The sequence below is a fragment of the Chiloscyllium punctatum genome, chromosome 13 (assembly GCF_047496795.1).
Source record: "Chiloscyllium punctatum isolate Juve2018m chromosome 13, sChiPun1.3, whole genome shotgun sequence".
Taxonomy (NCBI): Eukaryota; Metazoa; Chordata; class Chondrichthyes; order Orectolobiformes; family Hemiscylliidae; genus Chiloscyllium; species Chiloscyllium punctatum.
The window spans coordinates 4973557-5117735 of record NC_092751.1 but is presented as its reverse complement, the minus strand read 5'-3'; the positions used below and the strand labels follow the sequence as shown (position 1 = coordinate 5117735).

At 45.4% G+C, this 144179-nt stretch overlaps 1 protein-coding gene across 1 annotated transcript; it reads right to left on the bottom strand.

Annotated features, from left to right (window-relative positions):
- Positions 1-23414: 23414 nt before the first annotated feature.
- On the bottom strand, positions 23415-123717 carry LOC140484467 (endogenous retrovirus group 3 member 1 Env polyprotein-like). Its single transcript, XM_072582874.1, has 3 exons — positions 123610-123717; positions 118467-119962; positions 23415-23492 (listed from the first exon to the last, which is right to left on the bottom strand). Exons 2-3 carry the CDS (start codon positions 119781-119783, stop codon positions 23415-23417), a joined length of 1395 nt encoding a protein of 464 aa, XP_072438975.1. The 5' UTR covers positions 119784-119962; positions 123610-123717.
- Positions 123718-144179: the final 20462 nt, after the last annotated feature.

Genomic DNA, 144179 nt, shown 5'->3' with positions numbered 1-144179 from the left:
CCCCAGAACCGATCAGACTCGTCCAGTTAGAGTTGGCCACGTCCTCTTGATTATACAAGTTTGCTATTAAAGACGAGAAAGCCTTCTTGCTGAGGCATTCACCTGTTAGATATAAACTAAAGGATCCCAATCAAACTTTCAAAGTTCAGACATATTGGGATTTTGGTTCATTTAGACCATCTTTAAAAAAATTAAAGACAACATAACCTTGTAAAAGGACCGGTTTTGTGACAATATGCCACATATGCCTTTGGACTGAATTCAATACATGTAAATCTTACTGTTTTGAAGGCAACAAAGTGTATTCAAGTGTTTCTAAGTTTACATGAAACAACGCTGAATCGCATTACGTGTTGAAGGTTCAACATTGTTTTATTAGAGGAAAGAGAAGAATGTCCAGATAGATCCACACTTCCTGTGTATAGTCAGGGCAAATATTCCCACGGAGTATCAATTGGCTGGCGTCTGGTCTAGTTGAGGAGAGACCAGCACTTTAATTACATCTAGATTGTGTATTTTGTGCGTGGCTGTGTTGGGGTGGGGTGGGGCGGTGTTCAGGTGGTTATAGCTTTGCAAACGGACAATGCAACAGAATCATCCAGCCTGTGATAAGGAAACGTCCATAATCTCCCTCATAACTAACTTCACGAGAACAATTGATGATGGGAGATGTGATCAATAGTCAGCGATATCAACATTCAATCAAGTCCAGTTATTATTTGTACCATACTGAAAGGGGTTAACTGGATTTGTTTGTTCAGTGACTGTGATTGATGTCAGTCTCCATGGATCCTAATGATGTCACTGGATGGTTTCCCTCTTCTATTAGTAAGGGGCTTCTTGCAATGATTTATCCCATCGTATCAGCAGATACATTACCTTCAACACTAACAGGAATCAGCAGTTGCAGAAACAGGGAGAGGAGAGGTCAGAATCTGAGAGTAGACTGGAATGTTCTAACAATGGATCAGAATCTGAGAACAGTAGACTGGAATGTTCTAACAATGGATCAGAATCTGAGAACAGTAGACTGGAATGTTCTAACAATGGATCAGAATCTGAGAACAGTAGACTGGAATGCTGCACCAATGGCTCAGAATCTGAGAACCCCAGGATGGAATGCTACAACAATGGACAGGAGTTTATCCTCGGGTCTTCTGTATGTTTCCTGGTATTGGAACATATTATCATTTCGGATATATGGTGTACTTCTGATTATTCAGGCTGGTTACTATCCCATGCTTGCTATTGTTGGTGTTCCTGGTAAGTCTTGTCATCTCTATCTACTTATTAATCCCATAAGCCATGGTGAACTTCAGTGCTATTTTTGTTAACTTGGAAAAGTTGGAAACGACTGTCTTCAGTTTCAAATGCAAGTCCATTCATTCCCACAAATTTCAAAACCGCCCACACCCCCGCCCTCACACACATCTGTGGACAAGACTGTTCAAAATCTGGAAATATCTATTTGCCCTGAATTGATTTATGTATTCACATTCTCTCCATCACCAAACAGACCCACTACCAGCTTCATGGTATCCCCATTCCCCAGCTTGACATTTGTGCAGTTGCTCAATCCACATTATACGTGCTTTAGAAAATTTCAGACTTCATGGTTCCAGCTCTCTTCTAGTCACTCTTTCCATTACAATGTTTCCATCATGACCTTGTTCTTGTCTCTAAAGTAAATTAATGTCAGGGACACTGTGTCAGAATAGTAATGTCGCTGACCACATCATTCAGTGGTCCAGGTTATACACTAAAGACATTGTTTCAAATTCTATCTCAGATGATGAGAGAACTTAAACTCAAATGATAGGAACTGGAAGTAAAAGCAAATTTCACTTATATAACCCCACTAGCATTTGTTGATAAGCTAATCTATTTCACTGATGTCCTTTGGTAAAGAAATCTCACATTATTACCTGGTCTGGATAAAGACGACGTCAGGTCCACAGCAATGTGCTTTGCTTTATACTGCTTTCAGGAATGGCCTTGCGTTAAAGGGCATTTAGCGAGGTCAACAAACGGTGCCCTTAACAGCGATGCAGACATCCTATCTAATGACAACACTAAACGTTGGGGAAAAAAGAACGATGCGAGAGATCAGGAGAATGAGAAAGTGTCAGAGAAACTGAGCAAATTTGGCAGCCTCTTATCGAGAGAAAAATAGAATTGACCTTTCGAGTCCAATGACCATCCATCAGAAGTGCACACAACTGGGAAATAGTGTGATTGATGTTGGTGACAGGGATGTCTGTTGTGAAGGGGAGAAGGGGGGATTTGAACAGAAAGAGAAAGAGAGAGATAGAGAGAAAGAAGCAAATTGAGGAATTGTTCATGACCAGCTGGAATGGAAATAAAAATCAAGATTAATCTTATTTATTTTTTTCCTGTTGCCATATTAACAAAATAATGTCCCTCTATGGTATACATCAAAGTCACGGTTTAAATTGAGTTATGTCCCATTGTATCCCTTTCCTAAGAGTAATGATCTTTTTAAAAAATCATTAATGGGATGTTGGGACAGCATGTCATTCCCTTTCCACGTTGTCCTTGAGAAGCTGTTGGTGAGCTGCCTTCCTGACCACTGCAGTCTGTGGGCTGTAAGCATTCAAAGCTTAGTTCCGTCTGGTTTAATTTCTTCGAGACTTTATGGTGAATGATATAACTGAGTGGTTGTGATTGGACGTTTCAAACAGCAGCCGAGAGTTAACAACATTGTTATGGGTCTAGAGTCACATGCAAGCCCGATCAGGTGAAGGTGATAGATCTCATTCCTTGAAGGGCATCAGTGTGCCAGGTAGGCTTTTCTGACAATCGTTTCATTGTTTCTTAATTCGTGATATTATATTGAACTCAAATTCCAATATTTGCTGCGGTGGGAATTGAATCTGTGCTCTGGGTCATTATCTGGGTCGCTGCATTAATAATCCGGAGATAATACAGCTAGACCATCGCCTCCTCACCATCTCCAACCATCTCCAATGGCAGTAGTGATGATGCTGTTGGCGTGGCTGTGCTGGAAGTATTGCAATTTGCAAGGCAAAGGAATGACTTTGTAAAAAAAACATACCATCCTTCTCATTTTGTATTTATGAGAAGGGGAGATGATGGGAAGTGCTCTTGGTGAAAAGGAGCTGGATGTCCTTGGTCATGAGTCACTGACAGAATTCAGACAGTGAAGCAAGTAATCAGCACAGGATATTGTATAACGTCCTTCATTGAAACATGATTCAAATATCGGATTGAAGACACCTCCCTGCAGTTGTAGACAGATATTGAGACAGCACGTGGTGCATTGTGAACAGATTTAATCTCCATTGTAAGGAATGATCTCCTTGTCACAGTGAGATAGTGTAAAGGAGTTTGACCAGGATAATCCCTGCAGTGATGGTACCATGAGGAGAGTGTGAAGGAAATGAGTGTTTAATCTGTAATTCTGCAAAAGATTAAAAAGTGATTGCATTAAAACCTGAGCGTCTTGAACCAGGACTCATTATTCCCATAACAAAACAATGATACCGTGAAATATAACGTGTTTTCCTGCAGTATATGTTTTCATATGTGTTTCGATACGTTGATAGGAAAGGTTTAGCAGGATATGGGCCAAGTGCAGGGAAATTGAGTTAACATGAATGGACATTTTGGTTGGCATAGTCCAATTTGGGCTAGAGGGCCTGTTTTCCTGCTGTTAAACTCTATGACTCTCTGATAGTTTACAATCTCTGTGGAGACCCCATGCTGATTGTGAGAGAGCTGCAGATTCTGAGTGAACTCCCACCATCTCAACGTACAGCTGGAGTGAGACGCTTCACTAAGCATGATGTTGTTCACAAACATGAAAGCAGATAAACTCTGATAGAGTTGGCCATTCCCAAACGTTTCTGATCTCAATGCAGAAAATGAGCCTGTCTTCTCGGAGATGGCAGATGCCTCCTTATGACTTGGGACAAGCCATCCGGTGTGCTCCTCTCCATCAGAAAACCACATTAATGTAACACATGTGTAAGCATTAGATATGGAGCCAGGAGGACGAACTTGGAGCAGTCTGTCTGTGCAGTCGCTGCTTCATCGGTTTGTCGTGTTGCAGCATCAATGACATCCTCCTATTTCAGTGGAACAGTTTGGAGGGGCTGAATGGTCTCTTCTTTTCATGTGTCAGTTTCTCGAGGGGTTATATGTCCTCCTCCTCATCCCAGGGAAGAGGTTCACTATTGGGTGACTCATGGTAGCTGCTAACCAGCGTGTTGTGCTAACGAGCCTCGTTATCGTCCTGTGTAATAATAGACAACCAGGAGGCTGGAAGAACACAACAAGCCAGGCAGCATCAGGAGGTGAAGAAGTCAATATTTCTGGTATAACTGCTCTTCAGAATTGGGGGTGGGAGTAGGGGAGGTGCAGATAAAGAGAGAAAAATGGTCGGGGCTGGGGAGAGCAGGGGAAGAGGAATTGAAATGGGTGGTGACTGGGAGCTCACGTCAGTCCCTTTGGGCCCGGTTGTGATGGTTGGGAAAATGTGCCCTAAGTTTATGTTTGGTCTCCCCAGTGTAGAGTAGACCACATCGGAAGCACCTGATGCAGTACTCTCGGTTTGAAGGGAGGCAGGTGAATCTCTGTTTCACCTGGAAGGACTGTTTGTGGCTCTGAATGGAGGTGAGAGTGATTGTGTGCCAGCAGGTGATGCAGCTTTTCCGTTTGCAGGGTCAGTTGTCAGTGGGGATTGGAGGATTTAGTGGGGAGTGTGGCACGTACCAAAGATTAGTGAAGGGAATGGTCCTTGTGGAAGATGTGCCAGGTGTTGGGATCAAGCCTAGTTTACGTTATCTGGTGCCCCCAATGTTGTCTTCTCTACATCGGCGATCCCAAATGTAAACTAAGGGGATGTTTTGCTGAGCATCACAGCTGGGCCCGTAAGGGCTGAGCTGACCTCCCAGTCACTGCTTATTTCAATTCCCCCTCCCACACCCTTTCCAACGTAGCCATCCTTGACTTCCTCCATTGACACAATGAAGCAAACCGCAAATTGGATGAACAACACTTCACCTTTCGCCTGGGCAGCCTCCAGCCCGGGGGACTCAACATTGAGTTCTCCATTTTCAAATAACGTCCCCTCCAATCCCCCAAAACATTTCCAGCCCGTTCTCCGCCCCTCCATTCCTCTTTTCAGCCATTCTTTCATCTCCCAACTGGATTCATTCCTCCCATCGACCAACGCGGTCATAACCTCTACTGTTTTTTCACCTATCCCAACCTCACCATCCTGTCTCCACCTTCCTCACCCCGCCTCTTTAAATGTAGACCCCCTTAACCAGCTCCCTCCCCCCACCACCACCACCCCCACCCCCACACACACACATTCCTCGTCCTGAAGAAGGCTTTTACTCAAGTTGTTGATTTCACACCTCCTGATGCCGCCTCTCTTGTTCTGGCGTCTTGACTGTCTACTTTGAATTCCAACATTTGCAGATTTTAAAAAAAATCTCAGAGAGTGAATGGGCTGTGTCTCTTCTTATCGAATAATTTCGATGGGCTGAATGGCTTTCTCACATTCCAATGAAATCAGCTTGAGATGCTGCATGAGTTCCTCTTTCTATACTGTGGAAATGTTCACGGTCCAGCAGTGCTGACACAAGAATGTTACTTGCACGTTAACAGCATGAGCTTGAATATTGTCCAGGTTCTGATGCTTTATTGATCTTCACTGAACATCTTCACTTCTGATCGAATTACGGAAGGAAAGACAATGATGAAGCAGCTGAAGATATTTGTGCTGAGGAAGCTACCCTTAGGATCACCCACAGAGATATCCAGGGACTGAGAGGATTGATGTCCAACAGCCACATTGTGTTCTGAATGATTCCCCACAACCAGTGGGGATTTTCCAACTGATTCCTATTAAGTTCAGTTTTGTTCTGACCCTTTGAAACCTTGCTCATTCAAATCTTGATGTAATGTCAGGGCCAGTCACTCTGACACTGTGTTCATATCTTTTGCTCATGTAAATAGGCCAAGGTATATGTGTGGGGGTTCTTTCCTTCCCTCAGAGGATAGTGATTGTTGGGGCCTCTCTATCCCAGACATTTGCATCCCTGAAATGACTGGGAGGGGTAAGGACGGTGTCAATTAATTTTGAGAGGGTCGAGGGCTACAAAGATTTGGGCATGAAAGAGAAATTGCTGCAAAGAGGAGGTCAGCTCTGACCTTACTGAAGGGAAGGGCAGATTTCAGGAGCTAAATAACCTCATGTTATTCCAACATTCCCCAGAGTCCATTCAGTTTGTAGCCTCTTCCATTTCCGATGTTACTGACCTGAAGCAGCTGAATAGACGGATCCTGTCACTGCATTACAGGATATTGGAGCTGCATGATCTATTCTCGATAGAATTGTATATGTTCAATGGGCTGATTGGCCACCTCCTGTAACTGTATATCAGGCTCCCGGGTTTGAAAAGCCTTATCTTGTCCTGGTGTAACTGAAATCCATATCGACTGAATCTACCACCCTAGCAGGAAGTGAGCACTGCAGATGCTGGAGATCAGAGTCCGCACGTGTGGTACTAGAAAAGCATGGCAGGTCATGCAACATCCGAGGAACAAGATAATCGATGTTTTGGGCATTCCTGATGAAAGGCTTATGCCCGAAATATCGATTATCTTGTTCCTGATGACCTGCTGTGTTTTATCCAGTGCCACATTTTTCGACGTCTACTACCCCGACCTAGTCAACCTTCCTGGTCACAGCATCAATTAAATTTAAGAAATTTTTCAAGCATGATCTCCCATGCACAAAGCCAATCTCAATATTCCTAATCAAACCTTGTCTTTCCAAATTAATATACATCTTATCCTTCAAAATTTTCTCAATTTTAACAGATGTTAAACTCACTGTTCATAGTTTCAAGGCTTTGTTTTCAGTCATTCTTAAGTAAGGGCACAATATTCGATATCCTCCAGCCTTCCAGGATCTAAACTCTGGTTAATGATGACCAAAAACATCAGCCAGGTCCCACGCAAATGCTTCTCTAGTCCCTTACAGTGTTGTTAGATATATCTGGTAAGGGACGTGAGATTTATTCATCCTCAAGCATTTTAGTACGTCCAGTACCTCCTCTAATGTGACATGGACTGTCCCTAAGAAATCACCATGAACTTCACCAAGTTCCTAATTATTCATGTCTTTCTCCATGTTCAACACGTCAGAGAAATTTCCGTTGATGATCTCGCCCATCTCTTATGGTTCCACACATACATATCACTTTGGTCATTGAGGGGTCCTATTTTCTCACTAGTTATTGTTTTTCCTTCAATATACTAAATGTACCATTTTGGACTCATCTAAATCTTCTCAGCCAAGGCTCTTTCATGTCCCCTTTTCGCACTACTGATTTCCTTCTTCAGTAAATTCCTGAATCCCTTATATACCTCCAGGGATTCACTTGATCCAGCTGCCTGGAACGGAGCTGCTTTTTTTCTGGTCAAAGCCTAAATATCTCTTGTCATCCAGGGTTCCCCATTCCTGCCAACTTTCCTTTCACCTCCACAGTAACAAATAGACCTTGAACTCCAGTATCTCACCTGCCAGAGATCCCTTTGCCGGCAACGAACTATTCCAGCAAACCCCTGCAAACTCCTACCTAATTCCATCTAAATTGGTCTTTCCCCAATTTAGAACTTGAAGCTGTGGACCAGTTTTGTCTCTCACCATAAATATGTGAAAATTAATAGAACTATGGCCATTGGTTCCAAAGGGCTCCCACACTGTCACCTCCGTCACCTGTTCTGTCTTATTTCCTAAGAGTAGGTCGAATTTTGCCCCTTCCTGAGAAGGCCCAACTACATACTGCTTTAGGGAATTTTCCTGGCGCAATTAACGGCTTCCACCCCACCAAATCCCTTAACGCTCTGGCAGTGCCAGTCAATGTTATAAAAATTAAAATCACCAAATATGACAATCCTTTTGCTTTTGCATGTCCCACCTCTCTGCCAGTATATTAGTTACCCTAATTCCTGGTGACTATTTCGGGGCCTATAGTACAGCCCCATAACATCACCATGCACCTTCCTATTTATTAGCTCCATCCACAAATTCTCGCTGTTTGATCCTTCAGTTATTTGAAACCTGATTACTGCTGTGATACTCCCCTTCATCAGAAAAACAACTCCCCACCCCCCTTTTCCACTATTCTCTGTCCTGCCTAAAGGTATACCCTGGCACATCAACCTGCCAGTTCTGTCCCTTTCTTAGCTATGTTTCTTTAATGCCTGTAATATCCCAGTCCCACAGAACTATCAATGCTCTGAGTTCTTCGCCCTTACCTGTCAATCCTCTTCCATTGAAATAAATGCAATTTAATAAAAACATGCATTGTTGTTCCCTGTTATGTTCCAGCCTGATCCGTCTTTTCACTTCACTGTTTCTGATTACTGTATCTCCTTCCAGCCTCGCACTTGCCTCCCTGCTCGTGATGATCTCACCCCCTGCCAGTCTCGTTTAAACCCTCCCTTGGTGCACGAGCAAACCTGCCTGCCAGGATATTGGTCCCCCCTCCAGTGCATGTGCCACCTGGCCCTGTTGAACAGGTCAACTCTGTCACTGGAAAGTCCCCAATGATCTAAAAATCTGAGTGCCTTCCCCGTGCATCAATTATTTAGCTATGCATGTATCTGCCATATCCTTCTCTTCTTCCTTTCATGAGCTCATGAAACAGGAGGTAATCAGGGGATTACCACTTCGAGGTCTTGGTTTTTAACTTTTCCCCTAGCTCTCCGTAATCACACTGGAGGACCTCATTCCTATATCTACGTGTATCATTTGTGATGCCAACGTGCACAATGACTTCCGGCTGCTCACCCTCCCCCTTGACAACGTTTTGCTGCCGCTTGGAGACATCCTGAGACCTGGCACCTGGGACGTAGCACAACTTGTTGGATTCCCGTTTGAGGCCCCAGAATCTCCAAAGTGTCCCTCCAACAATCGACTCTCCTATCTCTAAGACACTGTTTAAATTTACAGTTTCCCGCTATGCTCCAAAACCAGTGGTAGTACCACCAATTTGGCTACTGCTGCTTTCCCTTGAACGGTCATTCCCTCCAACAGTATCAGAAGTGGTATACTTGTTTTAGTGGGGCATGGCCACAAGGGATAGCTGCACTCTCTGCCTACTCCCTTTGCCATTCCAAACCTACTCTTTGCCTGGAACACGATAGGGAGCAAGAACTGACTGTTGGATTAAATTGTGTTTATTTAAATGCAACAGGGCAGACAGGTAAGACTGATGAACTCAGGGCATGGATGTTTATGTGGGACTGTGCCATTATAGTCATAACAGAAACATGGTCAGGGTGGGTCTTGGCCATGACCCCCACACTAAAGCAGTTATATGTGAAGTTTGCAGCATCTCCAATAATCCTGAGTGTATCCAACTCCAGCTCTCAAACATGGTCTCCCAGGAGCTGCAGCTGGGTGCACTTTCCATAGGTGTAGTCAACAGGGACGGTGGAAATCTATGAGCTCCCACATCCCACGGGATGAACGTGCAACTGGCCGAACTGCCATCTTGACTGCTGTTATACTAAATTAAAATGACTTTATTTGACTTTCCTGTACTTTGTTTCTGAGCTGCTGCTGTCTGAAGCCTTTCTAACCAATGACTTACTACATACTCTGCTACCAACTGCATTTTCCCCACTCCTCCACCTTTACCTTTGTTTCAGGAAGAAGGGAGACACTACAGTAATGCAATGTTTATGCCTTAGACATTCCTTGACACCAAGCCCATGACGACCTGCTCTCCAGAGCACGTAATTACTTGTACTTGGAAGGTGTCTTGCTGAGTCTTCCTCCTGCTGGTGGTGACTGTGCTGAGGCAAATATTCACCCCAACAGCCAATCCGTTGTCGCAGTCCCCTGTTCCTTTCTGTCTATTAATACTGCATTTATGAAATCCTTGAATCCGTCGATTGCATTCCAAACTGTGTCTCACTCCAAAGGGAGAGAAGTTATGTTCCAATGAACACAGGGCTGTTGGAAAAAGAATTGCATTAGACATTGGAGCAACATTCTTGCTATCTGTCCACTAAGTCTGCTTTTCTGTTCAATTCCATTATATTTATTCTGATAATCCCCATTCTACTTGACTCCATTTTCCCGATAACAAACCCTTGTTTAATAATCAATCTGCCTCAGCCTTCAAGATATTTAATGATCTAGCCTCAACAGCCCTCAGAATTGTCTACAATTGCTTCCCTCTCACTGCTGGGAGACTTGGTGGTCTTTCGTCCTTATTTCTAGCACTCTATGAGAGTTGTGCCAACGTTAGATGTTATCGTGTCCCATCACACCTTCGCTGTGGCCAGAGACAAGAGTAAAATATAAAATGTCAGAGCCTATGCGCTTCTCCCTCATCTCCCGCATTAGCCTAAGTTACAGCTCACCCGGATCTGGGGATTTGTCCACCCTTTAACCTGCATAAACTTTCAATTCTTCCTTAGCTTCTGTATCAAATCGTTCAAGGGGCACACTGTCACTCTCCTGAATCCAGGAACTGCTTCTGCCAACTGAAGACCGATATGAAGCCCGTGATTAACATATCCTGTGGCTCCGTGCACAAGCTGCCCCCTTTGTCTCTATTACCCCCCCTTCTTTGTGCTGTTACCCTCTGCCTCTTAACAAACTGATATAATGTCTTAGGATTCTCGTTAATCTTACCCACTAATGCTTTATCACGATTCCCCTTCTGCTCTTCTACTGAAGTTTTAAGATTAGCCCGACTCTTTCTATAGTCATTGAGTGCATCCATTGACTTCGTACTTTTTACCTGATTTCAGCTTCTCTTTCGTTTTTAATTCTGTTCTGATTTTTTTGTTGACACCCGAGGTTCTCTGGGCTTGTTTTCTAAATTTTCATCTTTCGTGTAACACATTCGACGGACACTCTTATTAATTACATTTTGATTAACTGATTCCCCAACCCCCCGCTACACACTGTTCTGCAACAGTTTCACTCAGAAGCCACTGTACTCTGGACAGATTCCGTCATATGTTTTCATAAAATCGGTCTCCCCAATCCAAAAACCTTTTATTTACCAGATAGTGCATTTTAAAAATCTTTTCCTTACCAAACATAAAATGTATGATGTCATGGTTACTGGCCGTATACTGCTCTCCCAATCCTGCCTGCAATATCCTGACTGGCTTCATTCCCCACAGTGAGGCACATCACTGCCGCACGCATTGTTGTATCTGCTCCATGATGATACAAGGAGTTTCTGGAATAAATTTCAAGGCATCTGTCCCCTCTTAAAATATTACCAGTGCCTGAATTAATGCTTGGAAATGAAATGCCTGTGTATAATGAACCTATTATTGTTTTGACACACCTCAGTCAATTGGTTTTATATCTGCTCCTGTACTTCCTTTTATCTGGGGGTCTATAATATGTCCCCAGCAGTGCCTCAGCCATGGTTTTGATCCTGAGCTCTAACCACCATGCTCATTAGAAGATCTTTCCAAGATATCGTCCCTCCTTACTGTAGAAACTGACTCCATAGCTAATAATGCAGCACCACCTCCTATTTAACCCTTCTTCTGTCCTGTCTATAGTTCTTGTACCACAAGATATGGAGTTGTCAACCCTGTCCTCCCTCAAACGCATCTCTGTAATGGCAACAATGTTACATTTCCACATGTCACCTTGTTACCTTATCACATCTGTCTGTCCGATAACATTCCCAGCATTAAGGTAAAGCACATCCACCCGGGAATGTACCACCTGGAATGCTCTGTACCTCGGAGTTTTTCAGTCATTCACTGTTCCTTATCAAGCTGCCCAACTCATGAAACAAAACTGTAACTCTGGGACTGAATTAGTATTTGTTGAAATGCAATTTAGTTTTTAATAGATGTATTAATGTAATGCAATTTTCCAGAACTGAGCAGTCTGCTCCACATACAATGAGTTTCTGCTGATTAATTCCCTGCTCAGTGTGCAGAGGGGATAGCTGTCAGTAATAGGGAAAATGAGGACTGCAGATGCTGGAGATCAGAGCCGAAACGTGTGGCACTGAAAACGAACAGCCAGTCATAAACATCTGAGGAGCAAGAGAGTCAATGATTTGGGCATCACCCCTTCATCAGGACCGCATTCATGCCTTCCAATATTTTTCATTCCGTTGTTCACAGGATATTGGGAACCATACATGCTCAGTGAAGTAGCATCGTACATAGCCCTGAAATGGAAAGCAGTTAATCAGTTGGTTGGTCAGGGAGGAGACCATTTCAGGTGAAGTACAGACTAATTGAAGTACAAACATAAAAATAGATAAATCCCCTGAGCCAGAGGGGAAACACCCTAAGTTGCTACAGGAGGTGAGAGAAGAGATTTCTGCATATTTGGCGATGGACTTTGCGTCTTCACTCTCCATTGGAGAAGTGCCAGATGATTGAGGGAGGCAAATGTTACACTCTTGTTCATGAAAGAGAATTGATATAATCCTTAGAATTACAGTCCAGTCAGTCTTACATCAGTATTGGGCAACGTAATGGAGGGGATTCTGAGAGACAGGCATTGTGATTACTTGGAAAATCATAGCTTGATTAGAAATAGTCAGCATGGCTTTGTGACGGGCAAGTCATGCCTCACAAACCTTATGGAATTCTTTGAGGATAGGATCAAACACATTGAAGAAGGGAGAGAAGTGGATGCGGTGTGCATGGATTTTAACAAGGCGTTTGACCACGTTAGCCATGGGAGATTCATTCAAAAGGCAATGAGGCTTGGGATACGGAGAAACCTGTCTGTCTGGATACAGAATTGACTGGCCCAGAGACACTATGTGGTAGTAAACGGGAAGTATTCAGTCTGCAGCTCGGATAAAAATTGGCGATCTTTAGGATTCGGTTGTGGGAACTCTGCTGTTTGTGAGTTTTTAAAAATAATTTGGATGAGGGAGTGGAAGGAAGGGCTATTATATTTGTCAATGGAACAAAGGTCGGTAGAATTGTGGATAGTGTGGAGGGCTGTTGTAGTTTGCACTGGGACATTGACAGGATGAAGAACTGGGCTGATACGTGGCAGGTGGATTTCAACTTGGAAAAGTGTGCAGCGATTCATTCTGGAAAATTAAATTTGAATGCACAATACAGGATAAAAGATAGGTGGTGCTCGTCAGGTCCCCAAAAATTCACTCTCCTGTCTAGGCACCTTCACTTGCCACCACAGAAATGCAAGACCTGTGCCCAAAACTCCACCACCCCCCCCCCCCAAGGCCCGAAAGATCCTTTCACATCCATCAAGGTTTCACCTGCAGTTCAAAACATGTCACCTACTGTATCCATTGTTCCTAATGCGGTCTTCTATACGTTGGGGAGGTAGGACCTCTACTCGCAGAGCACTTCAGAGAACATCTCTGGGACCCCCACACTAAGCAACCCCGCTGCCCTGTGGCAGAACGCTTCAATTCCACCTTCCACTCTGCTGAGGACATGCAGGTCCAGGGCTTCATCCATCGCCACTCCCTTACCACCTCATCTTCGACCTCGGGACACTCCAACCTATGGCATCAATGTGGATTTCACCAGTTTCCACATTTCCCCTCCTCCCACCTTATCACAGTTCCAAACTTCCAGCTTAGCACCGACCTCATGACCCGTCCCATCTTTTTATTCAAAGTGGGATTGCATTTTTTTTTAGATTCCCGACAGAGTGGAAGCAGGCCCTTTGGATCAACAAGTCCATACCAAACCTCCAAAGAGTAACCCATTTCTCTCTGACTAATGCACCTATGGGTAATTTAATATGGCCAATTCACCTGGCCTGGACATCTTTGGACTGTGGGAGAAAACCGGAACACCTGGAGGAAACCCATGCAGACATGTGGAAGAATGTGGAAACTCCACACAGAGAGTCGACTGAGGCTGGAATCGAAACTGGTCCCTGGGAATGTGAGGCAGCAATGCTAAAAACTGAGCCACCGTTCCCACATGTCCACTTTGCCTCCCACCTATCTGCTCCCCCCTCCCCTCCGATGTATCACCATTGCCCACACCTCCATCCAACTATCGCACTCTCAGTTACCTTTCCCCAGCCCCAACCACTCCCATTTATCACTCCACCCTCATGGGTCCCATTTTTTATTTCTGATGAAGGGCTTTTGGACGAAATGTCGATTTTCCCGCTCCTTGGATGCTGCCTGAGCTGCTGTGCTTTTCCAGCTCCAGCCTCATGACTCTTCCTTCCAGCATCTGCTGTCTTCGGTTTCGCCTTGATAACATCTCCTCTCAGTGCCTGTCAAGGTTGCAGATGTATGGAGTCTGGGAGGTAGGCCAGATGACATCACCGTAAGTAATTTGTGTGGTGTGCTTCTGACACTCCATGTCCACACATCTGCTCTCTGGGCCAGGGTCTGACTGAAGATGCATTTGTAAAGCATGGTTGCTAGCGAGTCAATGATGTCTAATTTGGACAGCATTTGTTCTTATAGAGAGACCATTGATCGCCTGGTGGATAGTTTCCACCCGGCCCAAGGTGGAGTCCAAATGATTTGTTGTGAAATAATGCTTGAATGGCTGCCCTGAATCACGTGGTCGTGCTCTGGATACATTTAGGTGCAGGCCAGGATCTCACTAAGTGCCTCAGGCAGCTATGAGGTTCAGTAACACTCTGCCTGAATTCAGATCCTTTCAAATCTATTTTCAACGAAGCTTATGATTGCAAGGTGATGAGTTTATGGTCCGAACAATTATCAGATATTTGCTATGTTTCAGGAATTGCGCAAAACTAAGATGTGAAGTATGATTATTCAACCAAACAATAATTGCATCATCTCTGAAAACAATGAGCTTGATGTTATATTTATGGAACAAAAATACAAACTCCTGTCAACATTTAATGACTCATAAATAAAGAATGCACATTTTATTTTATTTCGAGCAAAGAATATGCTATCTGACTATAGACGTGATTACAATTACATACTCATTGTCGGTATTCAAATAAATACATTGTCACACCAACATTTGGAAAGTGCTTAGTGTCTGACCGATTTCATATTTAGATTGAATAAAATAATTGAACAGTCATATAGAAAAACCGTTCTTATATATTTAAACAACAGTCAGTTTAATTTCTCACTTAAATGTACGACGTTCAGAAATGACAATAATTCTACATGCACTGTGAATATTAACTTAAATAAATGATTTGTGATATTACATTGTAGCTAACAATAATTTGAAATCTTGTACTTTTTTAAAAGAATGAATGGCATTTAATGCGAAATTTGGTTTGTGATAAAAAATGATGAACATATTTCCGTATGAGATAAAAGTCAAACATATACAAAGTGTTTTGTGCCAAAGCAAAGAAATATTTGTTTTAGTAATTGGGATACAAGATTTAAAATATTTAAGTGCTGAGTAATAATTAGACTTTATCATCAAGCTGACATTGCAATACTTGCATTTTAAATGGTTATGCTGCAGCAAATACGATCAGATATTTGCCAACATTTACAAAAGGAAATAAACAGATACTGATGTTGACTTGCGTCTGTACATGATAGATTATGGAACTTTAATGGACAGAAGGAAGTTATTGGACCACTGCGTATGCATCAGCTCCGGAAATGTCTCCCAAACTCCTCGCATTTGCCACCCAGTCTCTGTAGCCCTTTACATTCGTAACTTACAAATATATATCCAGTTCCTTTTTGAATCTTCATTCACAAATCTCCCAGGCACAACATTTTAAATTCGAACAAATCTCTCAATAAAGAAGTTTTTCCTTATGTCACTCCTAGCTCTTGTGCTGACAATCTTGAAACTATAACTCAGAGATGCTGTAATGCCAACGAACAGGAAGAGAGTATTCGTATTTTAAACTGTCATTTTTTCCATGATTTTGAACACTGCAATAAGTTCACAGCTTTGTCCGTTCAGCTTAATGAAGAGTAACCCTAATTGTTCGCATCCTACCTTTAACCCGTTTGTTCATTCCAGTTGTCATTCCGAATATTTATAAGGTTACTGGGTATACTCCTACAAAGTAATGTGTGTTTGTCTGTTTGTCTGTGTGTGTCCGTGCGTGTGTGTGCTAATGTGTGCATTTGTGTGCATACGTATGTCTGTGTGTGCACGTATGTTGTGTGTGTGTGTGAGAGAGAGAGAACAATCCGCTGGAATGTCTGAATTACTCCCAGTGCCACGTGGAAAAGAGGTAATGATTAGGAAGGTGATATAGTTTAACATGTGGTTAAAGACGGAGTACAGGCGTGAAATTTTCAACTTTTGGATCATTAGGTTCTCTTCCAGGGCAAGTGAGAGCTTTCAAAAATGGACAGTTTGCATCTTAACTGGAGGAGCACCAGCATCCTTGTGTGGGAGTTTGTTAGTGGAAATTGGGTGGATTTAAACTTTTAAACCAGGAGGCTGGGAACCAAAGCAGCAGGTCAGAAACTGAGAGAAAGTAGGGGTGAATAGGACAGCAGGCATGGCCAGTCTCATGACCATGATGAAGGGTGCATCATGTCAGTTCAAAATGTGAGTTGGAGATTGGAATAAATGACAGAGATGAGGCACATAATTATCAGGATTAAACAAATACGATTGGACAGTGTGGGGGATGTGAGGGAGTGAAGTGTGTGAGATCAGGAAGCTAGTGTAAAAAAAGTATGATAAGGGAAAGACAAACCAATAAAACGTATTTAAAACTTTGTACCTAAGAGCAAAGCCTATTCGGAAAAATATTGATGAGCTGACAATAGGTACAGAGATAAATGTGTATGACCTGGTGCAGATTGCTGAAACATGGTTACAGGGAGATCAGGGCTGGGCAGTGACATGTCCAAGGGCACTCACTATTCCGGAAGGTTAGACAAGGAGGCGCAAGAGGTGGAATTGATGTATTGGTTAAGGATGATATCAAGGCGGCATTAGGAAATGATATTGTCAGGATGGAACGGCATGTAAATCAGTCCAGGCGTAAATAAAAAGCAAGAGAAGAAACCTTTTGGGAAAAGAAAAGTTCAGCCACTGTTCACCAGAAGCATTTCTGAATTCGGAAATAATGACAGCTGTTGACAAGGGCACAACATTGGAAGAACGTGCACATTGACTCAATTAATCAACTTCGCAAAGGGAGTCTCGAAGAACAATTCGTAGACTGTATGAAGGATTGTTTTTGAGAGCAACATATCATGGATTCGACCAGTGAACGGGTTACTTCAGATTTGATATTATGTGACATGGAAGGATTGATAAATGATCTTACAGTTAAGGGTCGTCTTGGACGCAGTGACCGCAACACGCTATAGTTTCAAACTCAGATTGAATGTATAAGGACAAGAGTCACATATGAAGGTTTTAGTGTTGTGCAATGATAATTATACTGGGTTAAGGAAGAAGTTGGCTTGGGTGGACTGGCCAGGAAAAAACAAAACAAAACTATGAAGGGCAGGACAGATTTTTTTAAAAAGTAAAGACAAAAGGAGATACTAAATAACCTCACAATTAAAGTATATTGGTGAGTGGAAGAGGAATTGCGTAATGGAGAAACATCATTCATGATATGACATGGAAATCAATAATAGCTGGAGGGAAAAGTCTCGGGCAAATCATATTACACAAGTTAGTCACACTCTGGAGAACTGGGCAAGGCAGTGGCTTGGTGGTGTTATCGGTGAACTGTTAAGTGAGACACCCAGCTAATGTTCTGATGCCCTGGATTTGAATTCTGCCATGGTAGATGGTGGATCTTGAATTCAAATGTGAAATTAAGAGACTGATGGTGATCGTGAATCGATTGTAAGGGAAAACTCAGCTGGTTCACTAATATCCTTGAAGGAAGGAAACTTCCATCCTTATCATAGGTTCATCATTCTCTGGTTGTAGACATTTCTACTTATCTCCGATATAAAAAAGTATTCCCTTAACTATGAGACTATGCCTTTGGGTCCTTTCCCTGCTAACAATAGAAGCATCTTTCTGACATCTGCTCTGGACAGCCATTTAGTATTTTGAATGATTCAATTACATTCCTTCATCCTTCTCAACTTCAGCGAGTTTAATCCCAGAGACCTCATATGTTAGGCTTTTCAGTCCTGATGCCATTCCTGTGAACTGCCTCTGAACATGCTCGGGGCAGTCTACCCTTCCTGAGATATGGGGCCCAAAACATCACACAATAATCCAAATGTAGTCTGATTAGAGCCGTATTGAGTCTCAGAAGTACATCCATGCTTTTTTATTCAAGTCCTCTAAAAAAAATGTCATCATTGTATTTGCCTTTGAGACCAATCCTGCCACCTGAAATAATGAACTTATCATTGATAATAACAAATTACCATGGAGTTACAAAAATGAACAATGATTAAAGTATGCTGGGAAATGGATCCCATCCTTGAGAAAACTGTCTGTGCTAAACCACATGCTGTAGAATCCAGACAGGCTGTAGCTACGCACAGACAATTTGTGAACAACCCCGACAGCTACAGACCACGAAATTCAAACCCGGAGTTGAACTTGAATGGGACAATGGAATGCCTCTCTTGGGCCATCAATGTGCCAACCCTTGGTTAGGTCTGATTGATCAGAGTTGTCCAACATAGTCATTCTGTTGACAGATCCTCCATATCCTCCCAAAATGAGGTGAAGACTCTGAAGAACGAGAATCACCGCAAAACCCCACTTAGGGCAGTAAATCGAGAATATTCACCAAAGCAGAATATACCTCCAGGTGCATCATAAGAAGAACAATTCAGCGCGTGGAGCACGGCAATGTTCTGTTGTGATGGTATACGATCATACAAAGTTAAGTTAAAGCATTAAGTAGTTTATAGTGTGTTTCATTACGTTATAGTACAATTTATTGTTCTAATGTTAATTGTGTTCAATAAACAGATGTTTATGTTTATGAGTCGACTCACAGTTCTTTTGGTGAATATAACATGTTAAAACACACTGTGTCGTGATATAAAAGTTTCCTAACAATTCTCTTTGCACTTGAGACAGAAGAATTTTCCCGCATTTAGAAAATAGTCCAAACCGGTATTCTTCTTACCCAAGTGCATGACCTCACACTTACCTCCATTGTACTCCATCTGCCACTTCTTTGCCCACTCTCCTAACGTGTCTTTTCCCTTCTGCAGCCTCTCCACTTCCGCAATGCTTTCTGTCTCTCCACCTATCTATCATCTAAAAGGTTAACCAGAATGCCCTTAGACCATTCATCTTGATCATTAATTTATAAAGTAAAAAGTCGTTGTCACAACACTGAGCCTTGTGGAATATCACATGTCACTGGCTACCAAACTGACATGATCATTTTTATCCTCACTCGCTGTTTTCTGCCTTTTTAACCTTTGTTGTTTCTCAATTCCACCCACACGGATTCTACACCATCTGTTCATATTTCAGTGATGAGAACTGAGTGATGGAGCTGCAAAACACTTTTGCATTGGCGCTAATTAATAGCTTGGAATGGACTAAAAATATGACATTGTCGATTCCACTGAATTATGGCGACAACCTATGCCTTTGACGAAATATTCTGTTTGCATTATGGAAGAATATGTGAACCTGCCTGAGAAGACACAGACAATTTCAAATGTTTGTATTCTTCCATAATACAGACGGAATATTTGGTCAAAGACATAGGCTGTCAAAAACATTCCAATGGACTTGACAATGTAATATTTTTACTTTCCTTGTTTTTATTTCTATATGAAGAAGACACGAGTTAATAAGGAGATATAAGTTGGTCAAATGAACAACAAATATTGGTGTCTGGAGAATAGAATGGAAAATGTGTCTGTGTTCAAATATGTTGGAAGTTTAATGGAAATGTACGAATTGTTTAAATGGAGAGATTGGATTGAGGCACAGAGGAATCAGAGCACGCGGATCACACAAAAAATTTCGTGTACTTCAAGATGTTAGAGAGGCCAGACAAATGTTGAAACGTTTTTGAAACAGAATTCATTCAGAAGTAGGAAGAACTTTTTACAGTTTTACAGGGTACTGGTGAGACGACATCAAAAGAACTATGGCCATAATGACATGCAAAGCAGTACAGAGAAGATTCACTCAACTGACTCCTGTGAAGAATTGTATTTCAGGAGGAAATATTGAGCAGACTGGCCCTGGATCTCCTGGAGTTTAGCTGGACAATATGCGATTATGTTTAACCTCAGAATATTCCGAATAGTCTTTTTAAGTTGAATTCTGAAATAATACTTCAGTTTGTATGAGACATTACAATAAGTGGTTGGAAAGTATAACTAAAGAATATCTCATGTCACAAGATGTGTGTTGTTTCAGCCCTCTCAAAGTGTTGTGTATTTGTGAAACTCTCTTCCCAGAGAGCGATGAAGGCTAGGACATTGAATATTCCTGAGGCAGAGGCAGGGAGACTGTTGACTAAGAATGACACAGTAACGTTGTAAGGGCAAAGAAGGAACACTTACGCCTGATGCTAGCTGCTACTTTTATGTTGTCTTCAGCTATCAAAAAATTAGGAGGCCATTCTCATGAACCTGAAGACTTTTTCTTTCAGATTGATGGATACAACTTTCCAAATGTGTTTTTTTAAACAAGGTAAAAACTCCTTTGAAACTGCTTTAGAAATTAGATAATGTCGTATAGATGTCTTAATAGTGCAGCTTCCTTTCAGTTGTTGTTGTGAGGTGAGTTCCATTAGTAAAGCCACCGATCTGTTGCCTATGTTTAATTTCAACTCATCATGTGTTAGTGAACCCCAGTGGACCTCGTGGTGCTGGAACCCCAACATTTTTGTTTCAGAGAGAGTTACAAGTGACAGTGAACAAGTAACAGTGAAGGGACAATGGTTTCTATTGAAACCAGGATGCAATGTGACCTTGGAGACTATATTCTTCACCAATTGATGCTCACAAGCTATGGAAATGCTGCGACTATTTTCTGTTTTCACGAATTAAAGTGCTAGAGTCTTATAGCACACAAACAGGCCATTTAGCGCAACATATCTACACCAACCAGAAAATACCAAACTACATTAATGGAAGTTACCTCAAAGCGCATGGCCGACTCTGCTCTGGCATTTTGTGCTCATTCAGCTGCTGATTAAATGCTGCATGAACACGTGGTTATTCGTGACCTGGGCTGTCAGTTGGCCTTTTATTTCAATGTATTCACAAAATGGCGTCTGTAAATGCATCACCCGACTTCAAAGGCCGCAACAAGCTCATCAGATCAATAAACACGGTTACAGTGTTCAATTATTATTAGAAAATTAGATTTTTCAAACATTCATTAGGGATTTTAATGAAGCTAGTCCAACATTAATTGCCGTTGAGCAGTTCCAGTCCAGTTGATGTTGATCCACCCAAAGTGGCTATTGGGAGGGAGTGCCAGCTGTGCATCTCGTGCCAGTTTAGCTGAGAGTAAGTATTACTGGTGGTGGAGGTCGTGTTAAACAAGCTGCGGTACTGTGATGAACAGCTGGCAGAGGGTGGTGCTTCACAATATATCATGGAATCATATAATAAAGAAGATGCCTATCAAATTGGGCACCATCGAGCGTTGATACAAGTTCTTTGCCAAGTTTGTACGGTTTCCTTCATCAACCACCCTCACAGGCAATGCATTCCAGAAGCATATCACCCTCTGGGTTCAAAACAGATTTCACAAATCATCACTCAATCTCTTGTCTTTCACTTTAAACGTGTATCCCCTTGTATTTAACCGTTTGACTAAGGGCAACAGCTGCTGTCTGTTCCCTCTGTCTATATCTCATGCTGTTATACACCTCTGTCAGGTTCACCCCATAACCTTCTCTGCTCCAAAGTAAAGCAAAAGCAAATCTAGCATATCTCCATGGTTTGAGTACTGTCTTGTTTTGTTACTTCTGTCAAAGTGCAGCATCTCACATATTGTAGTGTTAAGTTTTTCGGTCATTGATCTGCCATTTGAACAATCCTTTTGTACCCTCCTGTAACCTAACACTTTCGTTCCCATTGTGAGTCATAGGACAGAAGGTCGTTTCTTTACTCAGAGAGCAGCAGGGGCGTGGAAAGCACTGCCTGCAACAGTAGTAGACTCACCAACTTTAAAACCACTTAAGTGATCATTGGATAGGCATAGTGTAAAGGATAAAAAATGGAGTAGTGTAGTTTAGATGGGCTTCAGATTGGTTTCATAGATCGGTGCAACATCGAGTGCAGAATGGCCTGTACTGTGCTGTAATGTTCTATGTTCTATATGTGCACAACCCTGTCAAACTGTATATCCAGTGATTGAAATACTTATGTAACATACTATTCTTTCCATTTGAAATAGCCCTGTTGACATTCATCGAATGCATGTAGTGTGGAAACAGGTCCTTGGAAGAGTCTCCTAGCCAGACCCATTCGTCTCCCCCTCCCCACCCGCCCCCGATATTGACCCCTCACTATTGTGCCTAATCTATACATCGGTGAACACAATGAGAAGATTAGCTTGGCCAATTCACCTAATCTGCACATCTTTGAACTGTGGGATGAAATACATGCAGACCTGGGGAGAATATGCAAACTCCACAGAGATTCGCCTGAGGTTGGAATCGAACCAGGCCCTAAAACTGTGAAAGTGTAGTGCTAATCCCTGACCCACAGAGCCACATCAGCTATCAGCATTCTGTCTCATTTTGGTTGCTTTGCTTTGCATTTCATTCTGTCTGTCAGAAAGCGTGATGGTGACTAGGGGAATATGTTGTCTTCCCCTCAAATCTCCACAACCACTGCTCCCTTTCCTTTCTATCTCCTAACTAATGTTATATTCATTCTGTCCCTGGCTCATTAATCCAGGGGTTTTAATGAACCAGGTCTTTGTACATTCCGTTTTATTTTTCTTTGGACTGAAGTCAAAAAAAGACTGAAGGAAATAAAACAGCAATAAGATACTTGTCGATTAAAAAAAACCTGAAGCGCATTGTGTGTTGACATTACAGTGTTGCCTTCAGACCACAGTCAGAGTCATGTCCAGACGAATCCAAGCTTCCTCTGTACGTCAACAGCAACTATGCCCAGGGATAATCTTTTGGTTGGCAGTTGTTCTAGTGGAGGAGAGAACAACAAAATAACAACAACTTGATTGTGTGATTTTTGGGGCTGCAAGCCATTACAACATTGTACATGAACAACACAGCAAAATAAGCTAACCTGCAAAAAGAAAACATCCATCACTCCCACCCCGCCCTCACCTCGCCACTGACATTGTAAGAGCAATTAGTGTCTGGAGATGTGGCCAATAGCGAGAGATGTCAACATCCAATCCAGCCCAGTTGTTCATGTGAGCTGCAAGTGCAGTAGTGAAAGGGTTAATTGGAACTGTTTGTTTAGTAACTGTGAATGATATCAGCCTCCATGGATTCAACTGTGTCAATAGAGGCTTTCCCTCTCCTATTAGTAAGGGACTTCTTTCGGTGCCTTATCCAATGGTAGCAGCAGATACGCCACCTCCGACACTAGTGGAGTCAGCAGCTACAGAGACAGAGAGAAGAGAAATCAGAATCTGAGAACAACAGACTGGAAAGTTCCAGTAATGGATCATAACCTGAAAACATTAGACTGGAATGTTACAATGTACAGGAGTTTATCCGATGGTCTTTTCTGGTTTTCCTGGTCTCGGTCAACATTAGCATTACAAATATACTGTGTACTGATGATTATTCAGTCAGGTTATTATCCCATCCTCGCTATTGTTGGTGTTCCTGGTAAGTTTTTCCATCTCTATCTATTTATTAATTACATAATTACATTCAACTTCATTGTTTTTGTTTTTGTTATCTTTATCTGGTAAAAACAGAAAATACTGTATTCAGTTTCACTATAAATTCCACTCATTCTCCACAAATTTCAGACATCTTCCTCACAAACATCTGAAACAAAACTGTGAGGACCCTTTTTGCGTTGAACTGATGTATGTCTTGGTATTGTCTCCATCACCAAACCTGCCCATTACACGCTTCATAATACGCTTCATAATACCCTGAGTCTCCACCATTGTGTCAGTGCTGTTGCTGAATTAACCATTATCTATGCCTTTGTAAAGGTCAGATTTTACAGATGCAGTTCTCTTTTCGCCACTGCTCCAGTTATGAATAGATGGATTACAAACTTGTAATCTCTAAAGTAAGTTCATGACAGGGACACTGTGTCAGAGTAGGAATGTCGCTGGATGGGTAATTCAGAGGCACAGGTCAGAATACTAAAGATACTGTTCGAAGATCGCAGGACTAAAATTCGAATGATAAGAATCTAAATAAAACAATTGCACAAACTGTAACCATAAAACGAGGAGAATTTTGTCTAATAATCTACCTGTTTCACTGATGTCCTTTGCTAAAGGAATCTAACATCGTTACCGGGTCTGGATTGAGAGTGAGCTCAGACCCACAACAATGTGCTTGGCTCTGTACTGCCTTGTGGAATGATCACAATTAAGGGCAATTAGTGATGGTCATCAAATGCTGCCATCGGCAGTGATGATGACCTCCCATCAAATACAAAAACTAAACATTAAATCAAACAAAGAAAGCTACTGAAGATCTAAAACAAAGAGACACAAAGTGCTGGGGAAAGGGAACAGGTTGGCAGTTTCTGTTGAGAGAAAAACAGAGTTAACATTTTGAGTCCACTCACCATGCACCAGATCTGAAAGCAGCTGGGAAATAGTTAATTTGTGTTGGTCGAGTGAGGTGAATGTATGGAGAATAGAGAGATAGAGAAAAATAATCAAACAAAGGAATTGTTGATAATCAGCTGGAATGGAAACAAAATGTGATATTAATCTTGTAGATTTTTTAAATCTTTCCCATATTCCTGAGTATCATGCCTATATATCCAAGTCCCTGCTTAAAACGAGGTACGTCCTCTCTGTCTCTCTTCCCTGAGTGTGGTCATCTTCTTTTCTTCAATAATGGGACGTGGGTGTCACTGGCTGGGCCAGTATATATTTCACTTTCCGGGTTGCCCATGAGAAGGTGTTGGAGAGCTGCCTGCTTGAACCAATGCAGTCCAAATACTGTAGGCTGCGAGTGCTTAGATCTGTCTGCTTTCATTTCTTTGAGATCTTGTCGTGATATAACTGAATGGATGGCTTGGCCATTTCAAAGTGCAATTGAGAGTCAATCACATTGCTTTGGGGCTGGCATCACATGTGTAGGCCTGACCACGTGAAGATAACAGATTTCCTTCCACTAAGAACAGAAGTGGGCCAGATGTTTTGTTTTTATTTGACAATTGATAATCTTCATTAGATTGTTAACTCAAATATTCAATTGATTTCAAATTCCACAATCTGATGAGGCGGGATTCAAGTCCAGGTCTGAGTCATTAGCTGGGGCCCCGGATTAATAGTCTGGAGACAATAGCACTAGACCACCGCATTTTCAGTTTCTACACTGGTAATTGTAGTGCTGCTGTTATTGTGACTGAGGTACATAATTTTTTTTTTCAGTTACATTGTCAACTACTTCCATGGAGAAAAGAACCAGTAATATTTCAGCTCACAGGGACTGTGCAGAGCTGCAATGGTTTGTCAGCCAGGAGTAGAAACTGAGGAGTAAAAGTAATTTCTAAACTCTGATTGGGTGTGACATGTGTTCAGCGATTTGACTTGTACCCATCACTGGAAAGTGTGGTGGTTCTCCGGATTGTTTTCTTGGGTTTGTGTTATCAGCTACTGCAATGACTTAGGGAAACCTGAGGGTCTGGTGTCCCCATTCTGGACAAGGTTTGGGCACTGCACTTTGAAGAGAGTCTGGGTCTGCAGACACTGCATAGGAAGGAGCAGGACACCACACTATCCTTTCTGAGATTTCCACAAATATTTCCCAATGTTGTACCTTTCCCAATGTTGTGCAAAGTGTGAAGCCAGTTAATTTCAACAATGGGTTCACCGAGCTGTGAAAACTCCATCAGCACAAACTATAGTCTCACACCAGGGAGAGGACATTACTCAAAATGCCCATCAACTGTTTTGATTCTGGAACTTTCCAGGCAGGTGTGGGCGAAGCATCCACTTTGCCAGAGTGCGATCCTCTACTCACAAGGTGACGGAGGCCATCTCCGTCCGGTGAGGTGAATATGTTGCTTATGTCTCCACAGAGGAAGGAATAGAAAATCTTCTCGAAATGTTAGGGTGACTGGCGAAAATGTGGAAATGCAAGAAGATAAAATTATCGAAGATGAAGTACTGGGAAAAAAACAAAGCTCATTGTATTGAATGTTGGTAAGTTGCTGGACTAAATGAGTTATGAATTGAGAGGGTTACAGAGTTAGGGCTGGAGAGTTGTGTTTGTCAGGTAGCTCTTTCAGGAGCAGGTACAGAATGGACTGATTCTGTACAGTCAATTCCTTAACTCTTTGAGGGAGGACAAAGTTTGTCAAAGCTTTTTATGTTATGGAAATGATACTGCAGACTTAGAAGTAACTACTGTGACCATAAATATTTAAAACAGAATACCAACTGATAAATAAATCGATCTCAGATGTGAGGGAAAGTATTAGATTTCTTTAGTAATTCACAGTCACTATATCCTTGGAGAATAATGATATGATTTGCGGAGTCAGCCTAGATTTTAGAAAGGGAAATCGTTTTGATAAACTACCTGGAGTTTATGGAGGATGTTGATTGTGACATCGACAAATGAGAACCAATGGGAACTGTGCATTTGGATTTTCAGGAGGCTATTGACAGGAAAGGAAGTACGTTAGAGTTCTTGTGTAAGAGGTGAATATACTACATGGAAATGAGAACTGGATAATGGGGGGAATACAGAGAGTAAGATTCTGCTCTGGACTAAAGGCCATTGCTCATAGGGATCAAATGTATCAGTGCTTGGAGCCTAGTTGCTCACAAGGCAAAGAAATGATTTGAATGTGAACAACATATACAGTCCTTTTCGTTTTGTATTTATTAGAAGACTAGAGATTGGGAACTGCAGTTATCACTTGCACATTTCACACGAGCCAGCAAGTAATCAGGGCAGTATGTTGTCTTTCATTACAAAATGATTCAACTGTGGAAGTAAATTCATTTTCCTGCAGTTGTAGAGTGTTGCTTGATCAATATTTAGGACACTGAGTACAGATTCTCTCTCCTTTATAAGGAATGATTTCATTGCAACTGAGATAGTGCAAAGTAGTTTCACCAGACTTATTCCTGGGATGATGGTACCTCGAGGAATGTGTGAAGACAATGAGTGTTCAATCCGTGGCGCTGAGAGCGAATAAGTCTTTTACATTTAAACTTGAAAATTAGGCACTAACACTCATATTGTCAAGACAAAGACAGTGATCATGTGAAACATTACGTTTTCCCATGATATTTGATTCCCAATAGTTCACATCCCTGGGCGGACCCGCATGTTGGTTGAGAGGCAGCTCCAGGCTCTGAATGAACTCTCGCAGCCTCAATATGCAATTGGTGTGTGAACCTGCACTGTTCACAAATCTGTCAGCAGCCAGATCTGTCAGGAATACCGTATTCCTGAAAGATGTAGCCATTTCCATCAGTTTCTAGTCTCCATAAAAACACCAGTCTGTCTTCTCGGAGACAGAAGTTGAGACTTGGCACAAACCATCCACCTTCCTTTCTCACCTTCAGTGAACCAAGTTAAGTAACACGTGCACCACTGGCAATGGATCCAGGAGGAACAACATAGCGCAGTTTATCTGTGTAGTCGCTGCTTCACTGTTTGTCATGTTGGGGCATGAATGACATCTTCCTATTTCTGCATAATTGAGTTGACAGGTGAATGGCCTCTTCCTGCTCACATGGAAGATGCTCAAAGACCAGAACTGGCAACTCCTGCCTCCTGTTTAACACCTCAATGTTCTGTATACACTCCTTCCCTCCTTGTTTAACAGGCAGGAGGGGCTGAATGGGCTACCCCTGTTCTTGTCCAATAGTTTCAGTGGGTTGAATACATTCTGTCGCAACCAGCTTGAGGTGCTGATTGAACTCCTCTTATTTAAATATGGGACTAGTTGGACAGCTACATGAATGTTACCTTCACTTTACCAACACAGATTAGATGCTAACCAGGTACTGCTGCACATGGACATGGACTGCTTCAGCAGTGGACAGGTGACAAATTATTCTTAACAATCTTTAGTGAACATCTCCCACTTCTGATGTATGATGTGGGAAAGACGTTGAAACAGCGGAAGAAAGCTACCTTGAGGATGCGCCCTGAGATGTCCTGTGACAGAAATGATTGATCGTCACCAACCACAAATATCTTCCCTTGTCCTCTGATATGCATCTAACCAGTGGGGAGTTTACAATTAATTCCCATTGCATTCAGTTCTGTTCGGGTTCCTTGATATCATCCACAGTTAAATCCTGTATTAATATCAGGGCCAGTCACTCTTACCGCGTGTTTATATCTTTTATTCATGAGAATAGGTCACGGTGTGTTTGTGAGGGGCGTTTCCTTCTAACAGAGGGTAGTGACTGTCAGGACTTCTGTATTCCAGAGAGGTGGGGAGGTAGATCACTAAGATGTTTGGAAGGGAGCACAATGGATATATGAGGCATCAGAATATTGAGGGCTGCAGGGATTGAGCATAAAAGAATAGTTGAGGATTTTGCGGATTATCTATGATCATATTGTCGGGAAAAAAAGACAAGAAGGGCTGAATCACCTATTCGTCTATCTGACGTTCTCTCATTCTGTTATTGGGAAATTATTTTCCTGGAAGTTCTGTTATTGGATGTTGCAATCAGGGAGACCAGAGGATTTTGTGGGGCATCGCTGGGTGAGGTATGGGCGCTGTATTTACAGTGAATCTGGATTGGCAACATGACCAACAATTGAAGACAGTTCTGTAACGAAAGAGGAATGAGATGTTTCACTCCACCACCTACCTTTTCTTTTCCCAAGAATATTTTCCAACGCCATGTCAAAATGTGTGTGACAGTCTTCATTGGCTGAATAGTTTCCGCTGTTTCTGTGCACCAGGTTATTGGGGTAAATGGCCTCTGACTGTTCCTGTCCAGCAGATTTGAGAGGTTCAATGGAACATAGGAACATGGGCCAGAGGAGCAGGAGTGGGTCATTAGACACTTTGAGCCTTCTCCACCAGGCACTAAGATTGTGGCTGATCAGGCTGTAGTTCATTGTCCTTTAGTATCCGATATCGTAGTAGCATGGCGTTGAATAAATGCAACACACAAGCACCACAAATTATTGGGGAAGACCATTCCCACTCAAACAGCCTTTTGTGAATTTCTCCTCATCCCTGTTCAGACTTGACATGGAGATGTCTCAGTTTCATTTTCTACTCCAGCTCCTCCATTTCTCATGACACATGTTAAATGTAACTAGGTTGGTGATATGACCAATGATGTCGTTCTCAGACTAGGTCAGGTTCTTTGTTCGGGACAAGTCAGGGAGATAGCTTAAATTTGGAAAGGTAATTTATCAAAGTAAACTTACTCAACCTATGATGTAAAGATACATGACAAGCAGTGTGGACAAATATGAACTTTAATATTTATGTTTCAATTTAGACTGAGACGCAGTTTGTATACACAGAGAAGTGCACATACACAGACACAAACACTGAGACACTGACAGTGTCACATACACAGGTGCACACAGACACATACATACACATGCATGAAGACAAACAGAAAAACAACTCTGCAGAATATCAGTTTGAAAGAGGTTCTCGTAGCAAAAGGTAAATTCAAGACAAAAGGAAATATTAAATTGTATTCTGCATCTGAGGTCATTCTGTTCACACAAGCTGCTGTCAATCGGATTCCTTCCTGGAACATTTGGATTTCGCTAAATTCCATTTGCTTCTGGCAGTGTGGAGATTACAATGAAACTTCAACAAGAATCCTTCACCAGTGCTAAAGATGAGTTTTCCTCTCTCATACGTTGCTGTGAGAAGGAAAAAGGAAACTAAGGGAACAATAAGCCGTGACTTCTCCAGCAGGTTGCATTTTCTCCAACTTTTAAATGAAATATGCAATAATGCTACCTGACCAACTAATTGGACCATGTGAAGCCTCGTTGAAGATGCTTGGGTCTAAATGAATCCGTCCCTGTTCCCTGCTCCATTTAGGAGAAATTTATAAGCTTCATTTGAAGATGCGTTTGTATGTGTCCTCATAATTTTGTCCTATAAAGTCATTTCTTTGGAATAACTATGTCAAAATGAATACATTGTTCTCTTAAATTTGAACCCTTAGTTCTAGTTTCCCACACCAGAAGAAATGTCCATCCGCCCAAGCACCTGATGGACTCTCCTCAAGATCTTATATGGTATAGTATGAAAATCTCTCATTCTCAAACCTGAAGTTTTCTGGCCTTGTCGAGGTTTATAAAATCATGAGGGGCATGGAAATGGCAAATAGCCAAGGACATTTTCTGAGGTTTAGGGAGTCCAAAACTAGAGCACATAGTTTGAAGGTGAGGGGGTAAGATTTAAAAGAAATAAAAGTTGTAATCTTTTCTCGGAGTGTATGGAATGAACTGCCAAAGGAAGTGTTGGCGGCTGGGAAAATTACAACATATAAAAAACATTTGACTGGATACTTGAATAGGAAGGATTATGGGCCAAGTGCTGGCAAATGGGACGTGATTAATTGAGGACATCGGGTCGTCATGGACAAGGTGAACCGAAAGGTCTGTTTCTGAGGTGTAAGGCAGAATAAGGCCTTCTTTCCAGGAACAAGTACAACTTCATAAAGCTTCCGAATCAATTGATTATATTTATTTTTCAGTTTAGGGAATCATAACTACACGCAATACATCAGATATGGCCTCAGAAAGCCCCTTTACAGATGCAGTAAAATATACTGATAAACTTTGTATGGAATAGAATAATTGCATACACTTTCCTAACCACTTATCACATCGGCATAATAACTTTGTGTGATGCATGTACCAGGATGCTCGAATCCCTTTGTACCACTGAGTTTTGTGATCGCTCTCCTATTAAGTTGTTTACTGTTGTTTTACCCTATTGTTACAGCATAAACTTCATTCGCGCAGGTTATACTGTTTTTGCTAAAGGTTTACACACTAACCCCACCTGTCTCTACCCCCATTACAGACTCTCTACCTCCACTTGACATCTTATTGAATGAATGTCTTGGTGGCTGAGCCAAATGAGGTCGACTCCAATCAATCCCCACATCCAAAGCATTGACAGGTTCGAAATAGTTGTTGATCTTGCATTGACATCGAAGGAACTCCACCACGTTAAAGATTTCCAAACTGAAAACAAGCATCAATCCCTACTGTCTGTTTCCTGATAGGTACCCGGGGTTCCCTGTTCCTGCATAGCAGCTCAGAAAGATTGGATGGTCGCCTCATGTGACTTGTAATGTACTGAAATGGCTGAATGACTTTATCATCTTCCTTTGAAAATCCTTAAAGGGCAAAAAGTTCTCCTCGTGTCTCATTGATGACGGGCGGAATTGGATCTTCCTCTCCCTCTGTAACAAATCGAGAGTTTGAGTGAGAGAACAAGACATGGGTTCGGAACAGCAGGTGGCCATTCAGCCCTTCGCGTCTGCTGCTCCTTTTAGAATGTGCATGGTTGATGTGATTGTAACTAAACTTCGATTTCCTCTCTGTTCCCAATAAATGTGGATTCTTTTGTTCATCAATGATGTAGGACACCCAATTTTGAATGTTTTTAGTAACACAGTCTTCACTGCTGCTCGGGCGTGGGAACACTACAGATCACACAACCCTAAAGAGAATGGAACATCCCTGTCTCAGTCAGAAATGGGAATGCCCTTATTCTTAAAATGTGTCGCCCTCAAGCCAATCACCACTCTTTTGACACAGGGACACAACAATTAGAAACAGATATAGGCAATTCAAAACTCAAACTGTCCACATTTCCTTTAACAACCGACAATCAAATACTGTCCACATTTAGCCTCAACTGAGGTTAGATGAACTCCAGATACCATAAGCTCACAAGAGTGTAGGAAATTGGAACATAGAAAGTGCAGCACAGCATAGTACTTCAACGTTCGATGTTGTGCCAATCTTTTATCGTAGTCTAAGACTAAGCTAAACTTCATACCCTTCATTTTATTATTATCCATGTGTCTATCTAAGAGTTGCTTGAATGTCCCTAATGTATCTGATTCTACTTCCACCGCTGGCTGTGCATTTCACGCACCTACCACTATCTGTAGAACACAAAACTGTCTCTGACATCTCCCCTCAGCCTTCCTCCAATCACTTTAAAATTATACTTCCTGTGTGATAGCCATTTCCACCCCGCTAAAACGTCTCCAGTTGTCCACTCTATGCATGCCTCATCATCTTGCACACCTATGTTATGTAGCTCTCATCCTTCTTCACTTCAATGAGAAAAGCCTAGTTCCCTTAGAAATTCTCCATAAGACATGCCCTCCTGCACAGACAACATCCTGGTAAATCCTGTCTGCACCCTCTGGAAAGGTTCCAATTTCGTACCATAATGGGGCAACCAGTACTCAACACAATACTTCATGTGTGGTTTAACCAGGGCTACAGCATAATCTCGCGGCTCTTAAACTCAATCTCCCTGTTAACGAAAACCAACTCACCATACTCCTATTAACACCCCTATCAACGTGAATGGCAACTTGGAGGTACCTACGGACGTGAACCCTAAGATCCGTCTGTTCCTCTACACGGCCATTAATGCTACCTTTGACTCTGTAATCTGCATTTGGATTCGACCTTCCAAAATGAATCACTACAGAAAATAAGAAATTGGTGCAGAATTAAGCCATTTATCCAATCGGATCTGCTGTGCTGTTTGATTATGGGTGAAATGTTTTTCAGCCGCATTCGTTTTCCTTCGCCAACCGATCAAATGGTTCCCTTGTTAATGAAAATCGTATTTATCTCTATAGTTAGTAAACTACTTTTTCTGACTGAAGGAGTTTGCATGTGTTAGTGTGTTCATACCTGTATCTATATGTGTTGTGTGTTCAATGTGTCTATGTATGTTTGTGCGTATCTTTGTCTGCATCTCTGTTAAACGTGCTCTTTGTAGTTTTTAGGGTAAATCCCCTGAAATTGATACCAACACCCTCCCTCTTCCTCCATCTCTACTGTCTGTCAACGTTAAGTGTAGAGCCATACAATGCCACCCTCTGCTGGCCTCCCCTGCACAATGTCAGATTTTTTTCTCTCTCAGGGGACATCAAATTCTGCGAATCACTCAGATTGCACAGCTGCTTGGGTTTTCAAATAACCCTTTTTAAGCACAGAGTAGTTTGGTCTGATACCTAATAATATTGTTCCAGAGATATTACCATCATCACTGGGTCAGGTTCAGGACTTTTCAAACCTTTCTCACTTACAATTTGTAAGAGCGCATTACAAAAGTTTTCAAGTTAAAGTACGTGCAATAAACGCATTATATCACCTTACAAATGTTTCGTTCGACATTGATTGGGTGCAGTTGCAGACGAAATACTCTTTATTGTGTACACTGTGTGAATAATCTTCAAAGACAAATCACTTCCACGTTGTAGTAGGAGCGCAGGCATTACTCTACATAAACATTCTCCACTCTTAGGGTCCTCAGTACAATTACGATCCTCCCTATACCTGCCTATATGTGTGATTGCGTGTGTGTGGGGTGACGGTGCTGTCAGTTTGGATGGTGCTGTGAGCTGTCTCCCTCCCAGACTGAAACTCTGATGTGAGAAAGTGAGGTCTGCAGATGCTGGAGATCAGAGTCCAGAGTGTGGTCCTGCAAAAGCAACCAGGTCAGGCAGCTTCCGAGGAGCAGGAAAATCAATGTTTTGGGCCGAAGGACTTCACCAGGAATGCCGTCGACGTAGTAGAGTATGAAAGCTAGCCGCGTGGGCATTGCTTCACTTTAAACACCACAGAGACTGACATATCTGCTATGCACACGGATACAAACAGAGACACTCAGGTACACACAGAGACGAATAAAGACACGGAAAGACACACAGTAATGAATACAGACACACACACACACACACACACACACACACACAGAAATTGATGCAGTCACACAGATACTAGTACAGACATACAGCGACACATACTGATACACTGATGCACATGCACACACAGATACACTGTAATCAATACATACATACTATACACACAATGACACACTGATGGTTATACAGACATGGAGAATCTGCCAGTATTTACTTTTTTCGTGTGATGACATTCTCAATATTTCACTTGCTCTGTGTGCTGTGTGTCAATATTTCTATCTCACTGCAGGAAATCCTCTGCACCATCTCTATAGCTTCCACACCTTTTCTATGACAAAGCGACCAGAACTAAACACAATTTTCCACGTGTAGTGTTACCTCACAGCGATGAAGCCTTCCGCTAATTAAACCAAACAGCCAGAAAAGCTATAGTCGCCTCATAAGCTGTTAAAGTACGAGTGACAAATCCCAAATTTCACTCTTTAAGGATAAATAATATCAATTTATTCCTTAACTCTAAAAGTGAACATTGAACAACTATTCACAACTCTAAACTCCTCTTTCTCTGAACTGATTGGCATCTGCCTCTAACTTTATAACAACATCATGTTCCAACAATAAAAGCACATATTAAAATTGCATTTACTTAATTTCAAAACCACACAGCATCTGTCATCTCCAGTGTTCTCCTTCTTTCAACTGAAGATCTTCCTGGGTTGTCTTCTGAATTTTAGTGCAAGGATGTTTCATACAAAAACAGTATCTTTGACAGAGAGAGTTTTGCATGGCAGTTTCTCGCTAGATGGCAGTTACTCTCAGCCTAACTCACGAACTGCCAGTTTCTATTATGCCCCTCAATATTAGATCATCTCTTTGGTTGGATGTTGGCAAAACAATAAATTCAAAATCGATGGACTTTAGTATCCTGGGGCATAATTTAAACTGATTGGTTAAATTCAAATTGTTGTCAAAACAGCTCAAGGTATCTGTTTCACAGTCAAACATTGCATGTTTTATTTTTTCCAGTATACGCTGGAACTGCTAGCTCGTCATCCATCAAGTGCTTGCAAGCTCTCAGTGGAGAACGACATTCACTCTTTCTTAAAAGGTACTACACATACCTTCAACTTAATAAAAGTAGTTTAATCCGTGCTTTATAGAGCTGTAGCACAACCTCACAACTCTGAAACTCAGTTCCCTAGCTTGTGAAAGCCAACACAATATATACTTTCTTAACAACTACATCAACTTGGGTCCAGATTAGGGTGGAGTTGGAGAAGCACGGCAGGTCAGGCAGCATCCGAAGAGGGAGAAAATTGATGTTTCGGGCAGGAGCTCTTTATCAGATGATGAAGAGCTCCTGCTTCAAATGTCGATTTTTCTGCAGCATCTGCAGTCCTCCCTTTTGCCGATTTGCCATCAAACTGGGTAGCAATTGTGAGGCATATCTGGACATGGAGCCCAAGATCCCTCTGTTCCTCCGCACTGCCAAGCATACTGCCTTCAGCCCAATACTCTACATTCTAATTCGAACTTCCAAATTGAATGACTTCACACTTTTCCAGGTTTAACTTGATCAGTTCTGAATCCTCTCAATGTTCCATTGCAACCTACAACATACCTCAAAATTATCCGGAACTCCACCGACCTTTGTGTTTTTTGGAAAACGTCCTAACCCACACTTCCACTTCTTCATCGAAACCATTCATAAAAATCGCAAAGAGCAGAGGTCCGAAAACTGATACTGCAGGACACCACTGATCACAGAGCTCCAGACTGAATGCTTCGATCTTCTTCCACCCTCTGTCCTCTATGGGCCAGGAATTGTGTATCCAGATAACCAGATTTCCCTGAATCCCATCCCTCCTTACTTACTGAATGGGCCTACTGTGTGTAAATTTAAAAAAAAAGTCTTGCTAAAATCCATATACACCACATCCATTGAACTACCTTCATAAACATGTTTTGTCACATCCTCAAATAGTTCAAAAAGATTCGTGAGGCATGACCTGCCCCTCACAAAGTCATACTGACTATCTCAATCAAACGATGTTTTTATCACGTAATCATAAATCATGTCTCTCAGAATCCTCTACAATTCTTTACCTGCCACTGTTATAAGACTGATTGGTCTATAATTCCCAAGATTATCCCTATTCCATTGCTTAAACAAGGGAATAACATTTGCCAACCTCTTTTCATCTGGCCTGACTCCAGTGGGCAGTGAGGATGCAAAGATCATTGCCAAATGCGGAGCAATCAATTCTTTCGTTGCCTGTAGCATCCTTGCTTATATTCTGTTTGGCCAAGGAGAATTACCTATCCTTGTGTTTCTCAAATTGTTCATCACATCCTCCTGTTCTAGCATATCAGCCTGTTTCACATTCTCCCCATAAACTTCAATGCCCCTCTCAGTAGTGAATACTGAAGCAAAGCATTCATTAAGGACATTCCCTACCTCTTCCAACTCATGAGGCAAATTCACTCCACAATCTGTGATAAGGCCTACCCTCACTCTGTCCGTCCTCATGTTCCTGACATACGTGTAGAACGTCTTCACTTTTACCTTAATCCTACCCACCAAGGACATTTCATGACAGCTTCTTGCTTTCCTGAGTTCATTCTTCAGTTCCTTTCTGGCTAACTTGTAACCCTCTGGAGTCCTGTCTGATCCTTGCCTCCTCAACCTTAAGTAAACTTCCTCCTTCCTTTTCACCAGTTGTTCTGCATCACTTTGCACAATGGAAGTATGAAGCTGTAAATGGATGGGAGCTGCATATCCTGTCACTTCCAGCATGAGTTGCAAGTTTCCCCACGCTGGGAAGTGATCGAACACAAAGTTACTGAACAATGTACTAGCGTGATGGACACAGCTCTACATGCTGGGAGGGTAACTGGTCCAGGTTTACAGATCAATGCACTGGGGTGAGGTACACAACTCTACATGCTGGGAGGGCAACTGCACCAGCTTTACAGAACAATTCACTGTTATACACTGCACAGCACCACATGGATGGTGTGGTCTGCACTGTCTGTGCACAGTATGGGTTAGCCGTGTTTGTTGAGAATTTTTCCTCCAGTAGGGCATCTAGGACAGCAAACACAATTCTTATGGTTACAAAAAGGCCCTGAACAAAATAGCCAATACGTCCGCGCCTACATGGTTCAAAAAGGGCAGCTACATCCTATAAAAAAGTTCAATTTTCTGATGCAAGATAATTGCAAGGAAGTCCAGGGGGATGTGCTCCATAACTGACCTACAGCACTCCGAGAACCCTGGGGGATTTTCCGGCATCCACCTCATCAGAATGTTCTTCCTCACACAAAATGAAAGGATGCTAAACAATCTCTTCCCAAAGACGGGTGATTCGGCGAACCCAAGAGGCGGGAAATCAGATCTATCTTGACCTCGGTTCCCAAGACCCCTTCCAAAACCCTCGCTATTGCGCCCCAAAATCTACGATGTTTGTGGCGTGGCCACAAGCAATGAATAAGAGTACCAACATCTGTTTTACATTTGGGCACATTGGGGACGATCTTGTCTTAAATTTGGCAAGCCACTCCGATGTCAAATAAACCCTGTGGAGTACCTTCAGTTGCATAACTTGCGTCCTATTGCAAATTGAAATCTTCCAGGCATTCTTCCAAATATTTGCCCACTCCTCTGGTGAAGATATCCACCCCCAGTTGCTGAACCCAAAATCCACACAGCTGTTCGATGTCCTTTGAGACACTACCTCCTATTAAATGCCAGAAAGTACTGACTGAGAGAGTGGACTGAAGGACTCTCACCTCGATAGTCGACCTATGGGGACTAACCATTAATGTTGTCAGTTCTGTATAAAAATCCCTAATCTCCTCGATAGCTCATATTTCTGGCTCAGCTGCTCGAAAGGCGCCATGCCCTCCCCGTTAACTAAGTTTCCCAAACAGGAAACTCCTCTGGACTCCCAAAGCCAAAAGCCAGCATCCAACAATCCTACAATGGGAGTAAAAGGATAAGTTTTTTTTGTAGATTGCCTTCACTTTGTTGCATCATTCTCCATGCTTTAACTGTCTTCAGGACAGTGGATTTCTGCAATGGTCCATAACAGTCCTCATCTTGTCCATGAACAACAGATTAATGTGGGGACATTTTGCCTGGGAGTCATCGATGTCCAACCACATTGACCACGGGTCTTGGCAAGCCCAATCAGCCACCTAGGCTAGTAGGGAACTCAATTGGTATTTCTTAAAGTGTGTAAAATCCACATCCCTCAGACCCGCGGAAGCTTAAATAGGGTGAGCTCCATTAGAGGCCGCACGTGATGCTAAATAAAAGATCAAAGCCGACTGTAACCCTCCATATAGGCTACCTGGGCAGCATCAAAAGGTGCATTTGCATGGGATATAATGAACGAGGAAGTACATTCATTTTAACCAGAGCAATTCTACCCAACTATGGTATCGGAAGATCCTCCCAGCACTGGCGGTCCTGCCCTTTGTTCTCCAGCAACTGCAGGAAGTTAGCTTTATCTAATTGATTGAAGGCTGGGGTGATAAAAATGCCTAAATACAGGAAACCTCCCTCTGACCATCTGGAAGGGAATCGGATTCAACTTCCAAGATCAGGTAATCTAAGAAGATCCGAGACAGGCATGGCCACTGATATAATAAAATTGATTTTATATCCTGAGAAAGATCCAAATAAATTAATCACTTGTATTAAATGGGGCATAGATATCATCGAGCTCGTTAGAAAGAGAAGAGCGTAATCTGTGTAAAGGGTGATCTTATGCAATCCTGATCCTGCCTCCAGGCCAATTATATTGTGGTCACTCCGGACGGCCTCTGCCAACAGTCAATCTCCAGTGTAAATAGTAACAGTGTAACGGGAAACCGTTGACGGCTGCCTCAGCCATTGGTAAAATTCTCAGACCTTACACCATAAGTGAAATCCACTGCTTTAGGTTCCCTATATAACACTGCCACCTTACTGACAAAGACCCCTCCAACGCCAAACCTTTCCAGGACATAAAAGAGGTACAGCCACTCCACTCAGTCAACTGCTTTCTCTGCATCCACTACCAAGCCTGGAATCGACCCTTGCTGGCACACCTGAACCATGTTAACACTCTCCTAATATTATTAGACGACCTGTAATCCCTAATAAAAATTGTCTGGTATTATTTCACAATGAAGGGCAAGATATTCTCCAGCTTCAACGTCAGCATTTTCACCAAAGTATTATAGTCCACGTTTAATAAGGATATAGGCCTACATGAAGTGCAATCCTCTGGAGAATAAGATAAATATTTCTTTCTCTCAGAGAGGATGGGAGGTAATCCTGACTGTGTGAATAATTGTACATATCCAACATTGGCCCAGCCAGCAGGTCTATGAACTCCTTTTAAATCTAACTCTAAAATCCATCTGGGCCCGGTGTTTTACCACTCTGGAGCTGCCTCACCGCCTCCTGTATCTCTTGGATTGTCACAGGGGCATTCAAACGAGAGCCTGCTCTGAAGTTACACCTGGGAGTTCCAGGGTCCAAACAAAGTGCTCCATCGTCGCCAATCTGTCCTGACAGCCCTCTGACTGGAACATCCCAGAAAATAACTTCCTGAATGCTGCATTAACCCTTCTGGGATCGCAGGTGATAGTAACAGAACGCTCACGAATGAATGTGATAGACTGGGGACACTCTTCTTTCTGGCCAAGTATGCCAGATATCTACCCAGATTATCACCATAATCAAATAACTTCCGTTTCGCAAATGAAATCACTCTCTTTACTGTCTGGATGAAGGCAGCGTTCAGAGCAGCCTGGAGCATTGTGATCTGCTGCAACTTAGTTACAGACGGTCTTCAAAATATGCTGTCTCAGCTGTTCCATTCTACCGCTTCCGAGTCGCCGAGTAAGAAATAATCAATCCCATTGCCAAGGCATGTGCAGTCTCCCAGAGCACGGTCGGATTACTGGCTGTCCAAATTAAGGTACAAAAATATTAATAAATCCCTTTAAAAATATTCAATAATCTAGCTATCGTTCAGGAGGAAAGTATCCATGCACCAGTACTGTGAGCCTGTCCCGTCGCCACCATCCTTAATCTCCATGTAAACTGCCACATGATCAGAAATGGCTATGTTACCAATTCTACAAAACAGCACTGAATTCAAAAAGGCCAATCGGGCAAAAACATGTCAATCCTAGTTTGGCACTTTTGTGGCTTAGGTAAAAAAGGTGAAGTACCAACCCTTAGAGTGAACCATCTCCACACATCCACCAGGCACAATTCCCTGTTTAGATCCACCAGCTGCCTGGATTGCAAGGAAATATCGTCGAGAACCTGAAACATGTTATCCACCTTGGGATCCAGATGTCGGGTTAAAGTCTCCCCCTATAATTGTATGATGCCCCACCCCAAGGGACATCAACCTGGAGGGCGCATCTGTTACAAAGTTGAGGGGTGTACCAGGGGCAAGATGGAGGACAGGAAACATTTCTGGCTGTAAGAGCTCCACCTTTTTTGAGGTGTTTCAGGTGGTAGAGGTTATTTCCTCGAAGTCCAGGAGCAGCAATTGCTGTTTTATGCTGTTGTATTGTTTTGGAACTTTGGGAAAAAAAAGTCAAAACAACAGCACTTTTAAAAAGGGAGAAGAACAGACAAAGGAAGCACATGGTGAGGACAGTGGAGGGGAGACAGAGAGAGAGAGAGAGAGAGAGAGAGAGAGAGAGAGAGGGAGAGAGAGAGAGAGAGAGAGAGAGAGAGAGAGAGAGAGAGAGAGAGAGAGAGAGAACCTACACACTTATTCCCTTTGCTATTTTTTAATTCATGTAACGCTGGACATCAGAGTGCATCTGGGAAAATTAACAAACAGTGAATTTCACGACTAATTTTGGAGAAGCCTGTTTGGGTGAAGTTCACAACACAGAATCAGATCGGTTCATCGTTGTTTTAAGTCTGTCCAGTAGAAAGGCTGCAGTAGTGAGTGCAGTGGGTTCTTTCTTGAGTATATGTTTTTAGATATAAGTATCTTGATTAAACTTAAAATATAAGCCATAACTATTAAGTTAAACTGGTGCAGTGTTTTGTAGAGGAATAAGGCGGTGTTATTTTCTGGGTCTGTCGATTGTGAAGGACCAAAAATGGCCTTTGCAGTGATATGTACTTCTTGTCAGATGTGGGAGTTTAAAGAGAGTTTAAGGATTACTGCGGATTATATCTGTCATAAATGTTGTTGGATGCGAATCTTACCAGATCGAGTGGATCGGTTGGAGAGACAGATAGAAGCGATAAGAAATTTGCAACAGCAACAGTATGTGATGGATGGCAGTTACAGGAAGGGGGGAAAGTCTCAGATACAGTCACAAAGACATGTTAACTTCAGGAAGTGTAAGAGCGATAGGCACCTAAGGCAGGAGTCGATTGTGGATATACCCATTTCAAACAGGTATGGTGTTTTGGAAAATGTAGGGGGTGATGGATTCTCAGGGGAACGTAGCCCGAACAGCCAAGTTTCTGGTACTGAGACTGGATCTAATGCAACGAGGGGTACGTCGGCTTCCAAGAGATCAATTGAGTTAGGGGATGCTGTAGTCCAAGGTGCAAACAGACGTTTCTCTGGCCAGAAGAGAAAAATCAGAATGGAGTGTTGTTTCCCTGTTTCAGAATCAGGTATGTCTCAGAGAGGGTGCAGAATGTTCTCATGGGGGAAAGGGACCAGCAAGAGGTCATTGTCCACATTGGAACCAACGATATAGGAAGGGAAAAGGTTGAGATTCTGAAGGGAGATTACAGAGAGTAAGGCATAAATTTAAAGAGGAGGTCATCAAGGGTAGTAATATATGGATTTCTCTCAGTGCTACTAACTAGTGAGTGTAGGCATAGGAGGATAGAGCAGATGAATGCATGGCTGAGGAGCTGGTGTATGGGAGAAGGATTCACAGTTTTGGATCACTGGAATCTCTTTTGGGTAGGACTAACCTGTACAAGAAGGACGGATTGCACCTAAATTGGAAGGGGACTAAGATACTGGCAGGGAAATTTGCTAGAACTTCTCGTGAGGATTTAAACTAGTAAGGTGAGGGTTGGGGGTTGATCCAGGGAGCTAGTGAGGAAAAAGACCAATCTGAGACTGGTACAGTTGAGAACAGAAGTGAGTCAAACAATCAGGGCAGGCAGGGATAATGTAGGACTAATAAATTAAACTGCATTTATTCAAGCAAGGGGCCTAACAGGAAATGCAGATAATCTCAGGGCATGGTTAGGAACATGGGACTGGGATTTCATAGCAATCACAGAAATATGGCTCAGTGATGGATAGTGCTGGCAGCTTAATGTTCCAGGATACAATGCTACAGGAAGGATAGAAAGGGAGGCAAGAGAGGAGAAGGAGTGGCATTTTTGATAAGGGATTGCATTACAGCTGTGCTGAGGGAGGATATTCCCAGAAATACAGCCAGGGAAGTTATTTGGGTCGAACTGAGAAATAAGGAAGAGATGATAGCCTTATTGGGATTGTATTATAGATCCCCCAATAGTCAGAGGGTAATTGAGAAACAAACATTTAAGGAAATCTCTGCTAACTGGAAGAATAATAGGATCGTTATAGTAGGGGATTTTGTAACTTTCCAAACATCGACTGGCACTGCCATAGTGTTAAAGGTTTAAAAGGAAAGGAATTTCTTAAGTGCGTACAAGACAATTTTCAGATTTAATATGTGAATGCACCTACTACAGAAGGTGCAAACTTGACCTGCTCTTGGGAAATAAGGCAGGGCAGATGACTGAGGTGTCAGTGGGGGAGCACTTTGGGGCCAGCGACCATAATTATATTCGTTTTAAAATCGTGAAAGAAAAGAATACACAAGATCTAAAAGTTGAAGCTCTAAATTGGAGAAAGGCCAATTTTGACGGTATTAGGCAAGACCCTTCGAAAGCTGGGGAGCCGGGGGGGGGGGGGGGGGGGGGGCAGATGCTCGCAGGTAAAGAGACAGCTGGAACACGGGAAGACTTCAGAAATGAGATAACAAGAATCCAGCAAAACGATATTCCTGTCAGGGTGAAAGGAATGGCTGGTAGGTATACAGAATGCTGGGTGACGAAAGAAATTGAGGGTTTGGTTCAGAAAAAGAAGGAAGCGTATGTCAGGTATAGATAGGATAGATCAAATGAATCCATAGAAGAGTATAAAGGAAGTAGGAGTATACTTAAGAGGGAAATCAAGAGTGCAAAACGGGGACATGAGATAGGTCTGGCAAATAGTATTAAGGATAATGCAAAGGGTGTTTTATTTACAAATATGTTAAGGACAAAAAAGTAACTAGGGAACGAATTGGGCCCCTCAAAGATCAGTAAGGCGGCATTTGCGTGGAGCTGCAGAAAATGGGGGAGATACTAAATGAATATTTTGCATCAGTATTTACTGTGGAAAATGATATGGAAGATATAGACTGTAGGGAAATAGATGGTGACATCTTGCAAAATGTCCAGATTACAGAGGAGGAAGTGCTGGATGTCTTGAAACGGGTAAAGGGAATAAATTCCAAGCACCTGATCAGGTGTACCAGAGAACTCTGTGGGAAGCTAGAGAAGTGATTGCTGGGCCCCTTGCTGAGGTAGTTGTATCATCGATAGTCACCGGTAAGGTGGTGGAAGACTGGAAGTTGGCAAATGTGCTGCCACTGTTTATAAAGGGCGATAAGGACAAACCAGGGAACTATAGACCGCTGAGCCAGATGTCGATGGTGAACAAGGTGTTGAAGAGAATCCTGAGGTCAGGATGTCCATGTATTTAGAAAGATGAGGACTGATTCGGGATAGTCAACATGGCTTTGTGCGTGGGAAATCATGTCTCATCAACTTGATTGAGATTTTTTGAAGAAGTAACAAAGAGAATTGATGAGGGCAGAGCGGTGGATGTGATATATGTCGACTTCAATAAGGTGTTCGACAAGGTTCCCCATGGGAGACTGATTAGCAAGGTTAAATCTCATGGAATACAGGGGGAACTAGCCATTTGGATACAGAACTGGCTGCAAGGAAGAAGACAGAGGGTGGTGGAGGAGGGTTTTTTTCAGACTGGAGGCCCGTGAACAGTGGAGTACCACAATGATCAGTGCTGCGTCCCCTACTTTTTGTCATTTGCATAAATGATTTGGATGCGAGCATATGAGGTACAGTTAGTAAGTTTGCAGATGACACCAAAACTGCAGGTGTAGTGGGCAGCGAAGAGGGTTTCCTCAGATTACAACAGGATCTTGACCAGATGGGCCATTGGGCTGAGAAGTGGAAGATGGAGCTTTATTCAGACAAATGCGAGATGCTGCATTTTGGGAAAGCAAATCTGAACAGGACTTATACACTTAATTGTCCTGGAGAGAGTTGTTGAACAAAGAGACCTTGGGGTGCAGGTTCACAGCTCCTTGTAAGTGGAGTCGCAGGTAGACAGGGTAGTGAAGAAGGCATTTGATATGCTTTCCTTTCTTGGTCAGTGCAGGAGTTGGGAGGTCATGTTGCGGCTGGTCAAGACATTGGATAGGCCACTATTCGAATATTTGGTGCAATTCTGGTCTCCTTCCTAACGGAAAGATGTTGTGAAACTTGAAAGGGTTCAGAAAAGATTTACAAGGATGCTGCCAGGGTTGGAAGATTTGAGCGGTAGGGAGAGGCCGTAGAGGCTGGGCTGTTCTCTCTGGAGTATTGGAGGCTGACTGGTGACCTTATAGAGGTTTACAAAAGTATGAGGTCATGGATAGGGTAAATCGGCAAAGTCTTATTGATGGCGTCAGGGAGTCCCGAGTTCGAGGGCATAGGTTTAGGGTGAGAGGGGAAAGATATAAAAGAGATCTGAGGGGTAATTTTTCACGTATAGGGTGGTACGTGGATGGAATGAGCTGCTTGATGAAGTAGTGGAGGCTGGTACAATTGCAACATTTAGGAGGCATTTGGATGGATATATGAATAGGAAGGGTATGGAGGGATATGGGCCGGGTGCTGGCAGGCGGGACTAGATTGGATTGGGATATCTGGTCAGCCTGGACTTTTTGGACCAAAGGGTCAGTTTCCATGTTATGCATCTCTATGACACGTTGACTCGATCTCATGTTCCTCTCTATGTATTAAGCTTTAAGGATCAGAACCAGCTGACATTCGTCCTTAATTTAGTCAAACAACTGATATGGAAGGTTCTTCTGAATGAGAAAAGCTACTCCTCTACATTTCGAATGAAAGAATGATAATAACACCAAGCAAAACACTCTCTTCTGTAACTTTAAATGTTCCTTATCGGTTAGATATCTTTTTTTGTGACACCAAGGCTACATCGACCCTTTCCTTTCTAAGGCCTGAAAGCATCAATTGGTGAATGACACCCGTTTAATGTTCCAGGAGCACCATTTAAACGAGCGATAAGCCATAACCATCCGAAACAGCCTGTGCCCCCCTGTGAGGAAGGACCCCTTTTATTGTGCATCGAGCAAACGTGGTAAACAGTTCGATTAAACTTGAAAATACAACTGCAAAAACAACCAACTCAAAACTCCTAATAACTCCTTGTGCAATGAACCATCATATAACACAAATAAGAAGAGATTGTACCCCCTTCCCCACAGGGAGAGCTCATACTACTCACTAATCCCCCTTGGCTCCTACTAGCTGAAGGTATTGTGGTCAGATTTTCTAACTTTGAAATTGAGTGATCTTCATACCACAGAGAGAGTGAAGAGAAGTTCGACCAGCTTAATTCCTGGGATGATGGCACCATGAGGAGTGAGCGAAGGTTGATCTATAGCGCTGTCAGGGAATAAGAGATGATTGTATTGAACCCTAAGAGAGATGGACAATCACTCCTTATATTCGAAACATATATGAGAAGGTGATACATTGATGACTGCTGAATCACTCAGGATAGTTGAAATGCCTGGGATGATATTACGCCCACCCACCCCAACCCCTACTCCCCATTGTGAGAGACAGAGAGGTCCAGGTTTTAGATTAGATTGCTTACAATACGGAAACAGGCCCTTCGGCCCAACAAGTCCACACCAACCCGCCGAAGCGCAACCCACCCATACCCCTACATTTACCCCTTACCTAACACTACGGGCAAGTTAGCATGGCCAATTCACCTGACCTGCACATCTTTGGTCTGTGGGAGGAAACCGGAGCACCCGGAGGAAACCCACGCAGACACGGGGAGAACGTGCAAACTCCATACAGTCAGTCGCCTGAGGCGGGAACTGAACCCGGTCTCTGGCGCTGTGAGGCAGCAGTGCTAACCACTGTGCCACCGTGACGCCAAACACGCTCTCAGCATATTAATACAAGGCAGTTGGTGTGTGATCCTGCACTGAATGTCATATTATCCACCAACCCGATAGCAACCACAGTACCTTCATTCTAAAACAGTTAACTATTCCCAACAGCTTCTGACATTCATGAAGAACATGAATCTATCTTCTCAGAGTTGCAAGGTACTGCCTTGAGTTTTAGACCAGAATACTATAAAACATTGGAGCATACATTAGGACAGTTAGCCCATTGAGTCTGCTTCATCATTCAATCATTGCTGATAGGTTTCTCAAACCCATTCTCCGACCTTCTCCCCGTAACCCTCGATCCCCTGGATAATCAAAATCTATCTCCCTCCGTCTCAAATATACTCAATGTCCTGACCCCACGGCCTTCTGTGGCATTAAATGTCAAACATGCACCATTTTATGGTTAAATAACTTTCTCCATATCACAGTTCTAAAACGTGTTCCTTTGTGCCCTTGGATCCTAGTCCAATGGAAACATCTTATCAACATCCACTCGCTCCAGGTCATTCAGTATTCTGTATATTCAATTTTATTCCCTCTTATCCTTTTAAACTTTATCGACTATAGACACAGAGTCGTCAAACATTTCTCAATACAATAAGCTTTTCATTCCGATCACCATTCTCGTGAAAGTCTTCTGAATATGCCCCAGGACCAGTACATCTTTCCTGACATATGGAGCTCAAAAGTGAGCACAATACTCCAAATCTGGTCTGATAAGAGCCATATATATCATGTTCTTATATTCAATTCTTCTCGTAGTAAATGGTCCCAATCCTAATTACAATTGCCCTCCTAACTACTGCCTCAACCTGCAAGCTTACCTTGAAAGAACACTGCACTAGAACTCCCCAGTCACATTGCACTTCAGATTTCTGAATTTCCTCGCCATTTAAAAAATAGACCATGCCTCTATTCTTCGGTGCAAAGTGCATGACCTCACACTTTCCAACATTGGAATGCATCTGCCGATCTCTTTACCTGTCCAAATCCTTGTTCAGCCTCTCTGCCTACTCAATACGACTTGGCCATCTGCCTATCTTTGTATCGTCTGCAAACCAAGCCAGATATAATTCCAACACTGAGCATTGTGAATCACCACTTGTCACCGGCTGCCATCCTGAGAACATAGAACATAGAACATAGAAGAATACAGCGCAGTACAGGCCCTTCGGCCCTCGATGTTGCGCCGATCAAAGCCCACCTAACCTACACTAACCCACTATCCTCCATATACCTATCCAATGCCTGCTTAAATACCCATAAAGAGGGAGAGTCCACCACTGCTACTGGCAGGGCATTCCATGAACTTACGACTCGCTGAGTGAAGAACCATCCCCTAACATCAGTCCTATATCTACCCCCCCCTTAATTTAAAGCTATGCCCCGATATAATAGCTGACTCCATACGTGGAAAAAGGTTCTCACTGTCAACCCTATCTAACCCCCTAATCATCTTGTACACCTCTATCAAGTCACCCCTAAACCTTCTTTTCTCCAATGAAAACAACCCCAAGTGCCTCAGCCTTTCCTCATAGGATCTTCATACCATACCAGGTAACATCCTGGTAAACCTCCTCTGCACCCGTTTCCGTGCCTCCCCATCCTTCCTATAGTATGGCGACCAAAACTGCACACAATATTCCAGATGTGGCCGCACCAGAGTCTTATACAACTGCAGCATGACGTCAGGACTCCGGAACTCAATTCCTCTACCAATAAAAGCCAGTACGCCATGTGCCTTCTTCACTGCACTATTTACCTGGGTGGCAACTTTCAGAGATCTGTGTACATGGACACCAAGATCCCTCTGCTCTTCCACACTACTAAGTATCCGACCATTAGCCCATAACCCCATCTTTTTGTTACTCTTACCAAAGTGAATCACCTCACACTTAGCTACATTGAACACCATTTGCCACCTTTCTGCCCAGCTCTGCAGCTTCTCTATATCCCGCTGTAACCTGCCACATCCTTCCTCCGACTTTCGTATCATCCGCAAACTTGCTCACCCAACCTTCTAACCGTTCCTCTAGGTCATTTATAAAAATGACAAACAGCAATGGTCCCAAAACAGATCCTTGCGGAACACCGCTAGTGACGGCACTCCAGGATGAACTTCTACCCTCTTTGCCATCAACTACTACCCTCTGTCATCTTCCAGCCAGCCAATTCCTAATCCAAACCTGCAACTCACCCTCAATGCCATATCTCTGTATTTTCTGCAGTAGCCTACCATGGGGGACCTTATCAAACGCCTTACTAAAATCCATATATACCACATCTACCACTTTCCCCTCATCTACCTCCTTAGTCACCTTCTCAAAGAATTCAATAAGGTTTGTGAGGCACGACCTGCCCTTCACAAAACCATGCTGACTATCCTTGATCACATTATTCTTATCCAGATGTTCATAAATCCTATCCCTTACAATTCTCTCTAAGACTTTGCCCACAACAGAAGTGAGACTCACTGGCCTATAGTTACTAGGATTATCCCTACTCCCCTTCTTGAACAAGGGAACCACATTTGCTAGCCTCCAGTCCTCCGGCACTACTCCTGTAGACAAAGAGGACACAAAAATCAAGGCCAATGGCTCTGCAATCTGCTCCCTTGCTTCCCAGAGAATCATAGGATAAATGCCATCAGGCCCAGGGGACTTATCTATTTTCACCCTTGCCAGAATTTCCAACACCTCTTCTCTACATATCTCAAAGCCATCCATTCTACTTATTCGTGCCTCAGTATTCATATCGACAACAATGTCCTGTTCCTGAGTGAATACTGACGAAAAGTATTCGTTCAGTGCCTCCCCAATCTCTTCAGCCTCCACACGCAACTTCCCATTACTATCCTTGATTGGACCTATTCCTACCCTAGTCATTCTTTTATTCCTAACATACCTATAGAAAGCCTTAGGGTTTTCCCTAATCCTACCAACTAAGGACCTTTCATGTCCCCTCCTTGCTGCTCTTAGCTCTCTCTTCAGGTCCTTCCGGGCTACCTTATAACTCTCAATCGCCCCTATTGAACCTTCACGCCTCATCTTTACAAAGGCCGCCCTCTTCCATTTAACAAGGGATTCCAATTCCTTATTAAACCACGGCTCCCTCACACGACCCTTTCCTCCCTGCCTGATAAGTACGTACTTATCAAGGACACTCAATAGTTGCTCCTTGAACAAGTTCCACATATCAATTACGCTCTTGCCTTGGAATCTACTTTTCCAATCCACATATCCTAAGTCATGCCTTACCGCATCATAATTTCCCTGCCCCCAGCTTTCACTCTTGCCCTGTAGTGCACACTTATCCCTCTCCATCACTAGAGTAAAAATCACCGAATTGTGGTCACTGTCCCCAAAGTGCTCACCTACCTCTAGTTCTAATACCTGGCCTGGTCCGTTACCCAGAACCAAATCCAAATGGCCTCACCTCTTGTTGGCTTATCTACATATTGTGTCAGGAAACTCTCCTGCACACATTGGACAAACACTGACCCATCTAACGAACTTGAGCTATAGCTTTCCCAATCAATATCAGGAAAGTTAAAGTCCCCCATAACAACCACCCTATTACTTTCACTCTTCTCCTGAATCATCTTCGCAATCCTTTCTTCAACGATTCTAGGACTATTAGGAGGCCTGTAAAAGACTCCTAACAGGGTGACCTCACCTCTCCTATTCCTAACCTCAACCCAAACTACCTCAGATGGCAAATCTTCGTCCATCTTCCCTTCCACCGCTGTAATACTATCTTTGACAAGCAAAGCCACACACCCCCCTCTTTTACCCCCACCTCTGACCCTACTAAAACATTTAAACCCTGGAACCTGCAACAGCCAATCCTGTCCCTGATCTAGCCATGTCTCCATAATAGCCACAACATCGAAGTCCCAGGTACCAACCCACGCTGCAAGTTCACCTACCTTATTTCGTATACTTCTGGTATTAAAGTATACCCACTTCAAGCCACTCTTCTGTTTACAGGCACCCTCCGTTAATATTGATGCCATATTCCTAACCTCCCTACACTCCTGATCCTGCACCCTAAAGCTACAGTCTGGGTTCCCATGCCACTGCAGAGTTAGTTTAAACCCCCCCCCCCCAAGAGCACTAGCAAACCTCCCCCCAAGGATACTGGTGCCCCTCAGGTTCAGGTGCAGACCATCCTGTTTATAGAGGTCCCACCTTCGCCAGAAAGAACCCCAGTTATCCAAGTACCGAAATCCCTCCCTCCTGCACCATCCCTGTAGCCACGCATTTAACTGTTCTCTCTCCCTATTCCTCTACTCTCTATCACGTGGCACGGGTAACAAACCAGAGACAACAACTCTGTTCGTTCCAACTCTGAGCTTCCAACCTAGCTCCCTAAAAGCCTGTCTAACATCCTCAGCACTCCTCCTACCTATGTCATTGGTGCCAATATGGACCACGACTTCAGGCTGCTCCCCCTCCCCCTTAAGGACCCGGAAAACACGATCAGAGACATCACGTACCCTTGCACCTGGGAGGCAACATACCAAACGTGAGTCTCTCTCGTTCCCACAAAACCGCCTATCTGTGCCCCGAACTATCGAGTCCCCAATTATTATTGCTCTGCTCTTCTCCACCCTTCCCTTTTGAGTAGCGGGGACAGGCTCCGTGCCAGAGGCCTGAGCCCCGTCACTTACCCCTGGTAAGTCGTCCCCCCCACAAGTATCCAAAACGGTATACTTGTTCTTGAGGGGAACGGCCGCAGGGGGTCCCTGCACTGGCTGCTCGCTTTTAAAGGGGAAACAAACCTACCCAGGTAAGCTTACGCTCTACCTGCTTCCGGGTCTCGGCTGCCTCTCTGGTCGTCGTCACTTCCCCCTGCTTCTCCCGCTCTTTCTGTGAAGAGAGAGTGAAAAAAAAACATCTCTGCCCGCTTCCGGTAAGTACTTTTAAAACAAACAGTCTTACCTTAGCTGCTGCTCGCACTCAAAAAGTACTCATTTATCCCCACTCTCTTCTTTCTACCAGACAGACAAGCATCTATTCATACCACGACCCTTGCTCTAACACCACGGACCGTTATCAAAACCAGTAATCTCCTGTGTGATACCTTGTCAAAGGCCTTCTTCAAGTCCAGGTGGATAACATCCATTGACTGTGCTTGGTCGAGCCTGCTCATTTGTCTTCAAAGCATTCCAACAGATTTGTCAGGCATGAACTTCCCTTGACGAAATCATGCCGACTTTGCCCTATTTTAACAATCACTTTCAAGTATTCAGAAATCTTATCCTTCACAATGAATTCCGGGATCTTACCCACGACCGAGGTTAAACTATTCATGGTGGGTTTTTGTTGTCTTTTTCTTTATTCTCTTTTTAAAATGGGGTGTCACGCTAGTGGGTTCCCAGTGCTCTGGGATCGTTCCTTACTCTCGTGATTCCTGAAAGATAACCACGATTGCCTCCACTCCTTCTTCAGCTATCTCCCTTATAATACTGGGATGTAGTCCATCTGGTCAAGGTTATTTACCCACCTTCAGACCATTGCATTTGTTTCTAGCATGTTCTCCATGGTAGTGGCCATCATACTCAGCTCTGGCTCCTCAATCTCTTGAATGTTTAATGTATTACTCGTGCCTCCCACAGTCAAGGCTGACGCAAAGTAATTATTCAGTTCCTTGGCCATTTCTCGTTCCCTACTACTATCTCCCCAGTATCATTTTCCAGCAATCCAATGTTCACTTTTGCCGCTCTTTTGAACTTTATATATCGAAACAAACTGTTACAGTCTTCCTTTATCTTATAAGCTCGCTTACCCCCTTATTTAATAATCTCCCTCCTTATTTTATTTTTCCTCTGTTTTATCTTTGTAAGCTTCCCAATCCTCAGGTTTTACACTGCACTTTGCCACATTATATCCTTTCTCTTTTGCATTTATGCTATACCTGAGTTCCCTAGTCAGCTATGGTTGCCCCATCCTCCCTTATAAGCTTCTTTTTTCCTCAGGATAAATCTCTGCTGTGCCCTGAATTACTCCAAAAATCTCCTGCCATTGCTGTTGCACTGTCTTTCCTGCTGGGCCCGTCTCCCAGTCAATTCTACCCAGCTCCTCCCTCATGTCCCTGTAATTGCCTTTATTCAGCTGTAATACCATTACTACTGATTCTACCTTCTCCATCTGAATCTGCAGTATAAGTTCAATCATATTATGATCACTGCCTGCTAAGAATTCGTTTACCTTAAGCTCCTTCATCTAGTTTGCCTGTACAAGCTGCCCCAAGAAGCCATCTCATAGACATTCCACAAATTCCTTTCCTTGCGAACCACTACCAACCTGAATTCCCAGTTCACCTGCATAATGAAATCCCACAGGATCACTGTAACTTTGTCTTTCCCACAGAACTTTCTCGCTCCTGGTGTATCTTGCACCCCAGCTTCCTGTACATAACTCTAACTGCATTTTTTTCACCTTTTTGATTCCTCAATTCTACCAACACAGATTCTACATGATCTGACCTTACTTCATTTCTTATTATTGATTAATGATTCAATTCCATTCTTAATAATGAAACAACTTTATCACTCTGCCCACATGCCTATCTTTTCGACAGGATGAATATCATTGAATATTCCGCTCCGAATCCTGATCCTCTTGCAGTGATATCACTGTAATGCCCATGTCGTGCCTGCCAATTTGTGAATGAGTCACAAGCGTGTTTACCTTATTCCTTATGCTGCATGCATTTCGATATGATAGTTTAGTCCTTTATTACCCGTTGCTCTTTTCACTGTCATTTGTTTGTCCAGCCGTTGGTACCTACATGGATCCTGACCACTGGATCATTCCCCGCCCAATCCAAGTTCTTCTGCAGCCCAGATGATATAACCCAAACCCAAGCACCAGGTAGGCAACACACCGCGTTTGGCGGCACGGTGGCACAGTGGTTAGCACTGCTGCCTCACAGCGCCAGAGACCCGGGTTCAATTCCCGCCTCAGGCGACTGACTGTGTGGAGTTTGCACATTCTCCCAGTGTGGGTTTCCTCCGGGTGCTCCGGTTTCCTCCCACAGTCCAAAGATGTGCAGGTCAGGTGAATTGGCCATGCTAAATTGCCCGTAGTGTTAGGTTAGGGGTAGATGTAGGGGTATGGGTGGGTTGCGCTTCGGCGGGGCGGTGTGTACTTGTCGGGCCGAAGGGCTTGTTTCCACACTGTAAGTAATCTAATCTAATCTAATCTAATTCTGGACTCTCAGTCCCAATCACAGAGAACAGTCGCAATGTCTCTAACTCTGATTATCCATCATTGGGCGGCACTGTTTCACAACACTGCTGCTTCAAAGTGCGAGGGACTGGGGTTCAATTCCAATCTCTGGAGCCTGTGTATGTGGGCTTTGTAAATTCTTCCCGTGTTTGCATTGGGAACATTAACTCTTTCGTCTCTCCACAGTATGTCTCTGTGTTTGCTTCGGATTTCTACCATCTACAGTATTTTTGCTTTGGTTCGACAGAGAAATCTCGCAAACGTGACAGGGTTTTGTAAAAGCAGCCGTGCATCGCGGGTTCCCTGGTTGTTTAGGAATCTTGCCCGGCCCCTTCCGTGTGTGCAGTGTCCCTGGATACCCATTCCATCCCTTTCAGTCTGTCAATCCATCGTCATTACATGCAGCCTTTTCTTGTGCCACCCCTGGGACTCACCACACCCTATTGCCTGGCACTGGACACTCCCTTCGCAGGACTGTGCACACAATGACACTGGGCACTTTCTGACCCACTGGGGATGCTGGGTAAAGATCCTGCCTTTGAAAGGAACAGAATAACTAAAGTCCAATTGAATAGCAAAGCAGAGTAAACAAGCTGCATGACATCCATCTGCTCTGACATTTTCTAGTTTTCTGTTTATCCTCGTACAACTGCAAATATATGGTTCATATGTATACCTTTGTAAAAACAATGACTGCAGATGCTGGAAACCATATTCTGGATTAGTGGTGCTGGAAGAGTACAGCAGTTCAGTGGTGCTCTTCCATCACCACCAGTCCATATGACTCCTGGACTGGAGTGGCGGGGATAGATATCAGATCCTCTGGGCATTGGACTAATTCAGTGGACTCCACTTTCCTGAGGTCACACTTAAGTTTTTATTATCAAGTTTATCCACTTTAAATAAAAGGCCTTGCGAGAGTTCTGTTGAAAGGATATTTGAATTTTGGAGACACCAGAATATGCGAGTGAGGTTAGGACTAGGAAGGTAGCAAAGTTAAATACATGGCCAAACAGCTGGCAGGTGAGGCAGCACTTCTGATATGTGGATCATTGGGATTCCCGAGTCGGTAGGACCTAAACAAGAAAGACTGGATGGACCTGAACTTGCAGCAATCTCTGATATGTGGAGAGGGGTATAGCAGGAAAGACAGTGGGACAGCAATGGCAGGGGATTCCAAGATTAATTCAGGAGACACTGCAGAGATTCATGCTGAGGAATAGAGGCATGATACAGGGAGGAGAAGGCAACCAGGGCTGAGGAGGGAAGTCAAGGATTGCATACAAGCAAAAGTGTTAGCATACAATGTGGTGAAGGGCAGTGGGAAACGAGAGAATTGCAAAACTTATAAAGACCAACAGAGGACAAAAAAATAAGGAGGGAGAAGATTAAATTTAGGGGTAAGCGAACCAACAATATAGAGGAGACTGTAAGAGGTTCTTGAGATATATAAAGTGCAAAAGAGAGGTAAAAGTTATATTGGACACTGGAAAATGATGCTGGAGACATAGTAGTGGGAAACAAAGAAATGAATGAACAACTTGGCATCAGTCTTCATGGTGGAAGACATGAATAATTTCACAGAAGTTGAAGAGAGTGAGAGGGCAGAGCTGAGTATGGTGGCCATCATCAAGAATAACATGTTAGAAAACTGAATGTCCTAAATGTGGATAAATCACCTGGACCAGGTGGACTACACCCCAGCTTTGGAAGGGAGATAGCTGAAGAGGTAGTGCAAGTATAAGTAGTAATCTTTCAGGAATGACTAAAATCAGGAAAGGGCCAAGAGGCTGGAAATTGCTAATGTCACACTCCGTTTAATAAGGGAAAAAATGGAAAATTACAGACTGATTAGCCTTACCTTAGTTGTGGGTAACAAGCTGGAATCCATCGTGAAGGATGGGATTTCTGAATACTTGAGGTCTTTGGTAAAATAGAACAGAGTCAACATGGTTTCATCAAGAACAGTCAGGCCAGACAAACCTGTTAGAATTCATTGAGAGAGTAACAAGCAGATTAGACCAAGAAGAAAAATAGATGTTATCCGCTTGCTCCGCAAGAATCTTTTGATAAGGTGCCACACAGGAGGCTATTGAGAAAGATAAGGGCCCATGGTGTTCGAAGCAATGTACGAACATGGATAGTAGCATGGCTGTCTGACAGAAAGCAGGGAGTTGGGATTAAAGAGTCCTTCTCAGGATGGCAGCCAGGGACAAGTGGTGTTCCACAAGACTCAATGTTGGGACCACAACCTTTCCCTTTATGCATTAATGATTTGCATGAAGGAACTGAGAGGATTCTGGCTAGGTTTTCAAACAGTGCAAAGATAGATAGAGGGACAGGTAGCACTAAAGAGGTGGTTCGGCTACAGGAGGATGCTCTAGCGCATCTCCTCAACTTCCCGCACCTCCGTCCTTGATCTCCACCTTTCCAACTACAACAAGGACAGAACCCCTCTGGTGCTCGCCTTCCATCCCACCAACAACAGGATACAACGCATCATCCTCCACCATTTCCGCCACCAACAGTCAGACACCACCACCAGAGGTATAATTCCCTCCCCACCCATATCAACAGAGACCATTCCCTTCACATCTCCCTCGTGCGGTTCATGCACCCTCAACCCCACCCAGCCACCTTCCACTCCTGACACCATCTTTGCCACTACAAGAGGTATGTAACCTATGTCATCACTCCCTCCTCACCTCCATCCAACGCCCAAAGGATCCTTCCACATCAGGCAAAGAACATCCTGTGCATCCAAACACCACATCTACTCTGTCCATTGCACCGGATCTCCTCTCCATTGGGGAGATAGGACATCAATTTGCAGAACGGTTCAGGTAACACACTCGGACACACACACCCAAAAACCCCATTTCCCTATCCTTGAACACTTCAACTCTCCCTCCCACTACAACAAGGATATGCATGTTTTTGGCTTCCTCCATGGCCAATTCCTATCCAGCAGTCGTCTGGAGAAAGAATGCATCATCTTCCACCGAGGGACCCTCCAACCACACGGTATCAAAGGCAATTTCGCCAATTTCCTCATCTCCCCTCCCACCATCTTATCCCAGATCTAACCCTCTAGTTCAGTACCGCCCTCTTGAACTGTCCAACCTGTCCATCTTCCTTCGCATGTATCCACTCCACCTTCCACTCTAACCTTTCACTATCACCACTCACCTTCATCTAGCTATCGCTGTCCAAGCTACCTTCCTCCCAGCCCCAGCCTCTCCCATTTGTCTCTCAGCCCCCTTCCGCCCAACCCCCTCATTCCTGATGAAGGCTTTATGCCTGAAGCATCGAATCTCCGGATACTCGGATGCCGCCTGACTGGCTGTTCTTTTCTAGCATCACACTTTTTGACTCTGATCTCCAGCATCTGCTGTCTTCACTTTCTCCTACTGAAGGATTTGTACAGGTTAGGGGAGTTCAGCAAAGTTGTGGCAGATGGAGTATAACGTGGGCAAGAGTGACATCATGCGCTTTGCTAGGATGAATACAGACATGGACTATTTTCTAAATAGCGAGCAGGTTCAGAAGTCAAAAGTGCAAAAAGCCGAGGGAGTTGCAGTCCAGGAGTCTCGATAGGAAATCTTGCAGGTTGTCAATAGTTAGGAAGGCAAATACAATGATGGCATTTATTCCAAGAGGGCTTGAATATAAAAGCAGGGATGTACTTCTGAGGCTGTATAAGGCTTTGGTCAGGCCACATTTGGATTATTGTGCACAGTTTTGTGTCCCATATCTCAGGAAGGATGAACTGGCCCTTGAGCGTTTTCCAAGGAGATCCACGAGAATGGTCCCATTTGTCTGTTATGAAGAACGTCTGAGGGCTCTAGGTCCATATATGGTAGAGTTCAGAAGATGTTAGGAGGTCTACTCGAAACTTACAGGACACTTAATGTCCTGGACAGAGTGGAGTTTGGGGCGATATTTCCAATGGTAGGAGAGCCTATGCCCCGATGGGAAAGAGTAAAGAGAAGACCTTTCAGAACAGAGATACGGACGAACCATTTCAACCAAAGAGTGGTGAATCTATGGAATTCACCGCCACAGAAGGCTGTCGAAGCCAGGTCATTGAGTATATTTACGAGTGAGACAGATAGGTTCTTGATTGTAAAGGGGATCAAGGGTTACAGGTAGAAAGCGGGAGAATGTGGTGGAGAATCTTAACAGCCATCATTGAATGGCGGAGCAGGCGCAATGGGCCTGATGGCCAAGTTTCTGCACCAATGTCTTCTGGTTGTATGGTTAATATTGGCTCTCCTCATTCCTCATTTGAGTTGTATCCCGGAATTTGATCTTCATATGATTTATGAAGAATACAATTCCCATACTGATGGCTGGAAAATATCATATTCCCTCCCTCCAGTCTCGGCAGCCATGTCCCCAATATCATAATCACACTGCAATCGAAATCCAGTGAAATTTACTTAATCACAGTTGATTGACATCGATAACATGAACAGCATGACCCTCACCTGCCCTCTCTGATCCTCGAATAAACATCTGAATTGTGTGTCACATCATATTCTCTGTTAACATATACATGCCATTTGTCTGTTATCACTCATGTTGTTGTATGCACATTTTCCTGTCAGATTATGGACTAGAAAAGTTGTATCCATATTTTCCTGACATCAGAATCACTAATCAGTAGTTACAGATTATATGTTTCGATTTATAAATGGAGAAACTTGTTACTGTTCTGAAAATCCTTTGACATTACTCGCATATCTAAGGCAGACTGAATGATTACATACAATCAATCTACCATCTCAAATATTTCTTCCCTCTGTTCACCCTCCCCCACATATATTCTATGCCAAATGTGTAGCTTTAAACGTTTTTTTGAATTTTAATAAAATCAATATTGAATTCAAAAGGGTTAACTGAAGCTAGTTGTTCAGTGACTGTGATTACTGTCAATCTCCGTGGATCCTAATTATCACAATGGAGAGTTTCCATCGTTGAAAGATAAATGAGCTCTGTTCAATGTGCTATCCCATAGTATGAGTAGGAGCATCACTGACAGCACTAACAGGGATCAGCAGCTCGAAAGAGAGAGAGATGGGGAGGAGAGATCAGAATCTGAAAACATTAGACTGGAATGTTCTAACAATGGACAGGAGCTTATCCTTGGGTCTTTCCTGGCGTTCTTGGCCTTGGATATCATTAGCATGGCGGATCCAGGACATCCTTTGGATTATTCAAGGTGGTTACTATCCCATCCTCGCTATAGTTGGTATTCCTGGTAAGTCATTATATTTAATAAGAGAAAGTGAGGACTGTAGATGCTGGAGATCAGAGCTGAAAAATGTGTTGCTGGAAAAGCACAGCAGGTCAGGCAGCATCCAAGGAGCAGGACAATTGACGTTTCAGGCATAGGTTCCTGAAGAAGGGCTTATGCCTGAAAAGTCGATTCTCCTGCTCCTTGGATGCTGCCTGAACTGCTGCGCTTTTCCAGCAACACATCTTTCAGCTTTCAAGTCATTATATTTGTCGACTGAACCGGGTTGACGTGAATTTCTGCTCATTATGGAAAGTGCAACTCAGTGCCTTCAGTTCCAAACAAAAATTCCTTTCCTTATGTATTATAACTATCAAAAAACTATTTATAAATTACTCACTGATATGCGAGAAGGAACCAGACTGTTCTCAAACTCCATAATCCATTTTGTCCTTCACAGAATTACATCCCCATGTCCTCCCCACTCACCAATCCTGTCCAATACCATCATGATATCCCAGTCTCGTCCTCAGTCTCAGTGCAACTTCTGAATAAGCCATTTGTGCCTTTGTTCAATCCGAATGCAATAGTTTCACGTTCCTTCTAACCACATGTCCATCATTAGATAATTGCTCTTAAGAATGTTTAACTTGTTATCTGCACGTACGGGAAGACAGCTTATGGTGGTCAAGCCATTGACTGATAATCTAGAGCAACAGAATAATGGTGTGTTGGTATCTCATGAAGGAAATTGGGGTGTTTAAAAGCAACCATTATCATTTGTTATAAAAACGAATCTGCTTGCCTCAAGACCTTCAGAGAAGTCAATGTGTCATGCTTCCTTTTTCAGGTTTCCGTGTGACTTCTGTGATGAACAAGTGGGTGTAGTGTACAATTGAGAGAATTAAAAGCCAGCAACAACTATCTGACAGCACCAAGTGTTCTGAAAAATAGATATAATGTAACATTTGGTCAAACAACCCGATTAGCTCATTTTCTTGAAACAAAAACAAATTCAGCTAAACATTTTAAATTATACCTCAAAGTACCCACCTCCAACCAAGTATGAAGTTATTATATTGACAATCTGAAAAGCCAATGATACAATCCCCAATAGTTTGGCGGTACAAGACTATAGAAAATTGAACAGTTGAGAGGAGAACTGCCAAGCTACCAGCATGCAAAGACTACCTGAATAATAGCTCTCCTATTGGTACATTTATTGATTAGTAACTGGTGAAGCAGAGTCCCCAAGTAGAAAAGAAGACAGGAATATGGAGAAGAACCGAAAGCTTCCTGGTTTTAAGATAAGAAGTTTTGTTTTTAAAATCTTAATTAGGAGTCTTATCGGTTCATAATTGTGGAAGGGGAGGAAGGTAGAAGTTGTAAATAGTCACTCGTTTATTATTCTCTGTTATATTTTAAGAAATAAAGTTGTTAATTTTTACTTCAAATAGATTTGGACTCGAGAATTATAACAGATTACTGTATGGGATAAATCTTTTCTCTGTTGCTGGTTTTAATTAAGCAGGAAGATTTATCCTGTGTTGTAACACAACAAACCCACAGCAATGCGTTTTACTCTTTACGGTACTGTGGAACAGCTGAACCAACCACTCAGTTCAAGATCTGCATAACATGCTGCCCTGACCAGAGCTTCATACATCCTGTGAGAGAAGAACAGAAGTAAAGATAGCTCCCTTTCTCTGCCTGTTTTCTGTATTGTTACATCTCATTTCCATTCAGGAACGTGATCCTCCCCTATTTTAGGTGTATTCAATCTCAGTGAAATTCTCCCCGAGAGTGATGCACAGCTCCAGAGGCAACTCTGGTGTTCGCTTTATTGATGCTGACGTACAGATGTAAGGGACTTATAAATTCCATGTCAGTCGTAGTTCATAGAGAAGGAATGGCTTTTTGTGGCACAGGAAAGAAGTGGCAATGTCTAAGTGAGAGAAAAGGTGCTTTGTGATCATCCAGGGGAGGGTTGTTGAGGCAGTATTTGGGGTACTGTGGAAAGACTTTCTCCCAATTTTCATCAGTCTAAGCACTGGGATGATGGCACCATGAGCAGTAAGTGAAGCTCAGTGAGAGAATAAGAGGTGATTGCATTGAACCTTAAGGGGGATGGACAATCACTCATGATGTTCTAAACACACACTGCCTTTTTTCACTCAGATTACATGATTCTCGATAGTTTACGAGCCTCTGAGAACTTTCCACCTCACCACCCCAACTCCCTATTTCGACTGAGAAAGAGAGGAGAGAGAGAGAGGGAGAGAGAGAGAGAGAGGTTCAGGCTTTTGAATAAACTCTTCCAACATTAATACAATTCAATTGGTGCGTGATCCTGCAATGAACGTCATGTTATCCATAATTCCGACAGCAACAACAATACCGTCATTATGAAAGTGTTAACTCTTTCCAGCAGTGTCGAGAGAAGGAGGGTCTTTTTTACGCTACAGGAAAGAAACGGAGATGTCTACGAGGAAAAAGAGTCATTGTGATCATTGGTGAGAGTGTTGTTGAGGCAGCATTTGGGATATTGTGGACAGACTTTCTCTCCTTTATAACGAATGATCACCTTGCCACAGAGAGAGTGCAATGGGGTTTCACCAGACTAATCGCTGGGATGGTGGTGCTATGAGGAGAGAATGATGATCAATCTCCAGCGTTGTGAGAGAATGAGAGGCGATTGCATTGAAATTTGGGGTGAAGGACAGTCACTCACGATGTTCTAAATAGATACTGATACCGTGAAAAATTCCATGGCTTCTTTTATACTCGGGTTACATGACTGTCAATAGTTTAAGACCCTCTGAGAATATTCCCCTCACTCCACACCCAATCCGCATTTCGCATGAGAGAGACAGCGGACCAGTCTTTGAATAAACCCTCCCCACAGTAATACAGTGCATTCCGTGTGTGGTCCTACACTGAAATGCTCGTTATTCGCAATCCCTACAGCAGCCACAATACCCTCATGCTAAAACAGTTAACTTTTCCCACCAGATTCTGACCCCCATGGAGAAAATGGGTGTGTCTTCTCGGAGATGCAAGTTGCCTCCTTGAGACTTGGCACAAATCATTGGGCTTCCCTCCTCACTGCCAGCAAACCTTGTTAAAGTAGCACCCGTTCTAAAAACAATGGAACCATGATTAACATCATGGACTCCTCTATCAGTGCAGTCTTGGTTTCATTAGTTTGTCGTGTTGGAATATAAATGACCCCCACTTGTTCCTGTATAACTGTCTCGTGGGCATGAATAGCCTCCTCCTGGTCTCATGGAACAGGTTTAAGGGTCTGATTGAGCTCTGCCTGTTCGTGTTTAACAGCTCGATGCACTGAACAGACCACTCTTCTTCCTGTGTAACAGGCAGGAGTATTGAATGTGCTGTCACTTTTCCTGTTCCTGAATGTTAGCTCATACCCGTGTGCAACCAGCTTGAGATGCTGAATGAGCTCTTCTTTTAACTGCGGAAATGGGCAGTGTCTGGCCATGCTGTTACATAAATGTTACCGTTACTTTAACAGCACAAACCGGAATGCTGTCCGGGTCTTGATGCACATGGACGCAGAATGGTTCAGGAGCTGATGGGGGACAAAATGTTCTGAACATTCTGTGATCTTCAGTCATCATACCCACTTCCGATCTTATGATGGGAAAAGGCATTGATGGAGCAACTGAAGATGTTTGTGCTGAGGAGACTAACGTGAGGATCTCCTGCAGAGATGTCCCGGGACTGAGAGGGTTGTTGGCGACTGACCCCAAACCTTATTGTGTTCTGAAAGACAACGTCCAGTGGGAAAGTTGCACCTGATTCCCATTCAGCTCAAATACATAGGTGGTCCCAATGCCATCCTCAGTCAAATACTGCATAGGTATCTTAACCATTCACTCTTTCCTGAGCCCCTGTGTTCGCCTCTTGTTCATATCAATAGGTGATAATGTATGTGTAGGGAGTGTTTTCCTCTCACAGAAGGTAATCACTGTTAGAAATTATCTGGGCTAGAGAGCTAGGGGAGCTACATTACTGAAAGCATTTCAGTCGGAGGTAGATGGATTTATGACCTGTCAGAGAGCTAAGGGGTGAAGAATTGGGCATTAAAGGGGAGTTAATGTCAACAGTAGATCAGCCATGATGGTATACAATGGCTTAATCATCCGAATTACCTAATCCTATTCCTTTTGTTCTCCTATTCAGTAATTGCAAAGTTAATGTTTGTAATTTTCCTGAATGTTCTTTTATTGAACTTTGCAATCAGAGAGAGTGAAGTATTTTGTAACTCATCTCTGGTTGAGGTATGGGGACTGTATTCACAGTGAATCTGGGTCTATAATATGACCAACAAATGAATCACAAGTTGCAGAGAGGAAACACTCTGTAATGAGACCAGAGGCGTCTTTTGAACCAAATAACATTTTCCAACCTACACCAAACCATGTGTGACAGTCTTGAGGGACTGGATGAGATACTGTGTTACTGTGGACCAGGTATCTGGGACAAGTGGCCTCCATCTGCTCCTTGCAGGAGCTGTGAGGGGTTGAATAGAACACAGAAACATAGGACTGAGCAGCAGGAGTGGGCCATTAGATACTTTATCACCGCCTCATGTGCTTTTGGTCTCAGCAGCACGTTTCTGTCTGTATGCCATTTTACTACATACCAAAAACAACTTTGAATAAATGCAAACATCCAGAAACCACAATCCTCTGGGGAAGGGAATTTCCACTTGAGCAGCCCTTTGAGAATTTCTCATTTGTGTTCCACTAAATGTTGGAAGGTCATTATGTCCTTTTCCAGTCCCACTCCTCCACTGGTTACACCAATCTTAAATGCAGCCAGTTTAGTGATGTGGCCAATGATGTAGATCTCAGAGTAGGTCATTTTCAAGAAAAATGTGAGACACAGAAAGTTGAACTCATAACAAATGGTAAAATGACAGAGTGCCCCAAATGTTATTCTGCCTTTGAAGTTACTCTGCTCACACAAGCTACTGCTAGTGGGATTTCTTTCTGGAACAGTTGGATTTGGCTGAATTCCCTTCGTTTCAGGCAGCGAAGAGATTCCAATGAACCCTCACCAGGAATCCTTCACAAGTGGTAAAGATAACTCAGGGATTTTCTGGTCTCACACTTTGCTATCGGGCGCAACAAAGTAAGAGAGAGGGATCAATCGGCTGCTGCTTCTCAGGCAGGGAACATTTTTCTCCTTTTCTGTGTTGGAACAAATAATTATGTCAACTGACCACCAAACTGGACCATGTGCGATCTCCTGGAACATTCTCTGGAAAACCTGATTATGGAGTATATGCAAGTGCGTCATTGCTCTTGTTGTGCACAAATCCTTCCAGTCCCAAAAATTTCCAACTTTACAATTTGATGACATGCTTATATGTGTCTGTGTAATTTGTAAATATTGGTAGGTGTCTTCATAGTATGTGTGTTAATATCAATGTATCTTTTCCTTAAAATTTATTCTCTAGCTTTAGTCTCCCTGACAGAAGATAATATGCATCCAGTTTATACAGTTTTCATAAAGTCATGGATGGTTCAATATTATTTCTCAGCTAAGATCAATACTGATAATCCCCCATAACAAAAGACCTGCTTTCCAGGAATGAGTAAATCTTCGAAAAGAATTATATCTTTTTATTTTAGTTTAGTGGATCAAACCTGAACACAGTGTATTAGGTGTGGTCTCAGTAATGCCCAGTACAGATGCAGTAAAACATTCCTGCAATTAAACCCGATGTTTTTTTTGCCAAAAACAGCATTATTCCACTTACCTTCCAAATCACTTGCTACATCTGACTTCATATGATTCATGTCGCAAGAACATGGAAACCTCCTGTATCACAGAGTTCTGCAATCTCTCTCCATTTAAATTGTTTACCATTGTTTCATCTTTCATGCCAAAACAAATAACCTACCTTATATTATTTCTGCTGAAGGTTTGCTCACTAACCTTCCCTGCCTGTATCACTTTGCAGCTCTCATACCTCCATTTGACGACACATTGAATGGCCATCTTGGTGTACGAGTTTATTGAGCTCCAAGCCAATCCCTCCCCTTCCTCCAGATCTTTGATAAAGATTATTGATCATTGATGACCCCACAATGATCTCTGAGGCACTCCATCAGTTACAGCTTTGCAGCCTGAAAATAAACATTTGTCTTTACTCTCTATTTCCTGTTGGCAATAGCTTCCCTGTTCCTGTGTAGTAGCTCAGGTGGGTTGAAAGGCCTCCTCCTAGACTGTGTAGTGTACTGAACGAGCTGAATTACTTCATTCTATATTCCTGTGTAATTCCTTACAGGCGCATAATGGCCTCCTCCTGTCTCATTGTAACGATCCTGTCTGACTTAATGGAGTGGTCCCCTACCCTGTAACAGCATCGAGGGGTGGATTGAGGGAACAACACATGGGGTAGGGACAGCAGTATATCTCTGTAACAGCCTCGAGTGGTGGAATGAGGGAACACATGGGGTAGGGGCAGAAGTTGCCTATTCGGCAGCACCATTCAGAATGCTCATGGCTGGTCCGAGTGTGCCTGACCATCCATTTCCTGTCTGTTCACAATAAACACTGACCCTTCTGTCCAGTAAAGGTCTCAGTCTGGAATATCTTCTATAACCGAGTCTTCACTGCTCCCTGAGGATGAGAACACCACAGGTAGCACAAGACTAAAGTGAAAGGGACATCCTTATTTCATTGTGGGACAACTGTTATTTTAAAACTGTGTTAACTGAACATCAAATCACCACCTCTTTTCAGACATAAGTGCAGAATAATTAGGAATAAAGATGAACCACTATGGACTCCAAACCTATCCCACATTCCCACTGACCCTTTCCATTCAAATATTTATCACGCTGATCCTCTGCTACTGTCTGAGGAAGAGAATGCCTGATAGCATAATACCGCAGGAGCATTAAGGAAATGAGCAGATCGAAGCCATTCAGCCTATCGAGTCTGAAATTCCGTTCAATAATTTCTTATTAGTACCTCGACCTCATTCTTCTGCCTTTTCCCTGGAATCCTTGATCCCCTTACAAATCAAAAACATATCGATTTGTGTCTTAATGACACTATTGTCTGTGCCCCTGTGTGTCTGTATGTGAGTAAGTGTTTGTGCGTGTATCTGAATGTGTGTGTGTATCTATGCCTGTGTTTTTGTATGTCTGGATGTGTGTGTCTGTGCCTGTGTTTTTGTGTGTCTGTATGTGTGTGTGTGTGTGTGTGTGTGCCTGTGTGTGTGTGTCTGTGTGCTTGTTATCTGTGTGTTTCCGTGTCTACATCTGTCTGTCTGTGTTTCAGCCTGTGTTGCTGTCTGTATTTATGTCTATTTGTTTGTGACTGTATATGTCTCAGTCTGTTTATACGTGTGTGTATGCCTATCTCCTTGTAAGTATTGTGTGTGTTCGTCTGTGTATTTCTGTGTCTGCGTCTCTGTGAAGTGAGGTATCTGTGGCTGTTTTTTTTGGAAATGAAAGGACTGTTGTGAGTGTTGTGGGAGCTGCCAGTGGGTTTAAACTGAGAAATGTCTTTCACTGAACATTACTTCTTAACTGGTCAGTAGGACGTGGATGTTTCAGATTATCCACACGAGGCGTCCTGATCCACTCCAGCTCCTTAAGACTCCTCCCCACATGGCGGGGTGAGGGGAGTAAGGGAACGGATATCGGGCACTCCACTACCCGGCTTGGAAATTTCTATCCTATTCCAGGCGGTTTCTCCTGGAATGGGAGAAAGGGGTGGAGGGAGAGTGTGAATGGGTGACCCTGCTGTTGTGCTGGTGTAGGTGGGGAAAGTTGTGAGGTGTCTGGAATGAGTCAGTCGACAATTTTGAATCCATATATTATTATTAGTTGCTGAATTCAATAGTGAGAGTGGTACTGCCTGAGCCTTATTTGAAGACAGAGCGTGAACCTTGTTCGGGGCTAGGTGCTATAACAGATATACAGTGAGTGTGAGGGAGCAGAGAGTATATGGTAAGTCTTATCCTAACAGAGCGAGGAGGATATTGTTGCTTGTCCAGTATTGTGGGACATTTCTCCAGATTATCTCAGCGTCGAGGTGAGCCTCCCTGAATGTCTTGTCCAGGTCTATCACTAATAACGACACAGACCTGTCCCTCAGCTTCCACCGAATCAGTTTAGGTAGAGTTTATAGATAGCAAGGAGAAGCAAATATTGGTGTGTTATATATCGAAATCAAAACGGTAGCCGAAAATCGGAGCATCATATGCTCTGAAAATTAGATAGGCAAGTATTGTGGATACCGCCGTCTTATTGAATGGTTAACAGCGTTAACTAAGTGACTGCTGAAGCTGTGAAAAATAAGTTCCGTAAGTGTATATGAGGTCGGTTGAAGAGTATGTTGTGAAGCAAACTAGAGAGCAGGTTATTTCGGATTTGATGTGGTGTGGTCAGAAGGACGAATTATTAACCTTGGTCTGAAGCAGCCTTTAAGGAATAATGGCATTTATAAGGTACAGTTTACAAGGTGTCTGCATACAATATAGAATGCTTGAATATTCTAGTCAAACATCGCGTAAGACTGGAGGCTAGAATGTCAAGATATCTTCAATAATTTTGGAAAGTACAATATAAAATTCAGTGGGAGACAAGCAATGGTTGTTAGAGTCATAGAGGCAGACAGCACGGAGACAGGTGCTTCATCCCAAACTGGTCAATTGCAACCAAAATGCCCATCCACGCTAAACCCATTTCCCTGTCATTGTCCCGTATCTTTCCAATCCTTTACAATCCGTGTATTTGTTCAAATGCCTTTGAAATATTGTTAATGTATCCGTCTCAACCACTTCTCATTCCATATGCGTAACAGCACCTGTGTTAAAAAGTTATTCCTCGAGTTCCCTTTAATTCTTTCCCCTCTGACCTTAAACTATAAGATCTCAGTGAGTTCGTAAATACAATGAATGTGAAGGGTATTTGGAGGAATATATGTAAGTGGAAAGTTAAAGTTTGGTTTTCCTTCATTTAAGGGAGTTAGAACATTGATGTAAAGACATGTTGAAACAGTTTGACAGCGTGTTGGAGGGACTGTAGCTGGAGTATTGTGCACAGGTTTGGTGACCGAATCACAGAAAGAATATACTGACCTGAGAGGAAGTGCAATTGGACATTCTCCAGATTAATCCCTCAGATGGTGAGATTGCCTGATGAGGAAACTCGGCCTGTGTTCTCAAGAGTTTCAAAGAATGAGAGGTGGGTCACAGTGAAATTTAGATAATTCACAAAACATTTGACAAGTTTGAAATTAACAGAACGTTACCCTCGCTGTCTATTCCACATTCAAGGCAAATAATGGCAGGATCTGGGACAGGACAGTTAAGACTGCAATAAGGAGGAAATTCATCACTTGTAGGCCACTAATTAACACAGGGGCATGGAAACCTACTGGTAGGAAAGATTCGGGAGAATCACCAGATATTCTACAAGTGTCTCCAGCAGAACAGAATAACTCGGGAACAGGTAGGACTCATTAGTGACTTGCCAAGTTGGAACCAAATGAACCTAAGTGTTAGGAGACAGAGTGTGGTGGTAGAGGGTTGTTTGTGTGATTGGAGGCTCGTGTCCAATGCTGCACCACGGGTATCAGTGCTGTGTCTCTTAATATTTGTGATTCGGAGGTGTTAGTGTTGGATTGGGGTGGACAAAGCTAAAAATTGCGTAACACCAGGTTATACTCCAAAAGGTATATTCGGTGGGACTAGCTTTTGAAGTGCTTCATCAAAGCGCACAACCACCTGATGAAGAAGCAGCGTTTTGAAAGCTCGTGCCTCCAAATAAACCTGTTGGACTACAAGCTGATATTTTGTGATTTTAACCCTTATCATAAAGGATGCAGCTGTGAATATGGACGAGGGGTGGGGAGTGTCTTAAGTAAGTTTGTGTTTGATACAAAGAATGGCTGGGGAGATGACAGTGAAGAGGAAGGCCTTACGTTGCAGGAAGATACAGATGGAATTGTCAGATGGGTGGATCAATGGCAGATGGAATGTAACCCTGATAACTATGAGGTGATGCACTTTGGAAGAAGGAACCAGGCAGGCAAGGACTCAATGAATGGCAACACACTAGGAAGCTGGGAGGGTGCTTCTCCACACATCTCTGAATGTGTCTGGACAGGGTAACACACAATTTGAGAAGGCGTACGGGAGCGTAAACATAGCCTTCACATATCGAAGCATAGATTATAAGAGCTATGCGGAACTTTCATTAGCCAAGATGGAATACTGTGTGCAATTCTGGGAGCTACATTACAGGAAGGATGTGATTGTACTGGAGGGGGTGCAGAGGAGATTCACCAGTATGTTCCCTGGGATGGAGCGTATCAGCTATGGATAGAGCCTGGATAAGCTCGAATTGTTTACTTTGGTGCAGAGAAAGCTAAGGGGGACCTGAATCAGGAGGATAAGATTACGAGGGATATGGATGGGGTAGATAGACAGCAGCTGGTCCTTTTAATCAAAGGGACACATTTTTGAAGTGAAGGGTTTGAGGTTTAGTGAGGATTTGAGGACTGTTTTTGAAGCACAGTATGTTTGGGTCTGGGATGCACTTCGTGAGAGGGAATTGTCATGGTAACCTCAAAACCATTAGAAAATACATGGTTGTGCACTTGAAATGCCATAGGATTCACGGCGACAGGTTTTGTGTTGGAAAGTGGGGCTATTGTAGACCGTGCTGTATTTCTGATAGTACAGAGTCTGTGCTTCTGTGATTAGATGGCTGTGGAAGGTCAATCATTCAGCAGCTTAAGATAGGAATTGATGGTTTTCTGAAGAATATCTTATCACAGTGTATATGAGTGAACTTGTAATATCTTCTGAAAATACGCCAATGGCAAAATTAAGAGAAAAAGGTGCAGCTTTCTTACAGTCTGATACCAGAGAATTGAGGACAGGGAACTAGCAGATCAATGGAGCAAATACTTCGGTTATGCCTTCACAGAAGAAGAAAAAACAAAAATAAAATTTCCTCGCAATACTCGGGAACTTTAGTCTGGTGAGAAAAAGGGAATAGAATGAAATTAGTAACTAAAACATTTTCGAGAAAATATTGGACTGAAATTAATGGGCATAGACAAAGTCAACAGAGGTTTATGAAATAGGAATCATGTTTGGGAAAATGGCTTTTAGCAAAATTATGGAGAAGGTATCAACGCAATACGATTGGATTTTCAGAAAGATTTTTGATAAAGCCCCAAGCCTATTGTGCAAATTCGAATCCTATGGGACTGGGGCTAATATATGGTCATGGTTTTAGAATGGGAGAATTGGCAGGAAACAGTGAGTAGGAATAAAACCATGTTTTTTGAATGGAAGGCTTGGAGGATATAACAAGGATCGAGATTTGGCATCCAACTATTCCAAATACACATCATATCTTTGGTTGAGGGGCTCAATTCCAATATTCCCAAGACTGCTGACAGCTCTAAACGATGTCAGCTTGTGAGTGGATGAGGAGGACGTAAAAAAGGCTCCAAATTGATTGAGACAAGTGGAGTGACTGGGCAAATACCTGGCAGATAGAGAGCAATGGCAGAGATGAGAGGTTGTGTACATTGATGGGATCAATTGAATGGCAGCCTATCCTTTGAAAAGGGATTGGTTGAAATTTGTTGATATATAAATGAATTTAAGCTGCATTTTTGTTTATTTCTGCGCAGCATTCCGAGTCCATGTAGGGCAGTGAACACGGAAGTCAATACTGGGAATGGCATTGGCACGCTGTATATAGTGTACGTAGACCCAGCAAGTAGGGAGCTGTAACATTGAAAAGAATCTGGATCTCCCTGTACACTAGTCACTGAAAGCAATATTGCAGCAGCAGAAAGCAGGTAGGAAGATAAATGGTTTATTTAACTTCATTTCAGGGTGATTTAGAATACAGGAGTAAGTGTCATTTACTGCAACTGTACGGGGACTTGGTGGGACCCCATATCGAACATTGTGCAGTATTGTGTGCAGTTTTGGTGTCCATACCTAATAAAGGGCAAACCTGACATTGAGGGAGTGCAGTGAAGGATGACCAGACCGATCTCTGGGATGACAGTTAGTTGTGGGAGCAGAGTTTGGGGTGACTGGGCCTGTATTCCATGGGCTTTAGGAAAATGAGTGGAGATCTCAGTGAGATATATAAAACTCTGACAGGGTGTGACAGATTGGAAGCAGGGATGTTAGTTCATTTTCTAGAAAATGGTTCACGAATCACATTGCAGTCAAATCATACTTAATAAACACGTGTTATCAGAGAACTCCCTATATATTGATGGGCCGAAGGCACTATATTTCAATATTGTTTCAACATATTTTGGGATATGAACATTCTGTGGGGAAAACTCCATCGAGGAGATGTTCGGCCATGAAATAGCATGCGGAAAGCTCAATGTGCTACATGACTTCCTCCTCTCCAGATGTTTCTGTTCAGTCTGTGGGAAAGCTCTGTAAATGTTGTCATAAGCTCTCAGATGTTTGGAAGGATGTCTATGCAGGGTCGATAGAACTGTGTTTCTCACTCCCTTTTCTGATAACGAGGTTGATGCTAGATGTTCTGTCAGGTTTTATCCTTTAAGACCTCAGAGTAGTTTAATATTATTGGGTGTCTCACTTGGCCGATTCAGAGACCATGTTTGTGTGTCTGGAGTCACTTTTAGGCCAAGAAAGCACGGGAGATCACTTGGGGAAGGAGACAGATGTTTACAATCAACATTGGACAGTATTACTGACACCAGATTTTAGGTATCGATATTTTATTAATTATTTTTAACTTCCAACAGCTGCCAGATCATTGGGTTGGACTGGATTCGTAAACCAATTATATGTCCACTGCAGCACCATCTCCACATGGGGACCTATCAGAAACCACACTGACCCGATTATTTCGGTGCTACCTGACAGCTTTATCGAAAAGTATTCCCACCAATTTGACTGTCGAGATGGGACTGAGGGTGTGGTAATTGGTCAGATTGTAATTATTCTCCTATGCAGGGACTGGATATAGTTGAGTAATTTTCCTTATCGCCAGGGACATGTCAGAGTTGGAGCTGGAATGAAACGTAGGATGGCGTTTTTACAGGGGGCAGGGTGGGAAGAGGTGTAATCTAGGTAGCTGTGGGAGTCAGTCGGTTTATAGTATACGTCCGTGTTGAGTCGGTAATCCGAAATAGAGATGGAGAGGTCTCGGAAGGGGAGGGAGGAGTCTGAGACTCTCCAGATAAATTTGAGGTCTGGGTGGAAGGTGTTCATAAAGTGGATGAACTGTTCAATCTCCTCGTGGGAGCACGAGGTAGCGCCGATACAATCATCAATGTAGTGGAGGAAAAGGTGGGATTATATTCCCAATTCCTTCGCCTTCACCGCATCTGCTCCCAGGAGGACCAATTCCAATACCGAACAATCCACTGGCCTCCTCCTTCAAAGACCGCAATTTCCCCTCAGACGTGATTGATGATGCTCTCCACCGCATCTCCTCCACTTCCCGCTCCTCCGCCCTTGAACCCCGCCCCTCCAATCGCCACCAGGACAAAACCCCACTGGTCCTCACCTACCACTCCACCAACCTTCAGTAACATTGTATCATCCTTCGTCATTTCTGCCACTTCCAAACGGAACCCAACACCAAGGATATATTTCCCTCCCCACCCCTATCAGCGTTCCGGAAAGACCACTCCCTCCGTGACTCCCTTGTCAGATCCACACACTCCACCAACGCAACCTCAACTCCCAGCAACTTCCCCTGCAACTGCAAAAAATGAAAAACTTGCGACCACACCTCCCCCCTCACTTCCCTCCAAGGCCCCAAGGGATCCTTCAATATCCATCAGAAATTCACCTGCACCTCCACACACATCATTTAGTGCATCCACTGCACCCGATGTGGCCTCCTATACATTGGGGAGACAGGCCACCTACTTGCAGAACGTTTCAGACAACACCTCTGGGACACCAGCACCAACCAACCCAACTCTCCCGTGGCTGAACACTTTAACTCCCCCTCCCACTCCGCCAAGGACATGCAGGTCCTTGGACTCCTCCATCACCAGACCATGGCAACACGACGCCTGGAGGAAGAGCGACTCACCTTCTGCCAGGAAGCCTCCAACCACAAGGGATGAATGCAGATTTCTCCAGCTTCCTCATTTCCCCTCCACCAACCTTTTCTCAGTCCAAACCCTCAGACTCAGCACCGCTTTCTTGACTTGCAATCTTCTTCTCGACCTCTCCGCCCCCACCCCCTCTCCGGCCTATCACCCTCACCTGAACCTCCTTCCACCTATCTCATTCCCAATGCCCCTCTCCCAAGTCCCTCCTCCCTACCTTTTATCTTAGCCTGCTTGGCACACCCTCCTCATTCCTGAACAAGGCCTTATGCCCAGAACGTTGATTCTTCTTCTCCTTTGATGCTGCCTGACCTGCTGCGCTTTTCCAGCAACACATTTTAAAACAACTACCTCATTGTCCACTTTAATTTTAGGAATGTCCGATTCAGAATCCTCTGAAGTTGTTTTTTCCTTCTGTGCCATAATCATTAACACCTAGTTCTCTGGCTGTCCTTACCTGTCAAAGTACATTTTGAGCATATTCACATGACATACGCTGTGAGATTTCTTTTTTTCTGGAGTCCTATCAAGTAGTTACTCTCACTCAATATCCGTTGTGTTTGATAAGGTCTACTAAACCTTGCTTTTCAAGGTTCACCTATAACTGGAAGTAACAGTAAAATCTTATCCCCGATAACAAAATTGCACTTTTTGAAATTTCCTGTCTGCTTCCTGTTTTATTGCATGTTGCATTTCTTTTAAATGCTGTCTAGCCAACTTCCCAGCGCTATTAATCATTCCTTAAATTTTGAGACCGAGTCCAAATGTGTGGCCTTTGAACTCTAATTTACTATTTTCTCCTTAATGAATTTTAATGGTCCCCTCACTTAATGCCCCCAAAATAATTCCAATGGAACAAATTTGCTCTGTTAATCGGGGGCATCCCTGATCACAATAAGTGCAAATGGAATTCCCTGACCCTAACCATCTGGATAATCCTGATTATAAGCCCTCAACATGGTCTTTAATGTTTAATGTCACCTTTCTCGTGCTCCCTGCAATTGTGGATGGTTTGCAGTAGATTTGAATTGCATCATTCCTAAGACATTATCGTGATTAATTAGATGTGAACTTTGAACCTTGATCTCACTGTACCTTCATTGGTAGTCCGTATCTATTTTTTATAAAAGAGTAATTCCTTTGCAATTCTTTTAGCTGTGATACTGCACCTTGGGATGGCCTCTGGAAATCTAGTCGATGCATCCATTATTGTTAAAAAAAATACTGATGCCCACTCTTTTGATTGTGGTCTGGGACCGAGCCAATCAATTAGGACTCCTGTAAAAGGTTCCTCAAATGCCGGAATAGTTAAGAAAGGTGCAGGTTTTATTATCGCTTGTGTTTTTCCAATTACCTGACATGTATGATGCATCTGGCAAAATTCAACTGCATCCCGTTGCAGTCCAGGCCAGTAAAATGTCTCTGTATTCAGTCTGTTTTTTTTCCTCACTCCGAACTGATTTCTCGGTGGTAACTCATACACCATTCGCATCACCTCGTTTCTGTACCACATTGGCAATATGATTTGATGAATCTCTTCTCATTTCTCATCTCCTTGAATATATGATCGCCTCCATTTCCTCATTTGGACATTATCTTTAAGGTAATAAAGCTCAGGGATACAGTCAAAATTCCTAACGTATGTGCTTTTTGATACAACTGCTTTAAACTTTTATCTTTCTGCTGTGACTCAATTAGTTTAGCTGAGCAAAAATAGTTACATGATCACCTATTTGCTCCTGTTTTGTCTCAACTTTCTGATGGAACAAAGTATCTGGTCATGCCACTTAAGCTTCCTTATCTTTACATTTTTGGTATTTTCTGTTTCAACTGGTAATATTGGGACTTTATTACCCATAATCAGGAAACTTTCCAGGATAAGATTCCTACATTGATTCATTTGTCTGCATATCCACTGGCTTTTCAACGAGAGTAGCAGTTATCCTACCACTGAATCAGCTATATTTTCCGCAAGGACAAATTGTATTCCTGGAGCTGAGAGTTTGTCCAATACCTCTACCACAATTTCTCCACACTTTTCTGGACACGCTATGCTCACTTTACATGATTTTGCACCTTTTGTCTCATGGTGAATTGCCTTTCACTGTACCTTTTCTGGAAATATTCCTTCAGGAGTATATATCTCCTTATCTATTCACAGAGGATCCGGTGTCTCTTAATAATGCATTCTCTTTAACTGCCCTATGTGAATAAACTTTCCCTTTGCAGGTATATTTTATAAGCAGATCTGGTACTCCCTCCGTAACAAACCTCCAATCAGATTATACACTCTGATGCAGCTTTCTAGTTTCCACTGTGCATTCTGTTACCGCTCCATCAAAACTCCCAGATTTATTCCTTTTTCCGACGTCTGTGTTTTTTTCTGAATCCACCAAAACAGTGATTTCACGTGACCTAATTTGTTGCAATGAAAACACCGGAGGCTTTTAAAAAATCTTCTCTGCCTCCTTCAAGTATTGCCTTCACCGAGAGCTACGTCTCCCTTTCTACGTGGGGATTTCTCTTTGCCCCAATTTCTATCCATCATGGACTGAAATTGACTCTGGAAGCCAAAACAAGTTTTATAACAATAATCACCAGTCATAATCATCAGCCTCTTCAGCTGCCAGCCTTGCCTTTATTACTCTAGTATCTTCCAAATGAGTTTGCACTATGTGAATGCTTAAACCCCTTCAAAGTAATTGTCTCTCTAAGAGCATTGTAGGTTTGCTCTCTTTTTAAAGCTCTTATCCATCTATCAAAATTACCTTGTTTGATTCTTTCAAACTCAATATGGGTTCGACCAGGATCCTTCCTTATATTCCTCACGTTGTCTGTAGGCTTTTGGCACATGCTCATATGTACATTTTCCCCTCCTCATACTCCCCAGATCCCTCCTCTGATAGTGTTGTACATACCTCACTAGCTCTACCTACAATTTTTGTTTGGGTCAACAAAACCTACATGGTCACTGCCCACTGAAATTCTTTCGCCACTTCCCTCCTCATTAATCTAGGCAAGCTGTGAATATACTGAAACACATTTCTCACCAGGCTTTGGGACGACCATGGGTTTACCCATCTTCACTCTGTTCCTCACTAAGCTGACCTTCAGCCTTCATCCTCATCCTTTTCAGCTGACTTTCCATTCTAAGTGTCCACCTCGGAAGCTCAAATGCTCCCTCTTTTTCTTTCTCTCCTGCTGAAGCTATTTTTTTCTCTTTCCTCCGTTAAACCTATTCGTTATCTTTCTTCCTCTTCTGATTTTAGTCGTAGCTCAAACTGCTTCACCTCTGCTTCCAACTCAAGCTGCCTCTTTTGCGATTGAAGTTTAGTCATCTCCACAGATCCTGATGGAGTTTCCAGCAAATTGGAATGCTGAGCTACTGCTGCATTCATCTCATCTTTCCTCACATCAGAGGGTAGCTTTCACTCCCTTTGTCTACTAATTCCTGCGGCTTGGACTTATGTGCATTTTGTAAAACCCCCAAGGTCACTTCCTCCACCTCCAAAACAAGCTTTGTTCCTGCAGGAACCATTGCTATCTGAAGGTCTGTTTACTCACCAAATCAACACACGAAATAAGAGACAATATCACCTGCCACTCGCTGTCTAAATTCCGCGAAGGCCCCTAATCTGTTATGGACCAGACCCGAACCCTCAAAACATTTTAAGCAGGTAGCCGGACGATAAATTTGCTACTTGTTGAAGGTTAGTGTATAGCTGATATTCCCAGAGTGAATTAGCTGGTCAGACTGCCGAGTTTTAAACAAATGACATTTATTTGCTAAATTACCAAATTAAACATAAGGAACCGAAAATAGAATACCTGAATAACGTATCGTATCCGAACCTGACAGGCTATCCCGATTTAAGGATGCTGTTCCAATATACTTGCAACAATCCCAATAAACAAAACCCCTTAGCACCAAGAATAAAACTGACACAACTGCTTACAGGTTATAATTTCGGAAGGACAGAAGGAGGCAGAGAGCGTCCAGTGACCCTGACTCAACAAATCCCTGAACTGATCCAACCTGTCCACCTAGGGAGCTGGACAGGTCCTACTGATTATACAGGGTACTATTTAGAGACTTGAAAGGCTTCTTGGATGAGACATTATCTGTTAGGTATTAACAAAAGGACCCCAACGAACCTTTCAAAATTCTGACATATTGGAACCTTGGGTCCTTTCGACCCTCTTTCAAAAATACCAAGGACAACATAACCCTGTAAAAGGACTAGCTTTGTGAGAACATGCCACATTTGGCTTTGGACTGAATTCCAAAACTGTAAGTCTTACCGCTTTGAAGCCAATATAATGTATTAAGGTGTTTGTTAGTTTACATAAAACAGTGCTCAATCATATTGTGTGTTGAAGATTCAGCATTGTCACGAGTGGAATGTCCAGACATATCCACACTTCCTGTGTATGGTCAGGGCAAATATATCCACTGAGAATCTGTTGCTTGGCGCCTGTTCTAGTCAAGGAGAGACCAGCATGGAAACCACATATAGATTGTGATTTTTTTTTGTGGATGGTCATGGTGGAGCGTTCAGGTGGTTACAGTATTGCAAATGAATAACACAGCAGAATCATCTAACCCGCGATAAGAAAACGTCAATAATTCTCCCTCACAATTAACTTCACGAGAGCAAATGGAAATGGGAGATGTGACCATTAGCCAGCGATGTCAACATTCAATTCAATCCAGTTGTTATTTTGAACTGAAAGTCGTATTCCAAAAGGAGTTATCTGGATCTGTTTGTTCAATGACTGTGATTGATGTCAGTCTCCATGGATCCTAATTATGTCACTGGATAGTTTTCCTCTTCTATTTGTACGGGGCTTCTTCCAATGCTTTATCCCATTATTGATGCAGATGTATCACCAGCAACACTGACAAGGATCATCAGTTGCAGCGACAGGGAAAGGAGAGATCAGAATCTGAGAACCATAGACTGCAATGTTCCAACAATGGGCCAGAATCTGAGAACAGTAGATGGAATGTTTCAACAGTGGATCAGAATCTGACAGCATTAGACTGGAATATGCCAACAATGGATCAGAATCTGAGAACAGTCGACTGGAATGACGCATCAATGGTTCAGAATATAAGGAAAATAGACTGGAATGCTGCAACAATGGACAGGAGTTTATCTTGGGGTCTTTTGTATCTTTCCTGGTATTGGCACATAATACCAGTTCGGATATTAGGTGTACTGCTGATTATTCAGGCTGGTTACTATCCCATGCTCGCTATTGTTGGTGTTCCTGGTAAGTCTCCCCATCACTATCGATTTATTAATCCCATGGTGAACTTCAGTGCTATTTCTGTTATCTATATTTAAGTAAATACTGAAACTATTGTCTTCAGTTTCAAATGCAAACGCATTCGTTACCCACAAATTTCAGAACCGCCCACACCCCCGCACACACAAACATCTGAAAACAAGACTGTTCACAATCACAAAGTACCTATTTTCCCCGAATTGATTTATGTCTTGGTATTCTCTCCATCACCAAAGCTACTCACTCCCAGCTCCATGGTAGCGCCAGACCCCATCTTGACGTCAGTGTGAGTGCTAAATAAACCATTATCTATACCTTGGTAAAAGTCAGACTTTATGGTTCCTGTTCTCTTCTAATCACTCTTTCCGTTACAAATGTTTCCATCAAAATCTAGTTCTTGTCTGTAAAGTAAATTCATGACAGGGACACAGTGTCAGAGTAGTAATGTCGCTGGCCGCGTAATTCAGTGGCCCAGGTAACTACACTGTGGACACTGTTTCAAATCCTATCACAGATGATGACAGAACTTAAATTCAAATGACAGGAACTGGAAATAAAAGTGAATTTTACTAGTATAATCCCACCAGCACTTTGTCAATAGTTTATTTATTTCATTGTTGTCCTTTGGTGATTAAATCTCACATTATTGCCCAGTCTGAATTAAGACTGACGTCAGACGCAATACCTTAAGGAATGGCCTCACAGTAAAAGGCATTTAGTGAGGTCCACAAATGCTGCTCTGTCAGTGATGCAGACATCCCATGAAAGGTAGAGGAAAAAAATGCCTCTAGAGATCAGAAACAAAAGGAACGAATAAGTGCCAGAGAAACTGAACAGATTTGGCAGCCTCAGGTCGAGAGAAAAATAGAAGTGAAGTTTTGCGTCCAATCACCATATATCAGACTGAATGCAGCTGGGAAATAGTGTGTTTAATGTTGATGACAGGGATGGCTGTTGTGAAAGGGAGAAGGAGTGAGTTGAATAGATAGAGAAAGAGAGAGGTAGAGAGAAAGAAACAAACAGAGGGACTGTTGATGATTAGCTGGAGTGGAAATAATAGTCCAGACTAATCTTATTTATTTTTCTCCTGTTCCCATATTACTGAAATGCATGCCCATGTGAGGTGTACCTCCATGTCCCAGTTTGAAGTGAGCTATGTCCCTTTGTCTCTCTTCCTTGAGTGTCATCATCTTCTTTTATTCAGGAATGGGATGTTGGGCCAGTAATTAATTCATTTCCTGATTGTCCTTGAGAAGGTGTTGGGGAGCCGCCTCCCTGACCCACTGCAGCCTGTGAGCTGTAAGTAGTCAGTGTTGTGGTCAGACTGGTTTCATTTATTTGAAAATTTTAGTGAGTGATATAACGGAGCTGCTGGCATGGCCATTTCAAACTACAACTGTGTGTTAACCACAGTGCTGTGGTCTGGAGTCACATGTAAGTCCGACCGGGTGAAGACAGTAGATTTCCTTCTCTGAAGTGCATTAGTGTTCCAGGTAGGACAAACGCAATGGTTTCATTAGATTCTCCATTCCTGATATTTTATTAAATGCAAATTCTAACATTTGCCGTGGTGGGATTCGAAACCGGGCTCTCGGTTATCACCTGAGTCTCTGGGTTATTATTCCAGAGAAAATACAGCTAGGCCATCACCTCCGCAGCATCTGCAACCATCTCCAATGGCAATAGTGGTTTTGTTGTTGGCGTGGCTGTGCTTAAAGCATAGCGTTTTTCAAGGCAACAAAATGATTTGGCAAAACATACCATCCTTCCCAGTTTGTATTTACGCGAAAGTGAGATGATGGCAAGTGTTCTTGGTGAAAAGGAGGTGGGTGTCCTTGGTCATGAGACACTGATAGAATTCATACGGAGCGGTAGGTAATCAGCCCAGTAAATGTATAGTGTCCTTCATTGCAAAATGATAGAAGTGTAAGTATGAAGACACCTTACTGAATTTGTAAAGTGTTATTGAAACAGTACTTGGGACGCTGTGAACAGATTTTCTCTCCTTTATGAGGAATGATCTCCTTGCCACAATGAGACAGAATACAGGCAATGCGCCAGAGTAATCCCTGCGTTGAAGGTACCACAAGGAGAGTGTGAAGGAAACGAGTGCTTAATCTGTAATGCGAAAAAAGAATAAAATGTGATTGCAATAAAACTTGAGCGTTATGGACCAATATTCATTATTTTCAAAACTAAGCATTGATACCGTGAAATATTACGTGTTTCCCGCAATTTATGTTTTCTCATTTGGACAAATATATGATAGGCAATGTTAAGAAGGACATGGGCCAAGTACAGGAAAATGGAGTTAGCATGGATGGACATTTTAGTCTGAATGGTCCAGTTTGGGCTAAAGGGCACGTTGAACTCTATGACTCTGTGATAGTTTGCATGTCCCTGTGGAGCCCCCATGTTGGTTGAGACACAGCTCCGGGCTCTGACCAAACTCTCTCCATTTCAACGCACGGTTGGAGTGAGACCCTGCACTGAGCATCATGTTGTTCACAAACTTGTCAGCAGCCACATTCTGACAGGGTTGGTCATTCTCAAAAGCTTCTGACATCCATACAGAAGACTAGCCCTGTCTTCTCGGAGATGGAAGATGCCTCCTTGAGATGTGCCACGAACCATTCGGTGTGCCTTCTTACCATCAGCAAACCATGTTAATATAACACGCGTGAAACATTAGCAAAGGAGCCAGGAGGCACAACATGGAGCAATCTGTCTGTGCAGCATCTGCTTCATTAGTTTGTAATGTTGCAGCATCAATTACATCCTCCTATTTTAGTGTAACAATTTGGATGGGCTGAATGGCTTCTTCTGTTCATTTGTCAATGTCTCGGGTAGTTGAATGTCCTCTTCCTCGTTCCAGGGAAGAGGTCCACTATTGGGTGACGCGTGGTAGCTGCTTACCTGCGTGTTGTGCTGACTAGATTCCTTACCTCCCTGTGTAACATTAAACAAACAGGAGGCTGGAAGAAACAGCAAGCCAGGCCGCATCAGGAGGTGGAGAAGTCAACACTTCAAGTATACCCGTTCTTCAGGACTGCGAGTGGGGGAAGGGGGAACTGCAGATAAAGAGGGGATGGAGTGGTTGGGGTGGGGAGAGCAGCAGGATGGTTAAGTTGCAGATAGGTGGACACAAGTGGTGGGTGCAACCTGGTTGGTCGATGGGAGGGATGAATCCGGTTGGGAGCTAGAAGGTGGGGTCATTTGGTGAGATGGAAGGGAGAAGGCGGTACTGGAAAGGGAGTAGGGCCATGGTTGGGAAGGTTATTCCAAATTGGAGAACCCAATGTTGAGTCCTCCAGGTTGTAGGCTAACCAGGCAGAAGGTAAGATGTTGTTCATCCAATTTGCGGTCTGACTCACTGTGGCAACAGAGGAGGCCAAGGAGGTCACGTTGGAAAGGAATTGGGAAGGGGAAGCGAAATGGGTGGTGACTGGGAGCTCAGGTCGGCTGCTGTGGGCCCGGTCTTGATGCTCGGCGAAATGAGCCCTTAGTTTACGTTGCTCTCCCCGATGTAGAGAAGACCACATCAGGTGAACCTAATGCAGTAAACTAGGTTGAAGGAGAGGCAGGTGACCTCTGTTTCACGTGGAAGGACTGTTTGGGGTCTTGGATGAGATGAGGGAGGCGGTGTGCCAGCAGGTGATGCATTTTTTTCATCTGCAGGGTCAGATGCCAGTGGGGCTTGGCGGGTTTGGTGGGGAGTGTGGCACGAACCAAAATTGGCGAAGTGATTTGTCCTTGTGGAAGATGTGTCAGGAGATGGGATCCAACCTCGTTAACTGTATCTGGTGCTACTGATGTGGTCTTCTCTATATCAGGGAGACCAAATGTAAGCTAAATGGAATGCTTTGCTGAGCATCTCAGCTGGGCCAGTAAGGGCAGATTTGACCTCCCAATCACCTCCGATTGCAATTCCCCCTCCCACTCCATTTCCGACATGGTCATCCTTGACCTCCTCCATTGCCACAACGAACCAAAGCACAAACTGGAGGAACAACACTTCATATTCCACCGGTGCAGCCTACAGCCCGGAGACTCAACATTGACTTTTCCAATTTCTAGTAACCTCCCTTCCAATACCCCGACTCCCTTCCCAGCCTCTCCTCCTTCCTTTCCTCTGATCAACCCATCTTCCAACTGTCACCTGGATTCATTCCTCCCATTGACCAACCCGGTGGTACCCTCTACCTGTGTTTCCCACCTCACCACACCGCCTCCTCCTACTCTTGCACCTCGACTATTTATCTGTACACACCGTTATCCCCACCCCAGTCATGAAGAAAGCTTATGCCCAAGGATTGGACTTCTTCTCCTGATGCTGCCTGGCCTGTTGCGTTCTTCCAGTCTCCTGCATTCCAACATTTGTAGTTTTTAAAAAACTCTTCTTGTGCAATAGCTAAGAGATAGTAAATGGGCTGTGCCTCTTCTTATCCAATAGCTTCAATGGGCTGAATGGTGTTCTCACATTTCTGTGACACCAGCTTGAGATACAGAATGACCTGCTCTTTTTTAGTTCTTTGGAAATGTTCAGGGTCCAGTAGTACTGTTACATTAATGTTACCTAGACGTTAATAGCATGAGCTTGAACGTTGACCAGGTTTTGATGCTTTATGCGATATTTTCTGAGCATTCTCACTTCTGATTTAATGACGGAGGGTAAGACGTTGATGAACCAGCTGAAGATGTTTGTGCCGAGGACGCTACCCTGAAGATCGCCAACATCGATATCTAGGGACTGAGAGGATTGATCTGCACCAGCCACATGGTGTCCTGAATGGCCCAACCACTTGGGAGTTTACAACTGATTCCCATTAGGTTCAATGTTATTCAGTCTCCTTGACACATTCCTCAGTCACACCCTGCCGTGATGTCAGGGCCAGTCACTCTGATACTGTGCTCATATATTTTATTCATGTCAAAGGTCAAGGTAGATCCGTGGGGACTGTTTCCTTCTCTCAGAGGGTAGTGACTATTCTGGCCTCTCTATCTCAGACAGCTACATCTCTGAAAGTTTGGGGGAGCAGAATGGTGTTAATGGATCTTGACACATCAGGGAGTTGAGGGCTACAAAGAATTGGGCAGAGAAGAGGAATTAATGCCGGGAGAGATCAGCCCTGACCTTATTGAAGGCTTTACAGGCTATATAGCCTGGTGTTATTCCAGTGTACCCCATAGGCCAGTCATTTTGTTGCCTCTTCCATTTCCTGTGTTATTGATTTCAAGTAGCTGAATAGCCTGAACATGTTGCTGCATGATCTAGAATGGGTCTAGTTCTATTGCCTTGAGGTCTGATTGGCCTCCTCCTGTAACTGTATATCATACTCCAGGGGCTGAAAAGCCTTATCCTGTTCTGGTGTAACTGAAATCCATATTGACCAGATCTACCACCCTTGGAGAAAGTGAACACTGCAGATGCTGGAGATCAGAGTTGCAAAGTGTGGCACTGGAAATGCCTAGCTGGTCAGGCAGCATTCAAGAAGCAGGAGTATCGAAACCTTGGACATTCCTGATGATAGGGATAGGCCAAAACATCGATTTTCCTTCCCCTCCAATGCTGCCTGATCTGCTGTTCTTGTCCAGCACCACACATTTGGACGTCTACTGGCCCGCACTAGTCAACCTTTCTGGTCACGTCATCAAAGAAATTTACCAAATTCTTCAGGCATGAACTTCCACTCAAAAAGCCATGCTTACTATTCCTAATCAAACCTTGTTTTCCGAATGCATGTACATCTTATCCTTGTGCGAGATAAGTGGCTGTCCAGCCCCATCTACGGCACTTTTTATTTCCCTTCCCAGGAACAAAGACACGGAGGAGTCAGTCCAAAACTTTTCATTCAACTTTGCAAAGTCGGGTGCTGTTCCCAAAGGTACACACACACAAGCATAGTAATCTCCACACATTATATACATGTATATGTGGGCTGGGTTTACTACTGCTGTCTTGACCAACGAGTGCTCGGATTCCCCACTGTTTTCCTTATTTGGGTTCTGGTGCCTGGGATTCTTTTATCATTCACTTGGCCAATCAGTGTTTGAGCTTCCCATTCTTCCCTTATATGGATGATGTTGTACAACTGTGGTTAAGGGCGGCCTCTCAACTATCGAGGAAAGCTGTTACAACTGTTTCATTCATATAAACGTGGGGGAGGTCCGGCAACAGTTGAGTGTCTGCTTGTGTTTACTATGAGGTAGAAAAGACTAAAAGGCAGCTAACCGTTTAAAAATTACACTACCCCCTACAAATCCCCCGTGTCTTTTCTTACGGCCTGTAATTTTTCAACTGTAAGTTTCTTCTCCAGGGCATTTAATAACTCCCGAGCTTGTTCATCAAACTGCCCTTCTCTAATACTACCCCCGCCCAAGAGGGATTCACGTTGTTCCATCTCGAGATTTATTCGTTCAACCTGCCCATAGGGAACATCCTTCTTAGTAAGGGCGGTTTCGATCAGTCGTTGAGTTAATCCCCGGACACAGGGAATAACGCAACACCCAAGGGCAGTGAGTACCCCTGCCACCACTATACATGAGACAAGAAAGGGAACGACCACCCCCGTCCATTTTCCGAACCAAGCTGCCAACCAGTCCGTGAGGCCAGAGTCGATGCCCGAGTTTTCGGCCAGTTCGTCCGCCAATGTGGTGAGTCCATCCAGGGCGCGGGTGATGGACCCATCAGGGGCTGTGTTGTTGGGGATGAAAGTGCAGCACTGAGTGCCTCTCATGACACAAACACCCCCCTTCTCTGCCAACATCATGTCTAAGGCCAACCTATTTTCCCACGCCATCCGACTAGTGGCGTCCAGTTGTTCTGCTATTCCTTTCACTGCATCCCGGGTATAATTAATGAACCTCTGCTGATTGTAGTAAATATAATTAATCCAATCCACATTCTTATTGATGGTCACCCACCAGAACAGTGACGACTCAAAACCCGCCGCTATCTGATTCCTAGCCTTGTATTCGTCAGGAACACCCCTGGGGACCCCTATGGCATCTAAATATATGTTATCATCAAAAGAGGTCTCCAAAGCTCTCTCAGTTCTTCCACTAGAACGGGGTTGCTCTTGTTTTTCGAATACCAGGGTGAATGGGATGGCCAATTGAACGATCGCACAAGTGCCCGTCCATTTTTGGGGCAGGGTCGGTTGCAGAACCCTCCCACCACAGTACCACCAGAGGTCTGCCCTAGGTACATGAATGTGGGAGTAATTCCCGCCCCCGGTAGTTTCATTGACCAGCCGGATTGATCCGCTGCACTTGTCAAATGTCCCCACATCGTCGTCCCACTGTAGTCCCGTCCGAGAGACGCAGGCCTGGTGCGTACCCGTTACCCCTGAGAATGATGGCGGGCGGGGCGCCCCCTCAGACCTGACGGGTGGAAACTTCAAACTCAAAGGTCGACAAGTGGAGTCGTTCCAGGCCTCTCGGTCCTGGTACAGCCTTATCATGCAGTCCATGGCTCGTGGGTGTTTCTCCCATCCCAGCGGGAATGGGACCACCTGAGGGTTAGGGCGGGCACTCGTGCATGCGTAGCAATCACTCTTTTTCATGCTCCTCACAGTATATTTGACCCATTCCATCCAGGCATTCGCCTCCCCGTATCCTGTTTCTATTTCAAAGGTCTTTTCCAAATCCGTTGTCTCAATTATTCTAATCTTTTCCTGCTTACCAGTGGTGGATGAGCCCCCAGACTTCAATGACCGTGATATACGTGCAGCACAGCTGCATCCCCCCCCATCCTGCCTGGCCCCCAACTCTAATACCCAGTATTGTTCTATTAAGGCTCACCTCGTTCTTTTCCAAGTTCTTTATGGTCAGATAAAGCGGATTGCACCGATTATGCCCACAATCTCGTCCAGGGGTGATGGGATCACGGACAACTGACACCATAGCCTGGACCCCGGGGGCTGGAGGCCTACTTAGGCCTTCCCTACCATGCAATTGTAATACTAAAGTCTGACCCTGGAATCCCCTTTCTCTCTCTAGATTCTGCTTAGTTTGATTCAGTTGACTTTTAGTCCTACAGGGCACCAACTCACATAGGTCTAAGCTAAGTGTCTGTGTTGATTGGTTGGAAAGCACGGAGATGGTGAACCACTGACGGTCCTCTATTTGTTTCATCCGGAGGCCAAATTGGGTAACACGCACACTATGACCCAGCCCAAGGACAATGGCATAGCAAGTTAACAATACGATTGACCGCATTTTGTCGCGACACCCGTAGCCCGAGGGCACAGTTCCTTTAGACTCGCCAAAGTCCGATTAGTTCGTTCTCAGAGTCTCTGTTCCTTAGATGCCTTTGTCAGAGAGGTTCGTTCGTCCTCCGTCGGTTGTGGCACTGGTCCCTTGACTCGAGTGTAATGTGTCCAGCCCTTTTCGGCCGTACGGACAGCCGTTTCGGCCGTCAAAAGTACCAGGAAGGGACCGTCCCAAGTTGGTTCGAGGGTACGTTGCTTCCAGCTTTTAATCAGGACCCACTGACCCGGCTTGACGGTGTGCACCGCAAACTCGAGGGGCGGCGTCTGTGCCAAAAGTCCCTGTTGGCGTAAACGAGATAGAGCAGACCCCAGAGCCACCACATATTTTTGCACAAACATATCCCGAGACTCAAATACAGGAGGTTCCCCCTTCGGCCCATGGAACGGGAGGCCAAATAACATTTCGAAAGGGGAGACGCCCAAATCCCGCCTTGGCTGGGTGCGAATTTGCAACAGGGCAAGGGGTAGGCATTTGGTCCAAGGCAGGCCGATTTCACTAGTGAGCTTGGTTAGCTGCTTTTTGATGGTCTGGTTCATTCTTTCGACCTTGCCCGAGGAGGAGGGATGCCAGGGGGTGTGCAAATCCCAGTCAATCCCCATTGCTTGCACTACATTCTGGAGGACGGTCGAGGTGAAGTGGCTCCCCTGGTCAGAGTCAATAGCGCGGGGTAGCCCAAATCGTGGGATGATTTGCTCGAGTAGAATCTTGCTAACCTGAGTTGCCGTTGCCGTGGTAGTGGGGAAAGCTTCCACCCATCCTGTCAGGTGATCTACCACTACTAATAGATACTTCAGGCGACCTATGGGGGGGAGCTCAGTGTAATCTACCTGGACATCCTCAAACGGCCTATAGGCCGGACTCCTACCCCCTTGTCTTGCATGCTGCCGCAGCCCCCTTTTGTTAATCTTTCGACATGTTATACAATCTCCTGTGACCTGCTTGGCTACCGTGTACAGACCAGGGTGAGCATATCGGCGCAGGAAGGCACCACACAGTGCCTGGGCGCCCCAGTGACCCCCTTGGTGTAAACGGGCAATAATGTCCCGCGTCAACGGTCGATTTAGTAGCTGGCGGCCATCGGGTAAGGTCCACTTGCCTTCCCTATCCTTTGTACCCCCCAGAGACGCGAGAAGAGTTTCTTCTTTGTCAGTAAACGTGGGCACTTCGGTAATTTCGGATATCTGTGGAATCCTTACCAGGCAGTTTATTGCTTCCTTCCCCATCCCAGCCAATTTTGCCTGTTCATCTGCCAATTGATTCCCCAGGGTCTCTATTTTATCGTCTTTCTGGTGTCCTTTCACATGTACTACAGCAATCTCTTGTGGCAGCAACAAATCCTCCAAGATCATGGCTACTAGTTCCTCATGGACCAACTCCTTTCCTCTACTATTTATCATTCCCCTTTCTTTCCAGATCTTCCCAAAGGTGTGTACTACCCCAAAGGCATACTTAGAGTCAGTGTAGATTGTCCCGGCTATTCCCTTTAAATTCCTCAGAGCCCGGTGCAAGGCGTACAATTCGCACGTTTGTGCAGACCAGGCATTCGGTAGCCGTCCATTTTCCACTAATTCCCAACCAGTCTCACTAATGACTGCATAACCGTTGTGTCTCTTCCCATCTATCACTCGAGAGGACCCATCAATGTACCACCGCCTTCCTGCATGTAAGGGGGTATCCCTCAGATCTTCCCTCACTTTACTCTGGTACTCTATTATGTCTGAACAGCAGTGTTCCAGTTCCTCCTCCCCTTCCCCTTTCCAAAGAAAGTCCGCCGGGTTCTGGCAGCCCCCGACTTCTATTCGGAGGTCTTCTCGGTCTAACAATATGGCTTCATATTTCAGAATCCTTGAGTCAGTCAGCCACCTCCCGGCCTTCTGATTCAGGATAGTTCTAACCTGGTGGGGAGTAGTGACTGTCAAGGGGGCCCCGAAAGTCAACTTCCTGCTTTCCTCTACCAGCTTTGCCGTGGCTGCCACCGCTTGGACACACTCCGGCCACCCTCGGGAGACTGGATCCAGAATTTTTGACAGGAAAGCCACGGGCTTCCTTTTACCCCCCCCCCCCCCCCCCCCCCAGTCCTGTGTCAATACTCCAAGAGCGGTTCCCTTTCTGGAGTTCACAAAGAGGCGAAATGTCTTACTAAAATCCGGCAAGCTTAAAACAGGTGCGGCCATCAATTTTCCTTTTAGGGTTTCAATTAACTTTTTCTCCTCCTCCTCCCATTTTATTCTGTTGGGTGCCTCCTCAATGAGGTTTAGGTACAAGTCTTTAGTAAGGGGGGCATAGTCGTCTATCCATAACCGACCGTAGCCTAAGAGTCCCAAGAACTTCCGCAACTCCCTCTTGGTCGTTGGGAGGCCTAGTTCGATTATTGCCCGCACTCTTTCCGGACTTATTCGTTTCTGTCCCTGGCTTATCAAGTGTCCCAGGTATTAACCTCTTTCTCGACATATTGGAGCTTCTTCTGGCTCACTCTTAACCCCTTCTCAGCTAGGTAATTTAACAGGGCATTAGTCCCAAGTAGGACGTCCTCCTCCGCCGGTCAGGATAAAAGGAGATCGTCCACGTATTGTATAAGCTTAAGGGCCGGGGACAAGGTTAGTCCCTCCAATAATTGTTCCAGAATCTGCCCGAACAGAGTCGGGGACTCAGTGAATCCTTGGGGGAGTACGGTCCACCTGTACTGTTGTTGTCTGCCAGTATCAGGATCCTCCCATTCAAAAGCAAAAAGATCCCTACTGTCCTTGTCCAGGGGACACGCCCAGAAGGCATCCTTTAAGTCTATAACACTAAACCAGCCGTGGTCCGGGGGGATTCGCCCCAGAATAGTGTATGGGTTCGGTACCACAGGGTGCCGTACTTGGACAAATTTATTTACTTCCCTTAGGTCTTGGACCATTCGGTAGCTCCCATCCGACTTCCGGACCGGCAGGATGGGGAATTGTATCGTGACATACAGGGCTCTACCAATCCATCTTTTATTAGGTCTTCCATAACTGTCTTCAGGCCCTGCCTCCCTTCCCAAGAGATGGGGTATTGGCGCACTCTGACGTCGGAGCTCTGGGGCTTTAATTTTACCTCCACAGGTCGAATTGCGAGTCCCCCACGGTTCCCTTTGGCGACCCAAACCCTAGGGTCTATCTCTGTCAATCGGGACTCACTAAGGTATGACATGGTAACGGCTAATTCTTCCTCTTCTCCCACTTCTATTCGCAATCCGAAACGGACTATCAAATCCCGTCCCAACAACCCATAGGGAAGATGGGGGAGGTAAAGGAGTTCCACCTGGAGTTCCTCCTCCTCCAGCCGCAAGGGTTGTGGTTCGAATATTTTCGCATTAAAGACCCCACCCTTAACTCCTGAAATGTTTAATGTTTTAGCTTGGAAGCCAACCCCCCTTGGATGGAGGGGAATTGAGGACCTGCCAGCGCCTGTGTTAACTAAGAAGGTAACATCTTGTCTAAATGGGCCCAGCCGTAAATTTACTAGGGGTTCTTGGTAGGCCCGTGTTCCGATCCTCCCCTGACTTCCCTAATCCATTTGTTCACACTCCATTTCATACATCCCTTCTCTTTCCCTTTTAAACTCGGGACAATCCCTTTTGAAGTGTCCCAGTTTCCCGCAATGGTAACATCCGGCCTTCTGAGGGCGCTCAATTCCATAAGATCCTCCTCTCTCACTTCTGCCCCGTCTCGCCTCTCTCCCTCTCCAACTTTTCTTCAACGTTCCTCTTTCCACCCCATCATCTTCCTCCCCCATTCCGGTGGACTTACAAGCTTCCCGTACGGCTGCCACCATCATTTTTGTCTTATGTTTCTCCCTTATTACATCCCTCTGAACGTACACCTTCTGTGCTTCCCGTAATAATTCTGCAACATCCTTTTCAGCCCAATCCTCCACTTTCTGTAATTTCTTCTGAATGTCAGGCCATGACTTAGTCACAAAGTGCACCTTAAGCATGCTCTTGCCTATTTCCCCATCAGGGTCTAAACCTGAATACTTTCGCATGGACTCCCGCAAACGGTCTAAAAACTCACTCGGGGATTCATCCTTTTTCTGTCCAACTTCAAATGCTTTTGCTAAATTCCGCTGTTTGGGCACGCAGGTTTGGATTCCCCTGATTATAAGGCTTCTGAGGTCTGTCATATTGGCCCTTCCCCCCGCGTCGTTATGATCCCACCGGGGGTCCTCTAAGGGGTACTTCTGCTCTCCACGCTGAGGGCCGTCCTGATGCTCCCTATCCCAAATGGCCATTGCACTATTCCGGATCATAACAATTTCATCGTAATTAAATAGTATTCTCATCATGGCCTGCAGTTCAGCCCATGTGTATATACTGGGCCCCAGAAATTGGTCCAGTTGTATTCCCACACTGACGGGGTCGTCCAGTAGACGGGGTAGTTCATTACGGAGTTGCCGGATATCCCCAGAATTTAAAGGTTGTACTACGAACCCGGTCCGTTCGTTCCCAAACGGCACCTCTCGTAAGGGGTTCAGCTGTTCAATATTGTCACTCCTCCCAGCTCTCAATCCCTCTTCTCGACCTCTCCGCATCTCGAGTCGGACTGATTTCCTAGTGCCTGGGGTGAGTTCTGCGCCCCCTCCTGTGCCCCCCCCACCCAGCAGTCCCTTCATCACTGGTCGTAGCCTGCTGGGACTCGGAATTATCCGTCGCAGGAGGGAGGTCCGCGCTGGACGCCTGGTCGTGCGCGGGTGGTATATACGGGGGCGGGGAAGACGGTGGCAAACCGTCGGTGAGGATGTCCCAAGACTTCTGGGGCTTCCTCGGGTCTGTTTGGGGAATCAGAGGATAGAGACGTGTGGGACTCTCGCCGTCGCCCGCCAACCAGGCGGCGGCATATTTGCTCTCCTCTGGGTCAAACGGTTGTTTTCTGTTAACATATACATTTAGGATTTGACACACCCAGTCTTCATCAGACCCATACTCGGGTCAAACTACCGAGGGGGCGCGGATAGGTTCTTTGGTCCATATAAAACAACAATATTTTATCATGGTCTCTTTCTTTAAGTCCTTCGTTCTACTACTGTCCGTCCATAGACTTAACTTCCGACCTAATGGACTATCGGGGGGTATTTCTTTCCCATTTGCAGTCTTCCCTGACTTTTCCTTAGAAGTCTGATTTCCCATGGTTTATCTTCGGTCCTGGTCTTAAACGCCCAAAGCGTTTTCACAGATGACCGTCAAAACCACGCGGCCAACAAGGAAGAACAAAAGAATCTCTTACCTTGATCCGTGCACGGAGTTGTCTGGCCTTTTTAAATGTGTGTACCCCCGTGTATAGTCACTAACCGGTCGTCCCAGCACTCGTCCGTGTGTTCCTTTTCCAGGATTCAAAATTATTTTTAAATGAGCCGGGTCACATCCTCTCTTGGCCAACGGCCAACGGACCAAGCCGATCAGTGAGAAGTATAAATATATACTAGACGCGTCTTTGTTGTAATCAGGCTTGATCCGTGAGCCGAAGAGACTGCCCCCCCGGCAATAATTATTTCATCCCGGAGGAGCCCCCAATTGTGCGAGATAAGTGGCTATCCAGCCCCATCTACGGCACTTTTTATTTCCCTTCCCAGGAACAAAGACACCGAGGAGTCAGTCCAAAACTTTTTCATTCAACTTTGCAAAGTCGGGTGCTGTTCCCAAAGGTACACACACACAAGCATAGTAATCTCCACACATTATATACATGTATATGTGGGCTGGGTTTACTACTGCTGCCTTGACCAACGAGTGCTCGGATTCCCCACTGTTTTCCTTTTTTGGGTTCTGGTGCCTGCGATTCTTTTATCATTCACTTGGCCAATCAGTGCTTGAGCTTCCCATTCTTCCCTTATATGGATGATGTTGTACAACTGTGGTTAAGGGCGGCCTCTCAACTATCGAGGAAAGCTGTTACAACTGTTTCATTCATGTAAACGTGGGGGAGGTCCGGCAACAGTTTCGAGTGTCTGCTTGTGTTTACTATGAGGTAGAAAAGACTAAAAGGCAGCTAACCGTCTACCCCCTACATGCTTGTGTTTACTATGAGGTAGAAAAGACTAAAAGGCAGCTAACCGTTTAAAAATTACACTACCCCCTACAACCCTCTCTCCTTCTCCCCTCTCTCCTTCCGCCTTCATTCTCCCCTCTCTCTTTCCCCATTCATTCCCCTCTCTCCTTTGCCCCTCTCTCCTTCCCCCACTCCTTCCGCCCTCTCCTTCACCACTCTCTCCTTCTCCCCTCTCTCCTTCCCAGTCTCCTTCCCCCTGTCTCCTTCTCCCCTCTCTCCTTCCCCCCTCTCTCCTTCCCCGCTCACCTTCACCAATCTCTCCTTCCCAGTCCCCTTCCCCCTGTCTCCTTCAACACTCTCTCCTTCACCTCTCTCTCCTTCCCAAATCTCTCCTTCCCCCTCTCCTTCCCCCCTCACCTTCACCACTCTCTCCTTCTCCCCTCCCTCTTTCCACTTCACCTTCTCCCTCTCCTTCCCCCCATCTCCTTCCCCCCACTCCTTCACCACACTCTCCTTCTCCCCTCTCTCCTTCCATCCTTTCCTTCACCATCTCTCTTTCTCCTCTCTCTCCTTCCCCCCGTCCATTCCCTCTCCTTCCCCCTTCCTTCTCCCTCTTCTTCTCCACTCTCACCTTCCCCCTTCCCTTCTCTCCTTCCCCCACTCCTTCCCCCCTCTACTTCACCACTTTCTCCTTCTCCCCTTTCCCCTTCCTACCTTCCATTCCCTCTCCTTCCCCCCTCTCCTTCCCACTCCCTTCCCCTCTCTCTCTGTTTCTCCTCTCTCCTCCCCCCTTCCTTCCCCCTCTCCTTCTCCACTCTTTCCTTTCCCATTCCTTCTACTTTCTCCTTATCCCCCTCTCCTTCTCCCCTCTCTCCACCCCATTCCTTCCCCCCTCTCATTCTCCACTCTCCCCTTCCCCTTCCTCCTCCTCTCTCTTTCTCCCCTCACTCCTTCCCCCTCTCCTCCCCCCTCTCCTTCTCTCCACTCTCTTTCTCCACCCTCTCGTCCCCTTTCTTCTTCCTCCTCTTCTTCTTCCCCTCTTCTTCTCCCCTCTCTCCTTCCCCCTCTCTTTCCCCCGTCTCCTTCACCACTCTCTTCTTTTCCCCTCTCTTTTTCCCCATTCCTTCCCCCCTCTCCTTCTCCATTCTCTCCTTCTCCACTCTCTCCTTCCCCACTCTCTCCTTCCCCCTCTCCTTCACCCCTTACCTTCATAACTCTCTCCTTCTCCCCTCTCACCTTCCCCGCTCTCCTTTACCACTCTATCCTTCTCCCCTCTCTCCTTCCCCTTTTCTTCCTCTCTCTCCTTCCACCCTTCCCCCCTCTCTCCATCTCCCCTCTCTCCTTCCCCCTTCCTTTCCCCCCTCCTTCTGCACTCTTTCCTGCCCCCTCTCCTTCCCCTTCCTTCTCGTCTCTCCTTTCTCCTTCCTACCCCATTTCCTTCCCCACTCTCTCCTTCCCCCCCCTCTCCTTCTCCCCTCTCTCCTTCTCCCCTCTCTCATTCCCCCTCTCATTCCACCCTCTCCATCACCACTCTCTCCTTCTCCCCTCTCTCCTTCCACCCTTTCCTTCCCCCTCTCCTTCACCACTCTCTCATTCTCCCCTCTCTCCTTCCCCCTTCTTTACCCTCTCTCCTTCTTTACCCTCTCTCCTTCCCACTTCCTTCTACCTTCTCCTTCTCCCCTCTCTCCTTCCCCCTTCCTTCCCCTCTCTCGTTCTCTCCCTCTCCTTCCCCTTTCCTTCCCCTCTCTTCTTCTCCCCTCTCTCCTTCCCTCTTCCTTCTCCCTTCTCCTTCTCCTGTTCTCTCCTTCCCCCGCTCTCCTTCTCCGCTCTCTCCTCCCCCCTTCCTTCCCCCCTCACCTTCTCCACTCTTTCCTTTCCCCTTCCTTCCACTTTCTCCTTATCCCCCACTGCTTCTCCCCTCTGTCCACCCTCTTCCTTGTTGTGCCCTCTCTTTCACCCCCCTTCACTCTATCTCCTTCTGACAACCCTCCTCCCCCTCTCTTTCACTCCCTGTCCATCCCCCCTTCCCCCTCTCCTTCCACCCCACTGCTTCACCCCCTCTCCTTCCACCCTTCCCCACTCTCCTTCCCACACTCTTTCCCTCACTCTTTCCCCCTCTTTCCTTCCCCCCCAACATCCCCTACCCCCTTCCCACTCCATTCCCCTCTCTCCTTCCCCCAACTCCTTCTGACATCTCTCCTCTCCACTCTCTGCCTCCGTCTCCTTGCCCCACTCCTTCCCCCTTCTCTCTCTACTCCCCCCTTTTCCCCCAATCACCTTTGCCCCCTTCCCCCTCTTCTTCCCCGCTCTCCTTACCCCCGCTCTCCTTCCCCCCACTCTCACCCCCCCACTCTCTCCTTCCCCCTCTCGCCCTCTCCTTCCCATCTCTCCTTCCCCCTCTCCTTACCCCTTCTCTACTTTCATCCTCTCTCTGTACCCCCTCCTTTCCCCCTCTCCTTCCCCCTTTCCCTCCCTCTCCTTCCCTCCTCTGCTTCCCCTCACCTTACCCCATGTCTACTTTCATCACCTCTCCTTCCCCCTTTCCTTCCTCCTTTCTCCTCATACCCCTTCTCCTTTCCCACCTCTCATTACACCCCTTCCCCCTGCTTTCCACCCTCCCTCCTCCCCCTCCTTCCCCCCTTTCTCTTCCCCCCCTTCCCATCTTATCCCTCTATCCCTCCCTCCTTCCCCCACTCTCTCTCTCTGTGGACCTTGTGTTCTTTTACCCCTTTGTCTCAAAAACATTCACCTTGTGCTACAAAATATTTCCATCTCCCCCACTTGAAATACCCACGAGTCACATTGCTGTGTGTGGGACGGTTTTATTTGTTTAAAATATCAACAAAAGAAGCTGGAGAAGGTGTGAGAGAGGGGACAGCGAGAGAGAGAGAGCGAGAGACATATGGACAGAGAGATCCCCTCCCTGATACTCAGAGAATTGAATTGAACCGGCCAACCTGTGTCTTATTTATGCGATTATCACATTTGATCACCCAGGCCTGTACACATCCCACATTACTCTGACATTAGAACAAGTCTTTGGGGAGAGTTTCTCATTTAAGGTTTTAATTCCCTTCTTGGGGAGTCTGGTCTGTCAGACACTTTCTGGGGATTGGTATATTTGTCTTAAATCACAAGTCCCCAATTACTTTAATCCCAGGCTTCAAGTCTGTTTGAAAAATGACAGGGCCACAATCTGACAGGAACCAGTTACCCAGAGGCCCCTAAAACCCAGGGTCCTCCCCAGAAGAGATTAAACCTCGGGGTAAATAAACACACAACTCACTGTGGGCCCCCACAGGGTGCAGCCTGTCGACTAGGCCTCAGGCCTCAGGCCCATGTTCCCCCTCTGGATGTTGTTCTTTCCTGGCCTTGAACATTTTGGATCTTCATGTTGCAGATTTCCAAACAAAAGTTCCTCGGGATAAAAGAGAGAAAAGATCATGTGAAAGGAGGAGCGAGAGCATTTTGAAGGCAAGCTTAAAATCCCAGGTTTAAAATCACCCCCGCCCATCCCCAATGTATCAAAATATCTAACACAGTCAACAGTGGAACATGGTGTGGGAGCAGATCTTCCCAGGGATTGGAGGAGGATAGTGAGGGAAAGGCATCAGATTCTTACACTCTGCAGTGACCTGGGATCAATTGCCTTTTACTGAAAACAGTTCCCAACTTGTATGTGCCTGGAGCTCCCTCCAGTCTGAAACCCTCATTCCCCTCTATCCTGTCTCCTGTCTCTGAGCCAATGGTGTATTCATTCTGTTACTGACCGTTCAGTCCCTTCAGACACAGCAAGATCCCACAATTAGTATTACTCTGATGTTACAACAAGTCTTTGGATAGAGTTTCTCATTTAAAATTTTAATTCCCTCTTTGGGGGAGTCCTGTCTGTCAGACACTCACTGGGGATTGATGTGTTGGTGTCAAATCCCAGGGTTTATAAATGTGTTGCTGGAAAAGCGCAGCAGGTCAGGGAGTATCAAAGGAGAAGGAGAATCGGTGTTTCGGGCATAAGCCCTTCTTCAGGAATGACAAGGGTGTGCCAAGTGGGCTAAGATAAAAGGTAGGAAGGAGGGACTTGGGGGAGGGGCGTTGGGAATGCGATAGGTGGAAGGAGGTTACGGTGAGGGTGATAGGCCGGAGAAGGGGTGGGAGTGGAGAGGTCAGGAAGAAGATTGTAGGTTAGGAAGGTGGTGCTGAGTTCGAGGGTTGGGACTGAGGCAAGGTGGGGGGAGGTTAAATGAAGAAGCTGGAGAAATCTGTATTCATCCCTTGTGGTTGGAGGGTTCCTAGGCGGAAGATGAGGCGCTCTTCCTCCAGGCGTCGTGTTACCATGGTCTGGCGATGGAGGAGGCCCCGTTACTTTAACCCCAGACTCAGTCTCCAGGATATGAATGGGACAAGACAGGTTTGATCAAAGATCAACGATTACCACTGGGTGGAGATTCCAGAAAGAGGGAGAACATGTCACATCCAACAGCTGGAATAGATAGAGAGGAAAGCTGCTTGCTGCTTCTGGGGCTAGGATTAGGATCATCTTCGAAAACCGGAACAATACTCTGAAACACTTTCAGGACTAAAATGAAGGAACACAGCCTTCCATTTCACACCAGGATGTTGTACAGACTTTTCTTACTCACTCACTGAACCTGTCCAACCCCCTTTCCCAGCCTCTCTCTGTCCTCTTGGTATTTTCCTGTCTCACATCACTTTGTGTTATCAGCAAATGGAACCGAGGGTCCCATCATCTCAGTCATTCATACAGATTATGGCCAGTGTTCAGTGGGGAACAGAGAATGATCCACTCCCATCTGCTGCTGTACAGCTCATGTCTGTCTCAGAGTCAGCTCTGAAACATCTCCAGGACACTCCCATCCTGTCTCTGGGGGCCTCTGGATTCCTTGGGACCAGCTGAGTTAGTTTTCGAGTTAACATCATCAGACTAGTCACCTCTACAAAGCATTGGTCAGATCACATTTGGAATATTGTGTTCAGTTCTGGGCAACTCATTGAAGGAAGGGCGTTAAAGCCCTGGACAGAGTTCAAAAGGACATTTACATTAGGAATGAAGGATTTTAGATACAAGGAAAGATTAAAGAGATTGGGTTTGTTCTCCTTGGAGCAGAGAGATTAAGAGGTGACCTTATGGAGGAGTTCAAAATGTAAAACAATTTTGAAAGGGTAAAGAATGATATTCTATTTCCACTAACTAGTATGTAAGACACGGGGGATCCAACAAAGAGTCCCTGGAGTGCTGGTTCATAGTTCCTTCAAAGGTCCGCAGGATAGTCTTTGTCTTAAAATGACACAATTACTCTGTTTCCTGGTTTGCAACTGATTTCACAACTTCCTATATTCGACTTTCAATGCTCCCTCTGTCCCCCCACCTTATATTGGCTGGTGTCCCTTTTAGACTGTCCTTCAGCCCCTCAGTGCCATCCCAGCCTCTGGAACCAGGGAGGCAGTGTACTACCTAGTGTCACATTCCCACCCTCACACAGACATCTGCCTGGTTCCCTTACAATGCGATACCCCAATCACTGTCAATCTCCCTCTTCAGTCATTTTCTGCATGAATTAAAGTGGGTTCGATTAGCGGAAGGTTCCTTTAGACTGAGGAAATAACTAATCTAACTCCTTTATTTAAAAAGGGAGGGAGGCAGAAAGCAGGAAATGACAGGACCAGTTCAATCAACTTCTGACCAAGGAATGATGTGAAATGTTTTCATCTTTCTGTGGTTCCTAACAGTTACACATGTCCTGTATTATAATATTGCAGTAATTCATGTTGGTATTTCAGGGGGAGGGTGTGCTGCCTTGTTATTGGATGGTGAAAGAAGAATAAAGGACCCAGTCGGACATTTCTCGATGAAACAAATCAATTTCATTCATTCAGACTGTGGCTGCCATTCCTCCTCCTGGCCCCTAGAGGGAGCCACTCCAGTCTTCAGGGATCTCACCCATGGCGACTGATGATGGAAATCTATCAGACAGGGCCCCCTCCAATTTCTCCTCTAGCCTCTTGCAGGAAGGTGTCTCAAACATTTGAGGAACAGCTCAATCTAGCCATCTCCCCCCCATCACTATCCAGTAAATCAATGAGTGTCTTTCTCCACTAAGTAGAATGCTGGCTACGCCCAATGGGGGTGAAGAAGGTGTTAGTTGAACATTAATCTTCCAAGGATCTCAGTTTGGGGTGGGCAGGAAGAGTGTCCACAGACCTCCCACAATGCAATGCATCTTGTGGAGGTGGGAACATGTCAGAGACTTTACCTACTACTCTCCTGCCTGATCATTCTTCAGTGTCCCCCAGTCTCTGTCCCCCCCGCATCCCCAAATCCAAACCAATTCCACACTGAGTTTTCAGAGAGGTTTCAGAATTTGCCTTCATTGGCGTCGAGGTGACGATATTAGGTGCAGTTGATGGCAATCAGGAGAGTGGCTGGAGATTGATACATATCCAATGTGATATATCATTCTTCCCTTTGTACATTGTTCACTGATACCACAGATTGGTTGCTGGGATGCAGATGCCCCTTGGCCTGCTTTGTTCGCTCCCCTACCATTTGGCATCCTTTAAGAAACACAGAAATTTATGATGATAAAAAGAAAATGGGATGTTGAACAAAATTTTGGCTGCCTAAAACCCATAATGTTCTCAGTTATTTTACTGCAGCATTATGAAAACTTAAAAGTACAGAGGAGGACCCTGAGCCTTTTGTGCTTTGAAACAGCAGACATGTTGAGTGCCCCAACTCCAATTGAAACCTGCAAGTTCCTTATCCTGAACAAGTTCTCCAACTCCCTTCCATTTATTCCTGGAACCAGGTTCCACTACCTTTTTCTGTCAAATATTCCTAGATGCTGAGAACTCAAAATAAGTAAATGGTTCTCCTCATCTGCCATATTAGTGATATCGCAATGAGATTGAATCTCTGGTTCTACACTACTGAGATTCCTTCACATTGGGAATAACCTCCATTGTGTAGAGTGGCACTATCACTGTGTTAAATAGACTCCGAACAGACCCAGGAACACAAGAGTGGGCTATGGGCCAGCAACAGCAGCAGAGTTGTATTCCAACACAATCTGTCACCTCATGATCTGGCATATCCCCCACTCAAGCATTTCATTCATGAAGTTGACAACAAGATAAATCTTGTGGGACTGTAGGAACCAGAACATGTCAGCTGTCTATTGTCGAGAATGAGCAGTACCTGTCTATATTTGAGAGAACAGCAGTCCCTGTCTATAATACAGGGAACAGCAGTCCCTGTCTATATTACAGAGAACAGCAGTCCCTGCCTATAATACAGGGAACAGCAGTCCCCGTCTATAATACAGGGAACAGCAGTCCCTGTCTATGATACAGGGAACAGCAGTCCCTGTCTATGATACAGGGAACAGCAGTCCCTGTCTATAATACATGGAACAGCAGTCCCTGTCTATAATACAGGGAACAGCAGTCCCTGTCTATAATACAGGGAACAGCAGTCCCTGAGTATAATACAGGGAACAGCAGTCCCTGTCTATAATACAGGGAACAGCAGTCCCTGTGTCTAACACAGGGAAGAGCAGTCCCTGTCTATAATACAGAAAACAGCAGTCCCTGTGTATAATACAGAGAACAGCAGTCCCTGTCTATATTTGAGAGAACAGCAGTCCCTGTCTATAATACAGGGAACAGCAGTCCCTGTCTATAATACAGGGAACAGCAGTCCCTGACTATAATACAGAAAACAGCAGTCCCTGTGTATAATACAGAGAACAGCAGTCCCTGTCTATATTTGAGAGAACAGCAGTCCCTGTCTATAATACAGGGAACAGCAGTCCCTGTGTAAAATACAGGGAACAGCAGTCCCCATCTATAATACAGGGAACAGCAGTCCCCGTCTATAATACAGGGAACAGCAGTCCCCGTCTATAATACAGGGAACAGCAGTCCCTGTGTATAATACAGGGAACAGCAGTCCCCGTCTATAATACAGAGAACAGCAGTCCCTGTCTATAATACAGAGAACAGCAGTCCCCGTCTATAATACAGGGAACAGCAGTCCCTGTCTATAATACAGGGAACAGCAGTCCCCGTCTATAATACAGGGAACAGCAGTCCCTGTCTATAATACAGGGAACAGCAGTCCCTGTCTATGATACAGGGAACAGCAGTCCCTGTCTATAATACAGGGAACAGCAGTCCCTGTCTGTGATACAGGGAACAGCAGTCCCTGTCGATAATACAGAGAACAGCAGACCCTGTCTATAATACAGAGAACAGCAGACCCTGTCTATAATACAGAGAACAGCAGTCCCTGTCTATGATACAGGGAACAGCAGTCCCTGTCTATAATACAGGGAACAGCAGTCCCTGTCTGTGATACAGAGAACAGCAGTCCCTGTCGATAATACAGGGAACAGCAGTCCCTGTCTGTGATACAGGGAACAGCAGTCCCTGTCTATGATACAGGGAACAGCAGTCCCTGTCTATAATACAGGGAACAGCAGTCCCTGTCTGTGATACAGGGAACAGCAGTCCCTGTCGATAATACAGAGAACAGCAGACCCTGTCTATAATACAGGGAACAGCAGTCCCTGTCTATAATACAGAGAACAGCAGTCCCTGTCTATGATACAGGGAACAGCAGTCCCTGTCTATAATACAGGGAACAGCAGTCCCTGTCTATAATACAGAAAACAGCAGTCCCTGTGTATAATACAGAGAACAGCAGTCCCTGTCTATATTTGAGAGAACAGCAGTCCCTGTCTATAATACAGGGAACAGCAGTCCCTGTCTATAATACAGGGAACAGCAGTCCCTGACTATAATACAGAAAACAGCAGTCCCTGTGTATAATACAGAGAACAGCAGTCCCTGTCTATATTTGAGAGAACAGCAGTCGCCGTCTATAATACAGGGAACAGCAGTCCCCGTCTATAATACAGGGAACAGCAGTCCCCGTCTATAATACAGGGAACAGCAGTCCCTGTGTATAATACAGGGAACAGCAGTCCCCGTCTATAATACAGAGAACAGCAGTCCCTGTCTATAATACAGAGAACAGCAGTCCCCGTCTATAATACAGGGAACAGCAGTCCCTGTCTATAATACAGGGAACAGCAGTCCCCGTCTATAATACAGGGAACAGCAGTCCCTGTCTATAATACAGGGAACAGCAGTCCCTGTCTATGATACAGGGAACAGCAGTCCCTGTCTATAATACAGGGAACAGCAGTCCCTGTCTGTGATACAGGGAACAGCAGTCCCTGTCGATAATACAGAGAACAGCAGACCCTGTCTATAATACAGAGAACAGCAGACCCTGTCTATAATACAGAGAACAGCAGTCCCTGTCTATGATACAGGGAACAGCAGTCCCTGTCTATAATACAGGGAACAGCAGTCCCTGTCTGTGATACAGAGAACAGCAGTCCCTGTCGATAATACAGGGAACAGCAGTCCCTGTCTGTGATACAGGGAACAGCAGTCCCTGTCTATGATACAGGGAACAGCAGTCCCTGTCTATAATACAGGGAACAGCAGTCCCTGTCTGTGATACAGGGAACAGCAGTCCCTGTCGATAATACAGAGAACAGCAGACCCTGTCTATAATACAGGGAACAGCAGTCCCTGTCTATAATACAGAGAACAGCAGTCCCTGTCTATGATACAGGGAACAGCAGTCCCTGTCTATAATACAGGGAACAGCAGTCCCTGTCTGTGATACAGGGAACAGCAGTCCCTGTCGATAATACAGAGAACAGCAGACCCTGTCTATAATACAGAGAACAGCAGTCCCTGTCTGTCATACAGGGAACAGCGGTCCCTGTCTGTATGACAGAGAACGAGGAGTCCCTGTATATCTGGTAGCAAACAACAGTTCGTGTTTGTATTGTGGAGAACAGCTCCCTGTGTGTAGATTTTAGAAAACAGCCATCCTTATTTTTATTGCAATTGTACCAGCCTCCACCACATCCTCTGGCAGCTCATTCCATAAACGTACCACCCTCTGTGTGAAAACGTTGCCCCTTAGGTCCCTCTTATATCTTTCCCCTCTCATCCTAAACCGATGCCCTCCAGTTCTGGACTCCCCTACCTCAGAGTAAAGACTTTGTCGATTTACTCTATCCATTTCTGGACTTCCTCACCCCAGGGAAAAGACTTTGTCTATTTCCCCTATCCATGCCCCTCATAATTTTGTAAACCTCTATAAAGTCACCCCTCAGCCTCTGATGCTCCAGGGAAAACAGCCCTCGCCTATTTAACCTCTGCCGATAGCGCAAATCCTCCAACCCTGGCAATATCCTTGTAAATCTTTTCCGAACTTTTTCAAGTTTCACAACATCTTTCCGAGACCAGAATTGCACTCAATATTCCAACAGTGTCCTGTACAGCCACAACATGACCTCCCAACTCCTGTACTCAATACTCTGACCAATAGAGGAAAGCATACCAAACACCTTCTTCACAATTCTACCTACCTGTGACTCCGATTTCAAGGAGCTATGAACCTGCACTCCAAGGTCTCTTTATTCAGCAACACTCCCCAGGACCTTATCATTAAGTGTATAAATCCTGCTAAGATTTGCTTTCCCAAAATGAAGCACCTCGCATTTATCTAAATTAAACTCCATCTGCCACGTCTAAGCCCATTGGCCCATCTGATCAAGATCCTGTTGTAATCTCAGGTAAGCTTCTTCGCTGTCCATTACACTTCCAACTTTGGTGTCAGCTGCAAACTTACTAACTACACCTCTTATGCTCACATCCAAATCATTTATATAAATGATGAAAAGTAGTGTACCCAGCACTGATCCTTGTGGCTCTCCACTGGTCACAGACCTCCTGTCTGAAAAACACCCCTCCATCATCACCCTATGACTTCTACCTTTGAGCCAGTTCTGTATCCAAATGGCTACTTCTCCCTGTATTCCATGAGATCTAACCTTGCTAATCAGTCTCCCATGGGGAACCTTGTCGAATGTCTCACTGAAGTCCATGTAGATCACATCTACCACTCTGCTCTCATCAATCCTCTTTGTTACTTCTTCAAAAAACTAAATCAGTTTTGTGAGACATGATTCCCCATGCACAAAGCCATGTTGCCTATCCCGAATCAGTCCCTGCCTTTCCAAATACATGTAACATCCTGTCCCTCAGGATTCCCTCCAACAATTTGCACACCGCTGAGGTCAGGCTGACCGGTCTATAGTTCCCTGGCTTGTCCTTACCACCCTTCTTAAACAGTGGCACCACGTTTGCCAACCTCCAGTCTTCCGGCACCTCACCTGTGACTATCGATGAGACAAATTTCTCAGCAAGAGGTCCAGCAATCACTTCTCTAGCTTCCTACAGAGTTCTCACGTACACCTGATCAGGTCCTGGGGATTTATCCACCTTTAACCGTTTCAAGGCATCCAGCACTTCCTCCTCTGTAATCTGGACATTTTGCAAGATGTCACCATCTATTTCCCAACATTCTATATCTTCCATATCCTTTTCCACAGTAAATACTGATGCAAAATACTCATTTAGTATCTCCCCCATTTTCTGTGGCTCCACATAAAGGCCGCCTTGCTGATCTTTGAGGGGCCCTATTCTCTCCCTAGTTACCCTTTTGTCCTTAATGTATTTAATAAAACCCTTTGGATTCTTCTTCATTCTATTTGCCAAAGCTATCTCATGTCCCCATTTTGCCCTCTGGATTTCCCTCTTAAGTATACTCCTACTTCCTCTATTCTCTAAGGATTTACTCGATCTATCCTGTCTATTCCTGACATATGCTTCCTTTTTTTTCTTTACCAAACACTCAATTTCTTTAGTCATCCAGCATTCCCTATTCCTACCAGCCTTCCCTTTCACCCTGACAGGAATATACTTTCTCTGGATTCTTGTTATCTCATTTCTGAAGGCTTCCCATTTTCCAGCCATTCCTTTACCTGCGAACATCTGCCTCCAATCAGCTTTCGAAAATTCCTGCCTAATACCGTCAAAATTTGCCTTTCTACAATTTCGAACTTCAACTTTTAGATCTGGTTTATCCTTTTCTCATTACTATTTTAAATCTAATAGAATTATGGTCGCTGGCCCCAAAGTGCTACCCCACTGACACCTCAGTCACTTGCCCTGCCTTATTTCCCAAGAGTAGGTCAAGTTTTGCATCTTCTCTAGTTGGTACACCTACATACTGAATCAGAAAATTGTTTTGTACGCACTTAACAGATTTCTCTCCATCTAAACCTTTAACACTATGGCAGTCCCAGTCTATATTTGGAAAGTTAAAATCCCCGACCATAACTACCCTATTATTCTTACAGATAGCTGAGATCTCCTAACAAATTTGTTTCTCAATTTCCCTCTGACTACTGGGGGATCGATAATCCAATCCCAATAAGGTGATCATCCCTTTCTTATTTCTCAGTTCCACCCAAATAACTTCCCTGGATGTAGTTCTGGGAATATCCTCCCTTCGCACAGCTGTCATGCTATCCCTTATCAGAAATGCCACTTCCCGTCCTCTCTTGCCTCCCTTTGTATCCTTCCTAAAGCATTTGTATCCTGGAACATTAAGCTGCCAGTCCTGCCCATCCCTGAGCCATGTTTCCGTAATTGCTCTGATATCCCAGTCCCATGTTCCTAACCATGTCCTGAGTTCATCAGCCTTCCCTGTTAGGCCCCTTGCATTGAAATAAATGCAGTTTCATTTATTAGTCCTACCTTGTCCCTGCCTGCCCTGACTGTTTGATTGACTTCTGTTCTCAGCTGTACCCGTCTCAGATTGATCTCTTTCCTCACTATCTCCCTGGGTCCCACCCCCCCCCCCCCCCCCACCTTACTAGTTTAAATCCTCCCGAGCAGTTCGAGCAAATTTCCCTGCCAGTATATTAGTCGCCTTCCAATTTAGGTGCAATCCGTCCTTCTTGTACAGGTCACTTCTACCCCAAAAGAGATTCCAATGATCCAAAAATGTGAATCCTTCTCCCATACACCAGCTCCTCAGCCATGAATTCATCTGCTCTATCCTCCTATTCCTGCCCTCACTAGCTCGTAGCACCGGGAATAATCCAGATATTACGACCCTTGAGGACCTCCTTCTTAAATTTCTGCCTAACTCTCTGTAATCTCCCTTCAGAATCTCAACCTTTTCCCTTCCTATATCATTGGTTCCAATGTGAACAATGACCTCCTGCTGGCCCCTCTCCCCCTTGAGAACATTCTGCACCCTCTCTGAGACATCCTTGATCCTGGCACCAGGGAAACAGCACACCATTCTGCTTTTTCACTGCTGGCCACAGAAACATCTGTCTGTACCTCTGACTACAGAATCCCCAAACACAATTGATCTCTTGGAAGCCGACGTACCCCTTGTTGCATTATAGCCAGTCTCAATACCAGAAACTTGGCTGTTCATGCTACATTCCCCTGAGAATCCATCACCCCCTACATTTTTCAAAAGAGCATACGTGTTTGAAATGGGTATATCCACAAAAGACTCCTGCACTAGCTGCCTACCTCTCTTACCCTTCCTGGAGTTAACCCATCATTGTGACTGTATCTGAGACTTTCCCCCTTCCTATATCTGTCATCCATCACATACTGTTGCTGTTGCAAATTCCTCATTGCTTCTATCTGTCTCTCCAACCGATCCACACAGTCTGATAAGATTCGCATCCAACAGCATTTATGGCAGATATAATCCGCAGTAACCTTTAAAATCTCTTTAAACCCCCACATCTGACATGAAGTACATATCACTGCAAAGGCCATTTTTTCTCCTTCACAATCGACAGACCATGAAAATACACTGTCTTATTCCTGTACAAACACTGCCCCAGGTTAAATTAATCGTTATGGCTTATATTTTAAGTTTAATCAAGAGACTTATCTCCAAAAACATATAATCAAGAAAGAATCCACTATACTCACTACTGCAGCCTCTCTCTTGGACAGACTTAAAACAATTAACTTACCTGATTCTGTGCTGTGAACTTCGCCCAACAGTTCCTCCAAGATCAGTTGTGAATTTCACTGTTTGTTAATTTTCCCAGATGCACTCCGATGCCAGCGATACATGAATTCAAACAGCAAAGGCAGTAACTGTGCAGGTTCTCGTTCTCTCTCTCTTCAGGGTTCATTCCAGAGTATTTTGCATTAAGACTCTTAATCTGCGACTTTGGAACTGCCTCTCTTACTCCTTTTAGAATCAGGTCTTTCAATTCCCTCATTTCTTCTCTATGATCCGGGTTTTGATTGTCCCACTGGGGGTCTCTGAGGGGAAACTTCACCTCTCCCTGTCCAGCATCCCCATCCCCAATGGGATATTCCCTGTCCCATATTTTAATGGATGCTCCTCGAATAAGTCCCCTTTCTTCTCCAGCAAATAGTATATTCAAAGTAGACATTAACTCAGTCCATGTACACAGACTGGGCCCCAAGAATTGATCAATTTGTTCAGACAGCCCCACCGGATCCTCAACCATGACCTTCATCTCCTTTTTAAATGTTCTGACCTCCCCACTGGTGAGGGGAGCACTTACAAACCCAATCTCTTTGTCCCCTATTGGTACCTCCCGAAGGGGATGACTCTTTACATTCTTCCCCTTTTTTTGTTTTTGTTTTCCTCCCCTCGGCTTTGGTTTAGATCCTCCGGTGGCCTCCTCAACATCTACTTTATCTTCCCTTTCTTTCGTTGAGGATTGAGGGTCTGGGACAACAACATCCCCGTCCACTGCCCCTTCTTCCTCCTCTTGTGGGTCATCCGTTCCCTGTCCCCATCTATCTCCTCCTCCTCCATTTCCACCTAATTTGATTTTATGGTACGGGGGGGAGCGGGGGGAAGCAGCCAAGAGGATCCCTTGTCTTTACTACCATCATTCCCAAACTGCCCTTCCAACAAGACGCATAGTCTGCCTCCTCTCGAATAAAAGGTTGTTTTTCATTCACATACAGATCTAAATTCTGACAGACGCAATCCTCGTCCGAGCCGTACTTTGGCCAGAAGACAGCCGGACGAAGGATTGGTTCTTTGGTCAATAAGAAACAACAATATTTCATCATTTTCTTTTTATCTTTTTCCCTTGTACAAGTCTGACTTGTCCATTTCCTTAACATCCTCCCCAACGGACTTTCTGGAGGAATGTTAGCAGGGACTTTTTCTTCCTTTACTTCGTCGCAGTTTGACTTACTCTGCCTGCCCCCCATTTCTCAGGACCCTCGCCAGTCCCTCAGCGATTAAATACCCCTTTTCCCAGCCACCAAGGCAATACTTAAAAGTCAGTTTTCGTACCTTGGTCTGTGCACAGAGTTGCCTGGCCCCTTTTTTCTGTATTTTCTATCGACCTCCTTTCACTGTCTGATTCAGATGTCTCTCTTGTGGGATTCGTACCAGTCGCCCAAGGGAGCGGACCAAACTGGGACACGAGACCGCTCCTCAATCGGGAACGGGACATGTCTTCCCAGTGTCCAGCGCCAGCCACTACGCCCGGCGATGGAAGAATATCCCGGACAGGCCCCCAATTGTGGGAAATAGAACCCACTCACTTCAATAATTTCAGTCCGAGACAAGATCTGAAGCAGCAGTATCGTTTATTATAGCGTGGCGCCTATAAGATAGGCACACCGAGCTTAACGAGTACACAACTTATATATAATTCAATTCTCTTTCCCTCCTCCCACTATTCTAAACCTGGCGCCCATTACTGTTGTTTATCTCTTGCCTTATCCGACCTCGTACATAACAAAGTATAAGTCTTGTTTGGCCATTTCACCACATCCTGCTGTGGTCCATTGTTAGCGTATCCTCTTCCACTACCATCTGCTTCCTTACATTGTTAAAGTAACACTTCCTCCCATTCTTTATCCACACTGAACCTTATAGCCTCTTGATTGTGGTTTTATTATGTTTTTGCAGAAGTGGGAAACAGATGTTTATAACAGTTTGTCCAATATTAACCTACACCCCCCTCACCTTCCTCTTTCATGATACAACCTTGTGATTTTTTACAGATAACAACATTTATAATGACTCCTCACACTCTGATCCACCAGACACCACATGAAATGGTGTCAGACCCAAACAGGTGAATGGTCACATTGACGGGACTGAGTCCCAATGGAACAGGGATCACCATAAGATGGAACATCATGATGAAGGGATTCCCTCCCAAAGTCTGCTCCACCTTTCAGTCAGACCATGTCTGATCTGATCATTCTCAACACAACTTTCCTTCCCCGATCCCCCATAAGACCCTGTTTCTCCAGGGACCCACCTCCTGGGGGCGGGGCCCAAGCGGGACCGCGGTCCCTATTGGTCGGCACCATTGGATCGACAGTGCCCTTACCCAATCGGAGCCGGGGTCTGAGCTGTGTCCCGCCCTGAGGTGTCTCGAGGCGCCGCCGTTGAACCGACACTGCGAGAGGGAAGGGAGGGGCGGGGCTCGCGCATGCGTACCATTTCAAACCGGGAGGGGCGGGAAGGCGGTTGGTCCGTCTTCTCTTCTCCGGGGATTTCGGCTGCGCTGGACTCAGGAGGTTGGGTTTAAACCAACATCTTCCCCCCACCCCCGACGGCGTGAAGATCAACAAACTGTTAATGTTGAGTTATAGAGTCTGGGGGAGGTAACACCAAACAGCTGGAAACACACAGCAGCATCCTCCGAGGAGCAGGGAAATCCTGAGGGAGGCCTTTTGCCCGAAATGTTCCTTTCCGTGATCCGCGGATGGTGCCTGAGCTGCTGGGCGTTTCCAGCGCCATCCTGATCCTTCCTCACACCTGCCTTTGGCCCCACCCCTCTCTGCTGTCCGCACTCCCGATTGGCCGACAACACGGCGATCGACAGTCTAAGTGACCAATCGGAACCGAGGAGAGTGTTAACTCCGCCCTGAAGAGTCGTGCGGAGGCTCGAGGTGTCGCCGTTGAACTGAGTCTGCGCGGAGGTGAACTGCACACGCGCAGTTTGAACCCGGAAGTGGCGGTGTCTTTTCGTCTGTGTGGATTAACCCACAATGGACAGTGAGACTGCAGAGGTTCAAGAAGATCATCCACACCTTTTGAATTTGGCAACTAGGAATGAACAATAAATGCTGGCCCAGGCAGCGATGCCCGATTCCCATGACTGGGAAAAACAGAGACAAACTCAATTGGGAATAGTAATTTATTGCTCTTGATGTCATGGAAGGCACTGCTTGAGTTCTGGTGGGATGCTCTGAGGCTTCTCATTGTCATCTATGTCATTCAGGGCCTGGGAACATTCCACCTGCTTCATGTCGTCAGTTCAGTTTACTGGAACAGAAAATCCCTTATTTTACAGTTATATCTGTGTCAGAAATACTGTTATTAATAAACTGTGGTTCTTGTTCTTTCTCTGTGCCCCCCCCCCACCCCAGGCTATGTACTGCTTCCTTCTCAGAACTTTGTGCTGAGAAACTTGCCCTCCCTCTCAGTACAAACCAGTCACTGATGGAGTTGTCCATCTCACTCAACCAACAATCCTGTCCCCTCATTGCTCCACCGTGGACAAACTGCAGCGTCTGCAGTGGATCAAGTGAGTGCATATGAGCTGCTTCAGTATTAGAAATACAATACAGATTAGTTTCTATATTTATTATTGAACACTAACCCCACTCTGCCCGTTATTTACACAGTGTTTCCACCTCTTTCGTTTCTGTTTAATCTTCAATGTGATTCAGATTGTGGGGAAATGAATTCATTCCAAACGGGGAAAGAAGAGAGTCTTGAAGTCGCTCCGATCCAGACTGAGGGGACTGTGTGTACCTTGGAAGTTATAAGCATCACTGCTGTCATCATTTTTTGCTGATTCTGCACCCACCCCGACTTCTTTCAACCGTCTGTGCTGAAGGTTGAAATTCTATTGAAGATTTTCCAGTCTCCACTCGAGCTAAGTGAGGGTCATCTCTCATTGTAAGATTAGAGGCCCAGACACTCAGAGACATGGCCTCACAGTGTGGTTTTATCAGGATATCTCTGACTCAATGTTTCCTGCTGGGGACATGCACGGCATGAAGGAGCGAGAATGGGACTCTGTCTCGGCTGCAATGGAACATTACCAATTACACTCAACATTCGTAGGCCTGTGGGGTATGTTACTCCAGGTTCCTGCTCACTACTGTACCCAGTCTGCGTACTGGAAGGTGAATCTGTGTCGAAGTGAAAGGGGACTGTGCCTCTCAGCTGAGAGGGAATCCTCTGCCAATAACATCCACCCTCTGGATTCACTCAGTGACAGCTCTGTTTTGGATATTCCTGGGTTTGTTTTTTCCTGGAGCCACAATCAAGCATCTCCAGGGAGAGAGGAATAAAGGACAAGCTTATGAATGGAACAGTGAGCACAAAACCCCGGGTTCCTGGGTAACTGCACAAACCAATGTGTCCACAGGAGTAAGTTGCAGGACTCTGCTGGGAGCTATTTCTCACTGAGTGACAGAACTTTCCTACACTTTGTTAGAATGATCTCCTCACTCTTTTGCATTATATTGAATTATTTCCAGTATTGCTTTTTCTTTTGAAGAGAATAATCTATCAGTGATAGTACAGTGACTGGAAATGGCAGAATAGAAGCATGTATGAGAACCACATATTAAAACAAAACCTTCCGATCGCACATTTTGTAGAAAGATTGTCCCATTTCTTTCTCTGTCACGCCATGTGCTGATCCTGATAGTGGAACTGGTGTAAAAGACAGCATGCCAGTGACACTCCGACAACAATGCAGAATAAAAACTGAAAGAACTGTGGATGCTGTAAATCAGAACGATAAAATAGAAATTGCTGGAAAAGCACAGCAGGTCTGGCAGCATCTGTGGAGGGAAATCCCTTCTGACGATGGATCACTCTACCCGAAACGTTATCGCTGATTTCTATCAACAAATGCTGCCAGACCTGCTGAGCTTTCCAGCAATTTTTAGTTTTGTTTCTGAAAACGATGCAGGCTCACTGAGCCTTCACTGGTGATGATGGCTTTTCCTGGAGCATTGTTTTATTTTCAGGGGTTCAGAGCTTGTTTGACATTTGCTGTCTTGACTCATTCACAGATGCAACAGATGTCGGGTTGGCTGGCCAGGCTCGAATTTTTGTTCAACCCTAATTGCTTAGAGGGCAGTTAAGAGTGAACCACATTGCTGTGGGTCTGAAATCACATGCAGGTTAGACGAGGTAAGGATGATAATTTCCTTCCCTGAATATCAGTGAAACTGATGTGTGTGTTTTTTTCCCTAATAAGTAATAATGGTTTCAAGGTCATCATTAAACTCTTCATTCCAGGATTTTACTGAATTCCGATTCCACCATCTGCCATGTCAGGATCTGAACCCAGTTTCCAGAACATTCCCTGGGTCACTGGATTCCTGTCCAGTCATGTCCATATCCGTGAATAAAAACAAATCACCTTGCACATGGTGATCCATGTAGGTATCAAGACCACAGGAGGGACAATGAAAGGGATTCTGCTGAGGAAACCTGGCCATCTGAGGATTACATTAAAACACAAGATGACAATTTGAACAGACTCTGCACTGCTCCAATGAAATTGTCAATGTGGAAATTGGACCAGAGTTTGGCATCTGAAGCTGAATAATAGATGTAGGACAAATGAGTTTTGATTCATGGGATACGGACACCAGCCCTGGGTGAAAGAGACTGATGAACTGTTGGACAGTCTTCATCTTCACTGAGCACAACTAACTCTTTGTAATTCTCTTCCACAGAGAGTAGCAGATGCTGAGTCATTATTGAGAATGAAGGTTGAGTTTGACAGAATTTGGATCTACAAGGGAATTAATTAATGTTTGTGGGAGTGGAGATGGAGTCAGCTGGAATGTGGAGAAGATCAATCTGCTTTCATGGGGAGGTTTAATTGTCCCCCACGATGCCCTGCTGCTTGTGGTTAGGTGACATGGGAGGCTATGAGCTGGCTCAGTGCTATTGGGACAATTGACATTTTGTTACATGATTGTTGCAAGACTGGTTATGACATCCCCTGAAATTAAGCTTGTGAGATACTCCCTTCAATAATAGTAATGACACTAGAGGCCTTTTTCCCACTCCAAGCACTCCCACTACAGTCCAAACTTCCAACCATAGTTTGTTTAAGGGAGTAGACCACAGAGTACTCACCCCACCCTCCTCTAAATGCTTTCTAACTTCGAGCTTTTAAATATGCACTTAAACAGCACAATCTTACAATATTTACTGCTCTCCTCTCAAGCTGCTTTAAGCAGAAATCAACATCCTCACAATCTGTTTCAGTGATACTGACCTGCAGAACACTCCATCCAGTTTGCTCAGTGATACTGACTTGCTGCACACTCAGAAACATAGAAAATAGCTGCAGATGTTGGTTATTCGAGGCAGCACCATCATTCAAGAAGATGATGGCTGATCATTCAATTTCAGTATCCACTCCTGCTTCCTCTCCATACCCCTTGATCCCTTTGGCCTGAAGACCCATTTGCAGCTCCCTGAATATACATCTAATGACCTGGTCCCAACAGCTCTCTGTGGTAGACAATTCCATAGGTTCAATGGCTGTCCCCAGTCTTCTAAATTCCAGTGAGTACAAACCCAATTGATCCAGTGTTTCTTCATATGTCAGTCCAGCCATCCTTGGAATCAGTCTGTTGAAGCTTTGTGAGATTCCCTCAATGGGAAGAGTGTCCTTCCTCAGATTCGGCGATCACAATACTGCACGGAGTACTCAAGGTGTACAACTCAAGATGTACTCAAGGCCCTGTACAACTGCAAGAAGACGTCCGTTGTCCTGTATCAAATCCTCTCACTCTGAAGGCCAGCATGCCATGAGCTTTCCCCCATTTCCTACATCTGCATGGCAACCTTCAGTGACCGTTCCAAAATAACACCCAGGTCTCGTTAGACTTCATCTTTTCCTCCGGTTTCCTCCCACAGTCCAAAGATGTGCAGGTCAGGTGAATTGGCTATCCTAAATTGCCCGTAGTGTTGGGTAAGGGGTAGATGTAGGGGTATGGTTGGGTTGCGCTTCGGCGGGGCGGTGTGGACTAATCTAAACTGCCACCATTCAAATCATAATCTGCCTTCCTGTTTTTGCCACAAAGTGGATAACTTCTCATTTATCCACATTATGTTGCGTTTGTAAGTATTTACCCTTTCAGCCAGCCTATCTAAGTCACTCTGCAACTTCTGAGCATCCTCCTCACAACACACACTACCACTCAGCTGTCTGCACATTTGGAGATGTTGCATTCAATTCCTTCATCCAAACTATTAACGTGTATTGTGAACAGCTCGGGTCTCTATGGTACCCCAGCCATCACTGCATGCCACTCTGAGAAGCAACAGCTTATTACAACTCTCTGCTTCCTGTCTGCCAACCTGTTCTCTATCCACATCAAATCACAACCTCTGATACCATGAGCCATAACTTTGCTTACTAATCTGTTGTGTGAAACCTTGTCAAAAGCCTTTTGAAAGCCCAAACTCTCAACACCAACTGATTCACCCTTGTGTACTGGGCACATCGTCAAAAATTCCAGATGGTTTGTCAAGCATGATTTCCTTTTGTGAATCCATGCTGATTAAGACCAGTCGTGTCACTGCTTTCCAAATGCTTAGTTATTATGTCCTTAATATTTACTCCAACATTTTCCCTTCCATTGGTTTCAGGCTAACCGGCCTATCATTCCCCATTTTCTTTGTCCATCCTTTTTTTTAAAAAAAGTGCAGTCACATTAGCTCCCCTCCAGTCTTAAACTCACAACAGTGTAGAAATAAGCCATTTGGCCCAACAAGTCCACACCGACCCTCTGAAGACTATCCCATCCAGCCCCATTCACCTACCCTATTACTCTCCATTGTCCTGACTAATGCAGCTAGCCCACACATCCCTGAACACTTTAGTATTGCCAATTCAACTAACCTGCACATCTTTGGACTGTGGGAGGGAACCAGAGCACCCAGGAGAGACCCACGCGGACAATGTGTAAACTCCACACAGACAGTCACCTAAGGCTAGAATTGAACCCAGTTTCCAGATGCTGTGAAACAGAAGGGCTAACAACTGAGCCACCATGCTGCCAAATCTTTTAGAGCTCTTCCAGAGTCTCTAGAATGCTGGAAAATGATCACAATGCATCCACTATTTCTCAGGTGACTTCATTAAGGACATCCTTAAAGATGGAGAGCACAAGGCCCTGGGGATTTATTAGGTTTTATTTCCATCGATTTCCCCAATAGCCATGGAGTCCTCCAGCATGGAGATGTGCCCTTTGGGCCCAAACTGATTCATGATGACCAACATGTCCTCCACATTAACCCCATTTCCCTGAGCTTGGCCCATATCCTTCTAAACCTTTCCTCTCAGTGTATTTGTCCAAATGAGTTTTAAATGTTGTTAATGTGCCCACTTCAATCACTTCCACAAGCAGCTCATTCCAAATGCATTTTCCCTCAGTTACCATTTCGTTCTTTCCCCGCTAACTTTAAACTGATGCCCTCTAGTTCTCGATTCCCCATGCCTGGGATAAAGATTGAGTGTATTAAACCTTTCCATGCCTCTCACGATCTCGTACACTTCTATAAGATCTAGCCTCAGTTTCTTGCACTCTGAAGAAAAAAAAAGGCCTAAGCTTATCCAACTTCTCCTCAGAACTCAGACAGTTGTGTCCTACCAACATCCTCATAAATTTCTTCTGCACTCTTTCCAGTTTAGTAACATTCTTCCTGTAGCAAAGTCACCAAAACTGAACACAATATTCCGAAGTGCAGCCTCATCAACGTCCTGTATAACTGTAACACAACTTCCCAACTTCTATATTCAATGCCAAAACTGATGAAGGTCAGTGTGCCAAATGCCTTCTTCACTGTCCTGTATACCTGAGACTCCACATTCAGAGAACCATGCACCTGAAATGCAAGGTCCCTCTGTTCCAGTACACTCCTTAAAGCCCAAACATTTGGCATGAACCCTCTGTCTTGATTTAACTTTCTAAAACCCAAGACCTCACCCTTTGAGTCCTAGAGATGTACAGCATGGAAACAGACCCAACTTGTCTGTGCCGACGAGATATCCCAATCCAATCTAGTTCCACTTGCCAGCACACGGCCCATATTCCTCCAAATCGTTCCTATTTATATACTCATCCAGATGCCTTTTAAATATTGGAATTGTACAGCCTCCACCACTTCTTCTGACAGCTCATTCCATACACTTACCACCCTCTGCGTGAAAAAGTTGTCCCTTAGGTCTCTCATATCTTTCTCCTCTCAACCTAAACCTATGCCCTCTAGTTTTGGACTCCCCCATCCCAGGGAAAAGAGCTTGTCTCTTTTCCATATCCACGCCCCTCATGATTTTATAAACCTCTATAAGGTCACCCCCCATCCTTCAAAGTTCCAGGGAGACAGCCCCATCCTATTCAACCTCTTCCTATAGCTCAAATCTTCCAACCCTGGCAATATCCTTGTAAATTCTTTCTGAATCCTTTCAAGTTTCACAATATCCTTCTGTTAGGAAGGAGACCAGAAATACATGCAATATTCCAACAGTGGCCTGACTAACATCCCGTACATCGGTAAAATGACCTCCCAACTCCAATACTCAATTTACTGACCAATAAAGGAAGGCTTACCATACACCTTCTTCACTATCCTATATACCTGCGATTCTACTTCCAAGGAGTGATGAACCTGCACTCCAAGGTCTCTTTGTTCAGCAACACTCCCTTGGACCTTACCATTAAGTGTATAAGTCCTGTTAAGGTTTGCTTTCCCAAAATGAAACACTTCACATTTATCTAAATTAAACTCCATCTGCCACTCCTCAGCCCATTGGCCCATCTGTTCAAGATCCCATTGTAATCTGAGGAAACTTTCTTCGCTGTCCACAACACTGCCAATTTTGCAATCATCTGCAAACTTACTAACTATACATGCTATGTTCACATCCAAATTATTCATATAAATGACGAAAAGTAGTGGACTCAGCACCAATCCTTGTGGCACTCCAATGGTCACAGGCCTCTAGTGTGAAAAACAACCCTCCACCACCACTATCTGTTTCTACCTTCAAGCCAGTTTTGTACCTAAATGGCTAGTTCTCCATATATTCCATGAGATCTAACCTTACTAACCAGTCTCCCATGGGGAACCTTATCGAACGCTTTACTGAAGCCCATACAGATCATGTCCACCGCTCTGCCCTCGTTATTCCTCTTTGTGACTTCTTCAAGAACCTCAAAGAGGTTTATAAGACATAACTTCCCATGCACAAAGACATGTTGACTATCACTAATCAATTCTTGCCTTTTCAAATACATGTAAATCCTGTCCCTCAGTATTCCCTCCAACAACGTGCCTACCACTGAAGTGAAGTTCACTGGTTTATAGATCCCTGGCTTGTTCTTAGCACCTTTCTTAAATAGTGGAACCATGTTTCCCAACTCTTGTCTTCTGGCACCTCACCTGTGACTATCGTTAATACAAATATTTCTGCAAGGGGCCCACCAATCAGTTCCCTAGCTTTCCATAGAGTTCTAGGTTCCAGCTGATCGGGTCCTGTGGATTTACTTAGGTATGTTAAACTCCATTTGCCATTTCTCCGCTCACTTCCCCAGCTGATCAAGGTCCTGCTGCATTTTCTGATAATCTTCCTCACTGTCCACGACACCAACTATTTTCTTGTCATCAGCAAACTGACTACTCATAGCTTGTACACTCTCATCCAAATCATTGATATAGATAAACAGCAATGAGCCCAGCACCAACCCCTGTGGGACAGTCACAGGCCTGCAGTCTGACCAACATTCTTCAACTCTGACCCTCTGCTTCTGTTAGAAACGAAAATCGCTTCTTAATAATCGCTCTAGACAAATTCAGGAAAACAAAGGTTTATTAGCAAGTCTGCAGAAATGGGCACCCTTCTGAGTAAAAGGCGCGCTGAGGCTTACAAAGTTTCTCATTATATACAGTACAAGTCCCTCTCCTCCTTGGTTCTAACGAGCCATGAGGTTCACATTCTTAAAAACATCATTATTCTCCAACTTGCATCCTTATCACAAAGTCTGCAACAAATGTCTTCAGACCCTCCCCTTCATGCCTCCAGACCCTAGAGGTGTTATTTTTCTCTCCCTGTAGTCTTATCAGTCAAAGACTTATTCTTCTCTGTCTGTGCTGTAGCAGATGTCTCTGTATCAATCTGTAGCAGATGTCTCTCGAGTCGTTTCCCTGTCCTGCAGTCTTTATCAGTCAAGGACTCATCCTTCCCTGCCTGTGTTTATGGTTTCATCAATCAAGGGCCTGCTTGTTTTACTCTGCTCACAAACTGCATGCACTATTTTAAACTATTCTACTTTTGAGTATACAAAATGTTTTAAGAAAGCAAAAGTCTAATGTTTTAGAAAAGAAGCAAAAGTTTTATCTTTTATTATAGATCAGTCTGTGGTCTAGGCACATCTTAAAGTTGCAAACCGAAATTACCTCTCACAATTCCACCCTTTTCTTTTTTAAGATGTGCCTAGACCAAGATAAGCCCCCCCTTCTTTAAGGGCCCGGGAAATCTTTGGACTTTCGCAGCAACATCACCTTAAGTTCCCGTGTCCCATGTTGTGGAAACACCACTGCCTGGAGTCGGGAAATATTTTTCTGAATTAGAAGCTGAATCCAGGGGATTAGGCAGGGTAATACGAGAAGAAGAATCACGCCCCCCCCCCAACCACCAGTAGCGCCGTGCGCCACCAACTACCACCTAGGAGACCACCCCACCATCCGATGCCACTAAGAGGACGCCAAGATTGTACTGGCACATGGGCCAATTTCCGTATTTCATCGGAAATTTCCAAAACCGCTTTACCATTATCGTCAATTTCTAGGCAGCAGTTAGTCAGGTTAAACTTCCCGCACACGCCCCCCTCCGAGGCCAACAAATAATCCAAGGCAAGTCGGTTTTGATATATAGCAGCCCTCATCTGATCCTGCTGCTTAGCCAGCAGCTCCAGGGCCAGGGCAGTCCGGTTAGTAATAACCTCTACGACTGCTTGGAGCCTGGTAATTCGATTTAACATATAGATAGGAGTACGGTATCCCCATGATCCGCCCTGTGCCCATGTAGCTGGCCCGTAGTATGCAATAACCCGGGCCGGTGGCCACTCATCCCCCCAATCACCGACTTGGATATCCCTTGGCGACCTACGGAGAGAGTCAAAGAGTTTAATTCCCAAATCGTTGCCTTCCTTCCGGGGTAATAGGAAGAACGCAGGTCGTATTAGACCTAGGAAGCATACCCCAGCCCATCCCATGGGCAGTTTGGAGTATGCCTGATTACCGCATATCCAAAATAGGCCATCTGGAGCAGGCCCTCCCTGCCTCACAACGTTATCCCACAGCTCCTTCACCCCGGGGACGCCCTCATAAGGACCAGGACCACTGCAATTCCAGTAATCAGCCCCCAGCTTGTCAGAGGAGGAATCAGTACGTAATGGAACGCACGAGCCATGATCTCGGTTTGCAATGTACCAAGTAATATCCTCAGGCCACCATACTCGCGTGGTCGCATCCAATACATTCTGACAGGGACTAATCCCTACCTCCACGGTCCCCTTGCCTTCAATACAGAACTGGCCCTCAGGGCTGTTTGTCAGTCTCCACCCCTGGCTTTTCCTTTCGTTGACATGAGTCCAAGTGGTTTGCAGCAATTCCCCTATGTCTAAGCTTTGGCCAGTCCACGGCCATTGTTCTGACATATGCGGACCCCCACAAACCCAGCAATTGCTAACATTTAAAACAGTGGCTATTCTAGAGGTGAGATCAATAAACAGGTTTTGTGTAATATCAGGGAGTTCAATCTTTCCTTCTACCTCTTCGTATACAGATGGCACTTTAGAGAGCACGACCGTTCCCTGACGGTCTTGCTCTTTCCCCAACCCCCGATCAGTGTTCTGTATCTTGGTCTCCTTGACTCTGTCAACCTGCTCTCTGAGCAACACGGAAGATGGGTCCCACCTTCCAGTTTTGCTAATACATACCCAGCGCTCATTTATAGGGCATCCACGGATTTTGCCACCGTATCCCTTATTATACACCTGATAATAGGGTCTTCCGCCCTCCCAACATTCATGGCGTGCACTCACATCATAACACCAATCGTCCACATAGGAATGGGACACAAATGATCCCGTGTAGATTCGAATCCCAAGTCTTACTATAGTTCGACATTTGTCACATCTCCCCTCACCCTCCCCCACATACAGGAGTAAACTGATCAATATCCCCACCAATACAGTCCAAGTAGAGTTCATTATTGCTGTCTTTTCAGTTTTACCACCAACGGCTTGTCCCCTTGCTCGCATGTCCAAGTGCTTTCTTCTTCAGACGGAACAGGCCCCTTTATCCTTGATGCGTGGACCCACCCTTTTTCTTTCGTCCGAACAGCTGCTTCAGTTGTTAACAGAACCAGGAACGGTCCTTCCCACCGCGGCTGGAGCTTTTCGGCCTTCCAGGTCTTAACAAGTACCCAATCTCCGGAGTTCTGCAAAAGAACGGGATAAGGCCAGTAAATAGTTTCTGACAAATACATCTCCCCCTTGTAAAGTGGGACATCCATCAACCTTACTCCAATATGGTAATCCGAACAGCATTTCATCGTCTCATACTTCAGGATGCGAGAGTCTGTTAACCAGCGGTGAGCCTTCTGAGCCAGTATGGCACTAACCGAATGTGGGGAATATACTGTGATCCTTCCTCCAAAGGTAAGTTTTCGGGCCTCTTCCACTAACATTGCCGTAGCTGCCACTGCTTGTATACAGGTCGGCCATCCACATGAGACAGGATCTAACATTTTTGACAAAAATGCAACTGGCTGACGTTTCCCTGCCCGCAGCTGGGTAAGCACGCCCTGGGCAATTCCGCTGGCGCTATTGACATATAACTGGAATGGTTCCTTCAGGGTGGGTAAAGCTAATACCGGAGCTCGGATCAGTTTACTTTTAATAATATTAAATCGCTGCTCCTCCTCATCTGACCAGTCCACCTTTTGTCCTTCTTGTCCCAGTTTGTCGTACAAGAATTTTACTAAAGTGGTGTAACTTTCAATCCATATCGGCAATATCCTACTAGCCCCAGGAATTGTCTGATTTCCTTCTTCGTCCTGGGTATTGGCATACCCGTAATCCCTGATATTCGTTCTGGCGTGATACGGCGATGCCCCTTACTGACTTGATGGCCCAGATATCTTACTACTTGCTCCACAAACTGGAGTTTTGTCCTGGAGACTCGTAGGCCCTGTTTCCCCAGGAAGTTCAGCAGGGCAACGGTGTCTGCCCGTACCTCCTCCTCTCTTGGTCCTGAGAGCAAGAGATCATCGACATATTGGAGCAATTGATTCTCCGCGTTACACCGAAATCCTCCTAAGATCTGCTCCAGTATTTGTCCAAACAAGTTGGGTGACTCCGTGAATCCCTGCGGCAAGACTGTCCATCTTAACTGTCGCTTTTGTCCTGTGGAGGGATTCTCCCATTCAAAGGCAAAAAGGTTCCGACTTTCTTCGTCAAGGGGGCAACTCCAGAAGGCATCCTTCAGATCTATTACGCTGAACCATTCATGTTCGGGGGAAATTTTACTCATTAACGTGTAGGGATTGGGTACCACCGGGTACCTAGCCTGGACTACTTCATTCAACCCCCGCAAGTCTTGCACCAGCCTATATGTCCCATCCGGCTTCCTCACAGGGAGTATTGGAGTATTGAAAGGGGACATACATTCCTCCAGTAGTCCATCTGTGATTAATCTTTCTATCACAGGTTGTAACCCCTCCCGTCCTTTCATAGCAATCGGGTACTGTTTCCTTCTTACGGGGCCTCTTCCTGGTAACATGGTGATTTGGAGAGGTTTGATGTTTAAAGCCCCTCTGTTCCCTTCTCGGTACCATACTTCCGGGTCTATTTGTTGATCATCTTCTTCGGTGAGGGCGAACAATCTTACCACCATTTCCCCGTTACTTGGTACCGTTCCGATCCCTAGTTTGACCTGCAAGTCTCTTCCTAACAAATTAAACCCCGCCGATGGCAGTAGAAGGAGGTCTCGTTTAGTAGTTCTGTTTTCATATCCAATTTCCACGTCCTCCACCACTGGGACTTGTAATTTCTGTCCTCCAATTCCAGATATCCCCATAACTTTTCCTCCTGCTCGGGTGCCGGGGGGTATTTGGATTATACTTGATCTTTCGGCTCCCGAGTCCACCATAAATGTGATCTCCGATCCTTGGGGTCCTACTTTCAAGTTTACCAGTGGTTCCTGTCTATAGTCCTTTTGCCCCAAGGGTAGGAACCCCCGACCTCCCTAATCTTCCTCCATCAGTGCACCTCCCGCTTGTAGCGGGGGCACTCCCGTTTAAAATGTCCCTCTTCATTACAGTAGTAACATCTGAGTATCCTCTTCGTTTCCCTGTCGCGGTCTCGCGCTCCTCCACTCTTCCTTTGTTCCGGCCATGGTTCTCTTTTCCTCTGCTCTTGCCACGACTCTCCCCTTTCCTGTTTCTGCCACGGCTCCCCCTTTTCCCTTCTTCCAGCTTGTCATTTGTTGCACCGTTTGCATCATTATCTTTGTCGCCTTCTTCTGCTTCTCATCGTCCCTTCTCACAAACACCTTTTAAGTGTCCCGTAGTAGTTCACTTAGAGATTTACTATCCCAATCATCCATTTTCTCTAACTTCTTTCGTATGTCCGGTCAGGCTTTTGATACAAACTCTACCCGTATGAGTTGTTGCCCCACGTCTGTCTCAGGGTCCACCCCAGCGAACTGCTGCAAGTTCTTCCTAATCCTGTCTAGGAAGTCCGTAGGGGTCTCCTCCGGGTTTTGATGATTACCAAAGGCCTTGGTAAAATTGTGCCCCTTCGGGGCTGCCTGTCTTATTCCTTTTATCCAATATTCCCGCATGTCTCTCATGTTGCGCCGTCCTTCCTCCGTGTTCTTATTCCACTCGGGGTCGGTGAGGGGAAACTTTTGCTCCCCTCCTTCTCCCCCCTCTTTCTCCCAGACCAAGAGCGCAGCTTGTCGTATCATCTGACGTTCCTGGCTAGAGAACAATGTTTTCATGATGGAACATATCTCTTCCCACGTGTAAGTATTCGGACCCAGGAACTGATCTAATTGTTCAGCCAGGCCCATGGGGTCCTCTAGTAGACCCTTCATCTCCCTCCTGAAATTTCGTACTTCAGTACTCGTCAAGGGAACGTTCACATATCCCGTCCTTCCTTCCTCGCCCCCCATGGGCACTTCCCGGAGTGGATTCATTATTGCAATTGAGGTAGGGTTTTGTCCGTGACCCCTTCCAGCTCGAGATCTGGTCTGTACCCCTGAGGTAGCCTGTGATTCCCCCCATTGTCTTCCCCTTCCTCTGACTCGTCGTCACCCGAAGGAACATTTTGTGGGGCAGACGGGGTCACGTAGGGCGGTGGTAAGTGATCTAAAGGTTCCCATTCTTTCTGCCTTCTCGAGTCTTCATTAGTTGCCTGCATTTGGCAAGATATCGTAACCGGTAGCCAACAAAAGGCATAATCACTTTCTTCCAGATTATCATCAGGTTTTGAATTGACATATAAAATGAGAGCTTGCCGGACCCAGTCTTCGTCAGTACCGAAGCTAGGCCACCACACTGAGTCGCCCTGAATAGGTTTCTGGGACCACTTTTCACAGTATTTTACCATCTTCCTTCTAGATTTTCCTTTTCTCCCACCCTGATTCCAATTATTTAACATTCTTCCTAACGGACTATCGTCAGGTACCCCGGGCTATGTGTCATTGTTCCTGTTTAAGCCTACCCTTCCCTTAATCACTTTGGATCCCCTATTTCCCATTGCCGAGGACTTTGTATTTCTCGTATTATCCCGTGATAATCTATCACAATTTAGCCAATTCCCGGACCTTCAGTCCCGTGATCGCCCAGGTTCCTTTGCAGGCACCCCCGGTCTTTGGATTCCTGTGTCCTACGTCTCTGTGACACAGATCACAGGCACCCCGTAGGTCCACGTTCCTCCTCAAACACGGTCTCTGCAAAATCCCTCACAGGCGAGCCCCGGCCTCTAGATACCTGAGTCCCACGTCTCTGTAGAAAAATCCACAGGGACCCCGTAGGTCCCCAGGTCTCCGGAAACACGGTCCCCGCAAGTTTTTTCTTACCTGGGTTCGGTGCACCGAAATTACTCGATCGTTAACCGTCCCCACTGCCTCGGCTACACCCCTCCTTTGTTTTCCTGAGCCTCCCGGGTATCACTCGCTCAAGCCGCGCGGGGCAACAAGCAAGGAATCAGGGACTGCCGAAATCGGCAGGGTGCACCTTCTCCGATGTCCTTCCTTAGCTCCCCTTGCGGCCGGAGTGTTGACCGGATGAGCCCCCAAGTTGTTAGAAACGAAAATCGCTTCTTAATAATCGCTCTAGACAAATTCAGGAAAACAAAGGTTTATTAGCAAGTCTGCAGAAATGGGCACCCTTCTGAGTAAAAGGCGCGCTGAGGCTTACAAAGTTTCTCATTATATACAGTACAAGTCCCTCCCCTCCTTGGTTCTAACGAGCCATGAGGTTCACATTCTTAAAAACATCATTATTCTCCAACTTGCATCCTTATTACAAAGTCTGCAACAAATGTCTTCAGACCCTCCCCTTCATGCCTCCAGACCCTAGAGGTGTTATTTTTCTCTCCCTGTAGTCTTATCAGTCAAAGACTTATTCTTCTCTGTCTGTGCTGTAGCAGATGTCTCTGTATCAATCTGTAGCAGATGTCTCTCGAGTCGTTTCCCTGTCCTGCAGTCTTTATCAGTCAAGGACTCATCCTTCCCTGCCTGTGTTTATGGTTTCATCAATCAAGGGCCTGCTTGTTTTACTCTGCTCACAAACTGCATGCACTATTTTAAACTATTCTACTTTTGAGTATACAAAATGTTTTAAGAAAGCAAAAGTCTAATGTTGAAGAAAAGAAGCAAAAGTTTTATCTTTTATTATAGATCAGTCTGTGGTCTAGGCACATCTTAAAGTTGCAAACCGAAATTACCTCTCACAGCTTCCAACTGTCAAGCCAATTGTGTGTCCAATTTGCCAGCTTGCCCTGGATTCCATGGGAGCGAACCTTCCAGAGCAGCCTACCATGTGGAATCTTATCAAAGGCTGGAAGGCTTTAGACTACATCCATCCAGATTATGTCTGTCCCTCTGCCCTTGTCAACAAAGAACTCTAACAAATTTGTGAGACATGATCTCCCATCCACAAAGCCATGCTGACTGTTCCTAATCAAACCGTGTCTTTCCAAATGCATGTCCACCTTGTCCCCCTCAATCCTACCAAGTGACTCACCCACCACAGATATTAGGTTTACTATAGTTCTCAGGCTCTTTGTGCCCTATAATTGGGAAATGTTTTTTATATCCCACTATGAAATTAGAGAAAACATTGGTGTAATATCTGTAACATTTCCCTATTCTCCCATGTCCCCAGGTTTGGAGGGAGGTCTCTGGGTCTATAAACCCCGCCCCTCCCCCCAATTCAAGCCGCACCACGTGACCTCCGCTCTGGGCCTCCCGCGCGCTCACGTTCGAACTCCCCGCCGTTGGCCACCAACTGCAGCGGATCGCGTGCGCGCTTGTAAGAACCACAACTCCCATTAGGCTCCGCGGACCGATCCTCACCGGCTCTTACTGCGCAGGCGCTATCTCCCAGGGCAGCATGGGTAATGTAGTCAGATTAATGTCTATAATCTGATCTCCCTCTTGTTCAGAAATGGAAGGAGCTGCTGGAAAATGTGTTGTAGACCGAGGGGAACAGGTGGTGGGTGGGCTCAGAGCTAAAGAATGTGCCTTTATGTTGAATATTTGAGCCCGTTCCTTGCCATGTTTGTCCCTGATCAGTTGCAGCCAGACATTTCACTCTTTCCCTGTTTATCTGGGGCAGTGCTCCCTCTCAGATTCAACTCATGACACTCTGCTTCTGGTCCCCAGTTATTGTTTGTCCTTTATAGGGATCACTTTAAAACTTCATCATCACTCTGAATTCCATCTGTTTCCCAATTTCCTGAAGGATCTCTTACTGTGAGATGACTCACTTACTCAGCTTCATGATGCAATGTTGGATCTGAAATAGGTCCATCCCCAGTCAGTGAACAATGTTGTTGTTCAAACAAACACTGACAAAAACATTCTACAAACTCTGCTTCAGGGTGTGGGATAGAGGTAAATTAATGTTACTTCTGCAATTCTGCAATTATAATTTCTGAGACAAGGTGAATGAACTCACACCAATGTGTCATTGTTTCAGCCAAGAGCTGAGTCAATAAGAATGGAAACTATGTGGAGGAAATATATAATTGTTTTTGTATTAGCTAAAAATGTATGGAAGAAAGAAATGAGACTGTAAGACAATAGTAGATATTACGGGTGAATAGATAAAATGCTGTGAAGAGAGGCAGTTAAATTAGATTTGCCTGTTTCAGCAGTAGGTATAAACATCTGTTTCCCACTTTTACAGAAACACAGGAACAAACCCCAATTAAAAGGGCTTAGTGATAAGATGCTGTGAGGGAAAGGTGCAAATGGAGGGGGTAGATAATGATGAAGAAAGAATATGCCTAACGATTGCCTACAGCGGGATGAGGTCAAACGGCCTTGTGAGGCCAGGAATAAGCATTTTGTCACAGACAAGGCAAGAGATAAACAGGGGTAATGGGGGCCGGTCTTAGGGAAGTGGAAGATGTAAACAGGGGAGGAGCAATGTAAAACAAAAGAAACCAAATTATATAAATATTGTGTATGAATTGAATTTGGGGTGTGTATGTCCCTTGCCTTGTAGACACTGGACATCTCGCCCTCTTGCAAGAGTAAAATAAAGGACACTACTGATTCAGATTTTATCTCGGACTGCAATTATTGAAGTGTATGAGCTTTGTTTCTCATAGTTCCAGACCCTAACCACTGGATTAATCCGGCCAACCCCACACTGTCAGGCACTGTGTTCCAGACCCTAACCCCTGGATTAATCCGGCCAGCCCCACACTGTCAGGCACTGTGTTCCAGACCCTAACCCCAGAATTAATCTGGCCTATCCCACTCTCTAAGGCACTGTGTTCCAGACCCTAACCCCTGGATTAATCCGGCCTATCCCACTCTCTCAGACACTATGTTCCACACACTAACCCCTGGAGTAATCCGGTCTATCCCACACTCTCAGGCACTGTATTCCAGACACTAACCTCTGGATTGACCTGGCCTATCTCACACTCTCAGACACTGTGTTCCAGACCCTAACCCCTGGATTAATCCATCCTCCCCCTACACTCTCAGACACTATGTTCCAGACCCTAACTCCTGCATTAATCCGGCCTATTCCACACTCTCAAATGCTGTGTTCCAGTCCTTAACACCTGGATTAATCCGGCCTATCCCTCACGCTCAGACATTCTGTTCCAGACCGTAACCCCTGGATTGACCTGGTGTCCCCACTCTCAAGCACTACGTTCCAGACACTAACCCCTGGATTAATCTGACCTATCCCACTCTCTCAAGCATTGCGTTCCAGACCCTAACTCCTGGAATATTCCGGGCTATCCCACACTCACACACTGTGTTCCAGACCCTAACCCCTGGATTAAGTCGGCCTCCCCCCACCCTCACACACTGTGTTCCAGACCTAAACCCCTGGATTAATCCGGCCTATTCCACACTCGCAGACATATGTTCCAGACCCTAACCCTTGGATTGAATCTGCCTTCCCCACACTCTCCGGCACTTTGTTCCAGTCTCTAACCCCTGGATTAATCCGGCCTATCCCACACTCTCAGGCACTGTGTTCCAGACTCTAACCCCTGGATTAATCCGACCTCCCCCACACTCTCGGACACTGTATTCCAGACACTAACCTCTGGATTAATCTGGCATACACCACATTCTCAGACACTGTGTTACAGACCCTAACCCCTTGATTAATCCGGCCTATCCCACACTCTCAGACACTGTGTACCAGACCCTAACACTTGGATTAATCTGGCCTATCCCACACTCTCGGACACTGTGTTACAGACCCTAACCCCTTGATTAATCCGAACTATCCCATTATCTCAGACATTGTGTTCCAGTGCGTAACCCCTGGATAGACCGGGCCTATCCTACACTCTCAGACACTGTGTTCCAGGCACTCACCCCTGGATTAATCCGGCCTCTCCCACACTCTCAGGCTCTTTGTTCCAGACCCTAACCGCTGGATTGACCCGGCCAATACACCCTCTCAGGCACTGTGTCCCAGACCCTAACGTCTGGATTAATCCCGCCTATCCCAGACACTGTATTCCAGATCCTAGCCCTTGGATATATCTGGCCTATTCCTCACCCTCAGACACGTGTTCCAGACACTAACCCCTGGATTATTCCGACCTACCACACACTCACAGTTGCTATATTCCAGACACAAACCCCTGGATTAATCTGGCCTATCCCATAATCTAAGACATTGTGTTCCAGATCCTAACCCCTGCATTAATCCGGCCTATCCCACATTCTCAGGCACTGTGTTCGCGACCCTAACCCCTGGATTAATCTAGCCTATCCCACACTCGCAGACATTATATTCCAGAACCCTAACTCTTGGATTGAATCTGCCTTCCCCACGCTCTCTGGCACTTTGTTCCAGTCTCTAACCCCTGGATTAATCCGGCCTATCCCACACTCTCAGACACTGTGTTCCAGACCCTAACCCCTGGATTAATCCGGCCTATCCCTCACGCTCAGACATTGTGTTCCAGACCCTAACCCCTGGATTAATTCGGCCTATCCCACACTCTCAGACAGTGTTCCAGACCCTTACCCCTGGAATAATCCAGCCTATCCCACACTCTCAGACAGTGTTCCAGACCCTTACCCCTGAAATAATCCAGCCTATCCCACACTCTCAGCCACTGTATTTAAGACACTTACCCCAGGATTAATCCAAACTATGCCACACTCTCAAGCACTGCGTTCCAGACCCTAACTCCTGGAATATTCCGGCCTATCCCACACTCACACACTGTGTTCCAGACCCGAACCACTGGATGGACCCGGCCTATCCCACACTCTCGGGCACTGTGTTCCAGACCCTAATTCCTGGAGTAATCTGGCCTATCCCACACTCTCAGACATTGCGTTCCAGAGTCTAACCCCTGGACTAATCTGGCCTTCTCCACACTCTCAGACACTGTGATTCAGAACCTAACCCCTGGATTATTCCGGTCTCCCCCAGAGTCTCAGGCCCTGTGTTCGAGACCCTAAACCCAGGATTAATCCAGCCCGTTCCACACTCTAAGGCACTGTGATGCAGACCCTAACCCCAGGATAAATCCAGCCTACTCTACTCCCGCAGATACTGTATTCCAGACACAAACTGCTGGATTAAATGCGGCCTATCCCACACTCTCAGGCACTGTGTTCCAGACCCTAACCCCTGCATTAATCCAGCCTATCCCTCACGCTCAGACATTGTGTTCCAGACCCTAACCCCTGGATTGACCCGGCCACCCCAAACTCTCAGACACTGCGTTCCAGACCCTAACCCCTGGATTGACCCGGCCTCCCCCAGACTCTCAGGCACTGTGTTCGAGACCCTAGGCCTAGGATTAATCCGGCCTGTCCCACACTCTCAGGCACTGTGTTCCAGACCCTAACCCCTGGAGTAATCTGGCCTTCCCCTCCCTCTCAGAAACCGTGTTCCAGACCGTAACCCCTGGATTAGTCCGGCCTATCCCACACTCTGAGGCACTGTTTTCCAGACCCTAACCCCTGGATTAATCCGGCCAACTCCACACTCTCAGGCACTGTGTTGCAGACAGTAACACCTGCATTAATCCAGCCTATCCCACATTCTCAAACACTGTGTTCCAGCCCTTAACACTGGATTAATCCGGCCAATCACTCACGCTCAGACACTGTGTTCCAGACCCTAACCCCTGGATTAATCCGGTATCCTCACACTCTCAGACACTGTGTTCCAGACCCTAACCAATGGATTAATCTGGCCTATCCTACGCTCTCAGGCACTGTATTCCAGCCATTTACCCCTAGATTAATCTGACCTATCTCACACTCTCAGACATTGTGTTCCAGACCCTAACCCCTGGATTGACCCGGCCTATCACACACTCACAGACACTGTATTTCAGACCCTAACCCCTGGATTATTCCGGCCTCCCCTGGACTCTCAGGCACTGTGTTCGAGACCCTAAACCCAGGATTAATCCAGCCCATTCCACACTCTGAGGCACTGTGATGCAGACCCTAACCCCTTGATTAATCCGGCCTATCCCACACTCTCAGACTCTGTGCTCCAGACACTAAATCCTGGATTATTCCGGCCACCCCACACTCTCAGGCATTTTGTTCCAGACCCTAACCCCTGGATTAATCCGACCTATCCCACTCTCTTAAACACTGCATTGCAGACCCTAATTCCTGGAGTAGTCTGGCCTATCCCACACTCTCAGACACTGGATTCCAGACCCTAATGCCTGGATTAATCCGGCCTATCCCACATTCCCAGACACTTTGTTCCAGACTCTAACCCCGGGATTGAATCGGCCTTCCCCACACTTTCCGGAACTTTGTACCAGACCCTAACCCCTGGATTAATCCGGCCTATCCTACTCCCGCAGACACTGCATTCCGGACCCAAACCGGTGGAATAATCCAGACTATCCCACACTCTTAGGCATTGTGTTCCAGACCCTAACCCCTGGATTAATCCGGCCTTTCACACACTCTCAGGCACTTTGGTCCAGAACCTAACCCCTGCATTGAACCGGCCTCCCCACACTCTCAGACACTGTGTTCCAGACCCCAACCCCTGGATTTATCCGGCCTATTTTACACTCTCAGGCACTGTATTCTAGACACTTACCCCTGGATTAATCCGACCTATCCCACATTATCAAGCACTGCGTTCCAGACCCTACCTCCTGGAATATTCCGGCTTATCCCACACTCACACACTGTGTTTCAGACCCGAACCACTCGATTGACCCGGCCACCCCAAACTCTCTGACACTGTGTTCCAAACCCTAACCCCTGGATTGACCCGGCCAACCCAAACTCTATGACACTGTGTTCTAGACACTAACCATTGGATTGACCCGGTCTATCCCACACTCTCAGACACTGTGTTTCAGACCCTAAACCCTGGATTAGGCTGGCCTATCTCACACTCTCAGGCGCTTTGTACCACACCCTAAACCCTGGATTAATCCAGCTGATCCCACACTCTCATGCACTTTGTTCGAGACCCTACCCCCTGGATTAATCCTGCCTATCCCACACTCTCAGACAGTTTGTTCCAGACTCTAACCCCAGGATTGAATCGTCCTTCCCCACACTTTCCGGCACTTTGTACCAGACCCTAACCGCTGGAAAAATCCGGCCTATCCCACACTCTCAGGCATTGTGTTCCAGAACCTAACCCCTCGATTAATCCGGCCTATCCCACACTCTCAGGCACTGTGTCCAGACCTAACCCCTGGATTAATCCAGCCTTTCCCACACTCTCAGGCACTTTGTTCCAGATCCTAACCCCTGCATTGAACCGGCCTCTCCACACTCTCAGACACTGTGTTCCAAAACCTAAACTCTGGATTAATCCGGCCTATCCCACACTCTCAGACATTGTATTACACACACTAACCCCTGTATTAATCCAGCCTATCATACACTCTCAGACACTGTGTTCCAGACCCTAACCCCTGGATTAATCCAGCCTATCCTACACTCTCAGACACTGTGTTCCAGACACTAACCCCTGGATTAATCCAGCCTATGCTACAAATTTATCACTGTGTTCCAGACCCTAACTCCTGCATTAATCCAGCCTATCCCTCACGCTCAGACATTGTGTTCCAGACCCTAACCCCTGGATTGACTCGGCCACCCCAAACTCTCTGACACTGTGTTCCAGTCCCTATCCCATGGATTAATCCAGCCAATACACACTCTCAGGCTCTGTGTTCCAGATCCTAATTCCTGGAGTAATTTGGCCTATCCCACACTCTCTGACACTGGATTGACCCGGCCACACCAAACTCTCTGACACTGTGTTCCAGTCTAACCATGGATTAAACTGGCCAATACACACTCTCAGACATTGCGTTCCAGACTGTAACCCCTGGATTAATCTAGCCTTCTCCACACTCTCAGACACTGCGTTCCAGACACTAACCCCGGGATTAATCCGACCTATCCCACACTCTCAGACACTGCGTTCCAGAACCTAACCCCTGGATTGACCCGGCCTCCATCACACTCTCAGACACTGTATTTTAGACCCTAACCCCTGGATTATTCCAGCCTCCCCCAGACTCTCAGGCACTGTGTTCGAGACCCTAAACCCAGGATTAATCCAGCCCATTCCACACTCTAAGGCACTGTGATGCAGACCCTAACCCCTGGATTAATCCGGCATATTCTACTCCCGCAGACACGATATTCCAGGCCCCAACCAATGGATTAAATGTGGCCTATCCCACACTCTCAGACACTGTGTTCCAGACCCTAACTCCTGCATTAATCCGGCCTATCCCACACTCTCAAATGCTGTGTTCCAGACCTTAACACTGGATTAATCCGGCCAATCCCTCATGCTCAGACATTGTGTTCCAGACCCTAGCCCATAGATTGACCCAGCCTATTCCACACTCGAAGGCACTTTGTGCCAGACCTAACCCCTGGTTTAATGCGGCCTATCCCACACTCTCAGACAATGTGTTCCAGACCCTAACCCCTGTATTAATCCGGCATATCCCACACTCTCAGGTACTTTGTACCAGACACGAACTCCTGGATTATTCCGGCCTCCCCCAGACTCTCAGGCACTGTGTTCGAGATCCTAGCCCAGGATTAATCCGGCCCATTCCACACTGAGGCACTGAGATGCAGACCCGAACCACTAGATTAACCCGGCCTATCCCACACTCTCAGACACTGTGTTCCAGACCCTAATGCCTGGATTAATCCGGCCTATCCCACACTCTCAGACACTGTGTTCCAGACCCTAACTCCTGCATTAATCCAGCCTAGCCCTCACGCTCAGACATTGTGTTCCAGACCCTAACCCCTGGATTGACCCGGCCACCCCAAACTCTCTGACACTGTGTTCCAGTCCCTAACCCATGGATTAATCCGGCCAATACACACTCTCAGACACTGTATTCCAGACCCTAACCCCTGGATTAATCCCGCCTATTCCACACTCTAAGGCACTGTATTCCAGACACTTTCCCCTGGATTAATCCGACCTAACCCACTCTCCCAAACACTGTGTTCCAGACCCTAACCCCTGGATTAATCCGGACTATCCCACACTCTCTGACACTGTGTTCCAGACGCTAATGCCGGGATTAATCCGGCCTATTCTACAGTCCAAGACACTTTGTTCCAGACTCTAACCCCGGGATTGAATCGGCCTTCCCCACACTTTCCGGCACTTTGTACCAGACCCTAACCCCTGGATTAATCTGGACAGTACTTCTCTCGCAGACACTGTATTCCAGACCCAAACCGCTGGAATAATCTGGCCTATCCCTCAATCTCAGAACCTGTGTTCCAGACCCTAACCCCTGGATTATTCCAGCCTATCCTATACTCTCAGACACTTTGTTCCAGTCCCTAACCCCTGGATTAATCCAGCCTATCCCACACTCTCAGCCTCTGTGTTCCAGACCCTAATTCCTGGAGTAATCCGGCCTATTCCACACACTCAGACACTGAGTTCCAGACCCTAAATCCTGGATTATTCTGGCCTCCCACACACTCTTAGGCACTGTGTTCAAGACCCTAACCCCTGGATTATTCCGGCCTACCCCACACTCTCAGCCACTGTGTTCCAGACACTAATCATTGGATTGACCCGGCCTATTCCACACTCTCAGACACTGAGTTCCAAACCCTAACACCTGGATTAATCCGGCCTATTCCACACTCTCAGACACTGAGTTCCAAACCCTAACACCTGGATTAATCCGGCCTATCACACACTCTCAGACACTGAGTTCCAGACCTTAACCTCTGGAATATTCCGGCCTACCCCACACTCTGAGAAACTGTGTTCCAGACCATACCCCTGGATTATTCCGGCATAACCCACACTCTCAGACACTGTGTTCCTGACCCTAACACCTGGATTATTCCGGCCTCCGCACACTCTCAGGCACTGTGTTCCAGACCCTAATCCCTGGATTAATCCCGCCTATCCCTCACGCTCAGACACTGTGTTCCAGACACTAACCCTGGGATTGACCCGGTGTCCCCGCACTCTCAGACACTGTATTCCAGACACTTACTCTGGATTATTCCGGCCTATCCCACTCTCTCAAGCACTGCATTCCAGACCCTAACTCCTAGAATATTCCAGCCTATCCCACACTCACACAGTGTGTTCCAGACCCTAATCCCTGGATTGACCCGGCCACCCCAAACTCTCTGACACTGTGTTCCAGTCCCTAACCCATGGATTAATCCGGCCAATACACACTCTAAGGCTCTGTGTTCCAGACCCTAATTCCTGGAGTAATCCGGCCTATCACACACTGTCCGACACTGCGTTCCAGACCCTAACGACTGGATTGACCCGGCCTCCATCACACTCTCAGACACTGTGTTCGAGACCCTAAACCCAGGATTAATCCGGCCCATTCCACACTCTGAGGCACTGTGATGCAGACCCTAACTCCTGGATTAATCCAGCCTATCCCACACTTTCAGCTACTGTGTTCCAGACACTAACCATTGGATTGACCCAGTATCCCCACACTCTCATGCACTTTGTGCCAGAACCTAACCCGTGGATTAATCCGGCCTATCCCACACTCTCAGGCACTTTGTGCCAGACCCAAACCCCTGGATTAATCCAGCCTATCCTTCACTCCCAGACACTTTGTTCCAGATGCTAACCCCGGGATTGAATCGGCCTTCCCCACACTTTCCGGCACTTTGTACCAGACCTTAACCCCTGGATAATCCAGCCTTTCTTACTCCCGCAGAAACTGTATTCCAGGCCCAAACCGCTGGATTATTGCGGCCTATCCCACACTCTCAGACACTGTTCCAGACCCTAACCCCTGGATTAATCCGGTCTAACCCACACTCTCACGCACTCTGTTCCAGACAGTAACCCCTGGATTGACCTGGCCTATTCCACACTCTCAGTCACTGAGTTCCAGACACTAAATACTGAATTATTCCGGTCTCCCCACACTCTCATTCACTTTGTCCCAGACCCTAACCCCTGGATTAATCCGGCCTATTCAACACTCTCAGACACTGTGTTCCAGACCCTAACCCCTGGATTAATCCGGCCTATCCTACACTCCCAGACACTTTTTTCCAGATTCTAACCCCGGGATTGAATCGGCCTTCCCCACACTTTCCGGCACTTTGTACCAGACCCTAACCCCTGGATTAATCCCGCCTATTCTACTCCCGCAGACACTGTATTCCAGACCCAAACCACTGGATTAATCCGGCCTATCCCACGCTCTCAGACACTGTGTTCGAGACCCTAACCCCTGGATTGACCCAGTGTCCCCACGCTCTCAGACACTGTTTTCCAGACCCTAACCCTGGCCTATCCTACACTCTCAGGCACTGTATTCCACATACTTACCCCTGGATTAATCCGACCTATCCCACTCTCTCAAACACTGCGTTCCAGACCCTAACTCGTACAATATTCCAGCCTAACCCACACTCACACACTGTGTTCCAGACCCTAACCCCTGGATTAATCCAGTTTATCCCATAAACTCAGACAATGTATTCCAAACCGTAACCCCTGGATTGACCCAGTGTCCTTACACTCTCAGACACTGTTTTCCAGACCCTAACCCATGGATTAATCTGGCCTTTCCCACACTATCAGACACTGTATTCCACATGCTTACCCCTGGATTAATCTGACCTATCCCACTCTCTCACATACTGTTCCAAACCCTAACCCCTGGATTGACCCGGCCACCCCAAACTCTCTGACACTCTCTTCCAGTCCCTAACCCATGGATTAATCCGGCCAATACACACTCTCAGGAATTGTGTTCCAGACCCTAATTCCTGGAGTAATCTGGCCTATCCCAAACTCTCTGATACTGTGTTCCAGACCCTAACCCCTGGATTGACCCGGCCAATACACACTCTCAGGCTCTGTGTTCCAGACTCTAATTCCTGGATTATTCCGGCCTACCCCACACTCTCAGCCACTGTGTTCCAGACACTGACCATTGGATTGACCCGACCTATCCCACACTCTCAGACACTGAGTTCCAGACACTAAATCCTGGACTATCACGGCCTCCCTACACTATCAGACACTTTGTAACAGACCCTAACCCCTGGATTAATCCGGCCTATCCCACGCTCTCAGACACTGAGTTCCAGACACTAAATCCTGGACTATCACGGCCTCCCTACACTATCAGGCACTTTGTAACAGACCCTAACCCCTGGATTAATCCGGCCTATCCCACACTCTCAGACACTCTGTACCAGACCCTAATGCCTGGATTAATCCGGCCTATCCCACACTCCCTCACACTTTGTTCCAGACTCTAACCCTGGGAATGAATCAACCTTCCCCACACTTTCCGGCACTTTGTACCAGTCCCTAATGCCTGGATTAATCCGGCCTATCCTACTCCCGCAGACACTATATTCCAGACCCAAAAAGATGGATTGATCCGGCCTATCCCACACTCTCAGACACTGTGTTCCAGACCCTAACCCCTGGATTGACATGGCCTATCCCACACTCTCAGGCACTGTGTTCCATACGCTAATTCCTGGAGTAATCTGGCCTATCCCAAACTCTCTGATACTGTGTTCCAGACCCCTGGATTAATCCGGCCTCCCCCACACTTTCTGACACTGTGTTCCAGACCCTACCCACTGGATTAATCCGGCCAATCCCTCACACTCTCTCAGACACTGTACTCCAGACCCTAACCCCTGGCTTAATCCGGCCTATTCCACACTCTCAGGCACTGTATTCCAGACACTTACCTCTGGATTAATCCGACCTATCCCACTGTCTCAAGCAATGTGTTCCAGACCCTAACTCCTGAAATATTCCAGCCTATCGCACAATCTCACAAACTGTGTTCCAGACCCTAACCCCGGGATTAATCCGGTCTATCCCATAAACCCAGACAATGTATTCCAGACCCTAACACCTGGATATACCAGGCCACCAGGTCATCTGTTGGGTCATCTGCTCTTGCCTGTGTGAGTTAGATTGTCACTGTGCTGTCAGTCTGCTCTTCCCTGGGTGGGTACATTGACAGAGTGGGGTCAGTCTGTTCTTCCCTGAGAGTGTTACATTGACAGAGTGCGGTAAGTCGGCACTTCCCAGGGTGTGTAACATTGACAGAGTGGGGTCAGTCTGCTCTTCCCTGGGTGTGTTATATTGACAGAGTGGGGTAAGTCTGATCTTCCCTTGTTGTGTTACATTGACAGAGTGGGGTCAGTCTGCTCTTCCCTGGGTGTGTTACATTGACAGAGTGGGGTCAGTCTGCTCTGCCCTGGGTTTGATACATTGACAGAGTGGTGTCAGTCTGCACTTCCCTGGGTGTGTTACATTGACAGAGTGGTGTCAGACTGCTCTTCACTGGGTGTGTTACATTGACAGAGTGGGGTCAGTCTGCTCTTCCCTGGGTGTGTTACATTGACAGAGTGGGGTCAGTCTGCTCGTCCCTGGGCGTGTAACATTGATAGATTGGGGTCAGTCTGCTCTTCCCTGCGTGTGCTACATTGACAGAGTGGTGTCAGTCTGCTCTTCCCTCGGTGTGTTACATAGACAGAGTGGGGTCAGTCTGCCCTTCACTGGGTGTGTTACATTGACAGAGTGGGGTCAGTCTGCTCTTCCCTCGGTGTGTTACATTGACAGAGTGGGGTCAGTCTGCTCTTCCCTCGGTGTGTTACATTGACAGAGTGGGGTCAGTCTGCTCTTCCCTGGGTGTGTTACATTGACAGAGTGGGGTCAGTCTGCTCTTCCTTGTGTGTGTTACATTGACAGAGTGGGGTCAGACTGCTCTTCCCTGATTTTGTTACATTGACAGATTGAGGTCAGTCTGCTCTTCCCTGGGTATTGCACATTGACAGAGTGGGGTCAGACTGCACTTCCCGGGTGTGTTACATGGACAGAGTGGGGTCATTCTGCTCTTCCCTCATTGTGTTACATAAACAGAGTGGGGTCAGTCTGCCCTTCACTAGGTATTGTACATTGACAGAGTGGGGTCAGTCTGCTCTTCCCTCGGTGTGTTACATTGACTGAGTGGGGTCGTACTGCTCTTCCCTGGGTGTGTTACATTGACATTGTGCGGTCAGTCTGTTTTTTTTTACCTGTGTGGGTAACATTGACAGAGTGGGGTCATTCTGGTCTTCCCTGGGTGGGTTACAATAACAGAGTGGGGTCAGTCTGCTCTTCGCTGGTTGTGATTCATTGACTGAGTGGGGTCAGTGTGTTCTTCCCTGGGTGTGTTACATTGACAGAGTGAGGTCAGTCTGATCTTCCCTGGGTGGGTTACATTGACAGAGTGGGGTCAGTCTGGTCTTCCCTGGGTGTGTTACATTGACAGAGTGGGGTCAGTCTGCTCTTCACTGGGTGGGTTACAATAACAGTGTGGGGTCAGTCTGCTCTTCCCTGGGTGGGTTACATTGACAGAGTGGGGTCAGTCTGCACATCCCTGGTGGCTTACTTTGACAGAGTGGGGTCTGTCTACTCTTCCCTGGGTGTGTTACTTTGATAGAGTGTGGTCAGTCTGCTCTTAACTGGGTGTGTTAAATTGACAGATTGCGGTCAGTCTGCTCTTCCCTGGGTATGTTACATTGACAGAGTGGGGTCAGTCTGATCTTCTCTGGGCGTGTTATATTGACAGAGTGGGTTCAGTCTGTTCTTCCCTGGGTGTGTTACATTGACAGAGTGAGGTCAGTCTGCTATTCACTGGGTGTGTTACACTGACAGAATGGGGTCAGTCTGCTCTTCCCTGGGTGTGCTACATTGACAGTGTGGGGTCAATCTGGTCTTCCCTGGGTGTGTTACATTGACAGAGTGGGGTCAGTCTGGTCTTCCCTGGGTGTGTTACATTGACAGAATGGGGTCAGTCTGCTCTTCTCTGGGTGTGTTACATTGACTGAGTGTGGTCAGTCTGCTCTTCCCTGGGTGTGTTACTTTGACCGATTGAGGTCAGTGTGCTCTTCCCTGGGTGTGTTACTTTGACAGTGTGGGTTCAGTCTGTTTTTTTTTTACCTGGGTGTATTACATTGACAGAGTGGGGTCAGTCTGCTCTTCCCTGATTTTGTTACATTGACAGATTGAGGTCAGTCTGCTCTTCCCTGGGTATTGCACATTGACAGAGTGGGGTCAGACTGCACTTCCCTGGGTGAGTTAAATTGACAGAGTGGGGTCAGTCTGCACTTCCCTGGTGGCTTATATTGACAGTGTGGGGTGTGTCTATTCTTCCCTGGGTGTGTTACTTTGATAGAGTGTGGTCAGTCTGCTCTTACCTGGTTGTGTTACATTGACAGATTGTGGTCAGTCTGCTCTTCCCTGGGTATGTTACATTGATAGAGTTGGGTCAATCTGATCTTCTCTGGATGTGTTATATTGACAGAGTGGGTTCAGTCTGTTCTTCACTGAGTGTGTTACCTTGACAGAGTGAGGTCAGTCTGCTATTCACTGGGTGTGTTACATTGACAGAGTGGGGTCAGTCTGCTCTTCCCTGGGTGTGTTACACTGACAGAGTCGGGTCAGTCTGCTCTTCCCTGGGTGTGTTACATTGACAGTGTGAGGTCAGTCTGCCCTTCACTGGTGGCTTTCATTGACAGAGTGGGGTCTGTCTATTCTTCCCTGGGTGTGTTACTTTGATCGAGTGTGGTCAGTCTGCTCTTCCCTGGGTGTGTTACATTGACAGATTGCGGTCAGTCTGCTCTTCCCTTGGTATGTTACATTGATATGGTGGGGTCAATCTGATCTTCTCTAGGTGTGTTATGTTGACAGAGGGGGTTCAGTCTGTTCTTCCCTGGGTGTGTTAAATTGACAGAGTGGGGTCAGTCTGCTCTTCACTGGGTGTGGTAATTGACAGAGTGGGGTCAGTCTGCTCTTCCCTGGGTGTGTTACATTGACAGAGTGAGGTCAGTCTGGCCTTCCCTGGGTGTGTTACATTGACAGAGTGGGGTCTGTCTGGTCTTCCCTGCGTGGGTTACATTGACAGAGTGGGGTCAGTCTGCTCTTCCCTGGGTGGGTTACATTGACAGAGTGGGGTCAGTCTGGTCTTCCCTGGGTGTGTTACATTGACAGAGTGGGGTCAGTCTGCTCTTCCTGGGTGTGTTACATGGACAGAGTGAGGTCAGTCAGCTCTTTCCTGGGTGGGTTACATTGACAGTGTGGGTTCAGTCTATTTTTTTTTTACCTGGGTGTATTACATTGACAGAGTGGGGTCAGTCTGGTCTTCCCTGGGTGGGTTACAATGACAGAATGGGGTCAGTCTGCTCTTCGCTGGTTGTGATTCAATGACTGAGTGGGGTCAGTATGTTCTTCCCTGGGTGTGTTACATTGACAGAGTGAGGTCAGTCTGATCTTCCCTGGGTGGGTTACATTGACAGAGTGGGGTCAGTCTGGTCTTCCCGGGGTGGGTTACAATGACAGTGTGGGGTCAGTCTGCTCTTCCATGGGTGTATTACATTGACAGATTGCAGTCAGTCTGCGCTTCCCTGGGTATGTTACATTGATAGAGTTGGGTCAATCTGATCTTCTCTGGGTGTGTTATATTGACAGAGTGGGTTCAGTCTGTTCTTCACTGAGTGTGTTACCTTGACAGAGTGAGGTCAGTCTGCTATTCACTGGGTGTGTTACATTGACAGTGTGGGGTCAGTCTGCTCTTCCCTGGGTGTGTTACACTGACAGAGTCGGGTCAGTCTGCTCTTCCCTGGGTGTGTTACCTTGACAGTGTGAGTTCAGTCTGCTCGTCACTGGTGGCTTACATTGACAGAGTTGGGTCAGTCTGCTCTTCCCTGGGTGGGTTACATTGAGAGATTGGGGTCAGTCTGCTCTTCCTGGGTGTGTTACATGGACAGAGTGAGGTCAGTCTGCTCTTCCCTGGGTGGGTTACATTGACAGATTGGGGTCAGTCTGCTCTTCCCTGGGTGGGTTACATTGACAGAGTGGGGTGAGTCTGGTCTTCCCTGGGTGTGTTACATTGACAGTGTGTGGTCAGTCTGCTCTTCCCTGGGTGTGTTACGTTGACAGAGTGGGGTCAGTCTGCTCTTCTCTGGGTGTGTTACATTAACTGAATGTGGTCAGTCTGCTCTTCCCTGGGTGTGTTACATTGACCGAGTGAGGTCAGTGTGCTCTTCCCTGGGTGTGTTACCTTGACAGTGTGGGTTCAGTCTGTTTTTTTTTACCTGGGTGTGTTACATTGACAGAATGGGGTCAGTCTGGTCTTCCCTGGGTGGGTTACATTGAGAGATTGGGGTCAGTCTGCTCTTCCTGGGTGTGTTACATGGACAGAGTGAGGTCAGTCTGCTCTTCCCTGGGTGGGTTACATTGACAGATTGGGGTCAGTCTGCTCTTCCCTGGGTGGGTTACATTGACAGAGTGGGGTGAGTCTGGTCTTCCCTGGGTGTGTTACATTGACAGTGTGTGGTCAGTCTGCTCTTCCCTGGGTGTGTTACGTTGACAGAGTGGGGTCAGTCTGCTCTTCTCTGGGTGTGTTACATTAACTGAATGTGGTCAGTCTGCTCTTCCCTGGGTGTGTTACATTGACCGAGTGAGGTCAGTGTGCTCTTCCCTGGGTGTGTTACCTTGACAGTGTGGGTTCAGTCTGTTTTTTTTTACCTGGGTGTGTTACATTGACAGAATGGGGTCAGTCTGGTCTTCCCTGGGTGGGTTACAATGACAGAATGTGGTCAGTCTGCTCTTCGCTGGTTGTGATTCATTGACTGAGTGGGGTCAGTGTGTTCTTCCCTGGGTGTGTTACATTGACAGTGTGATGTCAGTCTGCTCTTCCCTGGGTCTGTTACATTGACAGAGTGAGGTCAGTCTGATCTTCCCTGGGTGGGTTACATTGACAGAGTGGGGTCAGGCTGGTCTTCCCTGTGTGGGTTACAATGACAGTGTGGGGTCAGTCTGCTCTTCCCTGGGTGTGTTACACTGACAGAGTCGGGTCAGTCTGCTCTTCCCTGGGTGTGTTACATTGACAGTGTGAGGTCAGTCTGCTCTTCACTGGTGGCTTTCATTGACAGAGTGGGGTCTGTCTATTCTTCCCTGAGTGTGTTACTTTGATCGAGTGTGGTCAGTCTGCTCTTCCCTGGGTGTGTTACATTGACAGATTGCGGTCAGTCTGCTCTTCCCTTGGTATGTTACATTGATATGGTGGGGTCAATCTGATCTTCTCTAGGTGTGTTATGTTGACAGAGTGGGTTCAGTCTGTTCTTCCCTGGGTGTGTTAAATTGACAGAGTGGGTTCAGTCTGTTCTTCCCTGGGTGTGTTAAATTGACAGAGTGAGGTCAGTCTGCTCTTCACTGGGTGTGGTAATTGACAGAGTGGGGTCAGTCTGCTCTTCCCTGGGTGTGTTACATTGACAGAGTGAGGTCAGTCTGGCCTTCCCTGGGTGTGTTACATTGACAGAGTGGGGTCTGTCTGGTCTTCCCTGGGTGGGTTACATTGACAGAGTGGGGTCAGTCTGCTCTTCCCTGGGTGGGTTACATTGACAGAGTGGGGTCAGTCTGGTCTTCCCTGGGTGTGTTACATTGACAGAGCGGGGTCAGTCTGCTCTTCCTGGGTGGGTTACATTGAAAGTGTGTGGTCAGTCTGCTCTTCCCTGGGTGTGTTACATTGACAGATTGGGGTCAGTCTGCTCTTCCCTGGGTGGGTTACATTGACAGAGTGGGGTCAGTCTGGTCTTCCCTGGGTGTGTTACATTGACAGAGTGGGGTCAGTCTGCTCTTCCTGGGTGTGTTACATGGACAGAGTGAGGTCAGTCTGCTCTTTCCTGGGTGGGTTACATTGACAGTGTGGGTTCAGTCTATTTTTTTTTTACCTGGGTGTATTACATTGACAGAGTGGGGTCAGTCTGGTCTTCCCTGGGTGGGTTACAATGACAGAATGGGGTCAGTCTTCTACTTCCCTGGTTGTGATTCAATGACTGAGTGGGGTCAGTGTGTTCTTCCCTGGGTGTGTTACATTGACAGAGTGAGGTCAGTCTGCTATTCACTGGGTGTGTTACACTGACAGAATGGGGTCAGTATGCTCTTCCCTGGGTCTGCTACATTGACAGTGTGGGGTCAATCTGGTCTTCCCTGGGTGTGTTACATTGACAGAGTGGGGTCAGTCTGGTCTTCCCTGGGTGTGTTACATTGACAGAATGGGGTCAGTCTGCTCTTCTCTGGGTGTGTTACATTGACTGAGTGTGGTCAGTCTGCTCTTCCCTGGGTGTGTTACTTTGACCGAGTGAGGTCAGTGTGCTCTTCCATGGGTGTGTTACTTTGACAGTGTGGGTTCAGTCTGTTTTTTTTTTACCTGGGTGTATTACATTGACAGAGTGGGGTCAGTCTGCTCTTCCCTGATTTTGTTACATTGACAGATTGAGGTCAGTCTGCTCTTCCCTGGGTATTGCACATTGACAGAGTGGGGTCAGACTGCACTTCCCTGGGTGTGTTAAATTGACAGAGTGGGGTCAGTCTGCACTTCCCTGGTGGCTTATATTGACAGAGTGGGGTGTGTCTATTCTTCCCTGGGTGTGTTACTTTGATAGAGTGTGGTCAGTCTGCTCTTACCTGGGTGTGTTACATTGACAGATTGCGGTCAGTCTGCTCTTCCCTGGGTATGTTACATTGATAGAGTTGGGTCAATCTGATCTTCTCTGGATGTGTTATATTGACAGAGTGGGTTCAGTCTGTTCTTCACTGAGTGTGTTACCTTGACAGAGTGAGGTCAGTCAGCTATTCACTGGGTGTGTTACATTGACAGAGTGGGGTCAGTCTGCTCTTCCCTGGGTGTGTTACACTGACAGAGTCGGGTCAGTCTGCTCTTCCCTGGGTGTGTTACATTGACAGTGTGAGGTCAGTCTGCTCTTCACTCGTGGCTTTCATTGACAGAGTGGGGTCTGTCTATTCTTCCCTGGGTGTGTTACTTTGATCGAGTGTGGTCAGTCTGCTCTTCCCTGGGTGTGTTATATTGACAGATTGTGGTCAGTCTGCTCTTCCCTTGGTATGTTACATTGATATGGTGGGGTCAATCTGATCTTCTCTAGGTGTGTTATGTTGACAGAGTGGGTTCAGTCTGTTCTTCCCTGGGTGTGTTAAATTGACAGAGTGGGGTCAGTCTGCTCTTCATTGGGTGTGGTAATTGACAGAGTGGGGTCAGTCTGCTCTTCCCTGGGTGTGTTACATTGACAGAGTGAGGTCAGTCTGGCCTTCCCTGGGTGTGTTACATTGACAGAGTGGGGTCAGTCTGGTCTTCCCTGGGTGGGTTACATTGACAGAGTGGGGTCAGTCTGCTCTTCCCTGGGTGGGTTACATTGACAGAGTGGGGTCAGTCTGGTCTTCCCTGGGTGTGTTACATTGACAGAGCGGGGTCAGTCCGCTCTTCCTGGGTGGTTTACATTGACAGTGTGTGGTCAGTCTGCTCTTCCCTGGGTGTGTTACATTGACAGATTGGGGTCTGTCTGCTCTTCCCTGGGTGGGTTACATTGACAGAGTGGGGTCAGTT

Bases quoted from the DNA above. Each gene is read 5' to 3' on its own strand.
- LOC140484467 (XM_072582874.1), bottom strand. From the start codon at position 119,783: ATGCGAGCAAGGGGACAAGCCGTTGGTGGTAAAACTGAAAAGACAGCA. The intron at 23,493-118,466 runs GTAGAGGTTATT...CTGTCTCTGTAG, and splicing joins TTACCAGGCTCCAAGCAGTC to CTGCTGACTCCACTAGTGTC.